Genomic DNA, 144,179 nt, shown 5'->3' on the forward strand with positions numbered 1-144,179 from the left:
GTTTCGTTTTTTCTGGGACGCACTGTACATTCATCGTTCTCTTGAAAATTCAGTGTGATTCATTTTGTTTACTAAGGAGATTATGTAAATTGCCAGTATAAAAAAATTATGTTATGAATGGATTTCAATACAGTTGAGATTGATTGGATCAATCGTAACTCTTTGTAAGACGGGGCTAATATGAGCTAGGATATATTCTAGTAGACCACATGGAATGACAAAAGGCGGAGGACTAGACAAAGCGGATATATTTCTTTACCTAAAATTAATCAGAATATATCTCAATGGTACGAAGCCTTTAAAGTGCCATCGACTTAACGCTTTGGCGAGATACGTTATCTCGCCAAGTCGACTTATAAAAAGTTATAGGTCGACATGGCGAGATACGGTATCTTGCCAAGTTGACTTATAAAACGTTATATGTCAACATAGCGAGATATTTTATCTTACCAAGTCGACTTTTAAAACATTATATGTCGACATGGCAAGATATGAAGTGTCCAAGGCCCGGCGAGAGTCCAAATATCTCGCCAAGTTGACATATAACTTTTTATAAGTCGACTTGGCAAGATAAAATATCTCGCCAATGTTGACATATAACTTTTTATACGTCAACTTTGTAAGATAACGTATCTCGCCATGTCGACATACAGTGTATAACCTTTTATAAGTCGACTTGGTGAGATAACGTATCTCGCCATGTCGACATATAACTATTATAAGTCGACTTGGCGAGATAACGTATCTCGCCATGTCGACATAATAGGGTTATTATGTCGACATGGCAAGATAAAGTATCTCGCCAAGTCGTCGAGTCGATGGCACTTTAAAGGCTCCGTACAATCACAAATGGCAGTTTACCGATTGGGCGTACTCAGCTCCACAAGTTCAGAATGATCTAAGGATACCTTGTCAAATATAAATCGACCACGCACCTCCCCACACAGGTGTACGAACAAAAATAATGTCATTCTACCGTTTCCATGTTAGACAATTGGATTAAAGTAGAATCCTTGCAAGAAATTATCGGTTAAATGGTTTAAGGTCAGACGTAATCTTAAACCACATAGGTCATGAAACCTTAGTACCGAATGATGATTTAGATATGGACAATTCTCCCTGCATTTATTGCATTTTTTAAAACTCCAACGTTCTCTAGATATGGGAATGTAAAAATAATCGTTGAAAACTCTGGCGAATGCCGTTTGAAAACAAACTTAACTGAACTTGTAAATTGATTTTTTTCCCTTAAAACTTCAAAACACTTCATCAATTCTTTCATTACCAACAAATGTAGAAGATAGGAGGTGCCTATCGCGAATTTTATACTGCATTTTGTCAAATGTTGAAAAAGGGAGACTGAATAAAAAGAAGAAGAACGACGCGGAACAAAGAGTTTAGAAAGAGATGGCATCGCCTGGTAAATATGCAATGTCCCCCCCCCCTCCATTGACAGAAATAAAACGAACTCTTCCAGAGGCGAGTACCACCCCCAACCTGTTACCTCGCATACATTCGTAATTCCGAAGCTTCGTTATTCCGAAGGTTCGGATATTCCGAAGGTTCGTTATTCCGAAGGTTCGTATTTCCGAAGGTTCGTAATTCCGGAGGTTCGTTAATCCGAAAACGAAATGAGGTTCGTAATTCCGAAGGTTCGTTAGTCCGAAAACGAAGTGAGGTTCGTAATTCCGAAGGTTCGTTAGTCCGAAAACTAAATGATTAACAAACCTTATTTCGTTTTCGGACTAACGAACCTTCGGAACAACGAACCTTATTTCGTTTTCGGATTAACGAACCTTTGGAACAACGAACCTAATTTCGTTTTCGGATTAACGATTCTTCGGAACATCGAACCTTATTTCGTTTTCGGATTTTCGAACCTTCGGAATAACGCCACAAATGTTCGGATTAACGAACCCTTGTACGTTTTCGGATTAACGAACATCGAGGTATAGGCAATTTACGTGTTTCGGAATTACGAACCTTCGGAATAAAGAACCTTCGGAATTACGAAGTGTAACCTGTTACCCTAACCAAACCCCTTTGCGTGGCCCCTGCTTCTTTCACCTATTGAAAGTACATTAAACCTATCCCTATTGAGTGCAATCATCGTGATCATGGCAGATAATTCATGATACATGGGACTGGGGGAGTATTGCACGGAACACATTAGTCAGTGATTCCCATTGAGAATGTTATACAGGGCCAATCAGATACAAGGATTTCAGTAGCTTATAACAAACAGTCAGCGAAAGTCACAGAAGATATATTTCATGAAATGGTTCCTAGCTGGTTTTCTTTCAGCAGAAATATTATTTGAAAAGTAAGTGGCGTAATGAGCCAAACCTTATGTGCGGGAGAGGGGCGGGGCAGACATTACGTATGGGGCAATTAAAAACAATTATATTGCGAACAGGCAAAAATTGTGATTTTTTTTTGGCTCAAGAGTGTAATTTGGGAAATGATTGACATAATATTCATAAAATAGTATTGTATTACACCATTTGTCCTTTCCTTATCTTTATTCTCCCTTTTTTCTTGGTCGTGTGACTTTGGGGGCCTAAGGTCCCCAAACTTGCAATCTGTACGCCAGTGTTAAACGTGAAATACTCCTTTAAATTCATATTTATATCACATGACACAATGATCTCTTATTCAAGAAAGTAACAAAATAACCTAGCTTTCTTGATCATTCGTCACTCATGACCTTATCAAGAATTTCATTCTAAAGTGATATGACAAGTCATGACTTAATTTTCGTGTGAGTTCATGTTTCGCCTCGAGGCCTTGTTCTTTCAATTTGGCTGTTTTTAGCAGTGTAACCATGACCAATAATTCGTTAATGACTACTGCATAAGTAAATTCGTCTTTTGCCTACTCGTCCACTCATCACATGGTCTACCTTCATCTAGTCTAATGCAATTCCGTCTATCAACATTTCGTCTAACAACCATTTGGTCCAAAAATCACTTCGACTAATCACCAGTTAATCTATGACCATTTCGTTTCATAGCCAGTTAGTCTAATACCCATTTTCTTTTCATTCATTCCGCCAAATTAACACTTTTAAATGCAATAAGACCAAATCATGGTACATGTATATAGACTAAATGGCTATTGGACCAACTGGTTATTAGACGAAATGGCAATTTGACCCTGTGAGTAGTGGACAAACTGATGGTAGACCAGAAATTAATGGTAGTACACGGGTTGGAGATTGGACGAATTTGCATTAGACCAGTTGAAAATAAACCATTGTATACTGTACTTCAGTTATTGTTTTGTACTGTATTTGAGTTATATTTGTGCACATTGCAATATCATGTGTATGCGTTGTGAACCCGTGGATAAGTCACCATACTTTGGCCTACGAGGTCCGGTGTTCGAATCCAACTGCTGCACTTATTAAAAAATATATATACGTTTGCCACTCTAATATACACCCAGGTGCATGCGTAATTGTAGGAAGCAATTCCTCTGAACACTGAAAATGATATATGAAAAAGAAATAAGAATAATGATAACGATAAATTAGAATAAAATGACGAATGAAAAGTAGAAGAAAAAGAAGATGGTGAAACGGTGATGATAATGTTGATGATGCTCATGTTGATCATGTTTAAGACGACGATCGTTGGTTGATGGTGACGACAACAGGTATGATGATAATAATGATGGTGATTATGATGATAGTATGATGGGCGCAAGAGATACTAAAGGGGATGACTTTAACGTGATTTTTTCCTTTCTATTTTCATCCATTGCTGAAGATAATCACACAGCCAACATAGTCCCTCCAATCAAATCACAAACATCGAGCCTCATCAACCAAACAAAAGCTGCTATCGATCAACTCAAGAAGACACGTGATCGGCTCTTCAGCTCTGCCATTGGTCCGTCGAGTGACAGTCAGTGTATGATACCGAGTATGGACACGCCCCCATACACGTGTAGAGAGTTTATACAATGGAAGTGCCAGATGGTTCCAACATTTAGCACGTACGATCCAGTTAACAGGTAAAATTATTATTGGTTGATGGTAAAGAAGAGGTATAAAAAAAGAGAAGGGTTGATGAAAAGAGTATAGTCAATGAAAAGGGAAAACTATTGAAAATTTCATAAAATTAACAAGAAAGGAATACAACAGTGCAGAAGAAGGAGGAGATAATGGAGGAAGGGAAGAAGAAGAAGAAGAAAAAGAAGGAGGAGGAGGAGTAGAAAGAGGAGGAGGAGGGGAAGAAGAAGGAGAATGAAGGGAGAAGAAGAAGAAGAAGAAGAAGGAGGAGGAGGAGTAGAAAGAGGAGGAGGAGGGGAAGAAGGAGAATGAAGGGAGAAGAAGAAGAAGAAGAAGAAGGAGGAGGAGGAGTAGAAAGAGGAGGAGGAGGGGAAGAAGGAGAATGAAGGGAGAAGAAGAAGAAGAAGAAGAAGGAGGAGGAGGAGTAGAAAGAGGAGGAGGAGGGGAAGAAGGAGAATGAAGGGAGAAGAAGAAGAAGAAGGAGAAGAAGAAGAAAAAGGAAGAGGAAGAGGATTGAAAGAGTCCGGAAAGGAGATAATGAAAAACAATTTTAAGAAGAAGATGAAGAAAGACAGGCTGATGGGTGGAATTGGTTTAATATTTAACGATGGAAAAATATGTTACTAAAGTCACTACGAAGTCCTTAGCGAGTTCATTGGTCTCGAGGGTTTTAGTGATCAATTAGACATTTGCGCCGTATTTTATTCGGGAACTCAAGAGTCTGCCCACGTTCATAAATTCAACTGAAATCCGATTATAGCAGTAATCACTGAATGTGTTATTCCTACACGAAACATTTACGTCACTAATAAAACAAGAATAATTAATGAGAAATTTCATTGCAGAGTCACGTTATGTATATGGTTATACATGTATAGGAATAAACAAACATAAAGAAACTTTGAAGAAAATCCGAAACGAATGCCCCATATATGGCGTACAATATAGACATTATCGTATATTATCCCAAATGTACTAAAAACAAATAATAACTATGTAATATCTCGACCGTTAACGTTCTTATTTGTTGTCAATATCCATTCGAGGATAAGGGGCAGGAACTCAGAAGATTCAGATTCATCCTTTTCTCCTCTTCCACCTTTTTTATTGCTTGAAAATTCATGCGGTAGGGCGACTCATGACCCCCCCCCCCCCCCCCATGGCGCCACCCATGATTAAAGCAAATCAAGGAAACAAATAGTTACATTTATATGTAGCGATTCATACTTTGTATTTCTTAGCGCTTAACATGTAATTAGTGTAAACATGGTCATTGGATGGAGAGTAACAAACGTGAATAGTGCCTTGCCAAAGGACATAAATACCGGATGGGGATTCGAACCCACGACCCTTGGCTTCAGACTCAAATGACTGAACCACTACACCACGACACCTCCAAGAGACCACCCTTGTCATTTATCACGTTATTTTCTTTGTTTTCAGAGTTATTTCAGTTGATTGTAAAGGGATGTTTCGAGTCAATCAGGTCGATAGGGCGGAGTCCGAATTCGCACTATCACCGGACAACTTCAGACAACCGCCATTTTGGGAATACTTCGAAGGAGCGCAAAACATCTCCATGGAAACCGAATATGCCGACGTCGCCTGCAAAAATAAGCTGTGAGTTAACAAATAGATATAGAGAAGAAAAATTTGAAGAAAAAACAAAATGAAAGAGTTATACTAATAATTTTACCATGCTTCTACCATTACCTACACAGTGAAAACGGTTTATACAACCTAAACTGGGATATTTTACAATTGTTTTACATACACTTACAGTCATGTTTAATTGTTAATTGTATTTTTCGTTACAGGACAATCAGATAATTTTGAAATCTTAAACGAATGTTTAAGATATAAACAACAATGTTTAATTTTCTATATCAATTGCTTAAAAGTTGAACAATGTGGTTAAGTTTATATAATCAAACATTTTTCAACCTTTCTTTTAGCTTTCCGAATGAATTCCAAATAGTAAACATTGTACAAAAAATGTACATTTTGTTTTACTTTTGTTTTAATATCCTTCCTTATTGTAGCGCGCTCAGAGACTTCTGAAAGAGGTTTAGCGTTATTTAAGCAAGTATGATTATAATTTTTGTCAATGTATATTTCGATGTATTATGCTTTGGTTATTCAGATTTCAAGACGTTCACAATTACCACACGCAGTTCATCCCAAAACCCGGCGTTGATTGGCTCCAAGGAAGTGCACTTAGGACTATCCGCCTCAAAGAACCCCAGTGGAAACCGGTCTCTATCCTTACCATAGTTCTAGACTCAACTTCGAGGGCCCACTTTCACAGGAAGTGCGGACTGCCCAAGACTGCCGCCATGCTGCGAAAGTATTATGACGGTAGGTAATTCTTCAAGGTAGTAAGGTTTGTATTTATTTGATATTTCAAAATAATCTAGAAATTACAGTATTGTTCTGATTAAAATTAAGTTTTAAAAAATTAAAACGAGGAGGCAGATTGAACATAGCGTACGTCGAATTTCTAGATACTTGCGAGCGAACAGAAATGAGACACTTAATACTAACAAGTAATTCAAAAAATTGTTTCATATTATTTTACCAACTTCCCCTTCATTTCTTTCCTGTTTTTTCCGTAGTGATTTTTTTTTTTTTTTTTGGGGGGGGGGGGGGGGTGAGGAGTCAGGTGCTATCAACCTCCCCTCCCGCTCCCATGCATCTGTACGCCAATGATATGATGTGTATTTTGACTCTGATTAGGATCAAGTAAAAAAATATGAAAAGTAAGCCATAAAGTTAATAGTTGCATACGATATAAAAAATATGTTAGTTTAACATGGTTCTAACATATTAGGGATCCCCATTTTAATACCAACGAACATCTAAACGTAGTTATTATTCTACTTGCTTACAAGTTGTTTTTGCATTGATGTGTAAGTATAGCACATTCAACAAGTCGATTTGAAAAAACAAGTAGGTAAAAAGAAACAATATGCACAATTAGTGGAAAAGTGTTAAAATTCTCCAGGTATCGCACGATGACTCCAGTTGTTCCGGTATTATTAGTTTTTAGTGTACTGTAGTCACAAAAAATTTCGTGGCTGTGACTTAGCATAAACCTTTGCAAATGTTTACAAGATTTCGACGAGAGAAAGCGAAATGGTCATAAGGTTATCAAATATTCGTGCTTTGACGATGCGTTCCGCAGCTTAAATCAGAAATAAATTACAAAATGCCAAGATGTTTATGACAAAATAATTTTTACTCTTTGCCAAATAGTGCACCCCCATTACCACCGTAGTTTCTTTGATTAAGATTCCACCTCCTTGTTTATCTATGAATTTGATTGTGGTTATGGGCACGTTGTTATATGCTTTTACCTTAAAAAATGATTCAAATTACCTCTAATCATAATCTTTCTAATTATTGTGGATCTCAGTGATCTCTGAATTACTCCGTGTGTGAATAAAACTGTTAAAGAAAAAAAATTGGGGTGGGGTGAGCAAAAAATCGCCACTTAACGGTATAGTTAAGTTAGGGTTAGGATAGGGTATAAGTGTTAAATCAAGGCCTGAAATTAATAAATCCGTCAGTGTGTGGAATTTTACAGGGGAGCAATTGTCGCCGGAGAAATTGTCATGGAACCGGAATATATCCATTCAATTTTTTGCAGTCCCAAAGTTTCTGTTTATGGTAACTCCCGCAGGAACTCGGCAGGACAGCATTTTTTGCTGGTAAACGCAAAGCTGGTATATAACCAATTACCTAGGAAAGTTGTTTCATATTAGGGTCAAATGTCATTTTTTCTGTCTTGGAGGCTTTAGGGGTCCCAGAACGGATTTGAAAGTGGGGATGGGGAGGTTGCTGAGCCAAAATGGGGGAGGGGGGGGGGGGGGGGGTAGCTGTCCATTCCAAAAAAACCACACAATCCGGTGGTCATTTGGACTCCCTTGCCCATGATTTATCTTCCTTTTTTTAATTACGTTTTTTGTGCACTATTTTTTTTAAATTAGGAATGTCATTAGGCTTGTCCCATCAGTCATTCATGTTTAATCGGTTCAATGGAATCAGCAGTGCAACGGTTCTCAACCTGACCCCTCTCTTCACCGGACAACTTTATGAAAATGTAGATGCGGAGAAAGTCAGACAGAGAATGTGAGTTATATGATTTTTATTTATTTGATCTACTAGCAGTTGGTTCTTACCTCAGATACTCAGATCGTTTCTGTTTCTGTTTATGGTAACTCCCGTAGGAACTCGACAGGACAGCTTTTTGCTGGTAATAAACGCCAAGCTGGTATATAACCAATTACCTAGGAAACGTTTTACGTCTAGGTTAATCAGTCATAGTGGCTGACATTATAGACGACAGATATTACACTCGGGTCTTTTTTATCAAAGTGGAGACAATGGCAGAGTGGGGATTCGAACTCAAAACCTTGTGATTATGAGTCCAATGCTCTAACCACTGGACCACACGACTATATAATTTTCATCTTTTTATTTTTTTCTAAAAACAACTTTTTATGTTTGGTTGGATTCCCCTTTACTTCTCTCTCTCTCTCTCTCTTTTCCTTTTAGCTACGGAAAAGAGATATCAGAATGGATATGGCAGTATGCAGAGTCCAGAGGGTATCTAACAAGCTATGGTGTTGATAACGGTAGCGGTATGATGGGTACTCGAACACATTGTAAGGTATCCATGACAACCATTTATAACAATTTATCTGCAATCCGGATTAGCGCGTGTAAAATATCTGGAAGATATCATTTTAAGTGCGATTATTCAATGCACAGAAAAATATACATTTATCTACCCAACATATTTAAGGAGGAATCGAGGAGATTTCACATTATGATGTAGAAGGAGTTAAGATTTCACATAATGAAATTCAAAAGAAATATTTGAGATTGATAACTTTTCATGAACATTTTTTTTTCTTCAAAATGCATTGTGAAATTTGAATCTGACGATGATTGCAATTTGATATTAATAATTAAAAAAAAGTAATATTCAAAAGTTATTTAGTCATTCTCTTCCTCAACATAATAGTGTGATTGTTATGCCTTTATTGTAATGAGAAAGGTAAAATAAAAAAAATGTAATCATTTCAATGGGCATGATATATATTTAGACTACGAACAAAATGTTACGTCCTGGGTAAGGAACACTCTCTAAATGCTAAAGAGCTAATTTGGTCTCTTATCACACCCCTCTAAGATTGAGATGAGCTACCAGTCTTGATAGAATGAGATGTCAATCTTTCAAGAGTGAATTCTCACCTTTTTTGGAGTGAAAGTGTAAAAAAGATGCTCCAAAACTCCAAAAGTAAAAAAAAGTAAAAATACACTCTTGAAAGTTTGAAATCTCATTCCATCAGGACTAATCCGTCATCTCACTCTGAGAGGTGTTTGATTAGCTCTTTTGTATTTAGAGATGAGTATAAGAGAGGAAAACTTTGTGAAGTTTTAGCGGGAGCAGCTATCAATCTTTTGCTTGATTTTAGAGTCATTTCATAAGTTGGTTAGTTTTATGGGGTGATGTTCCTTATTTCATACTTTCATTTCTTTCTTTGCTATTATAACCCTGATTATGAAGACCCTTTATTTGACTATATGATCAATATTTTTCCTTTGCTTCCTTTTCTAGGCTTGTTTATACAGACCCCCTGTGCTGCCTCATATTGAGCATGGATGGAAACAGCGGGAGAATGAACGGGTAAGATTACAGTGGCGTAACGTGGGTCACGGCATGGGGGGCACCAGCACAAATTTTGAGTCCTTTAGTGGGCGTGCGAAGCGCGCTCAATTGCCAGTTATACTAACCCAATTAAGTACTGTGCCATTAAACGGATATGTTTCTCACTGATCAATAATGCGAGCGCAATGCGCGAACTGAATTTTTTTATATTCAGACCTAAAAAGGGATTTTATAAGCAAATTTGGTTAATCAAGATACTCTCACAAAACAAGGAGAGTGCGAGCTGAATTTTTTGTGTATACATGAACACCAAACAAGGACATTTTAAGGACTCTTGTAGGAATTCATGAAGAGCACACATATCTCACCATAGTCATAATGCGAGTGCCAAGCGCTTGCTGCATTTGTTAGAATTACATCTAAACACATGAAGCACTTCTTGTAGTCATGAACATGATATGTATCTCACTAATCAAAAATTGCAAGCGCGAGCTGAAAATTTTTGATATTCAGACCTGAAGAAGGGCAATCTAAGGCTTGTTTTTAGGACTTCACTGAAACCATACTTATTTCATCCGATTTTGATGAAATTTCCAGTGTTACGCTTTGATTTTTCTCTTTTTATTCAAACCAACTTTTTGTTAGGGTGGACTTGTCCTATAAATTAAAATTCCCATTTGTGGAAGACCAATTACCTTGGATATGGATTGTATTTTTCGGCAGGTTTCCTACACCTCTTTGTCAGGCTTGTGTGAAGGCAACCACATGATACATGAACATATTCTCAACTACACCAGGGACTTTTTACGTCATCCTCATCCTGCCAAGTGGGCTGCGCTGGACCTCAATGCGGGTCACAGGTATATTCTCTGAAATTTTTATATTCAGTTCGCAAACACCCTCTAAAGAAAAATCATAATAATGATTGTGATGATAATAATGATGACAATATTAAGAAGAAGTAGAAGAAGAAGAAGAAGAAATGGCATCAAATAAAGAAATACATGACTTGTATACATTTCATTTGTTATTGTTTGAATATGCTTGTATGAAAGTGTTTGTAATTAATAATAGCAATAATTGTTTGTAACAATGTCTTATGTTGTTAATAAAAAAAAAAAAAAATTCAAATTCAATCATTTTCAGGAGAGAGATGGAATCAGTCAACCAAGTCGACAATGAATTATCTAAAGTTCTACAGACGCTGCTTAATGAGGATAAAAATCTTGTGGTGGTATGACCGAAATCACATTGTATCAATATACAATGCATCCCACAAATAAAGGAAACCCATTTTCAGAGATAGATTTCACAATTATTAAAAATGTTTTTACAATAAATTTGATACTTATGGTAAGAGTGGAATGCCATTTTTAATTTGAGACCAACAGCTTAGCAATAAATTCACACATGGCAGATTACAATCAATAAATATTGAGGCACGTTATAAACAATTTGCACAGAAACTCATTTGTGAATCTGAATCCACTCTCGATCATTTCAGGGATCAGTGAGAGAAACTAATTAAAAAAAGAGGATAAAAAGAAGTGCTAATCAGCCAATCATCGCATAAGCACTGACGGTCGTCGTGTCATGAACCAGTCTTGTCCAATTTTTCTGTGCGACCTGATTTTAGCATTGAAATTTCGTCTCATGTTAGGTATCAGAATAGAGAGGAATAATTGAATTGTATGATGATGTAAATGAAGTATCGTTATCCATTTGTATTTAAATAAAATATACATGAGAATCCCTGTTTCCTTTTTCTGGGATGCACTGTATACATGTATGCAGTTTGCATTTCTAGTACCAGTTAAAAGAACTTAGCCTGTACTTTGACCTTTGGTTTAATTTAAACAATCGTCTGTAGTTGTGATTCAACTATGGAAAGCCATATGCAATCTCCATAATAGATGATCAATATCACATTTGGCACTCAAAGCATTATCAACCACAATGAAATGATAAATTCAATAGATTTCTTCACCATTATTGTAATTATGATATAACTGGGAAAGATCCCAGTACTTGATAATGGTGAATCATCAGATGGTACTTGATAATGGGAATGGTGAATCAGATGGTACTTGATAATGGGAATAGAGAATCAGATGGTACTTGATAATGGGAATAGTGAATCAGGTGGTACTTGATAATGGGAATAGTGAATCAGATGGTACTTGATAATGGGAATAGAGAATCAGATGGTACTTGATAATGGGAATAGTGAATCAGGTGGTACTTGATAATGGGAATAGTGAATCAGGTGGTACTTGATAATGGGAATAGAGAATCAGGTGATACTTGGAAATGGGAATAGTGAATCGGGTGGTACTTGATAATGGGAATAGTGAATCAGGTGGTACTTGATAATAGGAATAGTGAATCAGGTGGTACTTGATAATGGGAATAGTGAATCAGATGGTACTTGATAATGGGAATAGAGAATCAGATGGTACTTGATAATGGGAATAGTGAATCAGGTGGTACTTGATAATGGGAATAGTGAATCGGGTGGTACTTGATAATGGGAATAATGAATCAGGTGATACTTGGAAATGGGAATAGTGAATCGGGTGGTACTTTATAACAGGGAAATTGGTACTTTATGGCATACTTTTATAATGGGAAATTCAGTATTGCACCTAAAATCTCTCAATTTGTTTCCATTTCAGTTTTTGCTTGGTGATCACGGCAAGCCCTTCCAGAAAGACCCATCTCATATTGGAAGTCATTATGAGACACTCCTCCCTTTCTTGTCGGTTACCATGCCAACATGGATGCTACATCAGAGACCCGACGTCTTTCATAACCTTGCCATCAACCAGCAAAGATATATTGTAAGTTAATTTTACTTTGGTCCATCTTTCATAGTATACGCAATCGTGATATGTTCTCATATTGTGTCAAGGATAGAAAATTGATTTAAGAATTTTGAAAACAGTAAAATGCTTGACAATACTATTAAAAAGAGGAAATTTTTACATTTAAATATATCTGTACGTTTTGACTTACAAATTTTGTGAACATAAGTTTTTCTAATTTCTAACACAGAGCGCCAATCCATCTTTGTCTTTAGGTGTTTTATAAGTTGCTCTCAAATATATTTGGCTTGTGATCTTGATTAACTGCAACTTTTCTAATACACCACCAGGTTATGAGGGGGGCATGGAATTAACAATGTATCTGAGTTTTCCATTACAGAGTTCAGATTGAAACATTCCCTAACCATCCGCTCCTCCCCTCCCTTCTTGCCCCTATCCCCTTAAAAAAAGATGTCTACTTTATCTTTCTCTAGGCTCACGCAGACCTGCACACCAGCATGAAATCCCTCTTCCATTTCCCAAACATTGAGGGGGTAAAAGGTGCTAAAGGAGAGAAAGCAGTGAATATATTTCAGAGCGAGATTCCGGTCGAGAGAGGTTGCGAGCAGGCCAATATCCCGATATGGAGCTGTGTGTGCGGAACCATGAAGGTGAGATCATAGCAGTGTTTCATGGAATAGTGATTTTCAAGGACCACAGTTTTAAGCTACTGAAATAAAATGCATGCTTTTGATTGGATCAGACCATTAGTCAGTGAAATCACAGACTACTTACTTTGTGAATCACTCATACATTATCTTCAGGGTCATTTCTCTCCAAAGAATGACTGGTGATCCATTCTTGTAAATGGTATACACGAAACTGTTCATTGACGATGGTTTAGCGCATGAAAAGGATCACCAGTCGTTCTTGAAGTTGCTCTTAGCTTATGAACAGCTTTATGAAACAACCACCTGGGGGCCATTTCATAAAGCTGTTGTTAAGTTAAGAGCAACTTTAAGAATGACTGGTGAACGTTTCTTACGAGTTGAACCATCGCCAATGAACATTTTGGTGTAAACCATTCACCAAGCTGTTCGTAAGTTAAGAGCGACTTTAGGAACGACTGGTGATCCCTTCTTGTGGTAAATGGTATATTCATTAGCGATGGTTAAGCGCATAAAAAAGGTTCACCATTCGTTCTTGATGTTGCTCTTATCTTACGAACAGCTTTATGAAACACTCACCAGGTGGGTGTTTCATAAAGCTGTTCGTAAGATAAGAGCAACTTTAAGAACGACTGATGATCCTTTCTTTTGGTAAATGGTACACCATTGGCGATGGTTTAGCGCATAAAAAAGGTTCACCATTCGTTCTTGATGTTGCTTTTATCTTACGAACAGCTTTATGAAACACCCACCAGGTGTGTTATGGATGCTGTTAAGGATTTTAATTGCTTGTTTGCATATTCAAACGAAAGCACCATTGGGTACCAAGCATAGAGCAGAGTGTTTAGCAGACATTCAAGTTCAAGGTTCTAATGGTAGAAGGCACCTTGGCAAAGTAACAATAATGGAGAATCCTCAACAAACAATGCTCTTGTATTCAGATGTTTTATACAATGTATTCTTAGATCCTGCTTATATATCCATCTTCAAATTGTTCTCACTGTTCTTGTTGTCGACAGAAACTTCCAGCCAAAGAATGTAATCATTTTCACCAAGAATTGGCAGAGCTTGGAGTAGCACATATAAATAGTCTTCATAGTCAGGTAAGTGGCTGCTTCACATAGCAGACAAGTTGGGGGTATAATGGCCAGGGGGGGCCACTTACATTGACGAGTGGATACCATGCGCGACCAAAAAACATGTAAAAAGGATGTCTTTTTCAAGATAAGGCACGTTACGTAGGTAACGTAATAAGGGTGTCAAAAATACTAAAATAATGACAAAAGGGTATCTATTTTCGCTAGGAAAGATACATGTTTAGGGTCAAATTTGCGAGGGTGTAAAAAATTAAGACTAAAATATTTTATAAAGGATGTACTTTTTGCCCCAAGAGTCAACTTGATTGGTCAAATCCGAAAGATGCAATTATCATTACAGGTTTCATAGAGCTATTTGGTAAAGTTACGCATGATTTTACGCACGACTGAAACATGATCTTTGGTCTTAAAGTCAGCTACATAGCATATATCATGTACAACAAGAGAGGTCACCAGGCGTGCGTAAATTCTTTCGTAACTTCTGAACAGCTCTACGAAACTACCACCTGGCGAGTGTTTCATCAACATTCATGTCTGATGAGTTGTCAGATCTGACAACTTTCCTTGATTGTGATTGACCGAGGGGCGTTGTTTCTATGGTAACTGTCAGATAAAGCAATACTTGTCGGATAAAACGTCTGACAAATCCTTTCATGAAACTCTACCCTGATGTGTCTGGTATTAAAAATAAAATAATATAGGATTTGTATAGCGCACGTATCCACCTGGCTAGGTGCTCAATGTGCTCTTATATAACTCCGGCTAAGCTAGTAGTGAAACCTGCATCGAATATAGCATATTGAAATTCTTAATTTTTCAATTTTTCACACTGTTTTAATGTTTTAAATATATTTCTGGCCAAAGAAGGCAGGGAATAGGTTTGTGGAGAGTAGGAGGATTTGGTTGAGGATGCACTGAATAGGGCAAAGTGAAGGGAGGTGAGAGGGGGGGATCTCTGCTAGGTACATGTAAATCCTGCCACCCCCATAGAAAAGGGATGAAACCAGATTTAAAACTTTGGATTCACTACTACTTCTACTTTCTCTTGTCTTACCGTTAGAGTCAGTTGAGTAAGGCAGACCCTAGTCTCTCTCTCAGACCCACATCGTGTATGGATCTTAGTTTCAAGAGGCTGCTTCATGTTTTCATCAACGAAAATGAAAATAAGCCGCTCAACTCGACCCACCGGCGGAGCTATCACATGACTTTCCAGACCATTGAACTGGATACAATCTGGGATCTAGTCGTTGACAATCATTACAATATAAAACAGGTGAGAAATAACCGGGGTAAATCTGTGAAGCACGTAGAGACGTGGTTCTGATGTATTAAGAGCTATAAAAAAGCTTAGGCCCAGAGTTTATGCTCTCTGACATAAGGACGACTCAAATGACAAAGCACAACTGAGAATTCCCCGTCATGATAAATTGGTTGATCAAATCAGCAGTTTCATCCTAGACTCTGGAATAATGACAAACTTGTAATTTTTCGTCTGCTCTGAAACTGCTGCACTGGTTCACCAATTTTTTACAAAGCCCCCCCAGCTGTCCTTTGTCATTTGACAGGCATTTTCAATATATTTACCGTGTTTTTAACCCTCCATACATCGCGGAGCAAAAACTCCCTAAAACATAAGATCGTACAGTACAGTATTTTTTTTAAAAACAATTTATTGCTTTTCTCGTGTAGAATCAATCAAATAAATCAGCTGAACAATCACTCCCAAAGCTTGCAATATGGAGCCATAAGTTGACTTTAAAGTATGAATATAGCTTCTTATACTATTAACCAAATTGGAGCTAAATTGTTAAATTATCACTAATTGATGTAAGTCAAAATTTCCAAGCACTACAATTGCAATATTTACTATTGCAAAAATTTATGACCGTGCTCAGGCACAGGGCACAGTTATCTTCCCCTTGAGGCTCTAGAAACAACCAAATCTCTTATTGCTGTCCATATGTGATGACCTACATGTACCCTCAAAACCAACAATAAGTTGCTGGGGGAGATTCTGTCAATACAATGTAGCTAACACAAAATGTTCGTATTGAAAAGGTAGAATATACTTAATTAGCTAATTTGAAAGTGTAATTCTTGTTTATATTGTCAAAATTTAAGACTGTAAAGTTGAATAACAGCTGAAATACAAGTTTCCTTTGACACCATGTGCACATCTCATACTTGAGTGAACCCCCGAGCTTCAAACCTTCTTTCCGCCTTGTTCTTTGGAGCTCTCAGTGAATTTCATCAATCAAATTCTTTTATGGGCTATTGTTGATCAATTTTGACAAGTATCATTTTAAACCTTAGGATGTGCTTTTTCAAGCTCAATACAAATCTCAAAATTTGTTTTCAGTGACTTATTGTTGGTTTGGGAGTGACAGGAGACATATCTTTAGACTATTGGCTGATTCTTTTCAACTCATTGTATAGTTAATATTATCACCCTTTTGCAGGTCAAGCAGAACTATTGACTGATTCTTCAACCAATGGTATAGTTTATATTATCGCCCTTTTGCAGGTGAAACAAGTGAGTCTGTACCAGAGATTTGACGTGTGCTGGGACAAACGAGTTCCTCTACCGTTCTGCGTTTGTGATCTTAGCAAGAAAGCAGAAGACTTCATCTGAGCTCAGACCTTGCCCAACGTATCACTATGACCTGCGATTCTCCCAGATCCATCTTCAAAGGCATACGAACCAGAAATCTTAATAATAGCACCACCTCAAGTAGTCAACTACATGCATCTCCTATATGACTTGGTTCACTTCCCACAATGCAACATTCTCAACAATGTAGGCTTATTATATAGGCCCAGTTTAATGAACTTCCATATACGGACAAAGACTTCCATCCCATTTCTCAAATAATCATCAAAACAATAAGTCTCTTATTTCAAGCAATATATAACAATCTCACAGATTCTAAATTAATGCTCTGTAAAACGGACAGAGGTTTATTGTTACTCGTGTGCAATTTCTTTAAAGGCCAAGTCCACCAAAACAAGTTTGAAAATAACAGAAAATCATGCAAGCATAGCATTAAAAAAAAATCACATTTGACAGTAAAATAGGAAAGTTATGGCATTTTTAATGCAACTTATTTTCACATAGACTTATAAACGTGAACATGTACTGTATATGTAATGTAATTTAATGTAACAATGTAATATACATCACAGTAGGAATGCAAATGAGGAAGCGGAAAATCACTATTTATTTTGTATTTATTAAATGTTATATCAAACATTTAAAGTTTGTAGATGCTAAAGAAGCTCTTTACAAAAACACATAACTTTTCAAGTCCCATGAGGAATAGACTGACCATGTTATGCAAATAATTGGTGGAAATTAAGTTGAAGTGTTTCATGTGATGTAAGGAAATAGTGTGAGACATAATTGTGTGTGATATCATTAGCCCCTTCATTTGCATAATGTCCATGATATGCAAGCCACTATTTTTTTTTGAAATAAAAAAAACTTTTAAATGCTCTAACTTTCTTATTTTTTAGGTATATCCACTTTTTATATTTTCACTGCTATGCTTGTTTAATTTTCTTAATTCAACCAAATGTTTGCTGGCATAGACTTGAGCTTTAATAAAGTGTATATATAAATTGATATACATAATGTAAATTGAAAACGTCAGTATAAGATACTTTATACATATATATAATTACTGATATTAAAGACCTTAAATACAAATACTGTTTTGTTGCATGATTCTTGGATAAACCACAATATCGCAGCCATACTGGAGAAACCTGAATCCAGGAGGGTGTTTCACACAGATTTAAGTTGCACTTAAACGCCTGGTTGCGTGCGTTATAAAAGGCATGACTGCATTGGTCAGATCATGCCAAGAGGACTAGGTATTGATCAATAAGATTGGGTGTTGCATATCATGTGAGGATTGGTAATGAAAAGCTTCTTCGAGGATTCCTGTAGGAAACACACTGCTCTGACGGTTGACAAGGTACCCAAAGCCCCTGCACATATCTTCAGTAAATTGCCAAATCGTCCACTGCCAACTACTCGTCCACTCACAACATGGTCTACCTTCATTTAGTCTAATGCCATTCCGTCCATCAACATTTTGTCTAACAACCATTTGGTCCAATAACAATATGGCCCAATCATCACTCCATCTAATCACCAGTTCATCTATGACCATTTCGTCTCAACCAGCTGGTCAAATATCCATTCTGTTTTCATTCATTTTGCCCAATTAACATTAACCAATTAGACCAAATGGTACATGGACTAAATGGCTATTGGACAAACTGGTTATAGACGAAGTGGGGACTAGGCTATGTTGACAGTGGACGAACTGATGGTATACCAAATAATAGTAGACGAGTTGGTAATTGGACGAAATGGCATTAGACACATAAAAAATAAACCGTATTTTCTTACAAGGATCAATCCATTTCCATCACACGTTAGGATCGATACATTCCCTGGGCTCCTCTCATGTTTTTTTAGGTCTCTTAGTTATATGATATGTAGGTCTCATTTGCTGGAGCTTTCTTTTCCTTGATTCCTTCTTCAAGAGTTGCTTCTTCATTTTCCTCAGAGCGGCTTTCTCAGGATCAGCCACGGCCTAAAAAAACAACATGCAGAAGAGATACTGTATAAGAGAATAGAATAATATTGGGTATTTCTGCAATATGGGACCAGCCACAATAAAACCAACAATATACAAATAATGCACGTAAGCGTGTGCATAACAGGGCCAAATCATGATCGACGTGCGATAAGAGCCAATGGATATACCGCAACGAGGTCTGTCAATGCGGGTAGCAAAATTAGTCACTTGTAAGTCACATGCAAGGCTTGCATTGAGTGATGTGACAGGGCCTTTATGGAATAATCTTAATTGTCAGAGTACCCTGTTTTCTTGCTATTTTTCAAAATGGCTACAAAATGGCTAATTGGTTTTAGTATATTGAACAATGCTGTACTCCTTCCCATGTGATTTCTTTTGTTATCAATGAAGATAATATTTGACATGCCACCTCTAAACCAACGATAAGTTACCCAAAATGAATGCTGAGATATTTTCAAGCTTAATAAAGCACATCGTAAGCTTCACGCACGTATCTCACACGCAGTTGCCTGCAGAAAAGTTTTGAATATGCTCAAAACTTTGTTGCGGGTAAGTTGCGAGCAACTGGTGTGCAGCGCGGTTGGTAAGGCCATGCAACATCATTAGATCGTTATTGGCGAAGGTTCAAGTCTCACATTTTTTGTTCACCAAAAAGTGAGGAGAGACTGAATAAATACAATTCAAGATTAATGTAGTCTGATTCAGAGCCTTCAAAACAAATTTCTAGCCTAGCTAAGGCACAGAAAAAAACAAGTAGCCCAGCCAAAGGAGGAGAGATAATGAAAAAAAAAACCACCTTTTTACTAGGCAGAAGCGGCCCCAATTTTGTTTTATCTTTGGAAAGGAAAGATTTTACAATGAGCAGTAAATAAGCGCTTGGTTCCGCAAAATCGTAAAGAGCCTTAAAACGGACATATTGAAGCTTTCGACACGCACTCATGAGAGTAAAATCGCATTCGGTTTTATCATATATTGTTTCGTTCTAGCATTCTAGTCATTCAGTAGATTTTCATCCGATGAGTGAATGTTGAAAAGCTTCAGTATGTCCGTTTTTAAGGCTACTATACAATAAGCAATAACCTTACCTCTAGAGCTCTCTTTCTCTTCCTGGCCAACCTGGTTTCATTGGAATCACGTTGGACTGACGCATAGACTTCTGAGAATACATCTAATCCAACTAGGCTCTTCAACAGTTCCAGGACCTCCTGACATAGCGTCTTCAGTTCAGGATCTAATTGGATAAAAGGGAATTCGCTCAACACGATTTCTGACACATGTAAAAAATATGTCTTGCACATTTTTACCTTAAGACCAATGTGTGTGCCAAATTTGTTTTCATGAGAATTGGTCATAAACTGAAAAATTAGGTTCAGGCAAAATATTTCCCTAATTTTTGATATAATATACCATTACCATGGCAACACAATTGCAAACACATGCGAAAAATGTGTCTTGTACATCTTTACCCCAAGACCAATGTGTGTTCAAAATTTCATGAGATTTGGTTAAAAATTGAGGAAGTACTGGTAGTTTGAAGCGGACTGACGGACTGAGGACTGATTCCTGGGGGGTATAATAAAAGCAAGTTAGGAGGGTGGGGGAGATACAAGAGGAAATAAGCTATGAAAAAAACAAAACAAAACACATGATTGTTTTCCTGAAATAGTGACAAATGATAATTATCAGAAATAAAGAAAATGAGAAATGACATACATTTTCTCCTTTTCTTTTTCTAATAATACATATGAATTATATAGCATCTTTTCTACTGGTCTGCCTGTTAACTTACCAGCTTGGGCTGACCGGTCATTGACCTCTCGACCCACAACATGAAGCATGCTGGGAAGGTAACACTGAAGTGAACTTTGACCTAGGTCTAACGCCATTGCAGCCATCCACTTGATTACCGATTTCCTCTTTAGGGTGACCTGCATAGAACAAATACAAAATGGAATTTACAAAAAAATCATTAATTTCTTAATTTAGGACAAAGCGATACCTGGATGACAAAAATGTAAGTTTCCATGTACATGTACATGTAGATAACGCTTAGCAAACACACACTAAACACTGCCAACGTATTTCCTCTGATGTACAGTTTTGTTTTATTGAATTTTTCAGGATTTTCTCTGACTTTTCTTGTTGGATTTTTTTTTGTATTTTTTTTTTGGGGGGGGGAGTGAGATTATGTGGATTTCATGTTCTTCCTAAATTCTATGATGTTTATGTTTTTCAATTTTTTTGTACCACAAAAAACTGAGACTCTTTTTTTATTTACCTTTGGAGTCTTTGCAACCTCAGTAGCTGCTATCCTGCTCATCCTCTTAACAAGCAATGACATACTCAGCTCTTCTGTCGATTCTTGTCTCTTCTCTTCTTCCGCTTCTTCGTCTTCATCTTCTATCTGTTCTACACTATCCTCAGGCTTCAATCTCCTCACCACTTTGGAAATGAAGATGAGGTTCTTGATCACCTGAAAATTACAACAGCACATGAATATCCATCAAGACACGTCGGCTTTCATCCGAACCGTTGCATCATTCGAATTTGGTCAGAATATAAATTTTGAGATCTTTTCGGAAAACGAAAGTACAATTCCTACTCTATATACATGTATGGTTGCATTTCTAGGTAGCAATTTCTATTAGTATATGAGATATGGTAGATTTTCAAGGCAATACCATACAAGTTTTTGAGAAAATGAGCAAATCCCATGGGAAACATGTCCTGTACCAAAGGTCACAACAGCTACATGCACTTGATATGGAAATACATGGTAACAAACCGTTGTATCCGCATGCATTGACTTTGCAAATAAAAGAGCGATACGATTTGCTGATCGCGCATATTGAATCAGCATTGTTTATTCCCTAAACCTTCTTTGTACAGGGTAAATCTAATTCAAAATTGCTCAAACAAAAATTACAAGCATGTAATGCTTTTGTGATATTTTCTCTGATTCTTGGTTCTGTGTAAAAATAAAGATATCGATGTTAAGCAACTGTCTCAGTCTTTCCTACCACATAGTTTTCTAGCAATGAAGAAAAAAGCGGCTAGGGAAATACATATACATGTACACTCGACAATCCCAAAATAGTTCTTGCCGAGTCATTTTGAAAAGTGAAAAATTAAGACAAGTCAACAAAGATCATTTTACCTGTTCTGCCAACTCCTTGGTGACCATGCTTGAATTAAGCTGCTTACAGAACTTATCCGCCAATCCCAGCATCCTTTGCACCAGGTTACCATGGAGATAATCCATCCTCTTGCAGTCGTCTGCTTTGAGATCACCTTCTCCTCCTCCATCTCCAGCAATCGTCATCCCCTTCTTTTTCTTTTTCTTCTTCTGATGCCGCTCAGATGAAGGGGTGACGGGTGCAGCTTCGGACGTATTTTTGCCCGTTACTATGGCAACCAGATGATGCGGTTGCCAGGCAGCAAAGAGTTCTCCGAAGAGTCTGGCAGCCATTAGTCTAACCCAGGAGTGAGGGTGCAGGAGATGCGATTCCAGAGATTCTAAAAAAATACAAAAACAAAGGGTGAGAAAAAATGTATGTAAGTGATCTAAAGGAAGGCTTCAATGTCTTCTGTACAGCAGATAAGAAAGATATACCCCCTTACTCCCATTAGCTCTCCTTCCTTCCCTTCCCTTCCCCCCCCCCCTCCCCTCCTCCTCCCTCCTCCTCTTCCTACTCCTCAAAATTCTGCATAGACCAAACAATGGAGCAATCATCGGGAAGGTCAAACACATGAAACCATGCTTGAACCAATATCTGTGGACCTCACAGGGCATAATTACAGACTTTTGAGTGCTTTCCTAGGTCTCACTTACCCCACATAGATGTGATCGTTTCAGGTTGGTCTTTAAAGGTAGCAAGTCGACATTGTTTGGTGATTTTACACAGAGCCGACATGATATGAAACATGAGATGGTCCTGAGCTTTCACCTCATTCTCCTCTCCTAGTTCCTCCTAAAAATCACATCAAATTTAATGGAATTCATATCAAATTAAAATGAATTGAATGAAATAAATCAAATTGATTGGAAATCAAATCATAACAAAATGAATTGAATGAAAACATATCAAATGGAAATCAAACTGAATGGAATCAAATCAAATTGAATGGAATTCAAATCACATTAACATGAATAGAATTAAATCAATTCAAATGGAAATCAAATCACAATAAAATGAATTGATTGATATCAAATCAAATGGAAATCAAATTTAATGGAAATCAAATCTTATTGAATGGAATTCAAATCACATTAAAGTGAATTGAATTAAATCAAATCAAATGGAAATCAAATTTAATGGAATGAAATCAAATCAATCCCATTGAATTGAATAAAGTGAAATTAAATTAAATCAAATTGAATCAAATCAAAATCAAATGGAATTGAATGATATCAAAATAAATTAAATTAAATCAAAATAAAGTTAATTAAATCAAATCAAGCTGAAAGAAACAAATTCAAATCACATCAAATGAAATCAAAATTAACTGAATGGAATTAAATCAAATTAAATAAAATTGATGAAATAAAATCAATTGAAATCATATCAAATGGCATCTGATGGAAACAAATCCAATCTAATCAAAACTTGACTAATATTACTCCATATGAAAAACATGAATTGGGATATAAAGATTCAAGCCATCAGAGAAGACCAGAGCTATTCTATCTTCTTATCAAAGTAAATCAATTGAATTAAAATTAGTTCTAGACATTTGATGGGATACCAAGCTAATTTTGCTGATTTCCAAACAATAACCCAATGTCTTCCAGAATCCTTTGCAACATTTTTAAATCAATCCGTAAACACTTGGGTGGTCACTTTATTTGTTTCTGTACGAAATCATGACAAAATTGATACCACAAGTGGAATTTATCTTTGATGAAATGGGCCCTACATCTAATCTAGTAATAATAATCATAATAATAATAATAATAGCTGGATTTATATAGCGCTTTTTGCCTGAGGATACAAAGCGCTTGCTATTATTACCCCGGCTTTAGCTCGAGCTGCATGTACCAACACCGGCGCTCAGTGCATGCAAGGAATTAATCCTGCCGGGTACCCATTCACCTCACCTGGGTTGAGTGCAGCACAGTGTGGATGAATTTCTTGCTGGAGGAAAACACGCCATGGCTAGGATTCAAACCCACGACCCTCTGTTTCAAAGGCGAGAGTCAGAACCACTAGACCACGACGCGCTCACAATGTGATCTACTTACCTCTATCAAATTTTCTGGTTTGATAATATCCGTGATGACGGGTAGTATCTCCGAAAGACGTCGACTGAAATTTTCTTTCTCCGCATCCACAAATATAGCCATCAGCTGAGCCGCTAATCTCTTATGAGAGGGTTTGATATCTTTCAACCAGTGCAGGGTTATGCCAAACAACTCGTCACGCTTCTCCAGGCTTAACTGTTTTGAGATTTAAAATTGAATCAATAAATGCTAAAGAAACGACTCGAACTAAATCAAATGAGTGAGTTTTGTTTATTGTAAATAGTATAATTACAAAGTAATGCATGTTGATATGTGTTGGTGTATAAGATTTCATAATTCCATTGTCAATTTTTCAACTGTCTCACTTTCATTAAAATCTAATTACACTAAACCCTAAGGCTTATATTCTGAACTGTGGTTTAACTTACACCATGTTCTAGATGAAACTCTGTGCTAAAATTATGGGAAGCCAAATATGTCAAAATTTGTTCACATGGTATGTTTCTTATGTTTAGTGTGCTCATTCCTAATTCTTTAATGAAGACAATTATCTTATTTATCCTTCCCAGACAGTTGATAATGATTTGAGAGTCAAATGAGCTGATACTATGAACCTATACTGTTAGAGATTTATAAATAAATAATATAGGATTTATATAGAGCACGTATTCACCTTGTTAGGTGCTCAAGGCACTCCTATATTACTAAGCTAGTCTACCGATTTCGGTGCTCACAGCTTATGTCACAATTGGCTATCCATAGTTAAACTACAATTTTATACCAGAGTTTAAATTAAACCAAATTTCAGAATATGGCCTAAAAGTCTAGGTAAGTGGGGCTAATTCATTTGGAAGAATGCATAATATTATGTGGCCCACACGGAATGTACACTTGCAAATCATGCACTATACATGTATGTACCGTATTAAAAAAATTGCAGTCAAGCATTCACTGACCTTCTCAAGCAGACTGACAATTGCCAGTGCATTGAGTCTTCTAAGATTAGCCGAGTCGTCATTCACAAGCCTCGTTGCCATGGGGATATAGAACAATCCAGCATGCTCGACAAGAAGTTTCTGCATAATAAAATGAAAAATATCCTGATGAACAATCGTTTTTCTTTTATCCTCAAAAGTAAGGTATTTCCAGCATTAAAATGCATTTAAATAGAGTGTGTTACATGTATGTATGTCAAAGGATAAGAATAAACTTATTCATTTATAAAAGCTTTCATAGGATTATCCAAGTCCGGGGGAGGAGCAGGATGTTTCACAAAGGTTTAAACACAACTCAAAGTCGCACTTGAATGTCGACGCGTATATGATATGCAACGCACAATCTTATTGATCAATACGCAGTAGTGCGCGTCCTCTTGGCATGATCGGACCAATGCGGTCATGCCTTTTATACCACACGCAACTAGGTATTTAAGTGCGACTCTAAGTCATCTTTGTGAAACACCCCCTAGATCTAGACGTGTGTGATTTATTTTTCACCGCTGCACCCTTCTGTTGAAAGCAGGGTGCAAACAAGATATAAGCCAAATACATCCAGGGTCCAGTTTCAAAAATAAAAACAAACGCATAATCTCTATGACAAATTTCCTACCAGCCAATCAGATCAAAGGATTTCAGTAGCTTTTAAAGGTCAAGTCCACCCCACAAAAATGTTTATTTGAATAAATAGAGAAAAATCAAACTAGCAAAATGCTGAAAATTTCATCAAAATCGAATGTAAAATAAGAAAGTTATGACATTTCAAAGTTTTGCTTATTTTTCACAAAACAGTGATATGCACAACTCAAATGTGACAATCGATGATGTCCATCTCTCACCATTTCATTTGTTTTTTATTGTTTGTATTATACAATATTTCATTTTTTATAGATTTGACAATAAGGACCAACTTGACTGAATCATATAGTATTACACAATGCCCATTCCACATGTTCAGGGAGGAATTAATCATTGTTTCACTTGACAATGATGAGAAAAATAGGATATTCCCTATTTTATATAATAAAATACAAAAGAAATAGTGTGTGGATGACGTCATCAGTCTCCTCATTTGCATACCCACAAGGATGTGCATATAACTGTTTTGTGAAATCAAGCAAAACTTTAAAATGTCATAACTTTCTTATTTAACATCCAATTTTGATGAAATTTTCAGTGTTATGCTTGTTGGATTTTTCTCTTTTTATGCAAATCAATTTTTTATTGGGGTGGACTTGTCCTTTAACTGTTATTGCAAATTTGTTACTATGACTAGTCTTATGAAATATATCCCTGGGCCCAGTTGCATTTAAATACCATTATGGTAACTTTGCCATCCAACGGTAACTTGTATGGAATCCTTGATTCTGATTGGCTCTTGATCAGCGTTACCATGGCAGTTACCATTGGATGGCAAAATTACCATAAAAGCACTTTTTATGCAACGGGGCCCTGATCTACACTATGTTACCTCCATGGGCCTTACATATATACAAAGGTTGCTCAAATTCTTTATTTTTTAATTAATTCATGGTATATCCTGGCTCATATGTTGATATAATTCATGAAACACTTCACTATCTTTATGTAATAACTTTCTATATTTGCTCAATTGATACATTTACATTCCTCTCCTACATGTATAACCATCATCATTATTACCAATAATTAACATATGGGAACGTCACCTCCGTTTTCAAAATTCATAGCTGCAATTCCTTGTATTTCTGAGAAATTATATCAGACTCGAATTAGAACCACCTCATATAAATAATAATCTAAACACATGATCTCAAACCAATGTGAAAATGTTCCCTCTTGATGAAAATTTGTTAAAAATGCATAATTTCTATAACAAACTAAATCAACCAATCAGATGAAAGGATTTTAGTAGCTTTTAACTGTTAATGAAAACTTGTGTCATTAAGACTACCCTACCTGGGGGAAGGATGAGAAGATGGTCGCTAACATCTCTAAGGCAGACTCTCTTCCAGACTCTACACTGAAACTCAACTGCTTCACATAGAACTCGAGATGGCGCTTTAACTTCTTGCCAAGAGGGTAGTCTAGTAAAAACTGATGCATCACCTGTGGACGATATATTTAGTAATAATAAAATAAAATAACTGGATTTATAAAGCTCCTTTTGCCTGAGTATGCAAAGCACTGCTGCTATTACCCCAGCTTTAGCTGTGCTGCCATACAGGCGCCCAAGCATTCAAAGAATTTCTTCTCACTGGGTACCCATTCACATCGCCCGAGTTGAGTGAAGCAAAATGTGGGTAAATTTTTTGCTGAAGGAAAACACGCCATGGCTTGGAATCGGACCCACATCCCTCAGATTGAAAGATGAATCATAAAGCGCTATAAAAATATCTATTATAATTATTATTATAACCACTAGACCACGACAATGATATTTGAGTAAAAGAAGCAATAGTACATTGTAGCAATATGCTGTAAATAATGGTAATTTGGGCAATAGGTTAGATGAGAATGAGACTAATCACGTGTGACACTCGATTCGCAATCAATAGATTGGATGAGAATAAGACTAAGTAGGTAGTGCAGACCTTACACTTAAAGGCAGGGGCAATAACACAAATATATTTGAATGTTAATAAGAAAAATTCATATTTGATCCCTGATCTAAATGATAAACCTACCTGTCTGCATTGTAATCTGACAGCATTAGATTGTTGTGTGACGGAGAGGTCAGAGATTTTACCCATGATGCTATGGATTTCAGGAGCTACGAGCTTCCGGGTCATAATGGCCTGTAGGAAAAGAAAAATCCATACATTGTAATAATGCTGATAGTAATAATTATGAGGCGCTGATTATCTAGCTGCCTGTTCAATGGCGCACTATATATTACCCCAGATTTAGCTCCAGCTGCTAAAGGCGCTTGGTGCATTCAAGGAATAATCCTGCCGGGTACCCATTTACCTCACCTGGGTCGAGTGCAGCACAATGTGGGTAAATTTCTTGCTGAAGGAAAACACACCATGGCTAGGAATCAAACCCATGTCCCTCAGATTGAAAGATGAGAGTCGTAACCACTAGACCATGACGTGACGCCCCCCCCCCCCCCTCCCAGATAAGAAAATATACATACATGGAGTGGCAATTCCACAAATCAAACACCTCAAGTTAAATGGACAGATGCTGCAATGAACTTCCATAGATAGAATACACCAGTGATCACTGAAGCTTTAAGCTGGGGTGAGAACACTTGTGCACCTCGGACACGAATATTTCTTGATATTATCAATAACTATTAAATGAAAATGAAACCTGTAAAAGAAGAAAGCCTGTGTTAAAACAGAAAAATCAAAGAAACAGATCAACAAAAGTTTGAGAAAAATTGAATATATAATGAGAAAGTTATGAGCATTTGAAGTTTAGATCAGTATCATAATGAAGACCCACCAGTTGGCAATGTGACAAAGATGTGTGATGTCACTTGTGAACAAATTTCCCATTACTTTTCTTTATATTTGACTTAAACTGCCTCTTTTATCACATCTACATGTATCAGTAGATCATGTATTATTTCTTTAAGAGGGCATGTAGTATCGATTTTTAAAGAATACATCATGGATAAAGAGTTTGTATCACTATAAGAGCAAAAAAGGACATTTTAGGGGAATTTTATAGTCCCTCACAGGGAAAGTTGCTCACATGTGACATCACACATCTTTGTCGCATTGCCAATAGAAGGATCTCCATAGCATTAGTGATCGCAATAATCAAATGCTCATAAATTTCTCAAACTTTCTTTCATCTTATTCTTTGATTTTTCTCTTTCCACACAAGCCCACTTGTTCCAAAGGTTTCATTCCCCTTTAATTATATTTATCATTATTAGTATCAGATGACAAACTACATGTAGCATATAGTTTGGCACTAGGCATGTCATCACAATGAAATCATTATGACACCAAAGTATAAACAATTAAATTTATATCAATTAATCAAAATTCTAATAACTTGTTTCAATCTCTGACAGATTTTTCTCAAACTTTCAGCAGTATTTTTATTATTTTGTATGCTATTTTACTAACAAACTTGTTTTAAAGGGTGAAATTCCCCTTTAAAGGAGAATGAAACTCTTGGAGCAAGTTAGCTTTTGTGAAAGCAGAAAAATCAAAAAATAAGATCAACAAAAGTTTGAGTAAAATAGGACTAGCAATAAAAGAGTTATGAGCATTTGAATGTCGAGATCACTAATGCTATGGAGATCCTCCTATTGGCAATGCGACCAAGATCCATACCTGCCAACCTTTGATAATAAAAAATCAGTATCAAAGCCACGAGGGCCCTGAACGGGTCGCGCGCGAGATGGTTTCCCCCTCCCATGGTAGGGACTCTGCATTTTCTGCATGTAAAATTAGCATTTCTCTACCCCTTTTAAAGCAAATTTACCCTATTTACCATACCACAGGATGACCTACATGTAACGTTAGTCTACTTATATGTAATATAATATCATTTGTCAATTAAACATTACATGTAAAACAAAGGTCTTGAAGATATCACGTTTGTGACAAAAAATACACCCAGTTTCATTCAGGTGTGATTTGTTTTCATTGAAATCTATATAGACTTAGGAATAATTTAATTTTTTAATAAATTGTGATGCCCTCTATTGTTGGAAAGTTTCTGGAAAGATTCTCTTTTTAATCAGAAAAAAAATAATTTCAAGAATACAATTGAGTTTTGGGCCAAGGGATATTTTGTATCATTAATTCAGATTCAAGTTGGCCTACTGTATTAAAAACTGAGTGCAAAAAAATCTAACATTTATTTATCATTTATATCAAGTCTATCATATGCATCAAAATAAGCCAAACATTGTCATCTTATTCATGTTTATATTTCACCACACAGGAGTAGTGACTGAGGACAAGGTTATATCATAAACTTTATTAGATAAGTGCTTGTTGGCATAAGAAAGCAGATTTTCAGCCATGACAAAAACGGAGCCGAAGCTTACGGCGGCATACGCCCGACCCGCAACCACCACTGCACTTGCGGTGCGCCGGTGAGACTGGGAGGCTGAGGCGCAGCAACTCGGGCGCCGGGAGTTTAGGCAAGCGAAGCAAGTAGATTTGGCGTTCAGCTCCGATGGCTCAACTTGACTCGAAAGTTGATAATTTCCTTTCTTTCTCACAAATTTGACAATTATTCGAAAAAATAAAGTACAGATCAATTTCAACATTGCGTAGGGATAGATCTAACTTGAGTAACTGCAGCAGAGCCTCCCCATGTGCACGGCGCGGCCGGCCGAGCCGGGTAATTTTAGCAGCCGGTCAGCAGACTCATCAATGATATTACCAACACACTCTAGACACCAAAACACGACTCATTCACTAACTCATTCCACAATACAAAATCATCCGGCGAAAAGGGCAAAACCTCGAATAAAAAGGGAAATTTTCTTACTAAATCACCATATTTCGCGTCAAAAATATCACCATCGTTAATTCTATACATCGTAGTTAGGAAACAAGGGGTCTAAAAAAGTGAATTTTTCACGGTTTTTCCGATGTTCGTGGATTTTGAAAACGTGTCCTCACTGAAAACTGGCACTTTCGCGAGCCGATGTCAGCCGCCATTTTGTTCCGGAAGTCAACGCTAATATCGGCCGCGCGCTGCTCGTAATTTTCACATGCAATTGCAATGGAACTGTGCACTTAGCACTTAGCCGTGCGCTCCAGTTGTTTATGCGTTAGTCGTATGTTACAGCCGCTTATGCGTTAGTCGCATCATACAGCCGTTTCAATAATTTCAACACTATATTGATTGACCCAAAAATCGGAATTTCGGTTTAAAAATTCGGAATTCGGAATGGAGGCTAAAAAATCGGTATAATTCCGCCAAAATCGGAATGGTTGGCAGGTATGAAGATCTGTGATGTCACACACGTACAACTCTCCCATTTGGACACTGAAAATATACCCCAAAACATTTCTTTTTGCTCATTCTAATCATATGACAAACGATTCATCAATGATATAATGTTGTGAAACCTCTGTACTTGTCATCTCATAAAGAGAACACCTCACCTTGTGATAGACTCTATAAAAGTGAGAATATAAGTGAAATAAGTACTAAAGTAATGAGGGAGTTGTACGTGTGTGATATCACAGATCTTGGTCGCATTGCCGATGGGAGGATCTACATGGCACTAGTGATCTCAATATTCAAATGCTCATAACTTTCTTATTATTCATTCAATCTTCCTCAAACTTTCAACAATGTGTTCCTTTGAGTTTTCTCTTTGATATGGATTCAGCTGGTTTCAAGGGTTTCATTCTCCTTTAAAAAGAGAATTCATACATGTACCTTGAGCATTGTGAATGCAGTTGCCTGTCTTGTGTAATCATGAATATCCTCTTCTGCGTAGGCAAGCAGGACTTGTAATTGTTTCTCATTGATGGTGTAGAGTTTGACATCACGGATTAGAACCGTCACAGCCTAGGAAAAAACAAATAAATCATAAGAAAAATTACATTCAACTTCATTATTATTACTACTATTATTATCAATATAATCAACATTCAATCCAATTTCATTCCAAATTTAAAAAAACAAATACAAGGTTAAAATACATTATGTATAATATAAAATAGACTGGGGAGACAGCTTGGAAGTCTTATGAAATGCTGCCACCAATATACAAACAATAAAAAACCAAGTAATATACAAGAACATATGAAAAGAGAGCATATTTCAGATAAATAATGAAAGCAAGATGATAAAACTATAAGAAAATTGAACATTGAACAAAACATTACAAACCCTAAACTGACATAACATAACAAACATAAAGATATTATATCATTATTATATCATTATCAGGTTTTATTTTACAGGGTAGCAACATCAGTGACACACACCGTTCTCCCGAGGACCCTGTTACAACATGTAAACCAAACAGATGCAAAAGGAAAGGACGACAAAAAATATGAAATAGAGGATTACCTTGAAAGTGACAACCATAAGCTCAAAGTTGTCGCCCTTCGCTGCCCCGACTCTTGCGTGTTTACGAAGCAGTCTAAAGAGGGATTGCGTCAGTTGTTTTATCATTTTGCCCAACGAGGGCAGTGGAAAACGCAGCAGCCAGCTTAGACATCTTAGTGCGCATGTAATGACCTGGATAATAAAAGAAACAGCTGAGTTGTTTTGAATTTGATATAATCATTAATGAGTGTATTAAATATGTATGGAAGTCACATCTGTGGAGCGTTGTGGCCCAGTGCATTAGTCTTCTGACTTTGAAACAGAGGGTCGTGGATTGGAATCCCAGCCATGGAGTAATTTCCTTCGGCAAGAAACTTATCCACACTGTTCCGCACTCTACCCAGGTGAGGTAAACAGGTACCTGGTAGGAGTTTGTTCCTTGACATGCCACCGCACTGGAAAAGGCTGCGGGACTAAAGCCAGGGTAATATTATCTAATTGAGTGCATAGGAATGCATTTGGCAGTGTAATTATCATCATAATCTGTTGTACTCTTTATTAGTAATGCACATAGAAAATATAATTGACTGATTTATATCTTCTTCTTAATCAGAAAGTCTGCAAGAAAACTGCAACATGTAATTCCACATACATGCAATTATTATCATAAATGCTCAGTCTGAAATGTACAGTTTTCGCTGATAAAACAATAACAGAGACCCACTATCATCACTGTCTTCATCAAGGTTTGAGATCCATAGGTTCCAGTTTGGGGGATTCACACATTATTTTTATAAAACAAATAACGTGAGATAAAATGAGCAGTTTGAATATGATGTGAAGATGATGATGGTGATGACGATGATGATAATGAAGATGGTGATGTTGATGATAATGATGATTGATGATGATAATCATAATGATGATGATGGTGATGATGATGGCAATGAAGGTGATGATGATGGCAATGATGATGATGATGATGATGATGGCAATGAAGAGGATGATGACGACGGCAATGATGATGATGATGAAGATGATGATGATGATGACGGCAATGATGATGATGATGATGATGATGGTGATGAGGATGAGGATAATGATGGTGAGGGGCATGGTGATAAAGGCACAGAATGTTACTGCTGCTGCTAATGATAATGTTGATGACAATCGTGACAACTGCAATACCACTATTTTGAAACAAGAGAACTTACCCGTGTATGTTGTGACTCCATTGACCGATACAAGATGATTATGAATGGATCAAGCATCCCAAGATGCTCCTCACTACTTGATACAAACTTGGATCTCTTCAAACTGGTGTTCAGCAACTACAAACAAAATTCAAAAGATTTAATGTAATGAAATTGAACATCAAAGTAATGTACATAATACCTTCAACATTTCATATCTTCATAATGCTTACATGTAGGAGGCAAAATCTACGTTTTTCATTATAAATTTAATAACCATAATAATAATAACAATGATAACAGTAATAGTTTTTTTTTTTCCATGGCACACTCTATATGAATTAGAATATGGTCTATTGAACAACCTTCATTTACAGCCAAAAGGCAGAATTAAAGATTTTCATATACAAAAATAATAAAGTTGAAATAACATTTGAACGGAAAATAATGAAATGTGGTAACATAATTTCAAAATTCCCCTATATGAATACATGTAGGTGAACCAATTTTTTATTTGAAAAGGGAATTTATGATAAGGTCAAAAAGTGATCCACTGGGTCCATAAAGCAGAGGTTAGCAATTAATCATACGCTTGATTTTCAAGATTGATTGTTCATTGTGGTCAATGTTCTACGATCATTACTAAGCTTTATGTTACGGGCCCCAGGACAGCAGACTAAGTGGATATCAAACCACATTAATTGTAGAGCAAATTGAATTCTTTACTGCACTGCTCGTTTTGTGTTGGGTTTGTGCTGACTTTGAATTTGTTTTGTTATGTTCTGCTTTGTTTTCATAGTATAATTATTAGCCCCTTACCTATTCATAAATGATTGTTACTTAATATTTAATTCTTTCTTGGATTTAATCCAATTCTATACTGTGTTCTTATCAAAAGTGGTTACCTAGATGATTCCAATTAAGCTTTTTATGACGACCCTATTCAAATACTGATGTGCTCTTCTTTAATAGTCTATTGTATATTATATCTTAATCTTTCATTGCTCAAGTTTTATTTAGTATTTATGAAATATATATGTATGTTCTATAGGAATTAATTGAATTGAATTGTATTTAATTGAATAAGAAATAGACCAACAAATTAGATAATAATTAACTATAAACCTGTCAGCTTAGCCTTGGAATGATAAAAGATACCATAAAACATATTCACCTGACTCAATGAAAAGATATGTATCCTCGACAAAGTAATTTGTCAAAGATTTGACATATATGAAAAGACTATCTTAGAAATGAACCAACCAATTGGAGAACAATTAAATATAAACTTCTCAGAATGATAAAAGATACCATATTTACCTGTAAACCGAACTCAACGAGCAGATGAATATGTGTCTTGGTGCTAGTCTCAGGTACCAGACCCGCTCTCGTTGGTGCTGGGAGTAATAAATACGTACTCGGCGGTCGTTCATGTGCCTTCAAGCTGCCTTTCTTCTCATTCCTACACATTACATTTCACAATACATATAAAAGTTAATCAGTGATCGAACATTACAAACACTCTTTTGGTAACTATAAAAGTATGAAATGGCTGGCTGATTCAATATTAATAACATTACTTTCCAATACAAATAACCTATAAAATCTAAACGATCAGAGTTCCACGGAGTGGTAGGAATACTAAAAATTGAAATTGAAGTCCATTTCTAGCCTCCACGTAGGAATAAAATCAAATTCAATGCCAAGTTGTAATGACGCCATCATGGGCTGTGACCCAAAGCCGATTTAGACTTACTCAGACAAGAAGAAAGGCAGAATTCTGATTTTAGTTTTCCTAGCAATATGGCCAGACTTAGAATAAGAAAACGTTACTTCTTGGAACTTTCAATTTTTTTTTAGGTTGTTCTTTGGGCCTGATGTTGCCAGCATAAAATGACGAGAAGTGGTCCACAACTCTCATACAATAAGCAATAATTAAATAGTAGAAAGTTTTACATAAAGCTCATTAAATATGAATAAAAAATATTCTTAAATCTGTCCATTTCGGGAGCTAAAGGGAATGTGTTGGCAGGAAGTGAATTCCACAGCCGAGCCGTCCTTGGAATATATGAAGATTGATGAGGAGAAATGATTGACTTTGGGACAGTGAGTCTGTAGGGTTGGGCATCTCCAGTGGACATTGGACTGGTAAAAATATTGCATTGTATCAGATCGTGTCGGGAACTACCATCGGTGAACTCACTTTGCAGGTGGTTTGAGCAGAGGAAGTGTTTCTGATGTCAGTCCATGGATAAAGATGAGCAAAGCATCCTGGGATATCCCAGCATTCTCTTGGATACCCATAGTGCACCTCCGCAGTGTCTCCCTGACTCTGTTCACTGCCCGATGGCTGTTGGATCTATCCAGAATCTGTGGAAAGCACATTAAAGTTATAAGAAAGTAATTGCAGATTGCAGCAAACAATAGTACATAGTATGTATTTCATTAGAAAGCTTTCAAATCAAGGTTAATTACCACGGTGACCATATTATCATAGATCTACATGTAGATCTGGTACATTCAAATCAAATCATCTTTGTGAAATCATGAAATTTTAGATGAAAACTGACAATTCTTATGGTAACTAACACAAATAGGCACATGTGGGACAGTGTATTAATATTGCTTGGAAAAATACCTGATATTTCATGGAATTCCGTGCTTATTTTGCTCCTCTCTCAGCAATTACACAGTTTTTCCAGAGCCAATCGGCACCCAACTGGCCAGTGGATATTTTATTGGATTCTGTTTGAACTCATTATGAGATCGTTACCACAACTGGTATTTATTTTTAATCAATTATTCAGAACACTCGCATTCTGAAGGCTAATTTACATTTCATTGATTGGCTGTTAAAATCTTGTATCTCAAAAAAAAAAAATAGATTTCAAATCAGCTCACCTCTTTCAAAGGAGTGATCAGCTTTGTGATTGACCCCTGACCTACGAACTTTGACACCACCTCATAGCAATCATAGGCTTTTATGCTCCGAGCTTCAAGCAGCTTTCCCACAATGCCTTCTACTTCCTTCTCCTCCGACACTGCTCCAAAGAGTTCTTGGTTGAAGACCTGTTAAAGAGAGGATAAAATTTCATTAAATGCACCAAGTGCCTTATTATTATTATCATCATCATTATTATTATCATTTATTACTATTATTATCATTATTATTATCATGTATCATGTAAATAGTTTTTGTTGTTCTGCTCTAAAGCGCCTTGAGCATCTAATCAAGATGGAAAGTGCGCTATAGTAATCTCATGTATTATTATCATCATTACATGTAGCTTTATCATTATTATTATTGTGATGAATATTAAAATCATTATTAATATCATGATTAATATTATGATTAACATTATTATCATTGTTATCACTATCATTTACATTTTTAAAATATAAGAAATGAATATTTGCAAACCTGTGTAAGTGAGTCTAAGCAGGAATCGAGGTCACCAGAGGTCAACTTAGGAGAGATGTTCTTTAGCAGCAAGTGGACAGTGAAACCAAGGACATGGAGCTGGGGAGGAAAACAATATTGTTATGTGATAAGAACTATCTCACATATTCAATATTTAATCAATACTTCTACAGGAAGTATAACAGGAAATTGTTTGTTTACCAACTTTTGTCAGAAAGTAATACTTATTCCTCTTCCAGCTATACCTCTGAAGCACATTCATTTTATGGGATTCTTATTCACTGCATTTCTCCTTCTCACTAACTGGTCCACTCCCCCGATTCATAGTAAAGTTACGATGCAGTAAGTCTGTCTGTCTGTCCATCCGTCCATTATTCCATTCATTAATGGATAGATGGATCCATCATTTAATCAATGTATCTACCTATCTACCAATCATTCATTCATTATATGGCCTGTATTCTGAAGTCGGCTTTAACTTAGACCACAGTCTAACTCTGTGCTAAAATTATGGGGAGCCAAAATTCTGTTCATTGTATATTTCTAATATTTGAATATTTTGTTTCCCTTTGCTTTTATAATGAAGAAAAATACTTCAGTTATCATTCCCAGACAATTATTAACAATGTGAGTGTCAAATGAGATAATTAAGTGGATGTGTACTGTTAGGGATCTGTGCCCCAATTGGCTCTCCATAGTTAAACCACAACTTAAAACCAGGGTTTAATTTAAACCTGAGTTCAGAATATGGGCCATTATTTCTTTCCTTCTTTCCTTCAATCCACCAATCATTTATTCATTCCATCAATCATTCAATCAATCCACCAATCATTTATTCATTCCATCAATCAATCAATCAAACAAAATTTCATATGCAAAATTAGTCAATGATTTTCACTAACTAGTTAGCTCTCAGTCAATCAGATGCAAGGATTTCAGTAGCTTATAACGGTTGTCATTAAAAATATATAAATGATGAATATGTTCCGTTCCCCTGTATGAAGTACTTACCTCAAACCCTCTTGCAAGACTGTTCCTGAGCTGCTTGAGGATAAGACCAAAGTATTTAACACCCAAAGAGTCCAGGATTTTTACCAGAGTGTCCCTGGTGATGTTACGGATATCCAGGGAACGGCTTCGTAGCATCTGGCACACCTTCAAGAGCACACTGGATGACAAAATATAATGGAATTTGTGGAGGGAAATCATTATTGCATACCATCATCACCATCTCTAATAATATTACAGTTCTTGTATAGCGCATATCACATTATGACATATTAACATATCCCTATGCGCTTCCAAAGGACTTAGATATTTTTATCATTGGCTTTAGCCCCGCAGCCTTTTACAGCGCGAAGGCATTTCAAGGAACAAATTCCTATCAGGTACCCAGAAGGCATTTCAAGTACCAAGTACCCATTCACCTCACCCGAGTTGAGTGCAGCACAATGTGGATGAATTTCTTGCCAAAGGAAATTACGCAATGGCTTGGATTTGAACCCAGGACCCTCTGTTTCAAAGTAAGAAGACAAATCCACTTGGCCACACAATGCTCCACAATCACCATCATCATTGTCATCATCATCATCATCATCATCATCACCATCATCATCATCATCACCATCATCATCATCATCATCATCACCATCATCATCATCATCATCATCATCATCATCACCATCATCATCATCATCATCAATCGTCATCTTCATCATCATCTTCATCATCATCATCATCACCATCACCCCCATCAACATCATTGTCATCATCATCATCATGATCCAGAGCATTTATATTGCGCCATATTTCTGTTAAATAAGAATCATAGGCTCATCCAATTACGCTAATTACTACACATCTGCTGAAATAAGTGAGTTTTGACGATTTGAAGAGTTCAATGTTGCCAATTTCATAATCATCACAATCACCATCATTTTGTATACTATCATACTCATCATCATTATCACCATCATCATCATCACCATCATCATCACCATCATCATCACCATCATCATCATCATCACCAACATCACCATCATCATTATAATCATTATCACCACCACCATCATCATCATCATCCCCATCATTATCACCATCATCATCATCATCACCATCATTATCACCATCATTATCACCATCATCATCATCACCATCATCATCATCAACAACATCACCATCACCATCATCATCATTATAATCATTATCACCACCACCATCATCATCATCATCCCCATCATTATCATCATCATCATCATCATTCTGTATACTATCATACCTGTATAGATGTTGGTTCATAGTTTCTTTTGGAAGCGCTTGAAGCAGTTTAATGACGGCTAGAGCTATGGGTACTCTTAGAACCTCTTCATCCTGAGCGATCTTATTCCTTGCCTTCTTGTGTTCTCCTTCGCTTCTAGTCTATAAAAATAACATAAAATGAATATTTCAAAAACTATTAATTTCATATTATTCATAAAAAATATATTGTATTTCATAGACCATTACTCTGCAGGCACATACTCTGATTGAAACTTTGATCAACAAGTGGGTCTTCACAAAGACTAACACATTTAATAATAATAATAATAATGAAATTACATTTCTATAGCGCATAATACACAAAGTCTCTATGCGCTCCACATATACATGAATTAAATATCTTAACTTATAATATACAGAATGGTCAATAAATAATATATTACAATAGGATTAAAGGGGAATCCAGCCTTGGCCATAAAGAGTTGTGTTGGGAAGGAGAAAAATAAATTAAACAGAATGGTGAAAGTTTGAAAGAAATCGGACAAGCAATAAGAAAGTTATAGCTGCTTTAAAATTGAGATCACTAATACTATGTAGATTTCAAATTGGCAACGGTGTAAGTAAATTATGACAAGGGGCAAGGACAACTTTCCCATAGGCCATGTACTTTATTATCAGGGATCTGTGGTTTTCTCCTAAGTACCCATTCCCCTGGGGCAGTAATCTAAATATAATCCAGGTATAGTATATTGTTTTATGTCCTCATGAAAGAAAATTATAATTTGAAATAAAACTTTTTGGAAAAATTACATTTTAGCCATAATATGTATTTGAGTACATGGAAGAGTAGTCCTTGCCTTACATCACTATGACATCCCATATGCGGCCAATTTGAAGTGTCCATGGGTATAGTGATTACCAATATTTACCACTTTTGAAAATTCATAACTTTCTTGTTGTTTGTCCAATATTGTTCAAACTTTCACCTATCAACTTGTCTGATTTTTCTTTTCCTTATAAAGACACGTTTTCATTTGGGTTGGATTCCCCTTTAAATATTCAATAATTATACAGCATGGCATAACTCCATGCAATTTATGATAAAGCATATCTATCAATACAATAACTTAACTATTCTTGCTGTGAGCTAGAGGGCCTTCAGTACACAAGTCTATGTTGGCTGCACATTTAGAACCATTAACTCAAATTTTCACAATGTGAAAAATATTTACGGAGTCAGATAATCTAATTTTCTAGATTTTGGGGGCGTTTTGGCGACCAAATTACCATTTTGACTACTTACAGAAGACCTTCCCTGGCGATTTATTGATGGTTTTGGGGTGGCTGGACGCGTTTTACTGCTGGTTATAGATGCAACTGCGGAATATATTATTCAAATATTGTTATTTTCTACAAGAAAATAGTGACTCTACCTTCTTGGTGATGATCTTATGAAGCTGAGGCAGGATGCTGCGGACGATGGTACGATGAATCCTAGTTGCTATGGCGACCTGTTTCTCCTTCTCTTTCTCGATCTTATCCTTCTCTTCATCTATACCACTATCATCTTCGCTTTCATCGTCCTCTTCTTCAGCTTCTTCTCCATCATCATCATCATCTTCATCTTCCTTGGTTTCTGTGCTCTCTTTCTCCCCAGTGGATGTTTCATCGCGGCCATCTTGATTTTCATCTTATGAAAGACAGAAATTTGAGGGTCCATTCATTATCACCATCATCATCGTCATCATTATCATCATCACCATCATCATCATCATCACTACTATCATCATCACCACCATCATCAAATTATAGATATACCTTGTGTGACTGGTTTCTCCTTGTCTTCTACTCCAGCAGACATTGAAAGATCAAAATGAAATGCATCCAAGACAGCAACAATCAACCTATTGAAGTTCAATACGAAATAAAATAGTCATTATAAAATAAATAGTTTCATGAATCCTCGACCACATGCAATCAAATGTGATTAATTAAACTTACAATTTACAAATAATACACAGTTTTAAACTTATGAATTTTCTTTCCATGTAGTGTTTTCATATAGTGTTTTCATGTTGGTGTCATCTGTAACAAGATTGCAAAAAATGTTGGTGTATTATACAAATTATGCAGCTTTCCTAGAGAGATTTTAATTCTTTTATATAATACTTTAATTTTACCTTATTTAAATTATTGCAACCCAGTCTGGGGAAATTCTTTTAAATGTCATATCAACAGATTATTTCTTTTACCAAAAAGAGCAATAGGAATAATAAATCATGCCCCATACCTTGCCCATACTCAACCAATATTTTGTCATTTGAGAGTACTAAAACTTGAAGATATATTTAAGTTCAACATTGCAATTTTCATGTACATGTACTCTTGCCATAATGTTTTACCGAAGACACTGTTGCAATATTTCTGTACAAATAGTTCCATACACATGCATATGACTAGGAATGCATCAAACTTTCACTTGCCATTTTTTAAACCTCTTTGTATAAAAAATCAATATTTTATCAGGGTCCTGTCATTTGGAATTCCATTCCTTGCCAAATTCGTAACAGTAAATCTCTAAATGTTTTCAAAAAGAAATATAAAACTTTTTTACTGGATCATTATCATTTGCATTAATATTGTAGGCTCTTGTATCATAGTTTTGTTTTTGTCTAGGGTCTGTACGGTATTTTGTTTTCTTAATTTTTAGTATAATTGTGTTATTTCAATTTATTTCATTAAGTATCTTGGGTTGGCGTTTATAAGGCTCGTCCTTTCTTGCCACTGCCCTCACTCATGTTAACTGGATTTTATTGTATATTCGTGTCATCTATCTTATCTGTTTATATGTTTGTACTTTGTTGATTTCTTTTTATGAGTGAAAAATAAATACGAATTGAATAAATATTTCAATATTTTTTTACATTATATGGTTCTCCTAATGCTTGATCAGGTATATTTTGCACACATATGGCATCCAAACCTGTCAAATAATGACCTATATGACATACTTCCTTCTTGATCTAACCACATCATCCGCATTCACACGTGTATACATGACCCAAGTATGAAACTAATCCCTCAAAATAGAGAGATCAAAGCATCTCTACAGAGCATTCAACATTGGAGTAATGTAATTTTTCATGAAACTGCCTAAATGGCCGACTGCTTGAATAGAGCAGGGGGGGGGGCTGTATATATATTATTCATTCTGTGTGATTCTCAACATGAAATCTCATGGGGGTGGGGGCTGTATATATATTATTCCTTCTGAGTGATTCTCAACATGAAATCTCACCTGACAGCCAACTTCTGAAATTCTACGCTCCTCATGAGCAACCTCAGATACTGGGTTAGAAGCCTCAGATACTGTTGCCATGACAACACGGTAGCCATACCACCCACAGCCGCGATGGCCTCCACCACTAGGTTCATGTTCTTCGCGACCTCGGGGTCAAAGATCATCGAGGTCGCCACGGGAAGGAGAAAATGCTGAACGACTTTCCCCGATAGCTTCCCTTCTTGGCAGAATTTGGAGAGGCGACGAAGCGCCCTCATTCTTCGATGATGCTAATGATTCATAAGAGAGAAAGCGTTTTCTATTGGTAATATGATATGAACATTTCGATAACAAATACTACATGCAAATGATGTGTCTTACACATATGGTCAAGATATACATGTACATGTAGTATGCAAAAAGATACATGTATCAGTGATCAATGAAAAATCTGACTTTGAAACTTAAAATTATTATCACCATATGATTATGAATATCATCCTTTTTATACATTATTCTTGTCATCATCATCCTCATCAATGAAATTATCATCACATCATCATTATCATCACTATCATCATCATCATCATCATCATCATCATCACCACTACCACCACCACCACCACCACCACCATCATCATCATCACCACCACCACCACCATCATCATCATCATCATCATTATCACCACCACCACCACCATCATCATCATCCCCACCATCATCATCACTACTACCACCATCACCACCACCCCCACCATCATCATCATCACCACCATCACCCTCATTACCATCTTACCTGTATGTGTCTGATATTCTCAAAGAAATCTACTTCAACATCCGGATCGAGAAGCACCGACATGGTCTCAAAATGTGGATGAGTGGGGAAGGCTTGGACCAGCTGAGAGAGGATGGCCAAACTCTCATGACGTGCAACCTAATAACCAGGAGAGAGAGAGAACAAATATCAAACACAACCTCATTTCCATGACAAGGAAGGAAGTCCAGGGCCCTGTAATTAATCCCCTTAATCCCTGTAATTAATCTCATCATGAGGTGACACTGCATTTTGCTACTGTGACAATCGCCTTTTACTTGATATCTGAATTATTGCAATCCATGGTAAAAAACAATTTTTATTTTTCAGGGGCTTTTTTTTCCACATTAGGGTGATTGCAGAATTTCGGGGGCAATTCTTTCTTTTTTAAGGACTATTTTTGATGGGTAACAAGCTACTATGCAGTAGATGCAAATATCATTATTCTGCAATAGTTAGAATATTGATTTTCTAAATAATCTTGAATATTGTTTATGACAGATCTTGGGCGATTCTACATGTAGAATAGCTTTGCACTTGTTCTGTAATTATGTTTACATCAATATGATTTCGACCTTTTGGTCCTTCTCTTTTTTCTTTCCTGTATATAAATGCATATATGAATAAGTCGATTATATTTTCTTCATTTCCAAGGGGGATCCACACTTTACAAGCTTTGCTTTTTAGCGGACCCCCTCATTTCCATTTATGCTCAATATTATACTGTTTAATATACTGTAAGAATGCTCGTCTGTAAAACTGTATTTGATTTGTATTACTTTATATTACTTTGTATTATGTTTTGAATGGAAATGGAATAAAGAATTGAATTGAATAAAAAGAATCGTTGCCCCAAAGCATGCATTTGGGGGGAATTTTTGGGTGATTTGGGCTGCCATTGGGGTGAAATTCCCATCGCCCTCATGTAATTCCTACGCTGTTACAATCATTGTAAACGCCATGTAATTCAGCCTTATGGCTTCCATGTGTGGCTAATTTGAATAGATATCTATATTACAATCAATCAAAATTTTGACACAGAAAACTTTCATCAGTTGGGGATGATAAATTCAACAAAGTTAAAGCTTTAACAAATTAATGGGGTGAGCTTTCGTCCACTCCTGAGGACTTTCTCAAGCCAATTAATCATGCTGCCTGTGATGTACCTCAGTCCCTCTTGATCACTGGACCGAAGATTGGTGATAATAGATATCCAGAGGTACAGATCTCAGGCAGTATGATCGATTGGCTTAAGTCCACAGAAGTTGATGAAAGCTCCCCCAAATAATTAAGCTTAATCTTTATTTAAAATTTTCTCCTCTCACCTCTGTCTTAGCCCTAAGACCATCTCTCAACGCTGGGATGAAGGTATGTTCAATGATCGTCACGAAAGCTGTGTCGTCTTTCTGGAGTTTCTTGATGACACCGTTGATCATGTGGCTAGAGTTGTCCCTCAACGACATGTCATCAATCTGATAAACAAACAACACAGGTAACCATGACAACTGCCTACAACTGATATTGATAATAACAATAATGATATGACATTTATATAGTGCATAATCTCTATGCCCTGTACAAGATAAATAAGATGATTTAATCATTACATATAGATAAATTATGATATTATTCTACATATTGGAATTCATTAGAGTTTTAGGAATTTTGTTAACTGAGTGAACAAACTACTTTTCTGTAATAATATTATCACGTAAAGCAGGGCCTGCTGGAAGAACAGTTTTCAGAACTAAAGTGGCTACCCTGGGTAAAATATGATGTCGTTGTCATTGTTGTTGTTGTCATTACTATTATCATTATCATTATAATTATTATCCATTCATGTCGCATACTACTTAGTCTAATTCGAGTTCATCTACAACCAGTTCATCTTCCCAGGACCAGGCGCGAGGTGCGGGATGTTGTGCGGTAGAGAAGCCGGTATACTAACACTAAAAAAAGCCCGGTCTGGTAAGGGCGAAACTGTTGAGAAATTTGTTATTATAACAGAATCACTGATATATTTTTGTTTATGTTTTTTTATTAAATTGATTCAATAAAACACACACACAAAAAAAAGTTTCATGAAACACGCACCAAATGAATCAGAACATACCTTGAGAATGAAATAGAAGCAGTTGTGGATGAGAGGAGTAAAGAACAAAACATCTTACCTAAAAACGTGTTATTATGAAACAGGCCCAAAGTGAAATATAAACCTCTATAGAACACACCTTGAGAATGAAATAGAAGCAGTTGTGGATGAGAGGAGTAAAGAACCGCACATCCAACTTCTGGCTATTGTCCTCCAACATCTGATTGGCTAGTCGGAACGCTTTCAGACGTAACGTGTAATCGGGTTCATCCAAGCGTTTTCTGTCCCAGGCATTAAGTCGGGATACGGTGCGGGCGATGTCGTCGAGGGCGGAGTCTTTGATGGCCATGGCGGAGAAGATTTGGACGAGGACAAGGCGCGAGGTGCGGGATGTTGTGCGGTAGAGAAGCCGGGATACTGGGCTAAGAACAAATGTCATTCAATATCGTGAAATGTTACTGAGTTTTGAAATAGGAAAGACACAACAGAGCCCCCTCTTACAAAGAGTGATTGATTCAATCAACCATAACTATGGACGGCCAGCAACATCAACATCTAAATCCATGTTTGCTCGAAATATTTTCCAGATATGGTGTAAATTCATACATTCGTTGATTTCTTGAATATTCAGAGTTCTTCTCTTTGTTATCAAAGGACATTGTGCAAATTTGTCACAGAAAAAAAAATGACATCAATGGATTTCCATACAGTTAAGGTGATTGATCAGATCAATCATAACCCTTTATAAGACGGGCCCCAAGATTCCCTTCATTGTAATAATGAAATAAAAATATCAATTCATAGATTGTGAATAATGTTGTGCTTTTTAAAATGAGTTACAAACGGTTCAATTGTAATAATAATAATAATAATAACGCAGTTCTTGTATAGCGCATATCACATTATGTCATAACGTCCCTATGCGCTTCCAAAGGACTTGGATATTATTACCCCGGCTTTAGCCCCGCAGTCTTTTACAGGGCAGGGCATTTCAAGGAATAAATTCCTGCCAGGTACCCATTCACCTCACCTGGGTTGAGTGCAGCACAATGTGGATGAATTTCTTGCTGAACGAAATTACGCCATGGCTGGGATTTGAACCCACGACCCTCTGTTTCAAAGTCAGAAGACTTATCCACTGGGCCACAACGCTCCATTTAATAATTTCAATAATTTCAACTCTTGTAGATTTCATTCATGACAGGAAAATCTGATAGGGAAATAATGAGGGTGTGTAACTTACTTTAGGAAGCAGCTTGTATCATCTATCAGTTTCATCAAGTTTTTGATAGTACTCAGGATCTCAACCTCTGTATTCTGGAAGACAAATAAATGTAGGAAACTTTGTTCAGAGTGAGATAAACTAAAAACTGGCACCTAAAAAGGAGGGTATGGGGAATACAGAGGCTGTTGGTACTGCAATTTCTAATAAAGGATAATAAAACCTTTATATAAAGACCTGTGTGTAAAGAGAGACGTGAAAAAGTGGCCTTTATAACCACGGGAGCATTTCATCAACATTCTCATCCAAAAAGTTGTCAGATGTGACAACTTTCCATGATTTTGATTGGCTGAGAAGCACTGTTACTATGGTAACTGTCGGATCAAACAGGACTTGTCAGATAAAGCGGCCGACAAATCCTTTCATGAAACGCTCCCCGGTTGGTCTTTATTGCAGGCAAAACAATAGACTGATGAGAAAAGATTAGGCAGTCAGTTCATTAGGTATGACTAGAATCTTAAGTGACACTTCAAATATAATTCACATTAACCGACCTTTATCGCAGCTTTAGAATAGCTTTGAAACAGAGTGAAATAGGAAAACAAAGTTCACCTTAAAGGACACGGAAAGCGGACTTTATGAGCAGATAAAAGTATTCAGGTTGCCCCTGAAGGCAGTCAATGATGTCAGGTTTAACTTTTTTTGTTTTCATTTTGTTTTGTAATTTATTGTATCATTATCATTGCATTATATTCCATTTTGTGATTTGTTATATTAATTGTTTTACATTGCACTGGCCCCATGGAAGACCAGCAGCAACAATTATCATTGCAGCTGAATATGGACTACCAGCCATATACCTTATTAGTGTACAATGTAAATTCTATTTGTAACATTATTTAATTTTGTTTTTTTAATATTACAGAAAATAAAACAACAAACTACATGTACAAGCAAAGGCCTGAATGATTCCTCCATGATTTATTTGAATCCAGAATCATTTATTTTTATTGGCTGTTTATCAGTGTTACCATGGTAGTTACCATTGGATGGCAAAGTTACCTTAATGGTAATTTTTTGTCGTATTACATTGAAATGTATAATTGTATATGTTTTATGTGTACTTGTTGTTTTATAAGGGGATAACCTAGATAAGTAATTTTACTTTTGTTATCCCCTCCACTGCATTGTAATATGCTTACTTTGTACACTTTTATTTTGATTGTGGAAATTCAATAAATTCAATTCAATTCAATTCAATTCAATGGTAACTTTAATGCAACAAGGACCTAATTTCAGTGATTAGTACTTGAAAAATAAGAATACTACTGACAGTTATATGCAAAAAGTGATAAAATACTTATTTTCAGCTTTTAGAATACTTAAATGTTATTGTTCAGGTTGGCAACTGTGCTTATGGAATAGCCATGCTTAACTCTTTAAGAGCCATTGGCAGCTATGCGTGCCCTTAGCCCTCTAGTGCCATTGGCACGTATACGTGCCCAAATATTTTTTTTTGTTTAACCAATTTTACAGCCAGAAAATCAACACCATATTCTGTGTTTTTAATGTTGTTATACTGGCAATTAATTCACAATTCATTTTATCATATAAAAAATAGTGGTTTACATAGACATTTTTTGAGTAAAATTGTATTTTTGCATCATTATTTTGAAGAGTGGATTTCGGATATTGCCGCGATCTGAATCAAGATTTCCCCTATAGACACGTGTGATATAACGGTTGTGTGTAGCAATACACATACTTCTATGGGCAGAGCAAAGGCGAATGTGCGAAGGCATTCAGCTCGGAATTGACCAATGACAGAGCGGTACGATGTTCCTCACCCAACACTACTCGCCCATTCGCTATTGTTACATGAATATTCATGAGCTATCGATCGGGTCTTTTGCAGGCCCGTATGGTAGTATTCTTATGTCAAGGCTTTTTCTGCCTGCAAATGTGCACGGTTTGGGAGTTTTTTTTGGGGGGGTGGGGGAGGGGGCGGGGGAAAGGTCTTATACTTTGTTTTTAGCATTCTCACAAAAATGTTCTCGTTATAAATATATGAGTAAAGAAGGCTGTCATTTCCAACTCTCGTCTGTGCACTGCAATAATCACACTCATTATTTATTTATTCATTTATTATTGTTATCATTATTATCATTATTAGTATTACTATTATCATAATCATTATACTTAAGGTCTTATACTTTGTTTTTAGCATTCTCACAAAAATGTTCTCGTTATAAATATATGAGTAAAGAAGGCTGTCATTTCCAACTCTCGTCTGTGCACTGCAATAATCACACTCATTATTTATTTATTCATTTATTATTGTTATCATTATTATCATTATTAGTATTACTATTATCATAATCATTATTATCATTATTTTTATTGTTATTATTATCATTATTCTTCTCCTTCACCTTCTTTTTATTATTATTAATGTTATTGCCATCAGAATTATCATCATCATCATCATCATTATTATTCAAAAATAATTGTTGTAATCATATCAATTGCATTCCTTCTGCAGCCAAACTCTCTCTTCATAAACTTAAGATCAGGTAAATAACGGTTCATATTCGTTTGTGTTTTTATTGCCCAAATCATTAAAAAAATGATTGCTATGCTTATCAATATCATATTCAAACTTCTCAAAAAAAAGATGAATCGTTCAATATTTTCCTCGAATTAAATAGGAAGAAGCAGAAAAATAAATGTAATAATTAAAACGGCCGATAATACCGCTTTATTCGTCTCAAGATTATTTTTTTTTCAAGGTGGATGTTTTTCCTTTGCTAAATCAAACCATTGGTCAGAGAAAAAGTAAACGGAGTTTATAAAGTGATATCAGATGTTTTTAGGAAAAGAAAGAAAGGGATACATTAACAAAACCGATTAGACCGACCTGTTAGTTGCTGCATCATTGACGTCACTATCAAGGGGATTTTAAATCGACTTTAGAGAGTAGAAATGGAAATGATAATGATGATAACGGGTTGAATATTACAATTCTTTATACCACGCATATTATTGTACACTATGTTATCTGAACAAATTATTTCTTTTACCATGGATAGTGCTACGAGCTGGGGAGGCCCTGGGCGGATGCAGGATTTTTCTGTAGGGGGGCAAATTGTTTTCTCTTTACCTGGGTCACCCATAAGAAATCAATACCAGAACCTTTGAAAGTATTCAAAAGTCAAATCAAAAGACACGCGTGAGCCCCGATTTCTATGAACATCCTGTGCTAAATTACTCTTCTTTTAGATAATAGGTCAGGAGGGAGCGCGGATTAGAGATTCCTCATGAAAGAGAGTCTGGGCATCTATTGTTCATGACTTGGTGGCATGAACAAAAGAATGTACTCACGTAGAATGTTAACAGGTGGCTACTTTGGTCAGACCAGTAATACAGAACAAATAGGCCTATTTTATTTTTGAAAATTTGTATTGATTTTTTTGTTTGTAACTGATCTGCATTCCCTCTTCTTTGATTCACAAAAAAATTTAAACTTTTTTTTTCTTACTTCTGTGCACTTTGCCAAGAACGCCCATATTATTTTGTGGGATTTTATACCCCAAACTTGTAAGTATTGAATCTGTCCGACCCCTCTTTATCTATATTTCAATATATCATCTTTAGTTCTTTTATATTTTGTCTCCTTCTGACTGGCAATAACTTTGTTTTTTACACTACGAATAAAAAAAATTACAGAGTCTTATTTTGAAGACTACACGAATGAAAGGGTATGGTTGGCCGCACTTTGAAGATACATGGCACTAATATATTATTGTGTGTGTTCGCGTGGGGATCGCAGCTGTGCTGTGATTGGTCACTTGATCGAAGACAATGCCTGTATACATACTCTCTCGTACTTCAGAGGAAATAACTTGAATAGCAAAATAGTATTTCATTCAAAAGAGCATACTTTTTCGTTATTTCTGTTTGTTCAATTTCATAAATAGATACGTCATTTGAAAGGTTAAACATTGAACTTTCATTTTATCTTCGTAATTTCTTGGTATCTCTACAATTCCTCAGGTTATTTACTCTTTGAAATGTTCATGAAATCATTATTTTCTAGGTTTTACTTATTGAAAAAAAACCATGTAAAATATTACATATTTTCTCAATTTTTCCAAACGCGAATATGAAAGATAATAACACGATTATAAAGCCCGTGAACCATGCATCATTTCATGTGTAGAAAGTTTTATTATACAACGTACGGGTAAAAAATTATGACCGTTTTAAAATCAGTCGCTGCTCACGTTTCGGTCAATTTAGGATTCCATCGAATACCCCTGGCAGTCAAGGGGTATTCGTATTGGCACAGTAAGAGTTAAGCCGTTGACCTGCACAAACCAAATGTTTGTTCTCACCTCTGATATTCTAGCCGACTTCTGAAGGTATGGCAGCAGCAATCCAACAAGAGATGAACAAAGATCTGATGCTTCTACAAAACCACTCATCCTAGAAATATATATAACAACAACTACAGTTAAACGTTTTATCCGACACTTACCAGAACAAAAGAAAGCAAACCTGATTATTATTCAAAATTGATTTTTTTTCTTCTGGATTTGACATATTATCTGTATGCTTTACATAATTCTAAAGAAATTTTGAGTCAAATATAGCATTTAATTTCTGATATATAAACATTTCAAAATCAAATAAATACCTATATTTCTACATAAAACAACAACACATTTTGCTCATATCAAAGAGTTACGACAAGGACAGCTCCACAGCCAATCGAGGAAAGGGATTAAATTGGAAGACCTGTCACACAAAAAATGTTGAAGAAATGTTCCACTTAACCTGATAAATGTAAACACTTCATATTTTATCAAAATTCTAAAGGCACAAACAAAATAATTAATTTTTACAATATACAGTAGGACAGTTAGGCAACAAAACAGATTGAAAGAAACAAGTAATCAACCAAATACTGCTTCCAGCAACCAAATAAAGTGGAGAGGGAGATTTAACCCTATCTAGGCCGGGGTATTTTGGGAGTTCATATGGCCGGGGGGGGGGGGGGGGGCCTCCCAGGCCCCCCCTTGAGATCTCAGCTGTCGATCGCGCTGAAAATTGGCACGCAGGTTGTCTAGGATATAGTCTACAAAACTGTATAAATATTTATTTCATGCAAATTCTTATTAAGTAATTATGCTAATTTATGTGTAATTAGTATGCGAAATCATACATGTACTTTTTCCTCTAACTTCGTAAATAATGCTCCAAATGTTCTAATTTTTGGCATTGAAACTCTTTGTGGTGTTCTTAGCAAGTTTACATGAAAAAAAATTGTGATATCAGATCAATTTCTTATGTATTATATTGTTTTTTGCAATTTCTTATGTATTTCTTTGTTTTTTGGACCCTTTGTTTTTCATTGTTTTTTCAATGAAATTCGTTGGGGACTCTTCTAAGATCATAAACAGCATAAAATACATACATTTAGACCAGCAAAACTAAAAATAATCATAAATTTATGATTTTTGGTTGAAAACACAATTTACATTGACTTTGTACACGAAATCACGTTTTTGAGCAATTTGGGTCTGACATGCACTTACATAACGTTGCGTAATTTCGGAACCGCGTACCCGGGTGATGCAAAAATTAGTCTCATAAGTTGCGCAAGACTTGAAAGTAAAAAGTCAGCGAGCAGCGCGGTCAAACAAATTTGCGCGGCGAAAATATCGCGCGACCCGTTGAGGGGGGCCTCCGAGGCCCCCCCCCCCCCCCTGGCCTAGATAGGGTTAAAAGACTATTGCACAGGCAAAATTACTTATAGAGGATGACTAACTATTTGACAGGCAATGACGGGGTAGTCTTTGATCCAGACTATGGTAGGTCGAGAGAATAAAAGACTATTGCACAGGCAAACTTACTTATAGAGGATGCCTAACTCTTTGACAGGCAATGATGGGGTAGTCTTTGATCCAGGCTTGTGTTGTATTTTGATTGCACTATTGAGATGTGTCAGAATAGCAGGGATGTGAGGTAGAAGCATAGATGTGCCGGCGCTCAGACCACCTTCACAGAGAACAAAAAACAAAACAAAACAAAAATAAGATACCAGTTACCTTATCCCTCAAAAGACAAGATAGTTTGGACCCCTTCCCGGAAAAAGTTGCTGATAGACAATAATAAATATAATAATAATAATAATGTTTCATTTACCTAGGCGGAAAGTCCCTTTATATCTTAACCACTTGAAGTTAAAAAAAAATCAGCATGCACATTGCAAATGAGGCAATCTACAAACTTTCAATTCAATCACTTAAAAATATTTCAAGTTTGATTAATGATGAATCATGATAATGTATGCATTAAATCCTAAATATGTTTTGAATTGTGAACTAAAAGGTCGGGGGGGGGGGCTGAATCCAACCTCACTCTCAGCCATATTAGTTTTCAGATTTCACTGACCAGAGATGGGAGAAGCTTCAATAGCTACATGTACCAGTTTCCTTTTGGCTTTTCTTTGCCACCTCGCCATGTTAGATCATAAACCCACACAGATATTATCAAAACGCTTGATTAGGCTATGTGTACATGTATATCATGCAATATCATGAAGTACAATGAACATTAAAGGAGAATGAAACCCTTGAAACCAGCTGAATCCATATCAAAGAGAAAAAGAAACATATTGTTGAAAGTTTGAGGAAGATCGAATGAATAATAAGAAAGTTATGAGCATTTGAATATTGAGATCACTAATGCCATGTAGATCCTCCCATTGGCAATGCGACCAAGATCTGTGATGTCACACACGTACAACTCCCTCATTACTTTAGTACTTATTTCACTTATATTCTCACTTTTATAGAGTCTATCACAAGGTGAGGTGTTCTCTTTATGAGAGGACAAGTACAGAGGTTTCACAACATTATATCATTGATGAATCGTTTGTCATATGATTAGAATGAGCAAAAAGAGATGTTTTGGGGTATATTTTCAGTGTCCATAAGGGGAGAGTTGTTCATCTGTGACAACATAGATCTTGGTCGCATTGCCAATTGGAGGATCTCCATAGCATTAGTGATCTCGACATTCAAATGCTCATAACTCTTCTATTGCTAGTCCTATTTTACTCAAACTTTTGTTGATCTTATTCTTTGATTTGTCTGCTTTCACAAAAGCTAACTTGCTCCAAGAGTTTCACTCTCCTTTAAAATTCTAAAGGATAAATCAACCGTCAGTTTAGATTACTGTAACTTTGTATATTATTATGAAGCATCATGAAGTACATGTACAATGAACACCAAAATTCTGGAGGATAAACCACCCATCAGTTTAGATTATTTTTGCATATTATTATCCAGCATCATTAAGTACAATAGAAAAAAAAAAAATTTCTAAAGGATAAATCACCCGTCAGTTTAGATTCCTTTCCATCCCGAAGAGCGCCCTCAACTTCCTCCTCCTCCTCGGTCTTCAACATCAGAAGATTCTCAACGATGTCCATCACCATGGCAACCACCGACTGACAAACCTTAGGAACCGAGAGAAGGCCTATGACCTGATGGAGTAAGGTCACGTTGAGGTCATCGGGGTGGGGCTTTATTAGAAGATGTTGGTATCTGAAAACAAACAAAGGTAGGGATGAAATATGTCAAGAATTGGAATCAGCATCTTTGCAATAAATGCAGAAAGCAATCAGATTTCAAGCAGAGCTGACAAACACACTAGTCATATTAAGGTCTTTATATAACAAACAAACATAAACCAAATATAGTTGCAAAACTAGCGTTTTAACCCTCAGTTCGGCTCGAAAATTGCTGTTCTGAGAAAAATGACTTTAACCCTAACTAGGCCGGGCTTTTTTGGCTGTTCTGTGGCTGGGGGGGGGGTTGATTCAACCCCCCCCTGAGATCTCGGCCGCCGATCACGCGAGCGCCGCAAAAATTTGCACAGTGGTAGTGTGGGATGTAATCTACAAGGCTGTATGGTAAAATTTGCCAAAATAATGAGATTTTATTTTATATGAATTAATTATGCTAATTTATGCATAAATCATACTTTTTGCTCTAATTCACTAAATAAAGCTCCTAGAATGCTAATTTTTGGTAAAAATATTCTTTGTAGCATTCTTAACAATCGCAATTGAAAAAAACTTCGGTTTGGAAATCAATTTCTTATGTATTTTATTGTTTTATGAATTTCTTATGTATTTCCTTGTTTTTCAACCTTTTGTTTTTCTTTGTTTTTTTCACCAGATTTATTGCACAACCTTTTTGAAGCATAATTATGCTAAAATCAATTGATTTCAGTTGTTTAAAGTAAAAATAATCATATCTTTATGAATAAGATGAGAAAACTCAATTTGCATTGACTTTGTACACAAAATCACGTTTTGGAACAATTTTTGGTCTGACATGCACTAACAAAATGTTGCGTAATTTCGGAACCGCGTACCCGGGCGTCGTAAATTTGGTCTCAAAAGATGCGCGAGACTTAAAAGTATAAACTCTACGAGTGGCGCGGTAAAAAAAAATCGCGCGGCAGAATGCTCGCAGAAAATGTTGAGGGGGGGGTTGATTCAACCCCCCCCCGGCCATTTTAGGGTTAAAGTTTAGAGGTTTGAGCTTTTTTATCAGACATAAATAATGTATTTTTAGCAATGGGAAAAGAAGCAGCACGATAAACACTAATAACTGAAGAATTTTTAGCTTATTTGGGGTTTCAATTATGAAATAAATGAGATTTTTGTGTAGATAGACTGTTTAACCACAGCACATGAATACACTCATACTACACATCATAAGATGGTAAAATGGTCTACCTTCTAGATAGACCATTTTACCATCTTACCCCAAATAAGCACAACATTCTTCAGCGATTTTCGAGATAGACCGTTTTACCATCTGAAGGCCAAGTTAACAGGGGGGGGGGGTCAATTTTACCTAATCTCCCTCAATGAATTTCGCGTCCGCCAAAAAATAATTCATGACTTCGTCACTTCCTTTCTTTTTTTTCTTCACCTCTTGTGCGTATAATTAATCCATTTTTGCAGAAAAATTAGACATATTGTTGCGACTCTGCGCAACAATTTTTTCATGCATATGATCACAGAATTGCTCAAAAACATAATTTTGTGTACAAATAAATGCAAATCTATTTTCAACCGAAAATCATAAATATGTGATTAGTTTTACTTTCGCTTGTTTAAACAGATTTACGTTTTGCTGATTATGATCGCAAAAGAGTCTGACAAAGTTCATTGAAAAAATAATAAAAAACAAAACATTGCAGAATGCTTCCAAATATAGATTTACCTCCCCCCACACACACATGCGTGCACAAACATTTTGAATTCATTCAGCTTTTTTATGTGTACTTTGATTTTATCAGATTTTATCTATCTACTTATAGTCAATTTGTGGAAATAAATTTGAAGTTAAAACTTTAAAGCTTGACGAACCTCGTGTACTGGCTCCATGTGAAAGCTAGCCTGAGTAACGGTGATGGAGATCCTACACTCTGTGATGTCAGCTCCTTCAACTGGGGATACACAGCGCCTTCAAACACAGTCTCAATCTCAGTCTCTGAGTAGGGATACTCGTTGAATCGGGAAAAGAACTCGATCAGTCGCTGCATGCAGACCTGACGTAGATTCTTCACTTGGTTTCTACAGAACAGCTGAAGCTAAAGGGCAAAAAGATCACTTATAGCACTATCATACATGTATCTCTACTAGAGTAATTATTTGCACATATAAATTTTTACAAACAGACTTTATGCTCAAATCAAAGGAATTCCAAACGTAACTTTTTCAAGACAAAACAATGATGGCTGCTATGCATAATTTAGCTGTGTTGATGTGCACGTCCTAGGTCCTTTACGGTTTATTTTCAATTGGTCTAATGCCAATTCGTCCAAGACCAACTCATCTGTTATCATTTGGTCTACCATCAGTTCGCCCACTATCCACATGGTCTAATTGCCAATTCGTCCACTCACGATTTTGTCTAATAACCAGTTGGTCCAATATCCATTTAGTCCATATACCATTTGGTCTAACTGGACTAAGTGTTAGGATATTAGACCAACTGGTTATGAGACGAAATGGTCCTAGACGAAATGGTGATTAGACGACGTGATGATTGGACAAAATGGTTATTGGACCAAATGGTTGTTAGACAAAATGTTGATAGACGAAATGTTGATAGACGGAATGGCATTAGACGAATTGGCAATTTACCTTGCTATACTAGAACACTTGATTGAGTAAGCTCGCTCATTATGTGTGACCACCGGTAGGTCATGCAAATAGGTTCACCTTTTGTGCTTTCTGATCGTCTAGGAATCTCCATCGTTCGAAATATTAGATTGTTTACCCCGGCATATGGCAAAAGGGTTATACGCCCCAGGCCTGGTACTGTTGAATCAATTATCAACAGCATAGGATTTGTACCATATTTCGATACCCATAGTTAAACCACATATTAATGCCTTGGTTTCAGTAAAACTCAGTTTTCCCTGGCTTCTTACTGGTTCATTAAAGTCAACTTACTTCATCTCTCCTCGACAATAACAGATTGTAGCTGGCCACGGCACATGTGATCAAACGGAACAGCAGAGGGCGGTACGAGTCCATCAGATGACCTAGTTTACTGAAGATTACTCCGATGGTGTCTAGCATACTGAAATAAGACAGATTTAGGTCATTTTATTACAATGCATTCTTAATTAAAGCAATTAAAGCAATTTAAGTTAATTACCAGTAGTGGTAGCGATCTCAAAATGAGTTCAAACAGAATCCAATAAACTGATCACCAAGTGTGTGTATGTATAAATAAAAAACATGTGCCAAATGCCTCTGGAAAAACATGTGTAATTGCTGAGAAATGAGCAAAATAAGCACAGAATTCCATAAAATGTTGGGTATTTTTCCAAACAATATTAATACACCATCCCACTTATCCCTTTTTGTGTAAGCAATCATAAGAATGATACGTATTCAGGTAAGATTTCATGATACCACAAAGATAAGTTGATTTGAATGTACCAGATCTAGATCTATGATAATATGGTGGCATTTAACTGTGAATTTAAAGACTTTCTCTTTAAATAATTGTTTGCTGCAACAACTTTCTTTTATCTTTAATATCAAAGGTCAGCCACAGTTCACAAAAGACATAAATAAAATGAAACCAGTTTCCAGGCGGACATTTGATCAACATTTTCATGCGACATGTTGTCAGATCTGACAACTTTCCTTGATTCTGACTGGCAGAGAACCATTGTTACTATAACAACTGTCAGATGGAACAGGACTTGTCAGATAAAATGTCCGACAACATTCATGAAACGCTTCCCACGGGAGCATTTTATCAACATTTTTCGTCCTGTCCGACAAGTTGTCAGATTTGACAACTTTCCATGATTCTGATTGGCTGCGAACCACTGCTACCGTCATGGTAGATTTGGGGGTAAAACGTCCGACAAGTCCTTTCATGAAACTCTAATTTTTTTGCCAGTGAACAGCAAGAGAAAAATAACCCTAAGATATTGCCATTGAGTGTGAGTCTGAATATGCAGACTAACCTGTGTTGTTTTCTGAGTGGAACGACTGCACCAAGGTCTTGTGAGAGCCATTCAGATCGCATGGTACGTAGATCATCTGAAATAAAGTAAAAGACAAGTTCAATTGTGATACATGTCGTTAAATGTTACATGTAATTGGCTCTGAAAGGATTAAAATGGTCCTGTATGGCCTCATCACCATCATCATCATCGCTATCGCTTATAATCGTCATCTCTAAAACCACCTCAAATGCAATTGCCACCACCATCATAGACATCATAATCATCATCATCAGAAGGATCATTATCATTGTCACTAACATAATAATCATCATTGTTGTCATCATCATCATCATCGTCAGCAGCAGCTGCATCTTCATCACCTACACCATTACCATCTTCACAACTGATGCCATCATCACCATAATCATCATCATCACCATCTTCTTCATCACAAGCATCAACATCATCATCATTAGCATCACCACTACCACCACCATCATTTTTTTACATAATGTTCATCAGGCTCTATAATGAGTTCCATGTAAACTTTCATCATCATCATCATCATCTTCATCACAAACATCCTCATCTTCGTGATCACTACCATCACCACCACCATCACCACTGCCACGTACATTTAATAAGATGTTTACAAGGCTCCATAATGAGGTCCATGAAAACCTTTATCATCACCATCACCATCATCATCACAACCATCCTCATATTCGTCATCACTACCATGACCATCATCAACATCATCGTGATCACCACCACCATCATCATCATCATCATCATCACCATCATCACCATCGTCTTCATCACAATCACCATAATCACCCTCATCATCATCGTCATCCTAATCATCTTCAACACCGCCACCACCATAACCATCATCACCATGATCATAGTCATCATCATCACCACCACCATCACCACCACCACCACCATTGCCACATACCTTTAATACCATGTTTACAAGGCTCCATAACAGGGTCCATGAAAACCTTTATCTCCTCCGGGGTAGATCATCACCATCATCTTCATCACAATCATCATCATCATCAACATCATCATCATCATCATCAACATCATCATCATCACCATCACCATCATCATTATCATAATCATCATCGTGATCACTACCATCACCATCACCATCCCCATCATCATCCTCACCACCACCATCACCACCACTGCCAAATACCTTTAATAAGATGTTTACAAGGCTCCATAACGAGGTCCATGAAAACCTTCATCTCCTCCGAGGTGGATCCAGCGATGAACCTCAGAATGACCGATCTCCTGATAGCTATACCTCCTTTGCCTTGGGTTCCAGGGCTTGTCTTACTCAACATCTTCCCATACAGGATCCTATATTGGACACCAACATCAAATGATAAATATCTGTTAACCCTAACTGAACTGGGGGCATCAAAGCCTCCATCCCCCCCCCCCCTGTAAATTGTCAATCCATCTATTGCCAACTTGTCCACTTACATGGTCTAACTTCATTTATTCTAATGTCATTTAATCACTAAGCATTTCATCTAACAACCATTTGGTCCAATAATCACTTCGTCTAATCCCCATTTCGTCTATGACCATTTCGTTGCATAACCAGTTAGTCTAATATCCATATCATTTTCGTTCATTTCGCCCAATTCACTTAGTCCAATTAGACCAAATGGTATATGGACTACATGTAAATGGCTATTGGACCAGCTGGTTATTAGACAAAATGGTGAGTGGACCAAATGGCAATGAGACCAAACGAAACTAAACCCCCTTCCCACCCATGAGACAATTTCAAGCCTGTCAAACCACTTCACCTTATGATTTTTTTTCTCTTTGAAGCCTTGTGCACATTTTGACACCAGCTTTCCGAAAATCGGACCTGTTACAGAGTCATGTGACCTAACCTGATAAGTGAGATTTTTTGCATTCTGTGTACAAAACCAATAGGAAAGTGGTATTTTCAATTATAAAACTTTTATGACATCATAATACCTATCATATGACCTCATAAGACCATCCCTATGACATCACAATACCAGACCTACGACATCACAATACCTATCATATGACATCACAATTCTTTTCCTATGACATCACAGTGAAAATATCATACCTGAAAAGGATAGGCAGCAGTCCTTCTCTGTGAAGAGGGTCAACCACCCCAGTGCTTTCATCAATACCAAAGTGAACCAAAGCATCTCTAAAGAGCTTATCATCCATCAACTCATCAAGCTGTTCTTTGTACGGCATCAAATATCTGTAGTTGTAAGTATACAGGCAAGCGAGGGCGGCCTTCTGAATGTCTGCGTTTCTACTTGAGAGCAGCTAGGTAAGAATGAGCAGACAATTAAAATGTTGAGTCAATTTTTGTATCTATTTGACGAAAGTGACCAGAAATTTCATTCAATATTTGGCCAAACTTGATACACTGTAACAATTACATGTATATTTACATATTATGCGATAGGGAATTATACCTGCATAATGATCTTGAAAAATTCAGACTGATATAAATCTGTTGAGTCAATTTTTGTATCTATTTGACGAAAGTGACCAGAAATTTCATTCAATATTTGGCCAAACTTGATACAATGTAACAATTACATGTATATTTACATATCGTGCGATAGGGAATTATACCTGCATAATGATCTTGAAAAATTCAGACTCATATAAATCTTGGTCAAGATTTTTATGTTAATACAATAACAAGGTCAAAGCTCATTGACCTTTGACCTTAATAATGTGATTTGAAACACATGCAAGATGATAAGTGATTCTTGTTAATTACCATTAAATCTAAGATTCAGATTCATATATTTTAAAGTTATGATGACATTAAAAAAGAACTTAACCTTCGGTACGATTTCAATATTAATACCACAACATTATCAAAATTCATTGACCTTAAATGAGACTAAGGGGGCGTTGCACTAAAATATTTGCGATCAATTGCAAATTTCAGATGCAAATTTACAAGTGATGAATCAATTCTAACTGAAGCAAATAATATACTTGTTGATGCAAGATGGAGACCGTCAATCAATTGTAAATTTTCAATAAAATACATGAATTTCAATTGATTTTTGGAACCTAACAATGACTTGCGATCAACTGCACCTGTCTTACAACACCCCATAAGTGAGACATAACAATGCGTTGAAGACAAATTTCTACTTACATTCATATAAAGAGTTCTGAGTTGAGGCTCAAGATATAGGGATTTAGGATCCTTGTACTTGCTGAATAGATTGAGATGAGCTAGAATGGACCTGGAAAGAAATACAAGAAATTATATAAATCTGACATTCTCCATTAAAAAAAATCCATTGGTGTAATTAACTGCTCATACAGTAAGGCATGTGCTGGAACTGACAAACTGATACATTGTTCCCTTTTTCTTTCTTTTTTTTTTCTTCTTCATTTTTTTTCGGGGGGGGGGGGGGGGGGGGGAGCATGATAATAGAGTCTTTGCGAAGATAATAATAATAATAATATCGGCATATTTACCCAGGGTAGCCACTGTTCTCCCAGCGGGCCCTGCTATTATTATTACCCCAGCTTTAGCACGGCTACCTTGATCGGGCGCTTGAGCACATACTCTTTTTTTTTTCATAAAGGTGACACAACATTTGATCCTGTGACAATTGCTCCGGGCTTCATTTTGTCTAATATATAGGGTTGCAATAGCGTTTTATGCTAGGTTTAGGATAGGGTATAGTGTTAAATCAAGGGCTGAAGTTCGTTATTCCATTCATGTGTGGAATCGCTACAGCAAGTGTCATGGAACCTTCATAAAATGGTCGCAGGGCCCTACTTACCTGTAGACCGGTCGTTTCTTCTTTCCTTTATGATCTTCTTTCTCATCCTCCTCATCATCTCCTGACTGGCTGGTCGGTTCATTCTTGACCAGTCGCAGGTCCTGAGTGGGGGCGCTGTTCACATCAGTAACATAGTACTCATTCCTGTCAATACATAATGCAAACCAATCTGCTTTTATATAACGCTTAATACATCGGAACGACGTCTCTAAGCGCTATATAGATATATTATTACCCCGGTCATCGGATCCTGGCATGCCCGCATACAACATATGTCATGGAACTGATTCTGCCACCCTTCAAAGGTCCCAATGGTTTGAAAAAAAACTGAGCTCGAAGAGAAGTTATGTGGGAGAACGTCGTTTACGGCGGTGCCTCGCAGGGACCTTCAAAAAATCTCTGACCACAGATTTTACGAGCGGGCTTATCGCGTTATGTAAGCGGGCTCCAACTTTCGCCTGGCGGCTCGCCGATTGATGTTAGATATCGTTCCTTCGCCCAAAGGAAGCGATAACAAAGAATTAACAGAGGAATTGGAAGATGGTTCTCCTTCTGTAATAGCTCTATGATCCAATCAACCATAACTATGGAAAGCTAACAACATCAATGTCTAAAATGCATGATGATTCAAAATATTTTCTAAATATAATTTATATTCCCACATTCACTGTTTTCTTGGCAATTCAGTATGCTTCTCTTTGTTTTCAAAGAACATTGCGCAAATTTCCTAAAGAAAAATTAATGACATTGATGGATTTCATATACTAAAGGTTGATTAGATTAATTGTAACTCATTGTAAGACAAGGCCCTCTTTTGCATCATGTCCACTTGATCCAACACCATTTGGTCTATATGGATAGAGAAACTATTTATGGACCAATTGGGCACTAGAGTAGATTAGAATTAGAACAGGTGGATAATAGACCAAATGGCAATTAGACCAAATTTTTACAATGAAAGAATTCATTTCCAAATTCACTAAAAAAAATGAAACAATGAGAACAACATTATATATACACAAAAAATAAAAATAACAACAAAAACAATAGTATCAACATACATGTATAAAAAAAACATAACTGGAATAAACAGTGGTAATAGTAAAATAATAGTTGGTGCATAATTATGACAATACAATTCAAACAATGAATGGTAATGGGGTATGCACTAAAAAGCCATAAAACGCTTGGTAATACCCTATTCATATCAATCATCAAAATAATATCCAGTATATGGTATGAATGCGGCTAGTACCATTGAATAAATACACAAAAGAATAATACAGTAATAACAATAGTTGACAGTAGACCAAAGTTATGTCAAGAGCATTTTTATTTATTTTCACATAAAATTATGGGAATGGTAAAACTGCCTTACTTGATGAATCGAAGCAGGAGTGGAGATAGCTCTCGAGATCGTCCTTCTGCCTTCGCAACAAAACCCTCCATTGCCTTCCACAGCAGCCGTCGAAAATTAATGTGGTCTGGCCGATCGGATCTCTGCGTATCATCGTCATAGCAACGATGATAAAGTTCTTCCATGTTGGACGGTTGGGACTCGATGCTCTTGGGGGCGGTATGCAATGTTTGATAGAAAGATGATGATCGATGGTAGAAGAGGTTGTCTTCATTCAGTTCGGCGGTGCTGTGTAGTGCTTCGGTGAAAACACTCCAAAACGATACCTTCTCCATGCCATAGGCATGAGACCTGCAAAATTATCAGAAAAAAATATTCTTAAAGGACAAGTCCATCTCAACAAAAAGTTGATTTGAATAAAAAGAGAAAAATCCAACAAGCATAACACCGAAAATTTCGAACCACAAACTATTTCTTTTGTATTTTATTATATGAAATATTCTAATTTTCTCCTCATTGTCAAGTGATACAATGATTAATTCCTCCCTGAACATGTGAAATTAGCATTGTTTAATATATGGTTCAGTCAAGTTGGTCCTTATTGTCAAATCTATAAAAAAATGAAATATTGTAGAATTCAAACAATAAAAAACAAAAGAAATAGTGAGTGATGGACATCATCGACTGACTCACCTAGTTGTGCATATCACTGTTTTGTGAAAAATAAGCGAAACTTTAAAATATCATAACTTTCTAATTTTACATGTACATCCGATTTTGATGAAATTTTCAGCACTATGCTAGTTTGATTTTTCTTTATTTATTCAAGTCAGCATTTTCCTGGGGTGGACTTGACCTTTAAATTTAACAAATCAATCAGCTTTGGAGCTAAACGAAAATAGCCACAGAAAACAATAATGCACTACCATTAGAAAGTCTGTAAAAATAAATTCTGGTACTGGAAACAACAGAAAATAAAACATTCACCGAAGTGTACAAAACTTACACAAAATTACAAAAACTATAGAGAAAGATATCTGTAAAGTGATTTTTCAGGAAAGTGTATAATTACAGAGAAATAAGCAGTTGAAGATCAGATAAATAACTTTAAAAAATGCCCAGGCATCTATTTATACAGTTTAAGTTTCTTACTTGATAAGGTCAGCCACTGGCTCCCATAATAGCTGGAAGTTGATGTACAGTTGTCCAAGGAGGAACTTCAAAGGAACCTAGATTAATAACAATTATTCCACATGAGCAAAAAAACCAAAACGTCTTGAAAATATTTGAAAATTCTCCGCCTAACAAACCATAGGTCAGCAGAAAACTGATTTTTAGACAATTAGGTCTATGATTTTCCTCCGCCTCCTCCTCCTCTTCTATTCGTTCTCTTTTCCTATTTTTCCATTTTCTCTTCTCCTTCAATTTCACAATCATTATCATCACCATCATCATCATCACCATCACCATCACCATCATCATCACCATCACCATCACCATCACCATCACCATCACCATCACCATCATCATCATCATCATCATCATCATCATCATCATCACCGTCATCATCATCATCATCATCATCATCATCACCGTCATCATCATCAACATCACCACCAGAAACATCATCACCATTATCTCCATCATCATCATTACATTTTTTTTATGTACTACATAAGCCAACTTTTTTGTGATTCTGCAACTATAACTTACATATTTTTATATGTTGTTGATTTTAAATCCTTTCATAGACGAAAACAAGTAGAAACTAAAATCAATTTAATAAATGAATTATATAGGGTACAAACCTTTTCAAATCCTATTGGTATATTGTTCTTCACAGAGTTATACTGTAGTTGACCCAAACACTTGAGCTTCTCACGGTACGTATCTACGGTTACCGGAGCCTCTTCAGCTTCCAGGCAAAGTCTGAAGACTGATACTGGTTGTATTGTCTGAAATTAGAAACCAGTTACAAAAACCAATTACAGAATGTGGACTTATCAGGCCATAAAGACAGTCACAAACCTTTTACAGGGCTAAAATATTGGTGGTATTGCCTGAAATTAAAAACCAGTTACAAATCCCAATTACAGAATCTGGACTATCAGACATTAAAGACAGTCTAGAACCTTTTGCAGGGCTAAAATCTGACACTACAGACACTACATAAACCCAAGGATCAGGGGATAATGTAATTTCTATGTTCCAGCTGTAGTTTTTTAACTGAATTTGGGGGCTATTTATTATATTTGATGGACTAATTTGAGTATCAAGCAATATATCATCAGTCTGTCATCTGTAGAAAATGTTCTTAGTAAATTTTCTTAGGGCATCTAAAAAAAGATGATCACCCTATTAAAGACCAAAAGGCATTCCATTTGGGGAATTTAAGGGATGATTCGAGCTGATATGAGTGATATCACATGTCGCTCTCAAATATTTCCTCTGCTGTCTAAGATATAGGGGAGAGGAATTCCCACCAATTTAGCTGAAGTACAAGTACAAGTTTGGATCTCGACTCTCATTAGCTGGTCTTCCGTGCTGGATACCAATGTAAGATTCAGCCAGTCAAGCGGAAAGTGCGCAACCTGCCATATTCTATTGTATGTAAACTTTTTTATTACGGAAATATATACTACTACTAATACTCCTACTTCCACTATTACTTGATTAATCAGTATCTTTTCAAGCTCTTAATTAACAAAGACAGTTGATAAAATATTTCTTTAAAAATGTTTTTACTGGATATTTTCCAACATGAATTTAAAATTCTTTCACAACAATGCTCACCTGGTCTTCAATAGCTGGCATGACGACGGGAAACTTGTCAAGTATTCTTAGAGTAAGCTGACGAACCTGTAAGTAGGGAAAAAAAATCTATATCAATATCTCCCAATGACACTTTGTCATACACATGTATTTTACAAAAATACCAAATCCCTTCAAAGGCATGGGTTAACATTACAAAATAAGGTCTCTTTTACAAAAAATTACCTGAAATGCATTGTGCATTTACATGTATTTAGTATTATTCAAATGAACAACAATTAAAAAATGCCAAGGATACAAAAAAACAAATTTGTGAATGCACTTTCCATAAATCTTAAAGATAGATGCCACTTGTGATATTTATCCAGTACACTGTTCCACATTATGCTTATTTGCTGGGGCGGCGGAACCGGCGGCTAACCCCCCCCCCCCCCCACCCCCATTCAGATCTTGGACGCTAATCCCCGCAAAAAATTGCACTTTCATATATCAGATGTAAACTAAAAGGTTTTGTAGAAAAATTTTCAAAATATCAATTTATGTTTTTTTTCATCAATTATGCAAATACTCGAATGAAATTTGCCCTAAATTTTTTTTTTTTGGTATGTTTTGCGTTTAACTCACTTTACATAGCTAGCAGAATGCTAATTTTTGTGAAAGTATAAATATTTACATTTTTAACAAATATCTACAAAAAAAATGTTTAAACATACATTTTAAGTATTTCTTTGTTTTTTTCAAACCTTGGTTTTAATTATTTTTTTCCAAAGAACTTTGTAGGGGACCCTTAGGCAATCATAAATACCATAAAATAAATCCATTTAAAAGGTAAAAATAATTATACATTTAAGATTTTTTGGTTGAAAAACACACTTTGCATTGACCTTGTACAAATAATCACATTTTTAGCAATTTTGGGTCTGACATGCACCTACAAAATGTAGCGTAATTTTGGAACCGCGTACCCAGGCGTCACAAATTTGATCTCAAAAGATGCGCAATACTTGAAAGTAAAAAGCTGGTTAGTGGCGCAGTCAAAAAAATTTCGGGCAGTGGTGTAGTGACAAAATTTGTTGAGGGGGGATCAAATTAAACTAGTAAACTCTCGTGTACACATGTAATGAGTGCTAACCTGACTATGTGGCAAGGATAGGTTCTGTTCTAGTACTTCATAAAGAGATGTTAAAGTATCAGATGTCAGGATGTCATCATCCGTCTTAGAACACAGGCTGAGAAAACAATCTACAGCTAGGAGGACGGACGGTGAGGACGGGTGATGCCTAAAAGAACAAAAGATCAGTGGTAACATGATCATCACAAAACATTTTAAGAACAACATTTAGTATTATATAACTCAAAGATTCTTGCCATCTGATTGGTTCAAAGGTGTTCAATATTTGGTCCATTCTTTACTGCATGCATTTTTAAATTTTCCATTGCATGGTGACCGTGCATTTGTAATTTTTCCATTGCACGGTACGCTAGCGCTCCCTCAGTATAATCATGTGTATGTCTACTTACCTTTTTATGTATGTGTGTCAGGGTGTGTGTGTGTTTGCGCGCATGAAGTTAGCGCAGATCAAACTGACTGTGCACACTCGACTCAGATCCATGAAGCGATGCGCGTCACAAAAGAATTAAAGCAAAGGGCTGATGAGCTGTTGATACACGGGGGAATACACCATAGGCCGACTAGCAATTATCAGAGAAAAAGAGTTGCTGGAAATAGGCCTACATAATCTTTATCCATTTTATTCCTTTTTTAAATTTTTAAATACTTTGTTACTTTTATGAGTTATATAAAACAAAATATGAATGTAAATATTTGTGCAATGGAAAGAATATTTACATTCGTTGAAAGATGAAAATATTCTTCCCATTGCATGCATACACATTCATAATTTGTATGCTAAATCATATTCATACTTGTTTAAATAATGCTTAACACTTGCACGTACTTCATCAGAAAGAACTCTGAGATGGTAAAGAGTCTAAAGTGTCACTGAAAGTGGACGTAAACATGGCATCTAATTATCATTAAGTGTGGTGCCATCAAATTATGATCGTGAAATAAAGCATTATTAAGATCTTTGAACCTTGAAGAGTAATTAATCCCTTCCAGCAGCTTCAAAGCTATCCCGGGATGAAAAAATTCTGTGCACCGTGCAAGTTGCACACAAACCATGCCCACAACCACAGCAAATCACTCGCAGAGTACATAATAACTGTTAAAATAATCCTTTTCTTACCAGACAGAATAAAAGGTTTCTTTCAAATAGTATTGACATACAATTCTATTTCCATTTTGTTAATAGTACACACAAACAAATTTATTAATTCTCTTTTTTTTATGACAGTGTCATCGATGTTGCTTATTCGTAGTGCAAGTATTAGCATCCATGCACATGAAGCAAGAACAGTGCAGTCGTATTAGGGTTAAGTAAATACAATTTGAGCAATGAAATGGGACATACATAACGAGAGCCATGATACGATCAACACCCATGACTGAACTGGGTGAATCTGATCTGGTCAGAAGGAGAAGACTCTGGATGGCTTGTGAGAGGATGTATAACTTGGATTCTAGGAGAAAATACAAAAAAGAATAAGTATTACACTGTACAACACCACAATTGAAGAAAAAAAAATAGAATTACAACACAATTACTGAAGAAAAAAAAAATTGTATTACAACCCCATTATTAAAGAAGAAATTAACATCACAACACCATCATTGAAGACAAAAAAATATGAAAAAACACAATTTCTTTTAATTCATTTCTTGAAAAATAAATGGGACATGGTTCAAGGCAATCAAACCTCACCCTCAGGCATAAACAGAGGGGGGAAAAGGTACATGTAGACCAAAAGCCAATTGACAGTATTTACTCTATCATCCCTTGAATAAAATGAAGAAGAGAAGTCGCCCAATGTCAAAGTCTATACTTTCAATGCCAAAGTCAGTTCCTAGCCTTGAAATAGTTATTTCTTCAGATGAAGTAGATGAAGAGTGAATAATCTGCAGATAAAGCCAAGAGTCAAACTTACCTTCCTTTTGTGGTGTTAATTTCAGAGCAGCCTCAAGAAGATGCGATACAACATCCTGGAGCTTCTTACAGCATTCTGACTTATCCACAGGTCTGTCAAATAATACAAATAGCACATTTTATTGAACTCCTTAACTTATCCACATGTCTGTCAAATAATACGAATAGCACATTTTATTGAACTCCTTGACTTATCCACATGTCTGTCAAATAATACAAATAGTACTTTATATTGAACTCCTTGAATTATTCATAGGTCTGTCTCTACCCTCCAAGTGTGCAAGTGTTTGCTTTTGTTTAACACATCGTATGGAGATGGAAGACTGCAAATTCAGATGAAGTGATCGAGGTCAGCAGGATTACCTCACCTCGTAACATGATGACAACACGAGTGTCGCTAATGCGAGTAAATAATATGCCCGCCTGCAAGGCGGAAAATGGAGTTATTGGTCAAGCAAGAAAATTGGAAGGTGGCGACTTCACCTTTGACCTTCTGACCTCAAATCAATAGAATTGCTGGGATCTACATGTATGCTAGTATCATACACACCAAATTATATGAGCCTAGGTTAAGTTCAACTAAAGATATCGCGTTAACAAGGACTTCAGAAGGGCAAGATGAAAACATGTCACTGTGATCTTGACCTTTTGACTTAAAAATCTATAGGATCTTTGGGATCCATGCTAGTATCATACACACCAAATTATATGAGCCTAGGTTAAGTTAAACTAAAGTTATCGTGTTTACAAGGAAAAGTTAACGGACAGACACCGAGAGTCATACCATAATAGTAAGTCTAGGATGGGCGTATAAAAAAATATGAGCACTATGCTCCATCAGAAATTGCATGTAGTCACTGAGCTTAATATTTAAATATTTCATCCTCTCACCTGACATGAGGTACGGAGACAAGAGCAGCCCAGAGATGAGACTCCTTATAGTCCTCCTGACAGTGTAGGTACGATGAAAGGTAAACTGGTACATTCCTTGCATTGTCCTTCTCCTTCTTCCCTTGTTTCCTCTTCGCCTTACTGCATAAAATACATATAAACATGATTGTATAAAACAAATAATGCACATCACCGAGGGCATTAGTAAGAATTATACACACGTAAGGTAGCCTGGTACACTCTGTGCACTGTCCTCCTTCTTCCCTTGTTTCCTCTTCGCCTTACTGCATAAAATACATATAAACATGACTGTATAAAACAAATAATGCACATCACCGAGGGCATTAGTAAGAATTATACACACAAGGTACCGTACCATAAAGAATATGTTTGTTCAATGTGGATATAAGCCTATAATCTTGACAGAGGCTTTATCTTCGCCTTTATGATTCTGATGCTGTTACGCAAAATGTGGGCAATACATCTGAAGCGGAAGATTGGTCACAGTTACTGCCTACACACTCCGGTCTCACATTAGTTCTTGTTGTTTATCGACAATTGTCCAGTGGCAGTTTCTTGTAACTGCCAGCAGTGAATGACAGTCGATAACAAGACAAGAACTAATGCAAGATCAAAGTATATATATGTCCCTTGTTTTCCATATCAGACGCATTGCCAACATTTCGCGTAGCAGCATCAGACTCACTCCTGAAGACGGACAGTCAACCTGCCCAAAACGTCGAGTCTACTCTTCTGCTCCTGCTACTACTCCATTTGCTGACTCAAGCCAGCCTTCTCTCAACTACTCGAGCCTTCTACTCAAGCCTGCCTACTACTCAGCTTTCCACTCCTTCTGGTTTACAGTCCTTTTTTAAGGACTATGCTTATTAAGGAAAGAATACTCATCTTTCAAACCTACACTTTCACACCTTTCCAATTCACCTCTGTTTCTATCAACTTTTCTTACTCAAGGACTTCACAAATGGTGTACCGTAAAATTCTTCCACAATTGCTCATACCACCATGCAAACCTTCAAACATCAACCAGCATCAGACTCGTAAAGGCAAACGCAATCCTCTGCCTAGATGTGGATACCTGATGTGTATTTGCCGGCTGAAGTCTACCGGGTAGGGCCTGTAATCGACGATGTCTTCTCCCACCGTCACAGATGTTCGCTTGGTAGAGACAAGATCAGCTAATGTTAGAAACATTGTCTCCATGGTAACAGTATCATCATGAGCCATCTTGGAATGACAGTATTCACACAATGCTGGGAGAACATCCTGCAAACAAGACATCCATAATAAAAGGAAATGATTTTAAAACTCTTGTTGGAATGCTCCCAAGGGGGTGTGAAAAATAAGCATACATTGTGTTTGGGAAGCCAAGATCCAATAACAGGGTAATAATCTGGTGACACAAGATTTGCTCCTGCGACTATTGCTCTAGGCTTTATTTTGTCTATGATGTAGGGTTAAAGTTGCAATAGGGGTTTATATTAGATTTAGGGTTAGGTTTGGGATAGGGTATTAATAATAGCAGGGCCTGCTGGGGGATCAGTTTTTCGGAACTAAAGTGGCTTCCCTGGGTAAGTATACCTTTATTATTAATACCCCTACAGCTCTGTTTTTATAAAAGTCTAATCAATATAAACAAATAAATTCACACATTTACAGTGGTGCTAAAAAGTTAGTGAACCCAAACAGAAAATGAACACATTTCAAAGAGTTCAGGTTCTGCCATGTTTTCGATATGTAATTGTGAAGTCAGGTGACAAAGTATCATATTCAATCAAGTTTGTTTCTCTGGGCTTGCGGAACATTGCAGTGTTGTTGTCTACATTCAACACTCAGCATGAAGGAGTGCATTTTCTGGTGGGGTTCACTAACTTTCTAGCACCACTCTAAGTATATGGCTACAACACTGTACCTCTTCAAAATTATCAATGTGAAAAACCGAGCGGCTGAACTCAAAGACAAGCTGACTGCTGTAGTTGCTCTGATATACCTACAGAGAAAAAAATGGCATATAAGTATATTACTAACTGGTCTGTGACTGCTTTATCTACTTTCCACTTGGTTCATGGATAAAATCATATGGGGGCTGGGGCGGTTTAGCCCCTGGAATGCTCAAGAGGAACAGAAACTAAATTTGGGAGCCCTGGAAATCCATTCATTGCAATGTTAAAGCTTATCCAATGTAGGTTACTATTATTATTATTGTTTTGTTTTGTCATCATCTGTGCCTGGGAGGCGAAAAGCAAACTAAATCACTATGACCCGCAAGTCTCTCTCTCCTGATATAACTGATTGGGGGGAGTGCAGGTGGACCACTACACCGGGGTTTCCCCCTACTCTTAATACAAATAGTGCAGTGGGTTCTTAACGTGCAAAGGCGTTGACTCTCCTCTACACCGGGCCTCCATTTAACGTCTAATCCGAGGGACAAAGTGTTTTCCACTGTAACATAGCCTGCATCTATGAAACAGGGTAGAGACGTTTACACACAATGCACTGGCTTCAGTCATCCGCCCAGGGTGGACTCGAACCCACAATCTTTGGTTCAACAGGCAGCCAACTTAGCTAACTTCGCTTTGTGAAAAGTAGCCCACAAGGTCTACTCCTATTTGGTGCACAAGTTTGTCTACTAACCCTTTCGTCTAATTACTGTTTAGACAATTTAATAATTTGTGTAATTTAAAGATGGATTTGAGCCATTTTGTCTAATACATTGTAGCCACTTGGTCAAACACCACATGGGTCATTGCAAGAAACGTGCGTTTCTATTCTCATCATTCAAGCCCAGCCATGATAGGGGCACCTTATTCCGCTGGTAGCCTGACTGGCCCAGCTGATGTTGGGCAGCTTCCCGTACTAACAATAATATCATATTCAGTCTCAAAATCACTGCTTTGATGGAAGTAAAATTCACCAATAAATATGCGTAGTCCATATACGACTTGCCCAGTATTATCGGTCGAGCCACCTTGGTACAGAAGTATATTTTAGCAATTTTTTTTTAATGCTACAACATTACAAATGAAAGCCATTAACATGTAACAGAGAAATTATAAACTGAAGATATCGACTGAATATCTCCAAGATGATGTCATTTTAAAAGTTCACCTGACATCTAGAACACTTCTTTTCGAGTCACGTGACTTTTCAAGTTCTAAGGGTTAAAGATGGCTGATGAATCAACTCAGTTCACTTTAGCCTCCCAGGTACAGGAGACGCCAAACAAAACAATGATGAAAATATAATACTTGTAGGCGCTTACCGAATCAACAAGAGCAGTTGTATCTACATGGTGTACATTTCCGTTAGTTGCTTGCAGCAGACTTGAGACAAGGCTAAGCGCCGTCTTCCCGTAGGCTTCTGGCAGTGATTGTCGCTTCACAGCTTTTACAGCATACTATATAGCATACAACAAAATTTGAAAAAAAAGCAGGCAATGTCAGTTAGATTAAGGTAAACTATAGATTTTGAGCAGTAGAAATGTGGCTCTTGAAGTGATCGAAGATCATTCCCAAAAAGGCGTTTTATTTATCGTGAGAGAAATATATTTCGATATGTTGAACGACCAGTTTGACTTTCGACCTCATGATTCCAAAATCTAATCAGATGGTTGTCATTCCCATATGCATACATGAGCCATGATTGAAGTCGAACCCTGAAACGGTTCTTAAGTTACTGCGAGGATGAGATGGACAGACAACCTATAATGATAATGCCTCCACTGATTACCTATGACAGGCGTTGGTATAAAAATCTGTTTAAGGCAGATAATCTTGTTTTCATAGGGAATTCAAATTGATTTGGTTATAAATCACCCACATAAGGACAAGATTAATAATCAGTAGAGTATGTACAATGTAATGCTAATGGAAATTGTCTAATGATAGAATCATTATCTCAATTTTTCCTGGCATGACAATTGCCCTAAGCAAAACAGGCTTTTCCAAAGTATCTCTTTCCATGGTATATCGAGTTTGTTTCCCCTGAAGGCGTCTTTATTACAGTTATTTCCAATGCTTTTCGCAAAGACAGAAAAAAAATCACAAGCCAACGCCCATATTAAGACGTGGGCCTATTTGTACGCAGGGTAATAAGATACATGCCTGAGAGAGTTGTCTTGGATTTGCAATCAAACTTCCATTGTGAAATCTGGTCATCTGGTCAAGAAGCTGTACCAAGCTGTCCAGCTGACCAGCAGCGTTGGTCTGGCCTTCAAGAAACGATGCTTCATTCTGAAAAAAGTAAAATAAAATTCCCAATTCACAGTCACGGTCTTGAATCCTTATCTTGAATCCATCATGGTACAGTCCAACCTATCTTATCTGGGGGCCGTTTCATAAAGCTGTTCGGAAGTTAACCCTAATTCTCCCGGGGGGGGGGGGCATTATGGCCCCCCCCTCGAAAATTTTTGCGATATATCTGCTGCGCAAAATTTTTTGACCTCGCCGCTCACTGACTTTTTACTTTCAAGTCTCGCGCAAATTTTGAGACCAAATTTGTGACGCCCGGGTACGTGGTTACGACATTACGCAACATTATGTAAGTGCATGTCAGACCCAAAATTGCTCATAAACGTGATTTCATGTACAAATCCAATGCAAATTGTGTATTTGGCCAAAATTCATAAATGTATCATTATTTCTACTTTTAATGATCAAACTTAATTAATTTTGCCTTGTTTATGATAAGAATTAAGTCTGGAACAATTTCCATTGAAAAAACAATAAAAAACAAAAAGTAAAAAAACAAAGAAATACATAAGAAATTTAAAAAACAATAAAATACATAAGAAATCAGTCTTGGTACCAGAATTTTTTTCATTCACAATTGTTAGGAATGCTATAAAGAATATTTTCACCAAAAAATAGCATTCTAGGAGCTTTAATTAGTGAATCAGAGCAAAAAGTATGATTTCATGAATAAATTAGCATAATTAATTAATATAAAATAAAAATATATGAATTCAGTGAAATTTACCAATGCAACTGCGTAGATTACGTCATTCTCTACCATCATGCAAATTTTTGTTGTGATCGCGCAATCCACTGCTGAGATCTTAAGGGGGGGGCCATAATAGCCCCCCCCCCCCCCCGGGAATGACAAGAATCAGAATACCCCGGGAGATTGAGGGTTAAGAGCGACTTTAAGAACGACTGGTGAACCTTTCTTACACCCTAAACCATCGCCAATGAATAAACCATTTACCACAAGAAAGGATCACGAGTCTTAAAGTTGCTCTTAACTTACGAACAGCTATATGAAACACACACCAGGGGCCTGTAACACACAGCTTAGCATTGATCGTAGAACAGTTTTCTATGATTTATTGCATTGACTAAAAGGTACAACCAATCGTGAAAATCAAGTGTAAGATTGATAGCTAACCTTTGTTTTACGGGACCCTGGATACGTTGGGACCAGGGTCCCAAAACACAAAGCTTAGCGATGGACAGCAAATATGAAAAAACACTTCTGATTGGTTCCTGGTCAGTATTTTGCGCAAAATACGCATGTAAAATTGATCTTGATTGGTCAGTTCATTTAGCGATTGATTGCTAATCTTTGTGTTACGGAGCCCAGGACTTACCCGGAAAAGGGGTTTATCTGGATATGGGAGACCCAATGTTTGATACACAGAACTGCCTCCCCAATTTTAGCTACACATAATCTATTGTAGTGGGTGTACACTGTAACTATTTTACTGCTGACAGCGCGAAATTATGGGTGGGCTTTTACGAAAAGGAAGTCAATTTGTCGACAAACTCTTGGAATAATTTGCCGGGGGGTGACAAACATTTAAGTCTGACTTGAGTCGTACTTTATTGCTGACGCATACATGATATGCAACTGTAAGTGCGACTTTATTTCATACTTAAATCTTTGTGAAACACTTCCCTGCAAAATTTTTGAGGAATATATCGATCAGTCAATGAATTTCATAATTTGATCATCAAGGCTTCACACAAAGTCAGCGATAGTAAGACTAACTGTAGGCTCAAACATGATACATGTACATGGTGCTGTTCGTAATGCAAGACAACAAGTGCTGTTTTTCCCCAAAATGAAAAAAAAAATACAAAGCTCATATTTTATTCATTCATGTCTTCTGAAAAACAAACAATGAAAACGAGTAACAAAGATAAAAATAGGAATAATACTAATATGCAACATTTATATAGCGCTTAATACAAATGTTTATAAGAACAGCATATCATTACCCCAGCTTTACCAAGGCTACCCTGATCGGATGCTCGAGCATTCAAGGAATTCCTTCCTACCAGGTACCCATTTACATGTACTACACCTGGGTGGAGAGTGGCAACACCTTGCCAAAGGATGCGAGTGCTACGGTGAGATTTGAACCCCGGACCCTGTGGTTCAAAGTCTGAAGACTTATCCACTGAGCCACAACACCTCTACAAATACATATACTGTACCTCTAGGTATACCTTCTCTCTCTCACTTTTTCTTCAAGTTGTTTTTCTTTTCCTTTTTCTCTCTTCCTTTTGTCTCCCCGGCTTTTTCTTTTTTTCCTTTCCTTTCTTTCTTTTTTCTTTTTTTCTCTCCCCCTCCCCCACTCTTCTCTCTCTCTTTTCTTTTGCACTGTCGCGCTTTGCGTTTTACCTATTAACGCGATGCTTTTTACGCTTTGCGTTTTGCGCACTGCGTTTCTTGATGCTGTTGACTATTAATAAATTCATCAATTCCTGATGAAGCCCTATGGGCGAAAATTTTATCTAACTTTTCTCTCTACGGTTGTTTTGTTCACCTTGTATTTTACCTCTAGATACATACCGATAGTGCATCCCATATGACCTGACTGTGCTCTCTCTTCAGATATTTACCAAGGCACCTGAACATCTCCTGGAAGCATTCCAGGACCAAGTCCCATGGAAGACTGACTGCATTCTCGTTACTATGGCGACAAGGACCAAGACGAGACAGTAATACTGGTAAGATCTGAAATCCAATCATACGGTAAAGTCCACCAGGTAAATGATTCATGCATATTCATATATATGTAAATGTTTATACATTTACAAAATTATATAATGTACGGTTTTAGAGACAATATTTCTGGGGTTACATGACATTTGCTCTGCTCTAAATTCCACACACTAATCGAATGACCAACTTTAACCCCCCCCCCCCCTCCCAAGTTAAATAAGGGTTAAACACTTTATCAAGAAATCAATGTCTGCTGCAACTGCTTGACCTGTAATGATAAAAGGCCCTAGAATGAATATTTTTAGGACTTACCCTTACAGCTGATGAGTGAGTCTGATGTCTAACTCCTTTCAACATGTCAAACAATAGATGACCTAGACCTTTGGCTTGCTGTAATACAATACAAAATGAAAAATCAATGAGAATTGTGTGTTTCATTTGAATCTCAACAACAGTATTAGTCTAATCTTAAAGTGATTGTTTCACATTGTTCTGATTTTAACAATTCTCATTTTGGTTCTTGGAAATGGACTAAACATTAGGCTTCGAGTGTAAAAAAATCTAGTACAAAAGTTTCAAAGTATCATATCTACAGAAACTATTTCCAAACTTTGGAGATGTAAACCAATTTAAAAATGATAGGGGGCTGGTTTCAATAACTATGTGTATAGAGCAAATCTGTTTACTACAACACACAAACTCTAGATGAACCCAGCATGACCTACATACAGTGTGTACAAGGTACACTGAAAGTACAGTGTAGCTAATATATTAGAGTGCGCATCTTTTAAGACCAATTTTGTGATGCACGGGTATGCGGTTCCGAAATTCATGATATTTTGTAAGGGCATGTCAGACCTAAATATTGCTCAAAAACGTGATTCCGTGTACAAAGTCAATGCAAATTGTGTTTTCAACCAAAAATCATAAATGTCAGATTTTTGTTTTGTTTTGCTGTCTGAAGGGATTGATTTTATGCTGTTTATGACCTCAAGAGTCCCGACAAAGTTTATTGAAAATACATTGAAAAACAAAAGGTATAATAAAACAAGGATATACATAGAAATTGCAAAAAAACATTATAATACATAAGAAATTAATCTGATATCGCAATTTTTCACATACATTTGCTAAGAACACCATAAAGAGTTTCTATAACAGAAATTAGAACATTTAGAGCTTTATTTAAGGAGTTAGAGGAAAAAGTATGATTTTGCATACTAATTACGCATAAATTAGCATAATCACTTAATAGCAATTTGCATGAAATAAATTACTGTACAATTTTGTAGATTATGTCCCAGACAACCTGTGTGCCAATTTTCGGCATGATCGATGACCAAGATCTCAAGGGGGCCTGGGAGGCCCCCCCCCCCCATGGCCATATGATCTCCCAAAATACCACGGCCTAGATATGGTGTGAATAGGTCAACTTTTTGTTATTTCTGATAATCCAGGTATCTCAATTGTTAAGACTATTCAATGCGATCAATCTGATCAACCACAACTATGGAAAGCCAGCAACGTCAACATCTAAAAAAAGACATACATGTTCAAAATAATTTCTTTATCTGCTGTGTCCTCAGGCTCATACATTCATCATTGTCTTGACAATTCAGCATGCTTCTCTTTGTTTACAAAGGACATCGTCCAGAATTCCAGGAGAAAAAATTATGACCTTGATGGATTTCCATATACTTGAGGTTGATCGGATCAATCGTAACTCTTGGTAAGACAGAGCCAACAAGTACCCCTTGAGGTTACACGGGCTTAATATCACAACTGGCAGGCAAAAGATATACATTCGAGCCAACCCATTCTCAATTTTAAAGTTTTATATTGCTGATTGACAAAATGAATGAATATGACCGACAATCTAACACTGATTCTAGGGTGGGTACCTACTGAACTTCCTTTTTCCACATTGGAAAGATATATCACTAATATGGAACTATTTTTTTACTGGCAGAAGAATTAGGGCCATTTTACTCTCTCAAGTGACGCATTTGATCCCGTCAGGTGTAGTCTTCATAAATGCCGATTCATTTTTTAAATGAGCCGGTCGAGGTACCCTTTTCTGGTCAGAAATGGAATGTCAGACATATATATATCCTTTCCACTGGTAGTAAACATTCAACCCTCGAATTTCCTCCTTATTTTTTATGAATTTTTTCAAAGTGCCACTTTAAGACACGAGTCTATGGAAAATGAATTAGGCCTATGACACCTTGAAGACTCACCTGAGGACTATCCTGTAGATTCCCAAGCATGAAGTCAAATAAATCCCCATGATCTTTCACCTTTCTCATCATGAACGCAAAGCTCTCGGCAGCGAACCGTCTAATGTACTCCTTACGCTCCTCCCCCAACAGAGGAGAATACATCCTGCAAAACATACATGTACCAGAGGGAAAACATCAACAACCAATGCAGAAAATTGGAAATTAAATAATAATACCAACATACTTTATACAGCACATATCACTGCCAAATGTGTCCCTATTAGTCCGGTCTGTTAGCGTCAAAAACACCCTACTTGTGGACACAGTGGACAAAAGCATGATTTTTTCTCCAGACCTTTGTTTATGTATAAGAATTAAAAATGGGGTATGCTCCAAAAAATCTGGCTGCAGGAACAGTGAAAAAATGGGTGAAAATGTCAGAATTTATGAGTTTAGATTGGTCTGATATATAGACTAGCGCTAGTGCAAAACTCAATAGCAGTGCATTATTTTGCATTGGTTTAGTTCTTGAATTCAGACCCTTTTTGAACAGATATTTTGTTTGTCCTCGCATCTCAATGCACTAAATATCTGAATGCAGATGCTAAACAAGCCGAAGGGTGGTGATGGAGGGGGTTGAATGTTGGTGTGTATGTACATATTTTGGTCTTGGTGTAAAGATGTGCAAGACACATTTTTTGCATGTGTTGCCATGGTAACAGTGTATTATGGCAAAATAAGGTTACAAATCTTGCAGTTAGAACTACTTCCTCTGTTTTCATCCGATTCTCATGAAATTTGGCACACACATTGGTCTTGAGGTGAAGATGTCTAAGACATATTTTGTGTGTCTTTCGGAAATTTTGTTGCCATGGTAACAACATAACATTTGGTGAAAATTGGGGGAAAAAACCTTACAATTCAAACTGCTTCATCGGTTTTAAATCAATTCTCATGAAATTTGGCACACACATTGGTATTAAAGTAAAGATGTACAAGGCACTTTTTGTGATTGTTTCAGAAATTGTGTTGCCATGGTAACAACATATTATATGGCAAAATTTAGGTAAAAACCTTGCAATTTGAACTACTTCATCAGTTTCAAACCAATTCTCATGCATGATATGGCTCACACATTGACCTTGAGATAAAGATGTGCAAGAACTTTTTTTTTTTCATTTGTCAGAGAGTGCATTGCCTTGATAACCACATATAGCCAGAAATGCAGGGAAAACTCATCAATTGTGGATCAATCTACTTCTCAGTTTTCAGCCTGTGCTCAGAAAAGTTTACACAAATATTCATTTTGGGTAAAGATTCACATTCAGTGTTAAAGGGGAATCCAGCCTTGGTCATAAAATGTTGTGTGGAAAAGGAGAAAAATAAGAATGGTGAAAGTTTGAAAGCAATCGGACAAGCAAAATAAAGTTATGGCTGCTTTAAAATTAAGATCCCTAAGGCTACTAGTATGTAGATTTCAAATTGATAATGGGTAAGTAAATTATGACAAGGGGTGAGGCCGCAAGGACAACTTTCCCATTGGCCTTGTACTTTGATTTTTGGTTTTCTCCTAAATTTCATTGGGGCCGTAATATAAACCTGTTAGTATAATGCTTTATGTCCTCATGAAAGAAAGATACAATTTGAAGTAAAACTTTTGAAAAAGACATTTTAGTCAATTAATTATTTCTGTACATGGAAGAGTGGTCCTTCCCTTACATCATTATGACATCACATGTGCGGCCAATTTGAAGTCTTCATGGGTATATAGTGATTACCAATGTTTACAATTACAAGTAGTTCTAACTGCAAGATTTGTACCTTATTTTTGCCATAATACACTGTTACCATGGCAACACAATTTCCAACACATGCAAAAAAATGTGTCTTGCACATCTTTACCCCAAGACCAAAATATGTACATACACACCAACATTCAACCCCCTCCATCACCACCCTTCGGCTTGTTTAGCATCTGCATTCAGATATTTAGTGCATTGAGATGCGAGGACAAACAAAATATCTGTTCAAAAAGGGTCTGAATTCAAGAACTAAACCAATGCAAAATAATGCACTGCTATTGAGTTTTGCACTAGCGCTAGTCTATATATCAGACCAATCTAAACTCATAAATTCTGACATTTTCACCCATTTTTTCACTGTTCCTGCAGCCAGATTTTTTGGAGCATACCCCATTTTTAATTCTCATACATAAACAAAGGTCTGGAGAAAAAATCATGCTTTTGTCCACCGTGTCCACATAATTCCGCTAACAGACCAGACTATATGTGCTCGATTGGATATCATTACAACATGCTCAATTTGATAGCATTACCCTGGCTTTAGCCACACAGCCTTTTGCAGCGGTGGCATTTCAAGGAATAAATTCCTGCCAGGTACCCATTTACCTCACCTGGGTTGAGTGCAGCACAATGTGGATACAGATACATATTTCTTGCTGAAGGAAATTACGCCATGGCTGGGATTCGAACCCATGACCCTCTGTTTCAAATTCAGAACACTAATCCACTGGGCCACAATGCTCCACAGTAATCAGTAAGTTGTTATGGGTGCATCATGGTCTAGTGGTTACCATTATAGTTCTTCAAACAGAGAGTTGTGGGTTCGAGTCCCAGTCATGGCATGTTTTCCTTCAGCACAATATTAATCTACAATGTGCTGCACTCAACTCAGATGAAGAGAATGGGGTACCTGGTAGAATTCCTTGCATACACAGAGAACTGCTGATAAAGCAGCAGCTAAAGCTAAAGCCGAAATAATAGTATCACTCTGTATACTCTGGAAAAAGCATATACAATCCAACAATCAAGCTATAATTTTTATCTTTATTATTATTTGTGGATAGATTTTCTGTACCGTGCTGTTCAAAGTTTTCACCCAACATTTATAATCACAATTTCAACAATTTCATTAATCTGACATTGTCACAAATTCAGCTTCTGTTATAGGACTTTGCCAGAAATGACAACATAACCGACATGTACACGTACAACAAAATAAATGTGAAAATACCGGCATAAAATGTTGCACATGTACACGTACAACAAAATAAATGTGAAAATACCAGCATAAAAAAAATAATCTGCATTGAAGTACCTTTCACAAAATCACAATAACACAATAAAAAAAAAGAGAGAACCACAGGTATGCAGTTTGATAGATTATACCACAGGAAAAATGAATGCCGATGGCAAGATAGTGAGGGGGCGGGGAGGTTTTATGTCTCTCCATTGCCCCCTCCCCCCTTACACCTGCTGTATGATCTACTGCCTCGAGAGTGCTACGTAATACTCACTTGTAAACATCTTGAATATCTCTAACCAGATATCTCCAAAGATATTTGAACATGTAACACAGACATTGGAAAGCGCCCTCTATCAGCTCCGTATCCTGGGTGTCCAAGAGAGAAACAACAATCTCAAAGAAATCTTTGAAATGAGGGTAGAAGTCTGTCTGTAGATCTCTGGCAAGCTGAACCACAAGGCTGGGTAGAAAGAAAAAAAGAAAAGGTATACAATTCAAAAACTGAAATACAAATGCAAGAAATTGCAGTAAACATTGATTTCAGGCAAAAGTCTTTAAAATCAAGGTTAACCCTAAAAGGACTTGAAAGGCCATGATGCCCCCCCCCCAACACTTTGCACAATATTCCTAGCATGCGAATAGATAGCGCTTCAAAAGTTTATTACTTTTTTTCTTTGAAATCTCGCGCAAATTTTGAGACCAACTTCGCGGCATACGGGTATAGCATTGCAACACAACATGACTTTTTATGAGACAATGTTACGTCGAAAATTTCACTTTTTTATACTTCGTGTACAAAGTCTATGGGAGATGGAATTCATATTAAGGGTGATTATTTGTTATTCTAATTGGTCTGCTTAATTGTTTTAGGGTATAATTCAGTTGTTAAATAGTTTGTAATAATTTCCATTGAAAAAAAATGAAAAACAAAAGATGAAAAACCAAAGAAATATACACAATTCTAAAAACAAACAAATACATAAGGATAATTTGACTTTTGCCATTTTTCTTTGTGGAATCCTTAAAGTAGAAATATATTGAAGATCATAAAAATGAAGAATTATATATCAAATTAAAGGGGAAAATAAGAAGAACACGATGATGTACATCATTTATCATGAAGACCGATGAAACTCACTTAATTGATAGTTTAAAGTTCTCTCTCTGAATGCTTCAAACACGCTCAATTACGTCCGCGAAATTGGGATTTTTTTACGACGTGTATAAGTGTACGAGAGACGTGATTGGCTCTCCCACGTCAAGCTCCACTTGCATGCAAAACCTGTTGCGAGGGTACGTTTTCTCCACACTGTCACTGAATACTTTGATCACGAAATGAAAGAAAACCCAGAAGTTTATCTAGATTTTGGATTTTCAAATTGATGATTTTGAAGATGAAGAGAATGATGATGAAGTTTCTAGCTCTAGTGACGTGGATGGAGGTAAATTAGGGGAATTACGTCTATGATGATGAGTCGGAAAATTCAACTTGCATGCCGATTCGCTACCAACCCATGCAGCTTCTGGTGCTAGCTGCATGTAGGCCTACCGGGGGCCAAAATAAATCCATGAAAATTCCAGCCTGACCAGCCATACAGAGTCTCTTCCCTCTGTCAAAGCTCTAAAGAAGGAAAATAATGATATAACTGTACTTACAAACAAGTGAATATATCCGAATCTGAAGGCAAATCAACTCAACGAATAGCAGCAGACGATATTCACCGACGATAAACTTCACGTGGCCGGGATAAATTGTCACTCGTTCTGTGAGATATAATTTCTACCTCATTATTTTGACAAAATTACGAAACTCGGGGAATTATCTATCTATATAAAAATATAGTAACACCTCGTACTATTTTTAAATTACGATAAAACCTTTTTTGAAGCAAAAAGTTGAGGTAAATTAAAATTAGATGTAAAAGATCATCCCTAACATGCGAAGCTCGTATGTGATTGTAAACAAACCATCCAAATACCGATTGAGAGCTGTGCAACACGTGCATCTACTCTCTCAGCCAAGGCGAGCAAGCAATGTGTGTTTGAAGGTTTGTTTACAATCACATACGAGCTACGCATGTTGGGGATGATCTTTTACATCTAATTCTAATTTACCTCAACTTTTTGCTTCAAAAAAGGTTTTATCGTAATTTAAAGATAGTACGAGGTGTTACTATATTTTTATATAGATAAATAATTCCCCGAATTTCGTAATTTTGTCAAAATAATGAGATAGAAATTATATCTAACAGAACGAGTGACAATTTATCCTGGCCACGTGATGTTTATCGTCGGTGAATATCGTCTGCTGCTATTCGTTGAGTTGATTTGCCTTCAGATTCGGATATGTTCACTTGTTTGTAAGTACAGTTATATCATTATTTTCCTTCTTTAGAGCCTTGACAGAGGGAAGAGACTCTGTATGGATGGTCAGGCTGGAATTTTCATGGATTTATTTTGGCCCGCGGTAGGCCTACGTGCAGCTAGCACCAGAAGCTGCATGAGTTGGTAGCGAATCGGCATGCAAGTTGAATTTTCCGACTCGATCATCATATATGTAATTCCCCTAATTTACCTCCATCCACGTCACTAGAGCTAGAAACTTCATCATCATTCTCTTCATCTTCAAAATCGTCAATTTGAAAATCCAAAATCTAGATAAACTTCTGGGTTTTCTTTCATTTTGTGATCGAAGTATTCAGTGACAGTGTGGAGAAAACGTACCTTCGCAACAGGTTTTGCATGCAAGTGGAGCTTGACGTGGGAGAGCCAATCACGTCTCTCGTACACTCATACACGTCATCAAATTCGAGTCAATTCAGAGACCGATGGGAGGTGTATTTCGGAGAGGCATTTTAGCGCTTTTTAATTGGCGATTTCCACCTTATGTATTACTTTCGTTATTTTTGAATGACCAAATGATAATCCCCACATCATGACCTTTCCACTGATATATAATAAGGCCATATTCATAATCAATATATTTCTCCTTTAAGATAAGATTACAAAGATGATCGCGTTCGTGCGTACGGTCCTGGAAATTAGTATAAATAGAGTACGTTATCAGATAATTTTCGTCACTTGATAAAGAGTTGCAGCGGCACTCGAAAGCTCGTGAACTTGTAAGCTAGTGAACACTTTTTGCGAGAGTGATCACGAATTTCCTAGAAAGCCAGTGAACACTTTTTGCGAGAGTGATCACGAATTTCCTTGTTGACCATAGTAGATTGCGAGACAAATGAATACCCTCTAGCGATTATTTCAATCCGCAATAATGAACCTATTTAGTAAGATGATATCTGGTTAAAAAAATTGAAATGAAATTCTGTGTTAAATATGCAAATGTTTTTCATGAATGAATTAGCATATTTTATTCATAATAACAAGAAATAATTATTTTCGGATTTTTTTTCTTCGCTTCCACAACGCACAATGTATTCAACAACACATGTGTTATTGAAGCTCTAGGTGTTGTGGCTCAATGGATAAGTCTCTGGACTTTGAACCACAGGGTCCAGGGTTTAAATCCCACTGTAGCACTTGCATTCTTTGGCAAGGCGATTATCTGCATTTGCCGTTCTCCACCCAGGTGTAGTAAATGGGTATCCAGTAGGAAGGTATTCAAAACATTTGTTGCATTATTATTATTATTATTAAAAAGGAATTACTTACTCAAGTAATGGTATATAAGCCATGCTGTCGGGTACCTTCAGATGGGTCTGCAATGCCAAGACTATCTGGTCTTCAAAGTGGACAAGTTGAGCAAAGCTCTGAACTTGATCAGATATCTCATGGCTGAAGTCAACTGCAAAGGAGAGAAATATTCATTTATTTCGCATGATGATGATGACGACGATGATGATGATGACGACAACGATGATGATGATCAAGATGATAATAATTTATTGATTTTGCATTTATTCCTATAAGCAAGGGCTCACAATTCTACATCAATCAAATCAAAACAAATCACCTTTCTCTTTCACTTGTCTCTATCCGCATACTTCATTCCATTTAGTCACGTACATGTATATTCTAACATTATGTTTTTATGTAGTGTAAACTAGGCCTGGGAGTGAAATTCGATCCATCGAAGCATTCGATCAGTTTGCCAACAATCCGCACTCGATTGTTACTTTTTACACTTATCGAATGTTCGCCAGATGATGATTACTGATTTGAAACATTCGATTATCAAAAATACATGACTGTAAACTTAGATTTTTGAAAACAAAGTGCAAGATATCAAATGAAAATTATGCTAAAATTAACGAATTCCAAAGATCGTATCTCTCTCATGACACACAATGACGATTGGTTCCTATTGGTTCTTTGATTGGGCTTATGGGTGGGATTTATGATAAAAGTCAGCACCAACATGAACATAATTATTATGTAGATTACGTACGCAATACGATACATGTACATGCACAAGACATCCATTCCCAGACAAGAGCAGTTCTCAATCTCCTTTGCTATTCGTCCTTTGAGTGGGCTTGTGGGCGGGATCTAAGTCCGTATCAGCGCAAGTCTAACATACGTAATAGTATACATACAACACATCCATTAATCAGTCACGCGCAGTTCTCAATATCCTTTGCTATTCGTTCTTTGAGTGGGACCGTGGGCGGGATCTACGTTCGCACCAGCACAAGTACTAACATACGTAATACATACATCACATCCATTCCCAGTCACGCGCAGTTCTCAATCTCCTTTGCTATTCGTTCGTTGAGTTGGGCTCATGGGCGGGATCTACGTTCTCATCAGCGCAAGTACTAACATACGTAATGGATACAACACATCCATTTCCAGTCACGCGCAGTTCTCAATCTCCTTCGCTATTTGTTCTTTGAATGGGCTTGTGGGCGGGATCTACGTTCGCATCAGCGCAATACATACAACACGTCCATTCACAGTCACGCACAGTTCTCAATCTCCTTTGCTATTCGTTCTTGGAATGGGCTCATGGGCGGGATTTATGACATACCAGAGCAAGTGCAAGCATAGCTAATACATACAACACATCCATGCACCATATAGCGGTCACGCACAGTTCTCAATCTCCTTTGCTATTCGTTCATTGTGTGCAGTGAGGGCGGGATAAATGACAAAACAGAGCAAGTACATGTTCCTTGTATGTACATACAATGCATTTATTCCAAGTTCCACTCCCATCATACCAGTTAGCGCAGCTACCAGTAGGTCATGGAAGTAGGTCAACTTTTGTGTGTGTGATTTCTGATATTCCAGGAATCTCGATTAATCGAACTAATCGATTGTTTACTCTGGCGAACAATCGAATGGCAAAAAGGGTATTCGTCCCAGGCCTAGTGTAAACTATGTCCCATGTATTGTTACTTATGAAATATACTTGTTTATCAAAATATTATATGCATGTATTATATATAACCCTGCCTATTGCCAGAGAAGGGGAGTTTGTCCCATTATCACTGGTAAAGGACCTGGGGTAAATTGTACCTTCTCTATTTGATTACCAAATAAAGATAATTTAAATATATTATGTAACATGGATTTATTTCACATCCGATTTTGATGAAATTTTCAGTGTCATGCTTGTTGTTGGATTTTTCTCTTTTTATTAAAATCAACTATTTGTTGGGGTGGACTTTAAAAACAAGCGTTTAGTGTTTATTTACCAAAATCTTGAGTGCAATTGAGCTCTCTCCACTTCGCCAAGCCTTCAGCAAAAAATGAATCTGCATCCTGAGAAGAAAAAGAAAAAAGAAAAAAAAAGTTTGTCTCCACGGTGTTAACACTTGTTTATCAAAATCCAAAAAGTTTGAGGACATCTCTAAAATAGCAGCTTGACTTTCAAGTAATGAGTTATAAAGTAGTATCCTTCTTTAAATTATCTCTTTGTTCGCTGGACCATGAACCCATCTGTACTGAATTATTTTCAAGGAGGGAAACAATGCATTGTTTGTTGAGTGTGAAATGCGAAGTTCGCACGGCACCGAGTGTGCATTGGAGCGAAGTACGCGTGGAAAGGGTTATAGAAAGATTTGTCTGCAGGCATTAGGAGACGGTTTTCAGATAATTTCTCTGACCTTTTCCTATTATTATCACCTGCCCTATATGGAATAAAAACCCATTGTTTACCCTAACATTAATTCCCCTTTACATGTTTCCTAATCTTGTAAAGCACTTAAAAAATTAGACTATGTACATTTATTAAATGTGCTTAATTAATTACATATCATCTATTATTATCAATCAGTATTATCATTTTGCAAAGTCATAAAAAATGAGTACTTTAAAAACACTATTACTATTTCCACTACTACTACTACTACTACTACTACTACCACTACTACTTGTACTAGTACCACTTCTACTACTACTACTACTACTACTACTACTATTACTACTACTACTACTACTACTACTACTACTACTACCACCACCACCACCACCACCACTACTACCACTTCTAAATGTACATTGTACTTCTACTATCATGACTACTACTACTACTACTATTGCTTTTGCTTACAAAGTTAAGCTCTAGAGAAATAAATATTTCTATAATAATGTAGCAAAATAATCAAGAATTGTGATAATATTTATATCAAAAATATCGCGACTGTAAAAACATATACATGCACTGTACACACAATACCAACTCTTATCCTACATGGGTGACACATAATTCAATATTCAGAGAATTAACCTACCTGGGGCTCAAACTGAGTCTTCTTACTCCTGTGGACGACATCGATATTAATGTGAGCTATTCGATCCGAGAAGGTTTGAAACTGCATGGAGATGAATACAGATGAAATGAAATATGATCATCATTTTGGTATATTTCAGAGATTCCCAGTGGGAAAATAACTTCAGTGAATTTGTCCCTGTCCCCCCCCCCCCCCCCCCTTCCCGTCCCCCTTCAACCAAAAACTTGGCAGGTCTAAAAATAGGGGAAGAATACATTTCTGTATTTAAATTGCTTTCAAAGGAAACAGAAAGATGATATTGGAAAGATATGAGAGGAGCAACTTGAAACGAAACCATTAAAACTGGTTTATACATTTTGTAAGAGTAATGGAAATTTGATCAGCCTTGCAACGCATGCACGCAAGTCGAGTTATGCGTCTTGTAACGTTGGCGAAGAACAAAAAGAAACAAGGGAAGTGGGAGTTGCGCGACAGCCAAAGTAAGTCACTATTTTTGTCACTTTTTAAAAGTTTATTTTTTCCCGTTTTGGTGCATTTCAGGCCAAAACGGAATAATAAATGCTTATTTTGGTCAAGTTCTTTTCAAATATTTTTATGAAATTAAGACAAAATTTGAGGAGCCCATCAGGGGATTTTGCATGGTTTACCCCCTATACTAATGGCGGCTGCACGATCCCGAGCCATCTGTGTACGAGGAGAATTTTTTTTTTTAATGTTAAAAAACTCCTCGAAACAGACGGCTGCCAGCTGTTTACCCATTTAGAAGATCTACATCATTATCATACATGATTAAATTAGGGTTAGGTCTTTAAGGAAAGTAGAAATCTCATATGGCCCAGTGGATTAGTCTCCGGACTTTGAAACAGAGGGTCGTGGGTTCGAATCCCAGCCATGGCGTAATTTCCTTCAGCAAGAAACTGATCCACAATGTGCTGCACTCAACCCAGGTGAGGTAAATGGGTACCGGTAGGAAGTAATTCCTCAAGAAGCTGTGTGCGCTGTGAACGCCTAGCTTAGCCGGGTAATATAGGAGCGCCTTGAGCACCTAATAAGGTGGATATGTGCGCAATATAAATACCCTATATTATTATTATCATATATCTCAGGGGCAAAATTTTCCTTTTTTTTGCGGTAGATCTCCACACACATGAATAGGACGCAATCCCTGGCTCCTTGGAGAGTAAGCATACATGTACGTTAGTACCGTAAATGATTTTTACTCTCTAGGAGCCTCCTGGCTACCCCCACCCCCCCCCCCTGAATCCACCAGTGTTGCAAAGTTTCAAGACCCAGCTTTTTTTTTTGCAACCAGCCCGTCCAATATACATGCCGATATTCAGGCACTTGATGTACAGACTACAGTGTATGTTCCGTTTCGGCCAGACTTCCATATGTCCCCTCCACTAAAATTGAAAAAAAAATATGGAGAAGGTTTATCAAGAATTATCTAGGCCTAACAATTATATCTAAGACATTTAGGAAGGAAAAGTTTGATACATACCAAAATATGGCTTTATTCCGTCAAAATCTCGAGTGTGTGTAAATCCCAATGGCATCTAGTATTGAATGGCATCAATTTATTTAGTCAAAAAAATAAATAGATCTACCCAATACTCTTGGAGAGTAGACTAGTCGTAATATCGGTAAATATATATTTTTTTTTTCAAAGAAAACAAACGTGAATAATACAATATTAGGGAGGACAACGAGCATCCTGGAACCCGCGACACTGCCTGCGAGGAAGCCGCAGCTCGCAAATGGTCCCAATGTCAAAGTATCTTTGCCAATGTTGATGCAAAATGAAAACACGATAAATACAATAAAAAATCTTTTAAAAATATAAATCTTAACATCTTCAAGATAAAAACAACACTCATACTCACAAATACTATACTTGTCCCTACTATTATCGTTCGTTATCTAAAAACTGGCCGATGCCGAAGATTTCAGTGGATTTTGTACCCAATTCCTCCCGAGTTTTCTCTCTAAACGCACGGCGAGACCAATGCGGAAGTGACCGTGTTTTTCCACATTTTGATCATTAAATTGCTTGGGATTGGCAACTGGTAAGTCTATGAAAAATGTGGGCTAACTTCAGCGAAAGAACTTTTGATAGAGATTCTGACGTCAAAAGTACATAGGCCCCGCCCCCTCAATCCAGAAATAATGATGAAAAAACTAAAAAAAAATATGATCCTGTGCATTTTTTGAGCTGCACATTATATGGTCGTTAGAAAATCGTATTCTAGTGTTATTCCTGTTGGTTTCATGCCAATACCTATCAGGGTTTTGGATTCCCAAGCAAAAAACTAAAAATGACGTCATCCAGTGCTGTTGAATATTCACGTTTCCGACGATCTTTTCGATCACGTGGTTACGATTCCTCATGAATATTGATGAATCGGTAGCGTGGCGCGACGCTTGACTTTTACGTCTAGTCTAAACAAGTGGAATGCCTCTGGCCGTCTCACCTGCATCACGCGATTCAATATAGCAGCAGTGCTGATTTTGAAAACTACTATAACTCGCACAAGATGTTCAGTGATACTTGGTTACTCTTATTTCCACGTTTTATGAACTAGACCAATACACTTATAGAGATATGATGGCAATTCAACAAATACCCCCAACGTGGCCAAAGTTCTTTGACCTTACATGACCTTTGACCTTGATCATGTGACCTGAAACTCGCACAGGATGTTCAGTGATACTTGATTACTATTATGTCCAAGTTTTATGAACTAGACCAACACACTTTCAAATTTATGGCTGTAATTCAACAAATACCCCAATTTGGCCAAAGTTCATTGACCCTAAATGACCTTTGACCTTGATCATGTGACCTGAAACTTGCACAGGATGTTCAGTAATACTTGATTACTATTATGTCCAAGTTTCATGAATCAGATCCATAAACTTTCAAAGTTATGATGGTAATTCAACAGATACCCCCAATTCGGCCAAAGTTCATTGACCCTAAATGACCTTTGACCTTGGTCATGTGACGTGAAACTCATGCAGGATGTTCAGTGATACTTGATTAACCTTATGTATAAGTTTCATGAACTAGGTCCATATATTTTCTAAGTTATGATGACATTTCAAAAACTTAACCTTAGGTTAAGATTTTGATGTTGATTCCCCCAACATGGTCTAAGTTCATTGACCCTAAATGACCTTTGACCTTGGTCATGTGACATGAAACTCAGGCAGGATGTTCAGTAATACTTGATTAACCTTATGGCCAAGTTTCATGAACTAGGTCCATATACTTTCTAAGTTATGCTGTCATTTCAAAAACTTAACCTCAGGTTAAGATTTGGTGTTGACGCCGCCGCCGCCGTCGCCGCCGCCGCCGCCGTCGCCGCCGCCGTCGGAAAAGCGGCGCCTATAGTCTCACTCTGCTATGCAGGTGAGACAAAAACAGTCCTTTTTTTGAAAATATTAAGAGAAATACAGTCGCTGCCATGTAAAGTGAGGAAAATCAATCGAATGAAAAAAAATAAAAGACTGGATATTAGTCTAAATTATTTATGAATGGAATTTTCCACAACTTGAATGAAAAGACCGCATGCGAGAGATCAAATGGCACATGTTCGACCCCAAGCCTGTCAAGAGACCCAGGGAATTCCCCTGATTGACGCAGAAATTCAAAGCTTGATCGATGGGCTTCAACATTCTATTTGAAGAAATAAAATTCAGAGAGGATGAGAGAGCGTGAGAGAGATAGGGGGGGGGGGATATCTGGGATTAAATTGCTGATAATACAATGAAACTGTTATTTAAACTAAAAAGTTATTAATCGCTAGAGGGTATTCATTTGTCTCGCAATCTACTATGGTCAACAAGGAAATTCGTGATCACTCTCGCAAAAAGTGTTCACTAGCTTACAAGTTCACGAGCTTTCGAGTGCCGCTGCAACTCTTTATCAAGTGACGAAAATTATCTGATGACGTACTCTATTTATACTAATCTCCAGGACCGTACGCACGAACGCGAGAACAATAGGTGGGTATTGATCCGTTGCGTCGGTATGCGGCGCGGCCGGTAATCCGTACATGCAAATAAGCCGGGGGTATATGCAAATACGCCGTGGGTCGGCGATATGCAAATTAGACAAAATTGGCGGGCTCGCTAGTTTCCCGTGGGCGGGGGCTGACTAGCTGAGCGGTCCCTCGTTCGGGGCCGGGACCGATCGGGTCGGCGTGCACTGCCAGGCAAGGGGGTATTGTGCTGTCTGATGGTTCGCATCCAGAAGTCGGGGATGTCGATCCCGCTGTCTCTGTTGAAGTTGTTAGGACAAAGACGTATACTAAAAAAAGTTATTTTTATAATTTAGCTCTAAAAAAAATAGATATAATTGTTATTTGTTTAGACCTGTTTTTATTACTTTTTCTACTTGCCTTTATCAAAGATTTTCCACTGTTGCTTTTACTCTGCTTGACTCATTTTTTTTATTTTATTTTCTATTTTATTTATTTTTTTTTTTTGGGGGGGGGGGGTGTAAATAGTTACCTAGAGGTATGCAAATCTTGGCGTATCCTCTGTTATGAACTTGCACCAGCTCCACCACTCCACCTGGGCAGCTTCCTCGTTGGAGTAAAATAATAAATATATGTCTTGGTGGAGACAAAAACTGCTGCATTTGATATGATAAACAAAACAATATGCCTTTAATGTCATAAAGACATTGATATCTTTGCAATACGCCACAGCAGGCATTGTTGCACGTGTTGCACTGCACCGTATCGTATTTGATTTGATGAATGAAATGAAAATAAGAACGGGTTTCATGACATGAACCAAAGGGCACAGAGTAACTTGAACTTGTAAATGGGGAAATTCCACTCAAACATAAAAGAGTATTCTAAGCATAAAACTGAAATAATTGATATGTTTGATACAGTGCTATATTGTTATGGATGTTTATGATTTAGAGGTAAAATTAATGTTTATGATATAGAGGTAAATTATGTTTGTTTCTACTGATACTTTTACCGATGTGTTCAAGTCACCCCCATTAATAAATGAACTTTCAAACTTTAACGATGAAAACAAGACCCAACTCGTCTGGCATTTCTCATCATGGATCTCCGCAACTTAGATAGAAGAGCGCAAATTCGTTCAGTTTTTTATAATTTTCCGGTAAAAGGAGCACTCATCACAAGTTCTATTTATTATATTAGTTTGATCAGTACATTTTCCAGAATACATAACATTAATTATTTGCATGATTCGTTTCAAGAAGTTCATTTTTTCATTTTTTTTCAAAATTTCGACGTGATAATACATTTAATCAATGGCCAAGGACCTGCATTGGAAGAAGTTATCGGCACGTGCCAAGTTTTTAAGTTTTACTAGGTGAGTACTAAAAAAAATTGTACAGTGGGAATTGGAAGCAAGTTTCAGGACATGTTGCTGATGAAATAAAAATGAGGTATAATGAGGCTAATCAGTATTATAAATATTATGTAAAAAATAAAAGTAAACTAGATTCATTTATTTTTAATGGCTGTTACGTTTAAAAAAGGGGGAAAAAATATTTATAATTACTAAAAATAATATCCTAAAATTGGCAACGGCATGTCATGACTGTGGCTAAGGCCGGTCGTCTAGTACCGTATATGCAGTGCATCAGTACCGGGTGCGCTGGCCGTGGCATGTCCGTGGCTACGTTCGGAGTTCTGACGGAGAAGAAAAGATGGAAATAACTTCCACCAAAAACATGATCTAGAAGTCGGATATGTCAAATGATCATCATTTTATAGGTATGAAATATGAATCATCGTTTATTTTTAAAGTAAATCGTAAATTTCTATTTATGGGGAGAGTTTTACTTTTTAGAATGCATTTTTCGTAAATAACGTCTCGTGCACAAGCTACCACAGACTACGAGCCGGGCTGCAGCGGCAAATTTAAAATTGAATATTAATTCAAGGAGGTCGTTCGAAACTAGCTATTCATCGACCATTTTACGTGACAACTAGCTTCGGGGAACTTACGGGGCTGAATCGGTTATCGCTGTCCGTTTCTGGTCTCACAAAGGCCATAGTTTGACACTTAATATCTTCACTTTTTGGAAACCTTTGGAACTGGGAGTTGGTATGTTTGCTTTGATTTTGTTTTCTCTTTCATGTCATTGTAAATAAAAATGTGAAGACGTTCAAATAAAAATTCTAGGATTTCAATTTGTCCCACCTAACAATATTTATGATGGCGAAAATAGTCAAATTGACTGGTTGTCAAATAAAAAGAAGAACCCCCCCCCCCCCGCCCCCGATAACCATTGTGAAACCCATGGCTTTCAACAATTCCTGCTACTGCTAGCTCAGTGAGTAAGGCGACAGACTGGAGATGCTTCATTCTGCAGCGAGAGGTTCGAATCCAATTCCAATCAAAGATCCAACCGGAAGAAGAAAAAAAAGAACGAAAGAAGGGGGTTTTGGAGAAGTATTTTATAAAAATTAGTGGAGGGGACATAAGGAAGTCTTTCCTATGTTTCTGTGAAACTATATGCAGTAATGACTGCCACTGACGACTGAACTATCAAAAATGAATGACCAATACAGTCCAGTACCCAGTTAAACAGGTTGAGATTACGAGCGAACACACATGCTATCGCTAGCACATACGCATCATACACAAGCTCGTCTTAATCGGTTTACACCGCCACTCAATGAACATCTCAGCTACTATGCGCACGTGAGTCGGTGTCAATAAAAACACTAAACTGACCTTGAATCTGTTCGTCTCCTTATGATGAGATGATTTGGAGCTTGTTTTCACCATCCTTCCTCTAGTCAGTCCTGTTCATCAGTCCTTAAAAGACTCAGACTCATTCCTAGGTAAATTAACAAGATATTTAGAAAAGACTGATGATCGTGCAGGCAAGCGCCAGCTCGTGGACATGTCGAATTACCGATCCGAGTACACAGCCGCGCATCCAGGCGATATTACTTTTTTGTATTTGTAATTTGAACTTCATTGCCTTTCACTGACCAGTATATAGGCCTACATTGCAAAAGCAAACGATTACAAAGGAATTAAATTTCATAAATGAGTTGACAAATTTCAATTCGAATACGTGTCAGTAAAAATAAGCAAACTAATTGCTCACACTATGCCTTGATTTAAAGCTAGTAAAGTTCGGCACCCTATAAAGTTTATTGGAAAAAAAAACAGAAAAATAAATTAAAAATATATTGGTAAAGGTTTGAGGGAAATGCATCAAAGATTGAAAAAGTTAGTAGAATCTAATTTTTTTTATTTGTGACGTCATATGCGAGGAGCTTCTCATGTCCATGAAATGACGTTTTCTTAAAAAAATTGAAAATATGTTTCATTGTAGGCCTATACCTCGATCAGTGATTTCACACGTAGGCCTATAGGGCCTAACTTCTGAGAGAAGTTATTTTAGTCATCTTGATTCAATCAAAAATTTAAATGTATGCATTTTATATTAGACCTACATAACATATGGGATAGCAGCCCGTATATGACGTAACAAATCGAAAACTTTCACAGTGTTATTTTTTTTCTGCGGTAGGGCCTAGGCCTATTTTAAAGGTCAAGTCCACCCCAATGAAAATGTTGATTTGAATAAATAGAGAAAAACCTAACAAGCATAACGCTGAAAATGTCCATCTAAAGCGGATGTAAAATTAAAGAGTTATGCATGAGTTATGACATTTTAAAGTTTCGCTTATTTTTTTTCTCAAAACGGTTATGCACCGGCAACTCAGTATCAGTCGATGATCTATCACTCACTATTTCTTTTGTTTTTAAATGTTTAAATTATACAATATTTCAATTTTTACAGAATTATGTATAACTTGACTGAACCAAATAATGTTAAACAATCTTAATTCCACATGTTGCAGGGAGGAGAAAAGAGGAGACAAAAAAAATGAAGGTCTGGGGAGAAAATCAGAATATTTCGTATATTTCATATATTTCATATAATAGAATACAAAAATAAATAGTAAGTGGGTGACGTCATCAGTCCTCTCATTTGCATACCGACCAGGGTGTGCATATTAACTGATGTGTGAAATTTAGCGATTTTTTAATGTCATAACTTTCTTATAGGCCTATGTGACATCCGATTTTGATGAAATTTTCAGTATCATGCTTTTTTTATTTTTCTCTTTAAAAAATTAACTTTTTGTTGGAGTGGACTTGTCCTTTAACAACAAACTTTTCGCCAGGGTGAACTGATCCCCTTTTATCCGGGCTCATTTGCAAAATGATCAGTTAAGAATTTAGTGACGGATCCAACTTTCGCCAATAGGGGGCCGTTATTTTTCATCTAAAGTTTCCCCGTCGGCAGCTATAAAAGCTGGGGGTGGGGGGGGGGGTTCTTCAGTGTTTTTTTGTAATTATTATTATTTTTAATTATTATTAACGGGAAGATCTCAGATCGTCCTAAACTAACGGAAAGTTCACCATGACGATAAGTTGGTTTTTAATAAAAGCAGAAATAGATGAAAACAAATGAAGTTTGTGACATCATATGCAAAGAGCTTCCCCGCATATCGGCTCTATATCCATTTTTTTCTAAATATTTATTTTATAAAAGCTTGATGATTTAAAATGATGTGCGTAGTGGCATGCACCGATCTCTGAATGAAACTACTTTTATGTTTTGAATATGAAATTGCATTTTGGAGAATTTACATCACAGGCGTGGCACGATTCATATGGGAGAGTTACTCATCGTCTGCGATGTCACAATATCGACACCTTAAATATTCCGCCCGGAAAATAATAATAACTCAATTTTGGGGGACGGATATTCATCATCCCAATTCTTTCCACTGATTAAATCCAACTTAATTATTATGTGATGAAATTCTATCGGCCTCTTTAAGTACATCTAAACCTTACATTTGAGCCCTAAAACGCTTACAACGCGAAGCTTTATCTTTACCCCTTTTTAACTTGTTTCCATGCCCAAAACACTTCTGAGTGCATTGCGCCCCACCCCACTCCCCACACACCGAGGCCATCGTGACGATATTTGCTTTACACTGAGCTGTGATATACTTAAAATGGCTTAGGCTTGATTTTCATTTTATAAATCATTGTCAAGCTTGGGAAAAGTTTGGAGAAACAAGTATTAAATGAAAAAAGAAAATATGTAAACCCACTTTAAATGATAAAAATTCAGTGAAAAAATGCTTGAGATGTCTGATATAAACTTTTGTTCAGATTCAGTTATGTCAGGCTGGCACAAAAAGGGTAAAGGTTGTGCTTACTAAGTGTTGACATTTACATTTGGGTGGTAAAATCGTTACAAAATGCTTGAATGTATCCGTTTTATTTCAATTGACTAAAAGTGCAAGGGAAATGTTTGAGAAATGTTTCGCAGGGTATGTTTCACTGGCGTAAATCCGTGTTGATGGGTGGGGGATGACTGAAATATTTTGGCATTTTTTTTGCAATCATGTTTTTAGATATGCAAGGAATTTCATTGATATGTCCACAGTGGCGTACCGTGGGTCACGGCATGGGGGGAGCACCAGCAAAATTTTTGAATCACTGAGTGAGTGCGCTAGTGAGCGCGCGAAGCGCGCTCAGTTGCCAGTTATACTGACCTAATAGAGACATTTAAAGGACAATGTCATTAAACGAATATGTATCTCACTGATCAAATAATGCGAGCGCGAAGCGCGAGCTGAAATTTTTTTATATTCACACCTAAAAAGGGACATTATAATCAAATTTGTGTAATCATGATAGGTACCTGTCTCGCTATAAAACAATGCGAGCGCGAGCTGAAAATTTAGATGATTCAGACCTGAAGTGGGGCATTCTAAGGTTTCTTTGCAGGAATTAACTAGGACCAAACGTATTTCATTAACCAAATGATGCGAGCGCGAAGCGCGAGCTGAAAATTTTTGATATTCAGATCAGAAGAAGGGACATTTTAATTAAGGACTGATTTTAGGAATTCATGAAGAGCAGACATATCTCACCAATCCACTAATGCGAACGTAATCACGGACAGGAAATGTTTCATATCTACGAAGACCAGGGGGCAATCACTTTTTGAGTCATAAAAAAGAAGCATATGTCACTACATAAAACAATGATAACTCAAGTGCTAGGAAATATATTTGGTTTATATTGACTTGAAAACGGGGGGTTTAGTACAACATGATTATATATCTCGTTAAACAGACAATGCGAGCACCAGGAACAATGAAAACGTAGGCCCTGGGCAAATTATGTTTCATAAAGTTATGATAAAAATGTTTCTTATGTAATGTAACATAACATAATTATAATATAACATTATAATGAATAATATTTTCTTCTTTCCCACCACGTTTCTCTTCCTTTCTCCCTCTTTTCTCCCTTTCCCCCTTTCCCCGTTTTTTTTGGTCAGCCGATGGGGGGGGGGGATGTGCCCCCCGTAGTTACGCCACTGTATGTCCATATGGCAAATACCCCTCCAATATTATTATGATGGTTTAATGGTTTTATTAGAGATTACATTTAAAAAAAAATGACATTCCATCTTATTCCATTCCCAAAGACCAGAAGCGGATCTAGAGGGGGGGTTGGGGGGGGTTGCAACCCCCCCAAAAAAAAAATCCGGGGACCATTTTTTTAAATCTTATCTTTTTTTTTAAACTTGTAATTTTAGAAAACGCCATTTTCACACACAGATTTTCAAAAATTTTCCCTACTGTGGGAGGGGGGACACCCCCCTCCCACACCCTCCCCCCTCGCTCGCTCCGCTCGCTTGGACTCGGTCGCTACGCTCCCTCGCATACGACCCCAACCCCCCCTTTATAAAAAGCTGGATCCGCCCCTGAAGACCCCAACATTAATGAATTGGAAGAAACGGGGGTTTCTCTTCAATATTATAAGAACATAAGTATTTCGTTTGGAAATGGTGAACTGGCTCTTTATTTGTATTTAATGTTTCAATAATATTGTTTTATTTGTTAAGAGGTATTTTAGGAAGAATTTTCACCAATAAAACAATTATCTCTTGTGATTTTTTTTTTCATTTCTTTCGTAAAAACTGGGGGGATGTTTGTACAGGCCATCCCCCCTCCTCGAAAAGTGGGGGGGATATATCCCCCACCCCCCCCCCCCGGGATTTACGCCAGTGGTATGTTTCATTTCGCCCTTTTCCTTAAAGATCCAGACCGGACCCGAAAATGAAATTGATAAATTATATACCAATCGAAAGCTTATAAGCTACTAAATACAGCAAGGTATGCTTTATGCATTTCCACCGCTTCCCAGCTGAGTATTTTGCTTGTGAATATTCCAATTATCGGGCTTCGAACCCGCTTAGAAAATAGGCTTTATTGTGCTTTTCACCTGCCTCGAGACCGTGACGTCACGTTGTGTAAGAAGCGTCGTGATTCCATATGTTTGTACACAGAAAAACTGGGTGATTTTTTGCTTTCCAGATAACGCATTTCATTCTCTTCACTTCTATCACAGAGGGATATCACATATATTTTTACCCACAAGCTTGAATTTATGAAATCTACAGTTTTGAACTAGTTTTTGCCATATTTTATTTCCTGCTTATTTGGCGCAGATTTCAATTCTATCTGCATTTAGATTATGTATAACAACTTTTCCTGACATAGCAATTTAGGCCCAATAAGAGCCAAACAAAGAAATCACAAAAAAGGTAGTGAATAGTTGTAGGTTTACAACAATTTGAACAGTGAATAATTTTGAGTGCCATTTTCATCTGAAAACGAAAAAAAAATATGGATTCATAACATGGAAATGGAAGAAAATACCCAATGCTTTTGTACACAAACCTATGGAATCACAACCCTCCTGACACAACGTGACGTCATCATTTCCAGGCGACGTGGGGGTGCTCAATCGAAGCGTACTTTGGAGGAGCAGTTTCTTTGATTTTTATTTAATATTTGTCAGAAATGGAAGGAGATATATGTAATATTTTTGGTATATTTGTATTGTATGAATCATTACCTTTATTTTGATATATGACTGTTTTTACACCGGTCAGGGTCTTTAACACAGCGTGAAAATGAGCAATTCTGCGCAAACAGATTTCTGCGAGCTTTACAAAAATCGACAGTGCTCAGTCAAGGGTAACATTCTGTCAAAACTTTTACTTTCATTGGATAGATGAGACCCAAACCCAAGGACATAATTATGTGAAAAAATTACCCACATGTTGTATATTTTTTATTTCCCAGGGCTTTTTCAAAGTGTAAACTTTTTTTGATATGCACTGCATAGTGCGTAATGAACGCTGAATTTCGTACTTGGTGAAGGGCGCCCACTAGCGTTGAGTAAGTAAACTTGCGCAAGTCGGCACGCTGCTGTGTACAATTCCACATGCCATTTCCAAGAAATATGAAAGAAAATTTTCATTTATGATTTGGTTAAGATTTTTGGGGAGGTACCAACTTAAACTGAATCAAATTACACACGGGGATGGACATTACTTGCATGCACAAAACAACTTGGCAACGCCTCCCCAACCCATCCCCACGGATAGTCTTTCGCTCTATAGGCAGAAAGGGGGCGGTCCCTAACAAGCTTCATTTTATTATTTTGCCCCCTCCCCACCCCAGTTAGCGCATATTTCTAGTTATTTGGAAAAACTGGCGACAAGCTAGTCATATTTGGTGATTTCAAGTACGGTGTCATCCTACTTTTTGTAATCATGAACAAGATATGGGTAACCTGTGTACAATAATTGGATGAGAGCAACTGCTGCTAACTCCTTGATGAGAGCAAAAAGAAAGAAAGATATTTTCCACCTGACAATTACTGAACAGGTTTTTTTTTCTATAGGCCTATATTTTAATTATGCAAGGACGACTGTTTCGTGATTTAGACCTGAAATAGATTTTTAGACTTTATATAAACACTTCTTACACTAGTACGTAGTAATCAGGATGGGACGATGATTTATATATTGGTTCTCTGTGTATTTTGATTGCATATTCTTATTTGCACAAATTAAATTCCAAGAACTAAATGGTGCCCTGATTCGATCCGTTATACAAATGAGTAATTATTGGTCGTGTTTAAGGTGCAACAAAAATGTTAGTATTTTCTAACATGTCTATAAAGCTACGACGAAGAAATGAAGAAATAAGGAAATTAAGGAAGGTAGAAAATGTTTGGGTTTTTAAAACATTATTTGGTTAAAGTACATTTTGCAACCATGCAGGCACGATCTGGTTAATATAAACTCAGTTATTCAAAATAATTTAAAGTTCAAGATTTCAAATTTTACTTCAAATCACCCTTCCGGGAAATAGGGCCGGCTGGAGGGGGGAGGGTGGGGGTGACATCCCCCCCCCCCCCACTAATTCCGATACCCTTGGTAAATCCGTGATCCCGTCCCGAAAATGAAGAAAAGGGACAAGAGAAAAAATAGAGAGGGAAAGGGGGAGAGAAGAAAAGGGGGAAAATTATAGAGTGAAAATTAAGAGACAAATGGAAAGGGGGAAACGAAAGAAAGGAGACCATATAGAGAGGGAAGGGGACGGGACACGAGTTTTGAGGTAACCTGTGAATATATTATTGTAAATAATTATGTGGAGTCTCTTCATGTTACGCAGATGCAGGACTGTTGCACTGGCCCCTGTCTGAAAAATATCTGATCATTGTGGGCTATTCCAACTGCTTGGAGTATACCGTGTTCGCGCACGATTTGCTTCAGTGTCGATTGAGATCATAATTTGCTAAAGAGGATAGCATCCCATGTAACAATACAGCGTTGGACAAACGTTGGATCAACGTTGGGATTTTTTCCCCAACGTTGCCTCAACGTTGGCAGGCAAACGTTGCATCAACGATAGAAGTGCACGCGCATACATCGTCAGACCAACAACATTTCCAACGTCAGTTCAACGTTGTCCAGCAACAATGTTCCAACGTTGTCCAGCAACAATGTTCCAACGTTGTCTGGCAACGTTGATCCAATGTTGGCTAAATAGTCAAATACAACGTTGCTATACGACATTGGCAAGCAACGGTGCATCATCGATAGAAGTGCACGTCCATACATCGTCAGACCAACAACATTTCCAACGTCAGTTCAACGTTGTCCAGCAACAATGTTCCAACGTTGTCTGGCAACGTTGATCCAATGTTGGCTAAATAGTCAAATACAACGTTGCTATACGACATTGGCAAGCAACGGTGCATCATCGATAGAAGTGCACGTCCATACATCGTCAGACCAACAACATTTCCAACGTCAGTTCAACGTTGTCCGCCATCAATGCTCCAACGTTGGTCTCATGTCGGCTGAGCCATCAATAACAGCGTTGCTGCAACGTTGATGGGCAACGTTGCAGCAGCGATGGATGTGCACGCGCATACATCGTCAGTCCAACTATGTTTACAACGTTGGTTCAACGCTGTCCAGCAACAATGCTCCAACGTTGTCTGGCAACATTGCTCCAACATTCCAACGAATGGCAATAATTAACAAAACATTAATTGGTTTCAAGGTGAAGTCCACCGTTACAACTCTATACTCTAATCTTTATCATCATATCTTATCCTATCCTAAAATCCTACATCCTAATCCTACATCCTATTCCTATCTTCCTACACCTATCCACTGAAGCCTGTCATTGACTCCTATATATAGAGCAACTTTGCTATACTTGGCAGAATACAATTAATATAATTTTCCACATTTAACCTTGAAAATTTCCCTTAGAATAATATGTTTTTATTATAAATGATATGGTAATGGAGCCACATACTTTTCTGAAACTTTTCATGGTGGAAATATTGAATAAACATAAATACTTTAATTATTTTAGCAATATTACCTAAAATTTTGGTCATTTACTGATGTAATGAATATTCATGAGTGCATAATCATTATGTCCAGATGAGGCAGGTATGGCAGCGTTGGTCCAATGTTGGTCCAACGTTGGGTAACGTTGATCCAACGTTGGTCTAATGTTGGTCCAATGTTGATGGAGAGTTGATTTAACGTTAGTCCAATGTTATAGTCCAACGTTGGCGTAAACGTTGATTCAATGTTTGTCTAATATCAGTTCAACGTTGGTGTAACGTTGATTCTTTGTTGGTCTAATTTTAAACAAATCCAACGATGCGCCATCTCCATCAAACAGTTTTCAACACTGTGCCATCATCATCTGTAACCTGTTCATGATTCTGTCAAAAAACATTACAGCAATATCAGTGCGGCAAAAACAAAGAGGGGTACCTTGGATTAATGATGATTTTTTGGTGTTAGCACGCGAAAGGGATTATTATCGAAAGCAATTTAGAAAAACAAGATTAATTTATTGGTGGAATAAATTTCAGTTTTCCCGTAACAGAGCTAATAACTTGATTAAAAATTTGAAAAAGAAGTATTATCAGGACAAATTTAAGGACTGCGAAAATGACATAAAAAAGAACTGGAACATTTTATCGAAGCTTATACCTAAGAAAAATAAAACCACGAGACATGATGTTAAATTAACAATTGATAATGATCAAATACCTAACAATGAAATAGCTCACGTTCTAAACAAAGCCTTTAATGAAGTCGGCTCAAGGTTGCAAGCCGCTTCGGGTAATTTCTCGAAAGATTTATTAAACAATTTACAAACTCTGTTTATTCCAGATTGTGAATTTAAATTTTATGCAATCAAAAAGGAGTATGTTTTGAAAGAACTATTACATATTGATTGTTCGAAAGCGGTCGGAGTAGATGGCATTCACCCTAAGTTTCTTAAGCTGGCAGCAGAGAGTATAGCTGGCCCTTTAACCCATTTATTTAATGCAACTTTACAAACTAGTGTTATTCCAGAAGATTTTAAAACAGCAAGAATTACTCCTGTACATAAGGGAGGATCATTTGATATTGACAATTATAGACCAATTTCTGTGCTTCCAGTCCTGTCCAAAATACTAGAGAGAGCAATACATGATCAATTGTATAAGTACTTAAATGTAAATGATCTACTTGCAAATTGTCAGTCTGGCTTCAGACCGTCTTATTCTACTGCCACTTGTCTAACTGAGATTACAGACTTTTTGTATGATAAAATGGACCGAAAACATGTTACTGGTGGTATTTTCTTGGACTTACGCAAAGCTTTTGATGTTATTCCTCACAATTTTATACTTGCAAAACTTAAGTACTATGGTATTACTGGCAATGAATACAACTGGATGGAATCGTATTTAACAGACAGAAGGCAATTTGTAATGATTAACAGTTGTCGCAGTGAATTTTTGAAGATAAAATCAGGTGTCCCACAAGGATCTATACTGGGTCCATTGATATTTTGTATTTTTATTAATGACATGTGTAATTTGAAATTGCATGTACATTCTAAAATGTCTCTTTATGCTGATGATACCGCCATTTTTAATCACGGTAAATCAATTAAGGAGGTACAAAAGTATTTGCAAGATGATTTTGATTCAATAAGTAAATGGCTAGACTTAAATAATATGCCTTTACACCCGCAAAAAAACAAAAGCCATGGTATTTGGTCAAAAGAAAAAGTTGAGGGGTGCTCATTTGTCAGTGAAATTCAGGAACATACAATTAGAAAATGTAAAAAAGATTAAATACTTAGGTGTCATGCTCGATCCGGGCTTGACTTGGTGCGAACATATTACTAATATCGTTTGTAAAATATCTCGGGCAATAGGTTGTGTAAGGCGGATTAAGCACTTACTGTCCTTTGATATTATGAAGAAGCTGTACTTTTCTATGATTTTACCTTACATTGATTACTGTATTACATCTTGGGGAAGCAGTGCAAAAATACATTTAGATAAGATACAAAAACTTCAAAATAAATATGCCAGAATGCTTTTGAAAAAAGATTATAATACATCACAAATTTCTTTGTTGCAGTCACTGAAGTGACAATCAGTAGATCAGCGTATAAAATATCAGTATTGTGTTCTTGTATATAAAATAATGAATGATTTAGTTCCAAATTATTTAAAACCTTTAGTATGTAAACGGCCCGTGAAATACAGGACACGGTATTCTTTACGATGCCCCCTTCAGCTTCCCAAAGCTAGAATTGAACATAAAAGAAAATCTTTCGCATATGTCGGACCCAAATTATTTAATGCACTTCCTTCAAATTTACAAGTTTGTACCTCTTTGTTAGTTTTTAAAAAATTATGCAAAGCCTTTCATACGAATTGATAAAGAGCGAAATGATATTCCATTGATTTACAATGCTTGTATGTTTAAATTGTCACTTCCCACTCTATATTTTGGTGTTAATTGTTTCTGATGTTAGATATTTTGTATTTTGTATTTTTGATGTTGTTTGTTGTTGTTGTTCATAGTTATCTTGACATGTATTTTTAACTGCAGGGCGCCTTTGTAAAGCAGTTTTAAGAACTGAACAGGCCTACCCTGCAGTATAAAATAAATAAAACAAAATAAATAAATAAACTATTATTACAGCTATTCATTTCTTTTCATTCTTTCTGTTACAAGTCTCGTCACATAATTCAGAGGAATCAAGAGAATTGCGTGTGATATTTATTGAGGCCTTTTTAGCATTCAAACTTTTTTTGACATCCTCTTTTTCTCAAACATGACTAATACCAAACATAGGCATATGTATGTATTACGTTTTCTTGCGAGTTGCAATCTCTGTTTCTGTCTACAATTGTTTGATGACTCGGTATGCAATGCCAATTGCAACGTCAGTAATCATCACAAAAACTCACATGTGTAATTGCAGTCTCTCAGTATTAACAAAATCTAAAAAGGAGGTCGCGTAACTTGGCCTCACTCAGAGTAACGTAGCTACTGCCTACTGTAACTTAAGAGCGCCTCTATTTGATTAAGATAGAAGTCAACTGAGATCTCAATATGCATGGCCATTGCCTAGTCTCGCTCGTGCCATAACTCTTAAATGATATTTCAGCGTTAAGTGTAAGCATGCCTCGCGTAGCACCTACATGTTTGACTGCAGTTGGAAAACACTCGGTCCAGGCTAGGCCAGGCAGGACCGACCAGGTCAATTCAAGGCAGCGTATAATAAAAAAGGCAGGAATGCCAGGAAGCAAGTCATTGGGTGATTTCAAGTACGGTGTTCGGTGTTGAGAGCGTGAAAGGGCTGCTGAACTGAGCTACAACACCGAGCGTAATATTATTTTTCATTAAAATGTATTAAAACTCTAATGATTTGCTCTCATCTTAACTGTAAAAGATAATTTTACGGGGATGGTTCGTCCCCGGGGGGGGGGGGGCACTCGACCAAAAAAGTAGTAGGTATGTGCCGCGGGCGAGACAAAAAACGGGGGCCTTGGAGCGGGCTTATTGTAAAAAGGAGGGTCCTCGGAACGGGCTTCGGAACTACAATGTTTGTGAAAACGGGGGTCCTTGGAACGGGTTGCCTGCGTGTAAGTGCGTATGCATCCCTATGGAACGTGCATGCAGCTAGCCCGGCGGCACGGGCGCCGGGTGCGCTAGCGCAGAGGCGATGGTCGGACAGCACTCTGTGGCCGCTTTTCACCAAAATCGCGGCTCATTGTAGCAGATCAATGTGGCCGGAACGGCGAAATGGAAAACATGCGAAGCTTTGGAGCGGATTTCTTTCTTCTTTTTTCTCGATAAGAAGATAATGCTATGCTTTGGAGCGGCTTTCTTTGATCTTTTTCTCAATAAGACAAAAATGCTATGCCTTGGAACGGTAATTTGAGTGTAAAAATGGGGGTCCCCTCCGCGGCACATACCCACTATGCATTATATACTGAGTGCCCCCCCCCCCCCCGGGGGTTCGTCGTGTTCGCCCCCTATTCGTGAGCTACAGTTCATCAACACCAACACCGAATTTTAAATCACGATTCTCCCAATCCCTGGGGTCGGTGTTGCTGAATGGGGAAATTGCACGTAGATCGTCAACACCATGAACCATGCAGCCGCAGTGTTGGGTTCAGCAGATGACAATCAACACCAGCCTTCAACACAAACTGCCGGAAATACACCATATTTTCCGAGGTCAATCCCAACACCAGCCTGATTTCAAGTACGGTGTTGTCACAACACCAACACCAGATTTCAACACTGTACTTGAATTGAAATCACCCAATGACTGTTGCCTTGCCCTTAGTATCGTATACTCGTTCCTTAATGAGTGATGTGTCTCTACTAGATGAACTACGAGATCTAGATCTAGAGTAGAGACTAGAGAGTCTCAACCTCTGCATGTGAAAGTATGCTATTCATCAAATATGCTACGGTATTCATCACGCGTGGTCTCTGGTAGTGGTAATAAATACTGGAAGGATTGGAGAAGGAGGCAGTGCAGTGACTGGTGTTAAGTACTTACACGAAAATACTAGCGTCGGACTGTATGCGCACAGATGTATGCGCTGACTCCGGGATCTTTCAGAGGGGATCAACAGTTGCAGTTACCGACTCTCTGCAAGTGCAAAGAAAATTCCACTGTAGATTGTAGGTCCTAAATATGCAGCTTATAAGTACTGTGCCAGATCACTAGATATTCGGGAATTTAATTGTCTATATCCAGTCCAAATTCTGCCAGATTCTTCAAGTTCAAAATTGAAGGAAGCAGACTACACAGAAGAAGGAGTCCGACGTCGCGACTAATTCTGCGCATCAGAATAGTACGGTGTTTTTAAATAGGCACATTTGATGCTTGTATTTCCTTCTTCAATTTCTTCTAGCTATGTGACGGTAGGCCTACATATATCTCGTACTTACTGTGAGAAGCCAAGCCAGCTGCAAAGGACGAGGGCGTTTCTGGAAATTCTGGTCTTGAACTGCATTTGTTTTTCTCATTTATTTTCTATATTAATCGACACTTTTGCAGCTCCCGGTGCTGCCTCTCTATTCTATCCCGTCTTTATTTTTGTTTTCCCCTTTTAATTCCTCTTTCCCTTCCCATTATTTTCCTTCTCTCTCGATTTCTTTTCCCCTTATTGCTGGGAAGATACAAGGGTGACATGAATAGACAAGCTAACTAACTTAGTTGATCGACCCCCCCTTGGCCCCATTGGAAATTATGCGAGTAGTTGTCGTCTGTACATCAATTCTCCAATGAACCGGTTTCTAACGTTCTCAACACTGTGTATATTATGCCGGGATATTATGTTGACTGCCGAACAAATATCCAACAAACTATAGTTTCCAACATTGTGTCAATGTTAACTGTCAACAGCAACTCTCCAATAAACTAGTTTCCAATGTTGACAACGTTGTGCCATTGTCGGTTGTTCAACAACTCTCCATCGAACTAGTTTCCAACATAGTCAACGCTGTGCCTTGTTGGCTGTTCAACAACTACCCTATCAAACACGTTTCCAACGTTGTGACATTGTTGGCTGTCCAACAAATCTCCAACACACTAGTTTCCAATGTTGTGCCATTGTCTGTTGTTCAACAACTTTCCATCGAATTAGTTTCCAACGTTGCCAATGTTGTGTCATCGTCGACTATCCAACTGATCTCCAACCTACCAGTTTCCAACGTTGTGCCAGTGTCAGTTGTTCAACAACTTTCCATCGAACTAGTTTCCAGCTTTGTCAACGTTGTGTCATTGTTGATTATCCAACTAATCTCCAACCTACCAGTTTCCAACGTTGTGTCATTGTCGACCGTCCAACAAATCTCCAACATACTATTTCCAAAGTTGTGCCATCGTCGACTATCTAACAAATCTCCATCAAACTATAGTTCCAACTTTGTCATAGTTGTGCCATTGTCGGTTGATCAACAACTTTCCATCGAACTAGTTTCCAACATTGCCAACGTTGTGTCATCGTCGACTATCCAACTGATCTCCAACCTACCAGTTTCCAACGTTGTGCCAGTGTCAGTTCTTCAACAACTTTCCATCGAACTAGTTTCCAGCTTTGTCAACGTTGTGCCCTTGTTGGTTGTTCAACAACTTTCCATCATAATAGTTTCCAACGTTGCCAACCTTGTGTCATCGTCGACTATCCAACTAATCTCCAACCTACTAGTTTCCAACGTTTTGCCATTGTCGACCGTCCAACAAACTAGTTTCCAACTTTGTCAGCGTTGTGCCATTGTCGGTTGATCAACAACTTTCCGTCGAACTAGTTTCCAACGTTGTGTCATTGTTGGCTGTTCAGCAACTATCCAATTAAACATGTTTCCATCGTTGTGCCATTGTCAATTGTCCAACAAATCTCCAACATTGTGCCATTGTAGACTATCCAACTAATCTCAAACTTACTAATTTCCAACGTTGTGCCATTGTCGACCGTTCAACAAATCTTGAACAAACTAGTTTTCAACTTTGTCAACGTTGTGCCATTGTCGGTTGTTCAACTACTTTCCATCGAACTAGTTTCCAACGTTGCCAACGTTGTGCCTTTGCTGGCTGTTCAACAACTATCCAATCAAACGTGTTTCCAACGTTGTGACATTGTCGACTGTCCAACAACTCTCCAACTAACAAGTTTCCAACGTTGCCAACGTCGTGTCATTGTTGATTGTCCATCATCTTTCCATCAAACTAGTTTCCAACGTCGATTCAACGTAAATCCATCAAGCTTTTCCAACATCCAACGACTTTCAAGTTTCCAACGTAGAGCCAACGTTGGCTTGTTACCTGGGATGGGCCTTCAAATAGGTCCTACACAATTCATTCTGCTCACGCAGCGATTCAAATTTTTATCATTTTGATTTAAATATTATCCTTTTCATTGTTACATAAAGTGCCAACTAGAATGACCATTTTAGATCTATATTGTCAATAAAGATCACCTAGCTGGCTAGCTCTTGTCAATAAAGATCACCTAGCTCACGCTTCGCGTGTGCACCATCTATTATGCAAGATCCACATCCTCTTCAGTCTTCATAACTATTTCCCGCCTAGTTTTCCCTATAGGTCTCCTTTCCAGTCAATGTAAGAAAAAAAAATCAGTTCGTGCGTCGCGCTGTAATTGTTTATTGTAAACATAATAGTATACCGAGGCTGACCATATCTAACTGGACTCGTGTCCCACATTAGCACCAGACTAACTTTTATTGGGTCAATCGCTCTCCATCAAACTGACTTCCTGCCAAAATTACACAACCCCAACAATAGTCGCCACGCGCTACCTATAGTGACGTGCGAAGACGCGGACACCACACGGTGGACCACCCCGTGGGACGGGGCTTAGCTCTACGCGGGACCGGTCTCCCACCCGTACCAAACAAACACCGTGTGACGCGCGCGTGAGCCACGGAAATGAACCCGCGAAAGAAGTACCGTCAAACTTCGTAGGAGGCACTCCGGTACGCACGTCAGTCCGTCTCATATTCGCAGCCTCAGTCACCCTTCTCTCCACGGTTTCTTTTTTCCTTTTTTTGTCCAGAGAAAATACTAATGTGAGCATTGATGAAACAAATCTGAGCTTTTTAATCTCCTCGTTCGAGGGGGGTTTAACTTGTTTAAATGGCCTCCGGCTTGTTTTTCGAAGGGGAAACCGAGCGGAAAGAGATAAATAGTGAAGCTCTTGCCGCGGAGAGCGATGCACGTGTTCGCATAGAGCTGAGCAAAGGCGCGCGCGTGGGTAATAACACCGCAATAACGCACAGATAGGCGCACACATCAACTACGTCGCTCTCACGGGCGAGTTTGTTATTTACCCCGCGTGGGGAGTCCGTTATATTACGGGCGATTATAAAATTGGCGAAGAAACAGGAGATGGGGGACGAAATCGAATATTGACTCTTCCGAGGGTGATGAGGAAATGGCTTTACTGGTAGTTCCTATACTCGTATCAAGTATAAAGAGTAGATAAAATTTAGTAAGACACAGAGATAGGCATGAAAGCAGAGATTCATGCACGTGGGAAAACAAGATACAGCGGCCCAAAATGACGTCACTGAATTAGGCATATTAAAGAATTGATTGATTACTGCATACTCCTATTAAATTATTTAAAGGTGTGCAAACATGACAATGCATCCCAAAATAATTGCCATTTTTATTCAATTAATGATTTTTTTTAGCCATGAGGAAATATACATTTTAATAGATTCTCTGAACATGGACGAGATTTAGCCACAGTAGGAGAATAACCGACCAAGGTCAAACATTCCGGGGGTCATTTTGTGCCAGCGGACTGTCTTGAACGTACACCCGAAACGTATGATTATTATTATTATTATTATAAAGGTAAAGTCCACTCCAGCGAAAAGTTGATTTGTGAATAAAAAGAGAAAATTCAAACAAGCATAACACTGAAGATTTCATCGAAATTGGGCGTAGAACTATGACATTTTAAAGTTTCGCCTATTTTTCGCAAAACAGTTATATGCACAACTCAGTGATATGCAAATTAGGGAGTCGATGATGTCCACACTCACTATTTCTTTACTTTTTATTCTTTAAACTAAACAATATTTCAATTTTTACAGATTTTACAATAATGCAATAGGGACTTTCATGTTTAAACAACAAAATGTTAAAACAATGATAAGTACACATGTTCACGGAGGAATAAAACTGAGGATAAAATTAGAATATTTCTTATTTCATGTAATGAAATACAAAAGAAATAGTGAGCTGATGATGTCATCTGTCTCCTCATTTGCATACCGACCAAGATGTGAATATAACTATTTTGTGAAATTAAGCGAAAGTTTAAAATGTTATAACTTTTTTTATTTTACATCCGATTTTGATAATATTTTCAGCGTTATGCTCGTTTGATTTTTCCCTTTTTCATCAAATACACTTTTTGTTGGGAGTAGTCTTGTCCTTTAACTTACAGTTGTGAGCACAGGATGTTGCCTAACATTTCACCAGTGTAAGATGACGGGACCCGACGAGTGAACCCTATCATTTGAGAACAAGCCTCATTGGTAACAGCCGCGGGCCCTGTAACATTATGTTTATATAAAAACAAACAAACACAAATAAACAAGCAAACAATACAGGTAATCAATTAAGATTGCGTAGCGTATACATTTTTATTCAATTATAGTTCTCACCATGCTGAATATGATCATAAGTTGTTACTCCACGTACGACGTATAGACCGTGCCAACAAAGGGAATGATTAAAAGAAGCAATGATCATTCTTAATGCTGAAAAATCATTTTTGTTTGCATAATGTTTCATGCTTTGTTTGAGAAAGAGAGAGAGGGGGAGGGGAAAATATCAATTTACTTGAATTTTTGCGGGGGGGGGGGGGTTGGGAGATAAGGGAAAGTGGAAAAAAAACCCATATATACATTATAAAAAAGTAAACAGATAAAAAGGGAAAACAGATAGGAAGGCCGGAAAAGGGAGAGAGACATGAGCAAGAGTGGGTGTATGCATGGACTTATAGGTCCATGGTGTATGAGGGAGAGAGAGAGAGGTAGAGAGCTATAAAACATTAGTCACCAAGTAAATGCAGAAAATACAAAATTTCGGGCACATGTCGGGGGCATCAACGCCATATAAATTGAAATAATGATATCAGATACAAAGTAGAATTGATCAACATGTAAGGTGAGATATTTTTTAACCGTGAAAGAATTTCAGTCAAAATATCATGAATACCGAAATGCCTAAAATATTGTTAGCCGTGAAACAACCACCTCGAACTGCATGGCGGCTAACATTTGGCGCCGCGTAGCCATGCATCTTTACTGTTCTGTGCATGGCTATCAATCATTGATGATAATAGTTTTCAATTTATTTGCACAACACAAACATAATACAGTCTACATGATCAATGGAGTTTGTCGTTGAGATAAATATTTTGGACATAAACATTATTTTGTAAGGTTTATTAATGAATTTAGGTAATGCATTTCCACATGTAAATGTTTTTGTTGTTCATGTTGTTGTTGTTTAAACAGAAGAAAATAATCGTGATAGATACAGACACTGATGAAATTATACAAGGTAACATTAGTGCTGAAATATCTCTATAGCAAAAGCAATTATTCGAAATGTGCATAATAATAATGATAGTCTTCTTTCTTTATTTATTTATTTATTTATTTCTATATTTTTACTTTAGAACTAATAATTTGCATACCTATCTCAACTTTCATTCTCTGTACCTCAAAAAGACGATAATTAAAATTTTGATAACAATTGAGCTACTGAAATGTAGATAGTAGGTCTACAGGACCATTTCATGAAACTCTAAGAGAAATTATGAAAATTGTATTCATTGATATTGATTTTCCCTATAAGCCTGTGGAAAACACGAACAAAATGCGTTTTTCCTACAAAAATTAGTGAAGATGGACGTTAGTGCCTTCTAGAATGAATTTTTCTTATTATGGTTACCAGATGCTTACGTGCCGAAGAGGTCGGAGAAACATGCTTACAGCGTGCTGGAGTGGCATTGAAGAAAATAAAACTGCAACCCTGTCACTTAATGTTCAAGAGTCATGAAAATAAGCAGAAAATCACAATATGATAAATAACTCCCAATCCGCTTAAAGTTTCACTGCAAACCGAGGCACCTGCTATACGCACCCGCCCCTACGCTACCCGGAGCTCCTGCGAGAGGCGGTTACCTATAACTCCCGCTAAATTTCCAATAATCGACGCCGCTACCATAGTGAAACACAGAATTGTGCATTGTTTTTATAATGGGAGCACGATTAACATTCATCAACAACAACAACAAATACTAAACCAAATACGGTCATTGTTAATAGACCACCAAATCACTTCGTCATCATAGGGTGATTTCAAGTTCAGTGTTGACCTTTTGGTGTTGGTGTTAGGTCAATATTTACATGATTATAACACCAAACATAAAATGAAGATGGTCCCGAAAAGTCACTCACTAATTGTTGAGATGTCAATAATGTGATCTGGGTCAGTTTTACAAACTCTGAATAAGTTTTGGAGCAAGGGGAAGCAATCCAAATTTCAACACTAACACCAACACCAAGGTCAACACCGGACTTGAAATCACCATCCATGAAAATAATTTTATAACGCGAAAATAAAACCATGGAATGTAATCGTTTCAAAACAGAACTCAAGTCCAGCCATGCTAAATAAATATATCTTTCTTTTCTATGTACATAATATACAAATATATACATAATAAATCAGAATTGCACATTAATTGTAGCACACAATACATTTGGTTGCCTTATAATGTATACATGGTTGCCAACATGTTTAAAGCAAGTATTTTACCCGGCTCACAAATCACAGGCAAGTTATCAACCTGAAAAAAAAAGTTGTCCTGTACAGTGTAATGAATTCTACCAATCTTTCGTGAAACAACCTTTTTGACAATATACAGATTATATTTGAAATACACCAGTTTATATTGTATAACACAAGAAATACATTTTGTAAAAAAAATATTAGCAATAAGCATACCCAAAATATACATGTATATTGAATGATTCGGTCTTGAATATAAAAAAAAATTGATACTGAAAATACCACATTTTCTTTCTTTTATAACATTTGTATATTTTGCCCAAAGCTACGCAATATTAACGATTATGTAACATTATCAATTAGGAAAGTAAAATGTGGCCATTCGTATTAGAATTGGACTTCATTCACAGTAGAAAGGAATGTGCACATTTTGATTACGTGAAAAATATATATTAAATGTCGAGATTCCATTAAAAAGTAACAACTTTCCGTTCGCCATTACATCAGCATGCTCCAAAATAACATATTTGTATCAAGTGACTGTAGGCGTTTTATGAATAACATCACATCATGATGTCTATATTACAACCAGTCGCCATTCCCTTATGGCCAGATAGTGTCCATCTATTTTGTCCATCTATAATATTCTATATAATGCATGAAGTATAGAGAGGATTACCTTTTCAACTTGATTTTGATAGTCATGAATAGAATACTGTTTCACAAAATTCGATACACCATGCAAACTGATCTTTATTTCTCATCTGCCTCGCTGCTATGGTAACCACTTTCTTTTTCCTCAGGTTCGCCACAATTATTCTCCTTTTCACCTTCATCATTGTCAACTAGAACACCTTGTAGCTGCTTAATGTAGCGAATAGCCATCCTCAGTGTCTCGACTTTACTCATGCGTTTCTCCGGGTTATCACTCGGTAGGTGCTCGCGTAAACGCGCATACCCCTCGTTAACATTCCGAACGCGTTCCCGTTCGCGTTCGTTGCGTCTCCGTATGAAGCTCGGCTCGAGATCGTAGAACCCGAACGGGTTCGGGAGCGGGACGTAACTGTGTCCGTAGTGGCTGATGAAGGAGCTTGCGTAGCGCGGATCCAGGTAGTTTGGTACGGGGAAAGGTACATCGGGGTTTGTTGCCGATGGGTGATGGGGATCGCGGATGGGGTACATGCCGCCCGGGCAGTCGGAGAGAGGTATGCCCAGCTGGACGCAGGTCGGTGTCGAGTACAGCGCCGACTCCGAGTGTGATTCTTCCATCATCATCGACATCATCGATAGGGATTATCGCAGCAAGTTCGACGATCACCACACAATGAAGATTAGAAGTAATCGTCTCTGTATCAGACTGCTTAACTTGATTTATCAAAGAATTGACGTAGGAAAGTTATGTCGGCCGGCTGCAAACTTTGCTGGCAGTGTCAGACGGAGAGGATAATGCTTCGTAATAATCTGTAAAATAATTTGAAAAGCAGAAAATTCACCCGATGAGTAATAGATTCTTAATGTTGTTCATATACAACATGTACAAGATGCCAGTTTACGATCAAGATCTTCCAAACTGACAAAAAAAAACTTAAAAAAAAACTTCTTTAATTCGCAAATGAAAGGGTTTTCTGTCGTATTTCCCAGCATTGCAGCATTTAAAAAAAAATCACATCATCATCTTTTTTTTATTAATATGACATCATAATTTTTTTTTCTAAATAATTTCGCTAGCATGATAACAAACTATAGAGCGAAAAATAATAAACTTATTGTTGCTAATACGTAGATATGTATAGACAATAAATGAAACTGCAGATCCTTTATTACATTATTGTACGGTAATAAAAGTTAAACACGACCATCGATGAATAGTTTATATGCCAACAAAATAGCGCAAGTGTAACTTTATGTGATTACCGAATAAAATAACAACGCAAATCTATTATTAACATATTCATAATTCATGAGAAAATCTCGTCTTTACGATGCATTGTTGGTAGTACAATATCAATATAGCCAAGAGAAGGGGATGATGAACATGATAATTCATTATGCTCTGTCTATATTGATGCAGGATTTTCATGATGACTCAGAATCAATTTTAATAAATGAAATCGATTAAATCTTCCCTCCTTTTTTCAAATTGCCCTCCCTTGTCATAGCCGAGTCCAACTCTATTCAAAGAACTGAATGGATTTTTTTTTTCATTGACACGGGGTTGATATTAAGGAAAACCTACCGAAATAAAATAAATTATACTTCTATAAGTTGCTCTCTGTTAAATATTCATTGTTATAATCATTATTAGCATTATAATAATAATAATGATAATTATTGTTATTATTATCACTATTATTATTATTATTATTATTCATATTTCTTAATTATTATTATACCATCATCATTATATTTCGATTATATTTCATATATCCGTGTTATAGTATCTATTATCATGATTTCTTTATTCATTCGAATAATAATCGGTAGGGCCAAGTTATAAAGATTGAAATGAAAATTATTGAAATAGCAGTAAAATAGAGCTGATAGGAAGAAATCTTATTTAACTCTCGGCCTATATATTACACTGTAAAAAATGAAGTGCTAATTTAGCACTTGCAGTGCTTGTATAGTGATTGCACTACGAGTGCTGATTTTCTGGTTCAAAATGTACACTAGAAAATCAGCACTCGTAGTGCAATCACTATACAAGCACTGTAAGTGCTAAATTAGCACTTTATTATTTTTTTTACAGTGTATGGTGTATCTCGAGCTGTGTGCATCATCTAAATCTTGTTAATTACCCATTTTATGTCCTTTAAATTTTCCTTTCTCCTTTTCTCCTCAGCTCAATAGATGAATGTCCAAACAAATCTATTCCTCCTATGCTGAATTATTTATGAAAACAATGCTAAGACACTGCAAAAAGGCCGGTGTTGATTTAACACCAACCTGGTATCTATATCGGTAAACACCAGGGAAATGTTGAAACAGCACCAGTTTAGAATAAAACCGATATTGTTTAAACACTATTGGTGTTGCTTTAATGCCATCTGGTGTTAGCCTAACACCAAACGGTGTTCTTTCAACACTTCCCTGGTGTTTACCGATATAGATACCAGGCTGTTGTTCAATGAACACCGGTATTTTGCAGTGTAATTTTAATCCAGAAGGTTGGTTTGACATTGACCATCTATCCGGCTAACACTATATTAATACACGTAAAATATAATTACTGAAATAAATCGGCAAAATGGAAGTTTTTAAGGAGTAATGGTAATGTTTCATTAATTCAGACATATATATCGGTTAACCTTTCTTCAGATTTGAACATGAGCAAATCAAAGTTAGACAACATTTTGAAATCAGTTTTTTTCTGTTTTGGTGGCAGTGTTTGATGATCGACGACCATTGGTGTATCGTCTCTTTCGTATTTTGTTATAATTATATATAAAACCTTGATTATTTCGATTTTATCAATCTTACACAACTCTTGTGTTAAATTAGAATACTCATAAGTAATCACAAAAGGTACATTGATACAGATGCATTTTTAAAACTGTGACCAATTAAGTCATCGGTCCACTATATAATTATGTATATCTTGTCCATATTAAAAACATGTGTCACTACATTCGCAGGAGTATAGGAAGAAAGCAAAATTTCGAAATGTTGTTTTTCCATTTTTTAGCAATGTCACTAAAATATCTCTCATTCATTATTACTCCATCGATTAGATTACATGGAAAATTGCATTTTGTCGTATAATGTCGAAAACTGCATGACTATAATAAATATTGATTTATGACACCATGTTTCTCGTCGTTATGACATTGAAAGAAAACACACGCACCATTATCTAAATATATTAAATTTTAGATAGATTAGATTTGTAATTCTAATTCACTTTATGTCAATACTTATTCACTACTGATTTACTGAAAAGAATCATAAATTATCAGTTATACTATATATTTTTGTGAATGGATTTGTTCTACAATTATTTCAGTTCAGAACCTATATAAAGCAGCCCGTCGTATCTTTGTTATAATGTTGAATAGAAACATGAATCAGCTAAAAAATTATTTATATTTTTTGTTGCTCAATCAAACCATTTTGTATAATTTGTATATGGGACTGATAATCACTTTGGACAGCCTTCCCCTATCCGAATCCGACCTGCCACCAACGAAGGGTTTACAATCGGGGAGCTACGGCCCAGGGCACCATCAGTGGGTGGTTTCCTTTCCCTAAGGAGCTCGGCTGCTTTCGAAACACCGCCGCTACGCTCAAAGTAGCCCACTTCTGGATACATATTGGTAATTCAGAGGAATATTTTTCTGAGTTAACTCAGGAGCGGCAATTTGATAAGAGAGATGCAAAACACTAATGTTGGCATATATTCAGAGAAAACACATGTCATGCATATTGTGGCTATTGAGTTGCGACGATCACATTGTTTTCGTATTTTGCTATATTTTACCAGAAAACACAAATTATTGTGTTTTAATATAAAGATACTAGAAATTAAATCAAGCATCATTTTGTCTGATAATTTAAGCTTAACCAATTTGAGAGTTAAAAAAAAATCACCGCGACAAATTACATTTTTTTGGAATAAAATGGAATGTGTAAAAGTGAACTTTGCAAGATATTAAAACAGCAGTTTGTTAAAGTAATGACATACTGCTGTAATATAAATGAGATACTTGCACTATTCACGGTGATAATGATGGAATAGATGTCATTCTATTAATCATCGAGATCTTGAAGATAACACACAACTGAATGACAGAGAGGGGAAAATATTGCGTTGACTTTTACCGCAGTAATATTTTCTAATGATTGGCGCTCAGAGTAAAGCGATATATGCTGTTCCTCCCATGTTGTGTTCCAAGGTGTTCTGTTTTCTTCAGTTATAGAAAATTTGTCAGGAGTAAACCTTTCGAATATTTGAAAGAAATAATTGAATGATTAAAACACTCCTAATTATGCAATAAAAAAAGTAAGATAAAATTCTTAAACGGTTGTGCAAAACTTTGCTAATATTCGGCTTACTGGAATAAACACGTTATCATTCCAATTAACTATTAGAGCAGTGAAACCTTCCTCAAAAACATCTTCGAGATTAAAAAAAAAGAAATAAGTTTCCGTTATAATAGAACATTATAAAGTATAGTTGTTCGGAAATACTCACCGAAAGGTTCTTGTCAGTCCCTCCTACACTATACGCCGATGCTGCCGGATGCTCTGTGACAGAAAATAAAAGCACCCTCGCTGCGAGATTCGCCCTCTCGAAACGCTGTCAAATTGCTTCTTAGAAACAACAACCACACTTATCCCCCATTGCCTGCTAAATTTTTCCTTTTTTGTTAAGAATTTAACAAAAGCAATTTGATAGTCAAAATTCCGAAATATAGTCACAAATTGTTTTTAACGGCATAGAATATCGTCATCATAGTCGTTGCCACCGTCGTCTTCTGATTCGATGGTGTCGTTGGCGGCGATGACCTCGGAAGACAGAAGAGACGGGATTTCGATTCGTCAAGTTGTAAACAAAGTGATGCGACCCCCGTAAGATGAAATTCAGATCGGTGCTAACACGTTGTTTGTCTGTTAAAGTAGAAATTTCGATGGATCTAACGAAATGGATTTTAAATAAGGGTGACGCCTAGAATAACAGTCAGCAAAGATTGATGAATTAAATCTGATTATTTGAAATGATTGAGTGTAGTGAAACTATCTCACGAAAATCAGCTTGTGCTTAAAATTAATTTCAGTCTTCACAATGACAGAGAACCATTCGTCATAATGTACGTCACAAAATATTGGTTGTCAAATAGGCGAGCTGCTTTACAAAGTACAATCTAAGCCAACCGCCGTGTTATTAGAAGGTTGGTTAAACCCAAATGACTTCCCCGGGCTTTTCGGGATCCCTTTTTATTCGGAGCGGTCCTAGCATACCTCCCCTTGGCTCATTTTCGTTTTGTTTCATCGACCCCTTTTCTCTCTACTCGCGTGAGCCGCTTTTGAAGGCATTGTTGTTTCCAATATTGTTTGTATTTAACCATTACAAAAATAACTCTCTCCTTCCAGTCCCCAAACTCCCTTTTTTTTCCCGCAAACGGCACGCGAACAACTTCTTTCTTTTATTATGCAAATGAATGCGCAGCGAGCGAATTGGGCATGGAGTATTTTGTGTGTCAACTTTCTCCTTCCTATATACACCGTTTAAGATTTTGTGTGTGTCGGCTATAGACTGCATTAACACGACTTGTTAATTAATAATATAGACACTGCGCATGCGTCAGAGCCACGCGCCAGAACAATACACTCGTTGCCGACTCGGTGAATAGTTTAATTGGTCAGTACTCTGACATTAGCCGGTCAATTTGGCGCGAACTTCTTCTTCCTTTTTTTTCGTGTCGCCAACTTTTTGATATAATCAGCGGCCACCGTTCTTTTCTGTTCGGTTTATCTAAACGACGTTTGCCCCCTTACGCCCAGCCCAGTCCACTTGCCAACGGGTATGCACCGCCGATGGGCTGCCGGCGGCTCGCCTTTCCCTAGCGCTAAAATGCAAACCTCGCTTGCAGGAATTCGACGGGGGAGTTTTTCACTCGATGACAGGTTATTAAATCTCGACCGTGAATGAGGCACGAACTTTAGTTTGTTTATACAACAACGGAACGTTGACTGGTTATTACACGCTGAAGAATGATTGTGTTTCACTGATTTATAAGTTACAAAGATTTTTTTTCATGATGGCGGTATTAATTTTCGTTACTCCTCTCTTATTTACTTATCATAATCTGTCGCCGGCTTTTGGAAATGTAAAGGTCTCCAGCCTTGACAATCAATCAAAGAATAAATTTCAATAAATACGCACGAGGGTGAAGACAGTCTATAGATATCATAGAAGATTAACAAATCAATCAAGATTTATGGTTGTTATACGGGTGTCAAAATGACGAGTAAAAAGTAGACAGACGTGGCTATAAGAGCGTGGAATATGACGTATACAGATGTGTAAAATATGACATTATGACAACTGTAGAAGAGTGTAAATGATTATATGCAAAAAGAGAGATGAATAGATAGAAAGAAAGAGAAATGGAGAGAGCTCTCTTCGTTTATGTCTTTATCCCCACGTCATCACTACCATCATCGTCATATTTATCATCACTGCACCACCACCACCATCATCATCGTCACCATCATCACGAACTGTTGCCAGTTTCAGTTGTATACTTTTAATTCATACGTTTCTTGTTATATTCTTATACTGACCTGGATGGAGGTAAAGGGGTGTGGGAAAGAAGACCAGTGGGTCATGGTAATTTAGTTAACCTTTTCCAAGCCCAGACAGCCCCTTCGTCTCTATTCCACATGCTCCAGGTCCTTTGTATTTTGTCACGAATATCCTATTGTTATGTAATTTGTATTGTACTATAATTCATGTATTTCGAAATGCCGAATAATAATCATCATCATCATCACCATCATCATCATTATCACCATCATCATCGTCATCACTATCATCATTATCACAATTATCATCATCATCATCATCATCATCACCATTATCATCATCGTCATCACCATCATCATCATCAACATCGTCATCACCATCATTATCATCGTCATCACCATCATCATCATTACCATCATTATCATCGTCATCATCATCATCATCATCAACATCTTCATCATCATCCCCATCATCATCGTCGTCGTCATAATCATCAGCGCCTCATGATCCTTCTCATTTCTCTTTTAGATTTAGATGTTTAGACTTATTCATTTTTTCCGTCCAACATAATACAAAGTCATACAGTTCAATGCCAGTTCTTCCCCTCCCCCTCCTCCTCCTTAACCACTCCATCCTATGATATAAAGATTACAAATCTTTTATTCAAAAGTAAAATAAGACTTAACAACATGATTACCGCTTGGATAGACAATTCGTCTCATATAGGTCTTTCACATACTAGGTGAAGCAGTAGCAATGACAATGATGACATAAAATCAATTCGAAATAAAATTGATCAAAATGACACTTCCCTCTGTCATCATCTAATCTGGATCTTAGCATAGACTTAACGGAGGTAAACAGGGGGGGGGGGGGTGAGAGAATAGCTTGAATTGACAAGTATCAGTCGACTTTAACCTGAGCGGTCTCTCACATCTCCTCCTCCCCCGACACTTGGGCGCACTCTATGTGGTAACGTGGGAACCATAACAAATCGCAATGATATGCAAACAAAGCAAGATATAGATACCAACTTATCATGCCAAGAATGACAACTTGTTGTAGCGACAATGAACGCATCTTTCTCTGTCTGTTCTCTGTCACTACTGCGCAAACTGTCCGTTAGGAATGTCTAATGTTCAGGTAGATTGTTTTCTTAAAATTGACAAATTTGTGAAATTGCCTTCCTAGGGAATTAAGTTTAGGTATGTGATTGGAAACAGATCCATCAGGGGTCCCTGTTTCATTAAAGTATACATCCAAAGAATCAAAAGTATTTTATAATGACTTTATGTGGTCATCATTGTAAAGGGGAAGTATTACTAATCAGATATATAACTTCACTTTTCAAAATAGTGATCAGAGATTGCAGAAATCAGCTCTCAAAAATGATTTATTTTCATGCCATATTTCTGCCTTCCACCGGTCCTCTTGCGAGCTCCAGCTGAGTGACGTCACACAATGAGCAGTGAGCAGCTGAGCTGACAGCAGCCCATTGGAGACGATCTTTCCAATCAGCGTTTTTTGCTCTTAGAATTGTTTATTCCTCTTAAGATTGGTCTTGTTATATAGATAAAAGTTTGAATTTACTGAACAGTGAAAAAAAGTGCACATTTAACGTATTTTGGTGACCGATATTTAGCTTAGAATTTTTTTTTTTTTTCAAGAAATATAGGTGAATAAACAAAGCATATTTTCACGTAGAAATCACACTTGCGTCACATTAATGTTATAGTCAATATAAAGCATAGACATTCTTCTATATGACTGAACAAAAATTATGAAATTTCATTAAGTAGCAAAGTCAGGAATCACAAAAAAAACACGGCAATATCCATCGCGAAATGACTGAAATTGCAGTTGAATTGCCGAAGCATTATTAGGAAACAGCGGCGAGCGGACTTTCTTTCATATATCTTAAAAATGCCTTCCTGTTAGGGCGATGGTCTGTGGCCAAATGCGATGGCCATTGTTTTGTCATGTGCGAGGACCCTGGTTCGAAACTCGGATTTTTTTTTTCTGGGTATTTTTTTTTTTTTTTATTCCTTCCCCGTCCCTACCCATCTTTTTTTTTTTCTCTTTTTATTTTCTTGTGAAATTCTATTCAGACCTGTATTTATCAAATCTTGCTTCTTAATTGCTGCTTTTGATTTTCAAGTTCTTGATTAGATTATTTCTACTCTTATTTGGGATGGGAGGGGTAGAGTTAAAAGTCAAGTCCACATCAACTAAAAATTATTTGAATAGAGTGATTTCCCTTGTTGTTTTTACTCAAAACAGTCATATACACAAAACAATGATATGCAAATTAGAGTTGTCACTCACATCACATTCGTTTCTATTTTTTGTGGCATTTTGTTTTTTATTCTTGGCAGATTTGACGATAGGAAACTCTTCATCTGATCACAATAGGTTATATTTACGGAACTGTTAAAATAGTAATTATATAAATTTGAATCAAAGTTTTTAAGAAATTTCCTGCAATATCTTGTTATTTTTCTTTAAATTCAAATGAATTTTTGATTGCGTGGACTTCTCCTTTACTCTTAATGTAGGGAATGCATAGCAAAATTTATCCAGAAACAAAATTGTCTTAGAATATGCAAATCAGTAATTGGACACATGTTCACTTTTCTTTCATCCAGGCCACTTCCTCACATCCACCAGGCTTTCAGTCTGATGATGAACCATCACACAACATTCACAGTGCTTCACAATAAATATTTCACTTCTGTTCATACATGCAATAAATATTGTGGAAAACAAATAAAAGGCGTACCCATATTCAAATACCGTTTAAAAGGACAAATATATTATACCTTTCGAGAAAAATCAGCACGTTAAATATCTGATAACAAAACATAATTATGGGGCACTGCAAGAAACTTATGTTCAATTGCAAATCAAGCGTAAGTCTTAAATTCAAATTCAAGCGTAATAAGGTCGAGTTGCAATCGCAATTCAACTACATGTTTAATCAAAGGACTTTCCCTTGATTTGGGACGTGTGATTGAGTATAACATTTCTCGCAAAATGCCCTAGTAACATTAAAATTGTTCTTTCGTTTTAAATTGTGTGTTATTATTTTTGACAAGCTGTATTCCTGTCCGAGTAAAATTTCTTAGTTCTCTCCAAAACTGTGCTCAAAATTGTTTCCAAGATTGATAAAGAAATTTTTTCTTTTGTATCATTATCATTCCACAACTTGCAAACCGTAGGTCCTGGAAAGAGTGAAGAAAAAAATGGCTATATCCAAATCATAGTAAAAGGGCATGATGGAATCTCCCAGATTGAGGTAGCAAGCAGAGACCAGAAGTCACCAGAGTTAGCAATTGTGCAGATCTGTGTGTAGAAGAGAGAAAAAAAGAAATAGTTTAAATAATCAAATCAAAGTATGAATTTAATTATCGTGATGATTGATGACGTGCGGTGGCATGTAATTCCCGGTCAACAACAAATGATAGTAGGTTTAGACACCTGAAAAGTTCCACTCAGAACACTGGTGCTCTACCTCAAGTGATGTTTGTGTAGGCCCCACTCCACTTCACTACCGCTACACTACCGTACATGTACGCCACACCTACCCGGGTAAGTGTGTAGCGTAGTGTAGGCTGTAGCAGTACTCCAGTAGTGAAGTGGAGACTACACGAACATCACTTGAGGTACGGTGCTCTCTGAGTCTCTGTGTCATTACAAAGATTGCATTTATCTTCATTGTTGAAGGCATTACGCATACATATATGCAGCAACACTCTAATCAGAAAGAAACACCAGACTCTAATTTTGGCCCACCCAAGGGTTCATTACATGCCGCCGCGCACAGAAAATTCAAGCAATAGAAGTCGTGGACCCAAGAAGTGAGATCCCAGCACGCGCGACCCACTAGTTAGAAATCCACTGCCAAACGCGGTTCGTGGTTAGTATACTAATACTAACCTCGCAATACGTACTAGTAGTATACTAATACTAACCTCGCAATACGTGTGAGTGATTTTGGCCAGGAATCAGGGTAATCACTGCTGAAAATTTGTCTGGCTTCATGACATCGGCATCATGGTGATATAATTCTGTGTATAATAAAAACTTAAACATTCCTCTGAAACAGCAGATTTTCAGCCATGGTCCATACCACTCAGTGCTCCTAAATAATTTAATTGCCTGCCTGAGTCCTGACCAGTTTTAGAAATCTGAAGAAAAAATCTGCTGGAATTGTGCCACTCACACGTATTAAGTATACTAACCCCGCACCACGAACCGCGTTTGGCAGTGGATTTCTAACTAGTGGGTCGCGCGTGCTTAGCCTGGAGGCGTCTGGGATCTCACTTCTTGGGTCCACAACACACGACTTCTATGGCTTGATTTTTCTGTGCGTGGCGGCATGTAATGAACCCTTGCCTTGGGTGGAATTGTACAAAAACATTATTTCTAAAATAAAAACTTTTTAATTTTAATAGTAGTTATGCCAAAATGCATGATTCTAAACTTATATCAGATCTGTATCTGTCATCTGACCTGAATGCATCGTCAGAACAAGTACAGTTTCCAAACATGCTTACCTTGACTTTTGACTGGATCAAACAGCGTAGCCTGCAACATGCATCGGGAGCAAGTGAATGGGACCGTGCAGCTTGGAGTTTTTCAATAGTTAGTAGAGCAACACAACGAAGACTGTCGAGTGGACAAAATCGATCTTTCCAGTTCACAATTCAATAAAAAACGGGCAAAATAACACAGTTCTGGTTCCCTTATAGTCTGAAGTTGTCGAAAACAGAATTCGGATGTCACATTACATGAAGAAAACGGTAAATTCGGAAGATATTGAAGAGGTCAGTAAGGTGATTCAGTGTATTATGCACAGAGGGATGATGAGCTCGATTATTGTGTGACGTCATTATTCTCGACTGTTTTCACTGCGTGAACTGTCGGTCTGGGGGGCGGCTGGGGGGCTTAGAATGGTCTCTAATAATTTCATTTCTTGCATTTCCACGACATCGATAAGACTTTTTAGTGACATATTTGTGTATAAAAAGACAAGACCTTTCCATTCATATATAATTTGTCTATAATCATCACTTTCGTGAATTTTCTTTGTGTGTATACTTTAAAGAAATAACAATTGTGGTAAGCTTGCCATGGTTTATCTTCAATTGGTCTAATGCCAATTCGTCCAACAACCAACTCCCCTACCATCAGTTCGTCCACTATCCACAGGGTCTAATTCCCATTTTATCCTCTCACGCTTTGGAATCTTTTGTCTAATAGTCAGTTGGTCCAATAACCATTTAATCAATGGGGGTGGGGGGGGGGGGGGGCTACACCATTTTGGTCTAATTGGGCGAAATGAATTAAAAATAGAACGGGTATTAGACAAACTGCTTTGAGACAAAATGGTCACAGACGAACTGGTGATTAGATGAAATGATTATTGGACCAAATAGTTGATAGACGAAATGCTAATGGACGGAATGGCATTAGACTAAAAAGAAGGCAGACCATGTAATGAGTGAACGAATTGGCAACTTACCATTCGTCATTACGGTAACTACCAGTGACGCAGACACTCCTTCGTTAAACATGTGTGCGGGTGGGTGGGTGTGCGTGTATGCATATTATCAGGGAAACAAATTGAAGACAAAAATTAGAGATTCTGAAATACTTTTGGTGTTAACTATCCTTTATAATTCTTTATCGATTATCAATACTTTCATGGGATCCTGCCCAGGGGGGAGGGGGCAACTGCTTCCATGATTTTTAAAGTGGTGAAAATTCGGAAAATAGAAGAAAAACTGGGAACAAGAGTGATAAAGTTAAAATTAGTATAAAGAAGGAAGAAAAAAGCAGAGGTAGGGGCCATGTAGCACTATGGTATCTCTACACTGCAAAAACGCCGGTGTTAATTCAACACCAGCCTGATATCACTATCGGTGCACACCAAAGATATGTTGTATCAACGCCGGTTTGTCGTTAGGCTAACACCAACAGACCAATCAGTGTTAAACTATTATCGGTTTGATTCTTATCTGGTGTTGTTTCAACGCTTCACTGTTTTCCGATATACATGTAGATACCGGGCTGGTGTTAAATCAACACCGGTGCTTTTTGCAGTGTATATAATCTATTGAAACAAAATATGACGTCACTTCTAGATGTCCTGCCCCGTATCAAAATACCCTGACGCCCTCCCTGACAAGCTTGAAATATGAAAAATAAATCGTGATATAATATGGGCAGTTATTATAAATGCCTTTGAACACTTGCGCCGTTAAATCTTCACTATATCATCATCTTTGATCCCCTCCTTTATAACTGTCATATCTGTTCATTACAGTACAATTTTATAATATTAATCAATGAAAATAATGATATCATTACGAGTGGGCTTGAACCTGTTCAAATTCCTTATTCCTGACTCATAGATTCATTTACGTGTGTTTCAAATTTACCCTAATCCGGTACAAGAGCATTTAGAGGGGTTGCGCTGGGGATGTGCCGAATTTTAAGTGAGGCACGGCGCCGAGGTTAGAATGTGATGCCAACATGTCGGTGTGGGGGGGGGGGGGGGGAGAGTGAGATGAAAAAGGGTGCTTTTGTTGTCATTTTATCCAAGTCAAATTGTCCTTAATAAAAGATGGCGGTACTGAACCTCTTACAGAGAAACATAGTATATAAAAGCTACTTACAGAGTCGCTGTGTTTGCCTTGGGGTAGTGTGGTGTTGAGTAGACTAGTCAGGCGCGCTTCAATATCCCTTCTCTACTCGCTTGTAGGCTAACACCGGTTCAGCTCCGGGGAATTTCTCGGTCGATCTTGCCTTATTTGTAAAATTTTCTCCACGAGGTGTAAAAATATCGAGAGGGAGGCATAAAAAGGCGAAGAAGAAACGGCATAGAAAGACGAGGAAAATCAATTATGGAATCATAATATTCGGATGAGGCAAACTGCCTCCTCGCTACAGTGTTGAGAGAGGAATATTTTAACAAGCATTGGCAAAATCCTCATTTTCTCAGCATTCTCTATTTAAACACAATCATATAGAGATCTGTCATAACTTAACATAATTATAATCTTATTGTGAACCATAAAAACATTATGTGGATTAACTTCTTTGTTGTTTCTACTCATGTAGAATGTTAGCATTGGTGGATTGGTGGCAATTTCTTAAGAGTCATCCGTGACATGTATTCAAAATGTAAAGTATCGATCAAATTAGACGAAGGTGTCACCCCATATTTTCATACCAATGTTGGAGTAAAACAGGGTTGCGTAATTAGTCGGACTTTATTTAATTTATTTGTAAATGACATAACTAATATATTTGATACATCAGTAAGCGATCCAGTAACACTATGTGATAAAGAACTAAATTGTGTAATGTATGCTGATGATCTTGTTATTGTGTCGAAATCCCCTAAAGGTATACAACATTGTTTAGATAAATTCACCACATACTGTATAAATCCTGGATGTTAAACATAAATGTATCTAAGACTAGGATTATGGTGTGCTCAAAATCAGGGAGATCGAACGAAGGGGTTTCATTTGAAATTAATGGAGAAGCACTATGTACTGCTAGGGAAATTAAATATCTTGGTATTGTTTTCGCAAATAATGGATCACTTAAAATGGCCGCAAGGGATTTAGCTGATAAAGCGAGAAGAGCATTGTTCATATTGTACAAATCTTTTGGTTCTTATACTCCTAGCACTAAAACCTTGTTGCATATTTTCGATTTGGGGTGCAAATGTTATAGACATGGAAAAAAATCTATAATGGATGGGAAAACAGGGCTATATTTCAAACATGAATCTCAAAAGGTGCACATTCAATTTTGTAAATATATTCTTGAGGTAAATCGCAAATGCAGTAATTTCGCAGCGACAGCTGAAATCGGTAGATATCCAAAAGTCATCCAAATTACCATAAATATACTTAAATATTGGATTCGAATACGTAATATGGACGAAGATAGTTTGGTTTACAAAGCTTTTGTAGAAAATGTAAATCTATTGAATAATGGAAATAATTGCTGGCTTAAGACAATTCAGGATATTTGTAACATACTAGATATTTGTCGGAAAAATGACACCCCTGTACTTGATCCAGAAAATATACAAATTTTCCGAAAAGAATTTATCATAATATGCAAATCATCCTTGGAAAGAAGATTTGACGAACAATTTGAATTGGATTTATTTAGCGACAGGGACACTAGGAAAGGAAATAAACTGAGAACTTTTAGACAATTCAAATTCAATATAAAGCAAGAAAATTATTTATGTTCAATACGCAATGTCAATTTGAGAAAAAAATATAACCAAGCTCCGACTGAGCGCTCATAATCTACCGATAGAAACAGTGAGGTACAAAAGACCGGAGAAGATACCACCTAACCTGAGATTTTGTGAAGATTGTAATTTGAATTTGGTCGGGGATGAGTTCCACATTATAATGAAATGTAAAAAATTTAAAGATTTGCGTAAAGATTTTTTTGGAAAGATAAATACCTTCGATATCAGGTTTATTGAAATGGAGTGCCAGGAAAATTTTATCTACATCATGAAATTGGAAACCGAAGCTTTGATTAAATTGTTTTGTTCTTTTATCCAAAACATAATTGCTTTTAGAGGGATTTCTGAAGATACAAAGATCAGCAAGAGTACTAAGGATATCAACCTGCAAACATTCTGTAGTAATATATTCGTAATATTTTGACACATTGTGTTTACATATTATCCCATTCTCCTCATTCTTCCTCTCTTTCCCGCTCTCTCCATTCTCAAACATCTTTCCCTTTTTTCACTTTCCTCCCTCACGTTCTTTATGTTTTCCTTATTTTTCTTGGACATCAGTCTTTATATTATCATCGTCAAAATATCTATCCGAATGATTCCTATGTTGATTGTGTATATGCATTTATATATGTATATTGTGTATATTTATGTGCGTATGGATATGTGTATGTATGTATGTATAATCATATGTCATGTGTGCATACAGGGGCCGCGGAACGGTTTTCAAAGTGGGGGGGGGGGCCGACCATGCTAAAAATCACAATCATATGGTCATTTTTACGTTTTTGTACACGGTTTTGGAAAAAAGTGGGGGGGGGGGGGCTGAAGCCCCCCCCCAGCCCCCCCCCCCGGTTCCGCAGCCCCTGCAATGTATGTATATGTCACCTGCATGCTTATCACTCCCTTCTATTGTTTATGTCATGAGGCATTTACTATTTATCAGTTGTTTCTCTTTTTGACGAAATACTACTTTGTTTTTGTCTATCTGCCTATATTCCTTGAATTGTATATATTTGTTTTGTATTATTTTGTACTTCTTGTTTTGAACAAAATGTTGGCGAATGTTAGTGACGTTCCAATAAATTCAATTCAATTAAATTCATGTATTACATGTCTTGCTTCAGATTTCTTGATTTCGTTATTATTATTTAGGCCTCATGCAAAATGCTATCAGCTTTTCTAATAACCTTTCCATAATCAACATACGCCTCTTTCGCGTTAACCAGCTGAGTGTTAAGTGTATTAGTTTTCCATAGTTAACACCATTTTACATCCAGACAATTTCCTTACCATAATTTTCAATATCAGATGCATGATGGGCGGTCAACCTCTATCCGATTGTTTGATTTACACCACGTGACATGCAGAAAATGTGTAATTTACATAAAAGCAAATGTGTAATTTACAGTTTATCCACATGTTTCAGAAATGTTTGAAATATTTAGAGTATCAATTATATCGCTATCGCCCCCCCCCCCCCTATATCACTATCTCTATCCGTATTGCTTTAATTTGGTATTTGATTATTTCATAGACCTTCATGATCTTGGGACTATATCTAAATGCCATTGCGAGACGTACACTCTTAATTTTCAAGGATTTAAAATAAATCCTTTTGACTGTGGACAGTGACCAGTCGCATATTAGATTTAAACAATACGTATTTGAATTCAAATCTAACAGATTTGATTCCAAGTCCTTTAAGACTTAAAAATAAATTTATTTTAAATCCTTGACATTTAGAGTGTAGGCCCGTCAATTTTATTACGACATTGAAGTAACTGCAGTCGGGTATATATCCTGCTTTACAAAGTAATCTTCATTTTCTTCTCTCGCCATTACTAATACACACGCACGTCGCTTTCTGGGCTCCAATTTCGTTTTTCATGAATCCAGTCTTACTCATCTACTCAGCTCATCTCGATTCATCCAGTGAACAAAACACTACGCTGTGTTTCCATTCTAATACCAACACTGTCACATCAAGTGTCAAATTCCCATTAGCATATCCCCCTAAACCCCACTCACCCTCAACCCCAATAGCCTCCTTAATAAAAACTCTCTCCGTTCCGCTCATCTCCCCCGTATTGTAATCCCCCGGATCCCCTTACCCCCGTCGAGCTCTATAACGCCACCTCCTTCGCCCTGGTCCCCCGCGACGGCCCGCACAGGTGGCACAGGTGTACTCACATAGCTAATGAGTTTGCATCGATCGGTTGGGCAGTGGATAGCAACGCCGCGACTTGGCCGGCGCTTGAGTGGATGACGACCGATCGAGTTTATTGAATCTTGGCTCGCATCGGTTGCGTATATTTCGCGCCACTAAGGACATCGCAATGGCGCCTTAAAGGGAAACAGTATCTTTTGTTACAGAGTTGATTTGTATTTTTCGGCGTTGAGGTTTTATGACTTTTTTTTTCTCAATTCGTAACAAATATTTATAGTATGCTCTGAAAATAGACATGATTATCACTTTTCTTTCCTTTTCTTTTGCTTTCTTTTGACTTTTCATATCCAAACTTAGCATATTCGGCTTTTAAATATGAATCATATTTGATCTCCAATTTCAAAAGTGCTAGAATATTTGTCATTATGTAGTTCTTACATCTTGCACCATGTATAGGATGATGCTCAGATTCACCGCAATGTTCTACATGATGATTAAAGTTTAATATACACCATAAAAAATGTTTAAAATGTGGGTCACCTATATATTTGCTTTAGCCATTGTATTTGTACAATTTAATCGTAAGTTTTATTCTGCGGGAAGGGTTGAACATTTACGGCCATGTCACCATGATCACTAAAATCCAATCAAAATCAAATTTCTAACAAACATAAATCAGTTTCTTCTGAATCATTGATTTTACTTTATAGATAAAAACAGTTACAGAAAAAACAACAACAATAATAATATAAAATATTAATGCTGTCAATCTTAAGGCAGCTTCAAAATAAATATTTGACGGTCTGAAATTGGTAAATCAGTTGACATGTCATTGAATGAATTAAAGTTAAAAAAAAAACCTGTATATTAGCTTAAGAAAAAGTACAAGCTATGACTAAAAACCATAATTAAACTCGTGATTAGGACAATATTCTTCACACTCATCTTAACGTTAAAACTGTAGAAGCAATAAACTTTTTGTTCAAAGGAAAATGTCTACATGCTACGAACATTATACATGGTGCTAGGAAATAGGTTAACAATTATTTGAAATGGGAAATAAAAAAGAAGAAATTCGTGTGAAATGTTTACATTCTTTATATTGTATGTGCGTACAATATTTCCCAAACAATTACATCAAAAAATCAAAGAATTTGCTTATTTCAGCTCTTATTTCATTTTTCGTTCTCTAAATCTCTTTTCGTCTTTCTTTCTCTCTCTCTCTCTCTTTCAGAATAACTCGGCAAAATTTTAACTATCTATTCCAAGCGAGATTTAGCGATAACCGCGATGAAAAATCCGTTTCGGTTGGATTTATTATCATACACTGGCACCTTCGATTTCAAATTTCCTTCTCATTTCATTAGGCACTTGAGCGGTTAAGTGGCGTGAAGAACGCCCGGAGCTCTCCCGGGAAAGGATCCTTCCTTCGCTTCATGATTAGGCGCTAAGACAGCTGAGTCGCACACACGAAAATGATAAAACATTTAAACAATCCTTTGCTTGTCTCCTTGGTGTACCACTCATAACTAGCTATATACCTTCACTCCAATCACAGATGTATTTATCTATTGTCAAGACATAATGTAACTTTGCCATGGTTACCTAAGACAATGCAAGGTACATCGGTGTTTCGTTGAAGGAATTTTACAAATATTGTTTTGCATTTTAAAACATTACACGTTTTTACATCATAAGACACTCACCATGTAGCATCTTAGTTTGCAGTTACATAACAATATTACAGACGGATATTTGTGTGAGATGACATCCGTAAAGTGATTAGGGCCTACTACTCTTTGAAATTTATTTCCTCGAAACTTTCTATTCATATATTTTTATTTTGCAAAGAGGATTTCTTAATTATATACCTTAATAAAAATTCGTACTAAATTGCACGGCTTCAAATATGAGCAGAACGTCAGACCTGGTAATTTTGGAACGTTTTGAAGACTAGAAATATTCTATAAAATCATGGCAAATATAGGAATCATAGGTAGGTGATAGGAGCATTGTCCTGAAGTAAATCCAAGCAAAATGTACACTGTTAAAAAAAACCCTGATTTTACAGAAAAAAAAAGAAAGAAAATTTTGCAAAAAGCAATAACAGAATCATTCTGTAAATTCATAAAACGGGAATTTTTCTGCAATTTAACAGAACAGGTCTGTTTAAAAAGGGAAAATGGTGTTTTAATAAAGGAAATTTGTAAGGTTCCATACACCTAATACCAATTTCCTGTAAGATTACGCAATCTGGTAAGATTACAGGTGTTCTCGAGACTCTGCTGCAGGAACTTCTTTTCTTTTAAGGATAACTTTTCTAACAGTGTACACAATTAGGAATGTATATAATTTTGTTATTTCACACACAAAAATATATAATATACTTTTTTTTTCGTGTGACAGTCTGGCTTCTCATTTTATTTTTCTTATTCTCTTCTTTGTCGCTTTTATATAATATATTAGGGGCCTTACTGCCGCCCTGATGCGCTTCCATAATAATGATATAACTAGCCAAGTTGCAGTAACTTTTTTGAAGCACTTTTTTGCTATCTACTGAAGATATGGAACAATTTCTACCCAAGTCACCCTTTCATGAAACTTATTTGCAGTAACAAATGATGAATACCATTGACAGCTCAATTAAATGGCAGTCTTTCGTTAGCTCGTTATGGTGGCCCCTACCATAGGAGATATCAATTTTAAGCGACGGGCTAACCCGGTAAATATTCATTCGGTTGGCGAAATAAATCCGTCCTTGCTTTGTCATGTTTGTTGGGTGAAATGAATGTTAATGAATTCATAAAACCTGATGAAAACTTTTCGGTACCTTTTAGGAGATGGATTTATCATTTCCCTTGATATTTATCTCTCGTTATATCCGTAACACCATTTTTCTTCATTGAAAGCAAAGAAAAAAAAGATGGAATTCACCTGTTCAACTTCAAAAGAATTGCCCCCCCCCCCCCTTTAAATTACTCGGGCGTGCACCTAACGTAGTTTATATCTACTTGGCTTTGCGCCTAATTCAATTGTCATTAAGATTGATTTGTTGTCACTGTTCAGTTTTAACTATATGGAAAATCGTAACAATCGTTTAGTAGTTCTATATCTAATATAGATAGCGGAGAAGTGTGTAACGATTCTACCACTCCCATAGTGTAATAAGCATTGTGCCAGTTGCATCATAGTGTTGTGTGCATGTGGGCGTGTATGTATATGCTTGGGTTATTTTGTGTTATTTTGTGTGTCTGTGCTTCAGGGTGAGTGAGTGTGTGTGTGTGTGTGTGCGTACGAGGGTGCGGGAGGGTGTGTTTATTAGTGCTTGCTTGTAGGTGTGCATGGGCGTGGTTGTTTGAGTGTATTAGGTAGGGTGGAGGTTTGTGTGGGGGTGAGTGTGTGTGTATGTGGGTGTGTGTGCGGGGGTGTGTGTGCGGGGTTGTGTGTGAGGGTGTAGGGAGGAGGTTGTTGGATGGGTGGTTGCGTGTTTTAGGGCTATGTGTAATTATGTAAGTACAATAGCCGAGTGGTCGTATATGCACCCGACTAGACACAGGAAAGTCCGGGATTCGATACCCGCCCATATGCCCTTTATATAGCAATGCATACAATCTATAAACTTATTGCTGTACTGAAAATTCTGTAAAGGCAGGCGGGGTGGGTTTACCGAGAAGTGTATTTTGTAAATGAGAGTGGGGGTGTGTGGGTTCTAGTCTGAGTGTACAAATGTGATGATTATGGATGTATGTGTGTAATATTGTTGAAAGAAATTATAATGGGGATATTAACACCTAAAATCATTGATAAGCTTTCATCATTACAAATAATGTTAGCGTCTTTCGTGCTCTTAGACCGAAATCGTTGGTATATGAACATGATTAACAAAAGAATGTAATGTTGAAAGAAATATGGTTATAGCGGCCAAAAAATGAAACTTTGGAAAAGAGATATAAATGAAAGCAATAATGAACTTCGAGCTTTAGCCCCATAAACATAACCCCCACTGACAAAACGTGCGCTGACGGCGTACAGTAAAAATATGCGCTCGCTCAGAACATTCTCCCGTTCGCTTCGTTGAGAATTTTTATTAGACTTTCCCCGCCTTGCGCCGCGTAGAGGAGCCTAATATCGGACCAAATTGATTTCAAAGACATTGGACGATTTCTTCTCCTGTTAAATAGAAAACATGCAGGCTTTGATCAAATAAAATGCAATGAAATCGTGACAGCATGGGCTTTGAACAAATCCAGCGCCTAGAAATGACGATCTTGAATAAAAACACAGCAGGGTGTGGCTACTTTTTTATCAGGAAATGTTCACAAATGCGATGAAATCGTCAAACATTTATTGTTGAGTTGTAAGATTTCCCACTCCAAGTGACAAAGTGTAGGGTTCTGACGGGTTTAATGTTTGTTTGTGTAAATAGACGGAAAATCTCCTCTTTTTTAATATACATGCTTGTTTAACATTTTCAGTATTCGACAGGATTTGCGAACAGGTTGGGTTTTAACTTGATGTCACCGAAACGACTTAAAATGCACAAATTGGAAAAAAAAAATGGTAAAACGAGGCAATTTTCTTCAATTGCCGACCTTTTGATAATCCCGAAAAATCGACACGGTTACTGGACAAACTAAAGATGTACGGAACTGTTGTTGACGGAAATAAAACCCAAAGATATATTCGTTGTCATAAAATACCGTTAGCCGACTTTAACAAAAAAAAAAACAACCGCTGTAAGTTATGGTAAATCCCTTAAAAAGTGCCTGTCACTATCATAATTCCTTATTGGATATGGTGTATATAAAAAAAATGTGTTTTATCTTAGAAATATGCATTTCTATAAAAAAAGGTATAATTTGATCGGGTGCCTTATTTAAATTATTAAAGCATTGTGATGTATTTCTTTTAAATGATATTTCGTCACCTTTTTATTTTGCATTTTGTCCAACATGCCCATCATCATGATCATAAGAAGATGTTGCTCGATTTTGTCATCTCTTAATCACTATTGTCCTCTTCAGAACATTTTAGACATTTAAAATTACAATCTTATCTTAGGATAGGTTTTGATATATTTTTACTTTAAAGATTTAGATTGATTAAATTGAATTTCACCCTTTTCTCTTTCTTTGTTTTTTTGTGTTCTTTTTCGTGGTATTGAAACTTTTGGGGGATTAGTGCCGGAAAGTTCCCATGTATAAGCCCGTATTTCTGCGGGTGCATCGTACACGCAGCCATCTTAAATGGAGCTGAAATACTGCTTAAAATCGGTAGGTGTGAAGGGTTTGCCTACTCCTCCATGAATCACTGCTCCTTCACCAGCGAGCCAAGACTGTGCCACATCCCTACCCTTTCCTATACTCTAATATCAACCCCCGTGTCTCAGCGAGTCGGTTTTTTTTCTTGGGGTCTCCCCCAAGCCCAGCCGCCACCTGAATACATATGGTCGTTTACACAGCCGGCTTACTCGTCCACTGCAATATTGATCATACCACCAACCACATGAAGGCATTTTGAAGATGGTGATGGAGAGAAAAAGAGAGTGTATGTGAGAGAGAGAAAGAAAGAGGGGAGGGAGAGAGGGGGAGAAAAAGATAGAGAGTGAAGGATGGGGCTGGCATTAGTAGTGGGAGAGAGTAGGAGAGAGACACATAGATAAAGAAAAAACATTAGGGGAGAGGTGACGAAACATATTTATATTAGAGAGAAAGCAAGGGAAAATACAATAAAGGGAGGTTGAAATGTGGACGGAGCGGGATGGAGGGGGAGAGAAAAAGAGAGAGAGAGGGGAAAAGAGAAAGGATACAACAAATTGGATGGATAGGTAGTCAGTCGGAGAGAATAAGGGGAAACGAATGCGTGGGTGACTGTGAGGGTGTGTGTGTGTGTGAGAGAGAGAGGGAGTGGGAGAGAGAGGAGACAAAACCGAAAAGTAATGCTCAACTATACCTGATCGGAGAAGAGCTAGAAATTCATTAAATCAGCGCTGGGAGGGAGCTTGTTTAAATCAGTGCGTGGCACGAGTAATGATACCCCATACTTAGTCATTGTAGTATTTGTTCCAAGAAAACAATTTGTTTCTCCGTCGTACGGACCTGCATGTATTTTCGGAGCGAAAGGAAGATAAACGCCGCTGACACTGCGGAAACAATATAATTATGTTTGATCAGTTCTTGTCAGGGTTATATTTGCATCAGAGAGATGATCACCGATGTTGAATGAATCCGGACAATTCGTCATTATTTTTGAAGCGTTTGACAAATTGTCTTCCCCCACCCTTTGTTTTGATTCGTTTTATTTCCCTCATCCTCAGAGTTCTCCATCTCAGTTTTCGCATTTCCATTATTTTGCATCACATTTATGAATTTGATTTCAAATTCAACATGACAGGTGAAAATTACATTATTTTGATCGATCAAAGCTCAGGAATATGAACTGGTGAAATGGTAAATACACATCCGAGATGATAATTATAGTGCAACTGTAAAAAAAATTAAGCAGGTTGTTTAAACCCGTCACTCTAAAAACTATTGTTTAAAGTATTAAGGAAGTTGTTTAAAGTTTCAAACATTTTAAAAGTAACTTTGAACAATCTCAAAAAGTTTAAAGAACAATTGTTTAAGAGTTAATTTTTTTTTTGTTAGAGTGCAAGGATAAAAATAACGTCTTTAAATTTAAACAGCGTTTAAAAAAGAGGGCATTAATAATTGATGAAGCAATATTATTGTCTGCCATATTCGAACGGATAATCTATACAAGTTCAAATGGTTTAAGCAATACTGATTTGTTGATGATTTGATCGTTGTTGTTGTGTTTTTTTTTTAACCAAAATTGAAGTGTTGACCTGTGGATTGAATTTTGACTATAGTCAGATTGATAGTGTTGCGATGTAGCTGGTTGAGCAGTGACTTGGTAGATTGATGGTTGGATTGGTGTGTTGACTAGTGAATTAATAAGTTGATGGAATTGGACCGAGGTGTTGAATGGCGTATTAATAAACTGATGGTTGGATGGAACTGTTGACCAGTGGAATGGTATAGATTAATTATTCGATGGAAATGATTACTGGTGGATAGATTATTTGATGGTTGGATTAAAATGTTGACTAGTGGATTGATTATGTACTTACTAGTGGAAAGATATATCGATTGTTGGGTGGAAGTATTAACTATAGAGTATTAATAGCTCAATAGTTGGATTGGAGTTTTGACTAGTAGATTGATAAATTATGTACTTACTCGTGGATTGATAAGTCGATTGTTTGGATTACATTGTTAACTAGCGAATTAATAGATCGTTGAATTGAAAAGTTGACTAGTATATTGATAGATCTGGATGTAGTATAAACAAGTGGATTGATAGTTTGATTCGACCATTTATGGATTGAACTCGAGCATTTACCAGGCGATAGAACAATTCGCAGGTGGATCCTTCAAATGTTACATTAGCAGATATACGATATATCCCCAGTGTATTTACGTTAAATGATTGAAAGTAGCTATAAGAAGGAATTGCCATTTTACATCCATATAGTTTAGAGTTTTGTTAATTAATTGATTTCGATTAATTTGCAGGGTGGATTGCAGCCAGAATATTAATAGTATGTTTCCTTTCGAAAAGACTTTCATTCTACTCTGTGATTAATCTCTTTAGACTTTCATCACGCCATTCTTTTATTTTTTCCCCTCAACTAACCATTGTCCAATATTTGTTCGTTAACCAGTCCCTAATATCTAACTCCGTGTATACATATAAATATCTATCAACTCCCCGATATATCATCCTCTTTCTTTTTTTCGTTCACACTTTCGACTCTCTCTCCCTCTCCCCCAGAACATACCCTTCCTTTATCATTTTCTCTCCCATTCTCATATGTTTTAACTCATCTCTTTCCCTCCCCCCACTCTCACCGATCCGTCATGCAACCGAATATCAAGACCCGGAAAGAATTTAGTGTGATTAAGTCAACCCTTAACAATGGCACTAGCAACTAGGGCGCGGGGCCGAATAATAGACGGTCACGTGCCGGCGGGCTCCGGCCACACGCCCCCCTGGATCTCCGATGTGTACCGCGTGTAGATTGGCGCTTCTTCGTGGTTTGGATCTTCGGGTGTGGAAGTAAAAGTGGAGCTAGGCCGTTCGCGCAGGGATCCCCCGATAGGATAGGTTATAATATTACTCGCTGGCACGTGCACTTTAATTCAGCATTTAATTGTGTTCTGTTTGCCCCTAGAAGGTGGGGGAGCACGACTGAGACAATGACGGGTACACATCGGCAGGTATATAGTACGGGTGGCATGTTGTTACGAACCTCAACATTTACAAGTGGATACATGTGATAAACATTCATAATAAGATTATTGAAAAAATCGAGAAAAAGAAGATGTATCAGAAAATGTATTTGGTTTTAATTATGTGGTTATTGCAGCACAATTACAGAGGAGGCTTGCTATACTTTAAATCACGAAATCTGGATCTGCATAATCTGTATCTATATAGGCCTATCTATATCTATCTATCTATCTATCTATCTATCTATCTATCTATCTATCTATCTATCTATCTATCTATATCTATCTATCTATCTATCTATCTATCTATCTATCTATCTATATATCTACCTACCTACCTATCTATCTACCTACCTATATATCTATCTATCTATATATTTATCATCTATCATCTATCTATATTATCTATCTATCTATCTGCCTATCTATCTATCTACCTACCTACCTACCTATCTATCTTTCTATTTATCATCTATCTATCTACCTATCTATCTATCTATCTATCAATCTTTCTATCTATCTATCTATGATATATCTATCTATCTTTCTATCTATCTATCACCTATCTATCTATTATCTTTCTATCTATCTATCTACCTACCTATCTATCTATCTATCTCTCATGGTTTTGTAATCATATTTCACCACTTTTTTATCTAACATAGTAGCATTACTTATGTTACTTTTATTGCTGTAATTTCTGTTAAAAGTTTTAAGAATAAAAAAAAATAAGATTAAAGATTTTCTTTACAAGTAAAAAAAATGCAAATCTGTAGATAGGTAACATAAAAGCGATAAAACCGCGTTGCCAATTTACGAAATTTAGTGATGATATTTCATATATTTTATTTTTCTTATTTTATTTTTAAAAGAATTAAAGACACCGAAAATGTATTCTGGATATAGGGCTGCATGAAAAAAAAACAATAAAAACGTAAAAAGCGACTGGTTTGCCCGCGTGTATCTTATAAGTGTAATGATCCTATACACCAGGGGTTCTCAAACTACGGCCCGCGGGCCGGATCCGGCCCGCAGAGCTTCTCTATCCGGCCCGCGAGACTCTGCTGGGTTTTTTTTTATCACTAAAGTCACAATATGAAACAAAGCTCAATATAATTACATTGTGTATCCATGTAGACCTAACCGTAATAAAAGTAATGGCAGTCAAATTAATTTGACATTTAAACAAAGTTTAGTGGAGTCTTTTCTGTCTGTCAGTTCGATCTACTTATTACTATTAGATGACCATCGCTGTTCTCACCATGTTTGGATCTACATACAGGTGTGAAAGTGCATTTTCCACAATGAACATTTTAAACGGAACTAACTCATACCGAAGTACCTTGACAGGGGCCGTGGAACGGTTTTCAAAGTGGGGGGGGGGGGGCGCTGGCCATGCAAAAATTCACAATCGTATGGTCATTTTTACGTTTATATAAATGTGGGGGGCTGATTAAGCCCCCCCCCCCCGCTTCCGCGGCCCCTGCTTGACCAGTGAACATTTGCACCAGTGCCTTCGTCTGGTAATTACACCTTTTGTGCCAAGGTTCAAGCAACGTATTGCTGACAGACTGTCACTTTTCCCATATTGAAAGTGACTAGAAGACTGACATCCTTGTTAGAGTCTACAACAGACGTACTTTATTATTCATTCTACTTTGACTGCAAAAATATTGATACTTCAAGACATAATCTGTCTCCCCAATACCAGTTATGTATAGGTAAAATCTAGATTCCTTCTAACAAAGTGCTGCAATTTTGTTATCATTAATATTGACTCTCGCTGTATTTTGAAATCTTTTCTAATTTTGCCTGCGTTCTGTATGAAACTGGTATAAATTTGTTGGAATAAAAGCTCCCAAAATAAGGGCCAGATTATAGAGCATCTAGGACCCCGACCGCAAGGGTCTTTGAGCTTCGCGCACATTTTTGTCTAAGTATCCACTTCACCCTGGCCCTTTCAGGTTTACTTGGAGTCTCATCTGGCCCTTCAAACAAAAAGTTTGAGAACCCCTGCTATACACGATTCCATTTATCTTAACATTAAGGGATTCCCCAAGAAAGGTTTTACAAGAAAAACGATTTGTCGACAGCGTGAAGCGCACACACTGCAGAAACTCCGGTGTTGATTTAACACCAGCCTGGAATCTATATAATTTATATCCACACCAGAGAGGTGTAAAACAACACCAGTGTGGTTTTGATCTAACAACAAACCACGAAGTATCAAAACAGCATCGGTTTGATTCCAAAGTGGTGCTGTTTCAATACTTCTCTGGTGTGGACATATATATATTCCGGGCTGGTGTTAAATCAACACCGGAGTTTTTGCAGTGCAGTTTTAATCCTAATGGCGCTTTCATACGAATCGGTTTTTCATATATCTACACGACGTATGGATGAGGATATTATCATAATAGATTATGCGATGGACACATGTAACATCATTCGCATTTCTTCGTGCGTTACTCACCCTGCATGGTATATGAGCATCGTTTTATAGAACTCGTGGGTAAGTTGTCAATGAAAGAACGGCGAAAAATGCTTTTACCTGTTTCTTCTGTCGTGTGATCCGTCATACGAACACCACGATTTGGCATTTCGTACATTCAACATTTTTCTACGATCAATACGATTTAAAAAACAACAACAAAAAACAGAAAAGAAGTGCACACCTAGTTACCAAGAATGCGTATAGCATTTTCATTTATTTGAATGCAGGATAAAAGAGCATTGCCACGGGCAAAGGTACGTGCGGCGGCCGGGGGTCGAACCCCGGACTTTCCATTTATAGTCAGGCGCCTTAGACCACTCGGTCAAGACACCTCCACTGCCTCAATCGATCCCATACGATCACTGGCGGATCCAGGGGGGGGGGGGGCACAGGGGGCACGTGCCCCCCCCCCCCTTTAAGAAGCAAAATTACGAAATATCGTTAATTTGTGGTTGAAAACATTTTTTTTTTTTTGGGGGGGGGGGGGGGGGTTGTCAAAATTTTCCTCCGAAACATTTGCCCCCCCCCCCCTTTTGGAAAATCCTGGATACGATCTAATACGTTCTGATACGATCACTACGATTACTCCACGGTCACGATCACGGTTTCAATCATGACGCGAATCGTTACGTTACCAGTGGGAAATACGTCTTACCGTGTATGGCGCCCTTCTATTTTCTACGACGTACAAGGTGTCACGCGCGTAAAACATTCCCCATAGACTTGTGTGTTAAAATGGCACTTTCGAAAAATTCATAAAAAATAAATGTGAAATTAGAGGGTGGAATGTTTACTACCAATGGATAGGATATATATCTGACATTCCAAATCT

At 37.1% G+C, this 144,179-nt stretch overlaps 3 protein-coding genes and 1 long non-coding RNA gene across 4 annotated transcripts; 1 reads left to right on the forward strand and 3 right to left on the reverse strand.

The window, feature by feature from the left end:
• Nucleotides 1-3,773: 3,773 nt before the first annotated feature.
• On the forward strand, nucleotides 3,774-17,965 carry LOC129282428 (uncharacterized). The gene is made up of 13 exons (XM_054918327.2): nucleotides 3,774-4,017; nucleotides 5,459-5,635; nucleotides 6,159-6,373; nucleotides 8,005-8,146; nucleotides 8,573-8,687; nucleotides 9,642-9,710; nucleotides 10,416-10,552; nucleotides 10,839-10,926; nucleotides 12,368-12,532; nucleotides 12,991-13,167; nucleotides 14,184-14,267; nucleotides 15,322-15,534; nucleotides 16,786-17,965. The coding sequence occupies exons 1-13, from the start codon at nucleotides 3,917-3,919 to the stop codon at nucleotides 16,891-16,893; spliced, it is 1,791 nt and encodes a 596-aa protein (XP_054774302.2). The 5' UTR covers nucleotides 3,774-3,916; the 3' UTR covers nucleotides 16,894-17,965.
• LOC129283329 (small subunit processome component 20 homolog) lies at nucleotides 17,186-95,699 on the reverse strand. The gene is made up of 56 exons (XM_064114026.1): nucleotides 95,490-95,699; nucleotides 88,755-88,835; nucleotides 87,717-87,783; nucleotides 85,729-85,861; nucleotides 82,328-82,516; nucleotides 79,030-79,174; nucleotides 77,102-77,179; nucleotides 76,637-76,801; nucleotides 73,945-74,073; nucleotides 73,104-73,238; nucleotides 71,754-71,831; nucleotides 70,920-71,107; nucleotides 69,824-69,964; nucleotides 68,934-69,025; nucleotides 68,360-68,468; nucleotides 67,018-67,165; nucleotides 65,907-65,972; nucleotides 64,922-65,068; nucleotides 64,266-64,342; nucleotides 63,135-63,464; nucleotides 61,757-61,900; nucleotides 61,117-61,207; nucleotides 60,049-60,260; nucleotides 59,125-59,291; nucleotides 57,939-58,014; nucleotides 56,905-57,034; nucleotides 55,813-56,036; nucleotides 53,763-53,971; nucleotides 52,274-52,418; nucleotides 50,753-50,843; nucleotides 46,380-46,453; nucleotides 45,276-45,558; nucleotides 44,370-44,516; nucleotides 43,027-43,164; nucleotides 42,249-42,520; nucleotides 40,769-40,854; nucleotides 40,384-40,640; nucleotides 38,970-39,109; nucleotides 37,703-37,859; nucleotides 36,692-36,790; nucleotides 36,172-36,339; nucleotides 35,474-35,640; nucleotides 34,591-34,732; nucleotides 33,292-33,408; nucleotides 32,099-32,269; nucleotides 31,460-31,591; nucleotides 27,775-27,885; nucleotides 27,047-27,196; nucleotides 25,070-25,189; nucleotides 24,114-24,308; nucleotides 22,704-22,842; nucleotides 22,029-22,387; nucleotides 21,150-21,344; nucleotides 20,661-20,799; nucleotides 19,957-20,102; nucleotides 17,186-18,865 (listed from the first exon to the last, which is right to left on the reverse strand). Exons 1-56 carry the CDS (start codon nucleotides 95,541-95,543, stop codon nucleotides 18,734-18,736), a joined length of 8,277 nt encoding a protein of 2,758 aa, XP_063970096.1. The 5' UTR covers nucleotides 95,544-95,699; the 3' UTR covers nucleotides 17,186-18,733.
• Nucleotides 95,700-112,666: 16,967 nt separating this feature from the next.
• Nucleotides 112,667-120,767, reverse strand: LOC129283179 (achaete-scute homolog 5-like). Its single transcript, XM_064113812.1, has 2 exons — nucleotides 120,048-120,767; nucleotides 112,667-116,317 (listed from the first exon to the last, which is right to left on the reverse strand). Exon 2 carries the CDS (start codon nucleotides 116,138-116,140, stop codon nucleotides 115,610-115,612), a length of 531 nt encoding a protein of 176 aa, XP_063969882.1. The 5' UTR covers nucleotides 116,141-116,317; nucleotides 120,048-120,767; the 3' UTR covers nucleotides 112,667-115,609.
• A 4,125-nt stretch (nucleotides 120,768-124,892) lies between these two features.
• On the reverse strand, nucleotides 124,893-126,807 carry LOC135157639 (uncharacterized). Its single transcript, XR_010296625.1, has 2 exons — nucleotides 126,659-126,807; nucleotides 124,893-125,444 (listed from the first exon to the last, which is right to left on the reverse strand). It is a non-coding gene; the product is annotated as an uncharacterized LOC135157639 (long non-coding RNA).
• Nucleotides 126,808-144,179: the final 17,372 nt, after the last annotated feature.

The sequence above is a fragment of the Lytechinus pictus genome, chromosome 19 (genome assembly GCF_037042905.1).
Source record: "Lytechinus pictus isolate F3 Inbred chromosome 19, Lp3.0, whole genome shotgun sequence".
NCBI classification, from domain to species: domain Eukaryota; kingdom Metazoa; phylum Echinodermata; class Echinoidea; order Temnopleuroida; family Toxopneustidae; genus Lytechinus; species Lytechinus pictus.

Bases quoted from the DNA above. Each gene is read 5' to 3' on its own strand.
- LOC129283179 (XM_064113812.1), bottom strand. From the start codon at position 116,140: ATGATGTCGATGATGATGGAAGAATCACACTCGGAGTCGGCGCTGTAC.
- LOC129282428 (XM_054918327.2), top strand. From the start codon at position 3,917: ATGATACCGAGTATGGACACGCCCCCATACACGTGTAGAGAGTTTATA. The intron at 8,688-9,641 runs GTATCCATGACA...TTCCTTTTCTAG, and splicing joins GTACTCGAACACATTGTAAG to GCTTGTTTATACAGACCCCC. The intron at 13,168-14,183 runs GTGAGATCATAG...TGTTGTCGACAG, and splicing joins GTGTGTGCGGAACCATGAAG to AAACTTCCAGCCAAAGAATG.
- LOC129283329 (XM_064114026.1), bottom strand. From the start codon at position 95,543: ATGGTGAAAACAAGCTCCAAATCATCTCATCATAAGGAGACGAACAGA. The intron at 65,069-65,906 runs GTGAGCATTGTT...TTCTAATTTCAG, and splicing joins TGCCAGCTATTGAAGACCAG to ACAATACAACCAGTATCAGT. The intron at 22,843-24,113 runs GTAAGTAGATCA...TGTGATTTTTAG, and splicing joins AACCAGAAAATTTGATAGAG to GAGGAACTAGGAGAGGAGAA.